The sequence below is a fragment of the Sceloporus undulatus genome, chromosome 6 (assembly GCF_019175285.1).
Source record: "Sceloporus undulatus isolate JIND9_A2432 ecotype Alabama chromosome 6, SceUnd_v1.1, whole genome shotgun sequence".
NCBI classification, from domain to species: Eukaryota; Metazoa; Chordata; class Lepidosauria; order Squamata; family Phrynosomatidae; genus Sceloporus; species Sceloporus undulatus.
In genome coordinates, this window is record NC_056527.1 from 130369592 (window position 1) to 130513770 (window position 144179).

Consider the following 144179-nt stretch of genomic DNA (forward strand, 5'->3'; position numbering starts at 1 on the left):
TTAAATGTACTGTATTCCTATCTGCTTTCAAGCTCAGTTCATGGTAAATACTTATTTATAAATAAAATAACCCCTTGCCATACAGGAATACACAACCAGAGCACCCCCAAGTGGTTTTGACTGTGTATTCCTACATAGCAGTGGGTTGGACTAGATGGCTTTTGTGGTCTCTTCCAGCTCTGTGATTCCCCGCCCCCTTTTTTTCAGGCCACATTTTCATTCCTCTTTTATATTCTTTTTCCTATGTATATTTGTATAGCTGTAGATATTTCAAGATCAGTAATGCCCTATCTAATTGTAACCCCTCAGATAAACAGATCCTCTTCTCTTTAGCTCTTCCTAAATATGTTGCCTTTGTGCATTTTTTAAAGGGAGAGGAAAATTTTTTTTTTTTTGCATCTCTTAAGTTTTACCCTCAACTTATCCATGGATTATAGCAAAATCCATAATTCTGGCCCCCAAACCTGAACTCAGTTTAAACACAAAGGCGGGTTACAAACCGCCATTGGGGACGTCCTGAGGATGTCCCAGTTTGAAAAAGGGGCGTCTCTTCTAGATGCCCCTTACCCTATCACGGACTCAGTCTGTACAAAATGGCAGCGCCCTGTTCATACGGGCACCGCCATTTTGACGTAGCGGATGCTCTGCGTCCGCACGTGGCGCACCGGAAGTGACGCCGCGAGTGCGCCCTTTGGCACTCGCGCCGCCTCTTCCGGGGCCTGAGAAGGAGTGCGATTTCCGTGCTCCTTCCCTGCAGCGTCCGGGAGCCGCGCCATATAAAGGCTGCAGTTCCCGAAAGCTGCAAGTGGAGGCAGAGCCAGACCGCTGCTTCTCAGTGGTCTGTAACGCGCCAAAGTTGACTTATACATGAGCTATACATAATTTATACATTATTGTTTTTAGGAGTGGCATCTAATTATTTATATGAATTATTTATATGAATGTAAATTATTCTTGATGTCCAAATAACCTTTATATCTGCAGGCAGTTTCACTGATTTTAGTTTTTGACAGGAATGTAATGTAAAGTTTTGAACTGGATTGTGTTAAGCTGGTAATTTAGAGCTAGTGGCCCACATGGGTCCCCAGGAAACATTGGCAGGCTGCACCTCTCCACTGTACCCCCCTCTGCAAAAACAATCCCAAAGCTGCCAAGACCTCTGGAAGCCTCAGTATCAGTATCTCAAGAGATATAATTGCTTCACATCTCTCTACAGGGACATAGCCAGACACTTCTGTGATTGACCTTTGCCAACTTCCAGGCATTAATAACTTGTGAGTGGAGGGAGACTTCAGTAGCTTTATGGTAGGTCCAGGCATGCTAAATGTCTCCCATGTAGTGTGGTTTTGCATGCAGAAGTACTCTGCTAATCTGAGCCATACAAGGTTGTAGCTAGTGTCTACTTTCAGTATGGAACCCTTGTACATGAAGAGGAGAAGATTCAGCTCAAACACGTAAACTAATTAGAAAACCTTGAACTCTGCATCTACTCTCAATACTGGGTTTACACACAAATGAACTACAAAGTAACTTCCTCTGTCTTTCTTTCTTTCTAGAGATTATTATAAAGCGCCTTGATTCTGAAGATATAGAAGCACTGGAAGAAATAGAAGACTGAATTTTTCCAATTCTGTATCTTGGTTAAAAGTATTTTCCAGATATGGATATTTTGTTTCATAAAGTTTTTATTTAGTTTCTGTGAGTCATTATGGTGTATCTAATGACATGATCATTGTTGCACTTTTGCAATGTTGGCAAAGCCTAATCAACATATGATCTACAACAATATAACACCACAGTGAATATGGCTGCTGTGCTGTGTGGTTTTTCTTTGGGAGCTGTGAATGGGTGAACAACTATTGACACACACCAATCCCTGCCTTCTTTGCCCAAATATTTTAGGCCCTCGTGTGATTGAACTCCATTGTATTTCAGAAATACTCCTCAAAATAGGTGTGATCTAATGAATGCCAAGGTCCAAAAGCATAATAAACAGGCACAAAATGCAAGTAATTAAGCTGCTTGCCTCTAGATGTCACTGGAAGCTTTCATTGAAAGCTGCTGCAAAGGCAAATCAATCTTGTCTTGAGAAAGCTATGCATTCTGTTTTCACTCCTAGGGTGTTTTAAAAGTAGTGGTTAAATAATTCTATTATTTTTCATTTCCTGGGGCATAGAAGGCCCTCTAAATCAGGGTTGTGGAAAGTGTGGCCCTCTGTATATTTTAGATTCCAGCTCAGAAGCACTAGGCAACATGGCCAGGAAGGAATAACAGGAGCAGAGGTCCTAAACATCTAGATGGCCAAAGATTCCACAGCCCAGCTCTAAACACTATATGCTCTACTCCATAATCTCATTTCCAAAACTGCAGCATCTGGCACTTTTGTTTTAACAGGTTGTTGCATGCCAGTGGCAGCTTCTACAATTTCTTGAAACAATGAGCTTTCAGCTTGTTCATTATCAGAATAGTTTCTGTTAACTGCTCACTGGGGTTCAGAACGGAGGCATTTACTTGTCTAGTTTTCCTTATAGTTGATGTTTTGTAACATCATCTTGTCCAGCCTTCCAGTAGCTACAACTCCCATTAGCCACTCACTAGACCAGTGGTCCCCAAACATTTTGGAGCTATTGCTCTCTTTCCTCTTGGGTGACAACCCTAGTATCCCACAGTTCTCTCTGGCTGACAATTCTAAATGCTCTTCTTTAAACTGCAGATCCCAGAATGCAATACGAGGTAGCCAGAGAAGTTAAAGTGGAATAGCAGTGTAGTGTGGTAATCTACAGTGGCGTAGATGTTTTAGCAGAGGGTAAAACTGTACCCGATTCAGGTGGGTTGCTTTGATTGGGAGGGGTGACATAGTGAAGTGATTCTGGCTCAGCAAGCTGCCTTAGAATCATGGGTGGCCTGCTTGTACCAAGGTGTAAAGGGAGATACAGACAGGTCAGATTCTGACCTGAACTGAGACCAAATTGGAACTGCCAAAGTGGGCACATATATAGGGCAAAACCTATCCTTGTCAAATTTGGGACTTGAATGGATTTTCCAGGTGGGAGAATGAGCAAGGACATTAAGAATCACCTGATCATTTATGTAGATGTCACTGAACAAAGGCATACATCTCCTGATGGGAGATACCCTTGAACTTTCAAACACAATTATTTCCATCAATGAGGGGCTTATGCAGATTTTGATTATTGGCAGATTGCTCTGGGCTTTGAGCTAAGTGCTCCCTTGCTGAGCCTACAGGCCTAGTTATCTGCTGGGGTTTGGTTCCAGGATCCTCCATGGATACCAAAATCTATGGATGCTCAACTCCCATTAAATACAGTGGCAGAGCAAAATGGTGTCCCTTATATAAAACGGAAAATTCAAGCCGTGGATGCTTGAATCCATGGATAAAAAATAGGTGTATAAGGAGGGTTGACTGTATAGTCAAAGTGGCTTCCACACTGGGGCACTCTCAGGTCTACAAGCCTTTTGCCAGTCCCTTTAATAGAAAGTTTATATCAAACAGAGGGGCCCAGCATGAAGGGGGTGATCTTTGGGTTAACAATGTGCTGTTGTATGTTGCTACTGGTTATTGAATTGCAAACAGTAGGAGGTGGTGGTTTCCATGTCAGGCTTTCAGTAAATTCACTTTGGGTTTTATTCCAAACTTTGTCGCCCAGAGTGCTGAAGCCACAGGATTTCCTTTAAAGTCTGGAATAAAACTCCGAGGGGATTCAGCACAATGCTGACATGGAAATTCTTGGTAGCCCTTGCCACCAGAGCCAATGGTGAAGACTGATGGAGTTTTCAGTTCAAGAACATGTGGAGGGCCACACGCACTTGTCTCCTGATTTGCATGAATAGATAGACGGTAAACCTCTCTACAGCAGAGTTAGGAATCATGCAGCCCTCTAGATGCTGAACTGCAATTCCCAGTAGCCCTATCCAGGAAAACCAATAGTGAGAGATTGTGGGAGTTGCAGTTATAAAACATCTGGAGTGCTGCACATTTTCCCATCCCTATTTTACAGTAAAGGCAAATGGGGAGAGTATGCTATTCGAAGAGGTCAGAATTTCAAATTTCTACTTGTTATTAAAAAGAAAGAGGAGCAAAAGAAGGAATTTTCATACTTATAAAACCACCTTGGCACTGCCTCTTTATGGCTTGCTTCCTATCTTGTACATGTTCTGAATGCAGACAAAATCAAGTTCATTCTCCAAAAACTGACAGATGTACCTTTAGGGGAAGAGACACACCTCAGCAGGGCAAGCAGATGGTTTGTCTTGACTTAATTAATTCCCTGGATATCGATCTGCCTGGATCTGATTTCAATTTTTGTAAGAGACACTGACTGTGCATGTTGAAAAATAAAATCAGTGTCATCTATGTCTGTTGACAGAAAGATGATCCGTTTTTTCCATTGCCTGTAAATCAGCTGTGTCTTGGCTCGGCATGGTTCCCCTCCACTTGAAATGAGTTTAGCTACAAAGACATAATAAATATTGATTTGGGGACAGGATTAATAATGCTTCTACTGTAACATGGACTCATTTTGTGTTAATGTTTGACTGAAAGGGATCGGGGAAGGTTGCAGATATTCAGGGGGCAAAATGAAGGCATTACCTCCACAATGCAAATCCTTCCTCTCATTGAAAATTTCCCACAGTCCCCAAATTTCCCACATTGCAGAAAACTAGACACTGAAAATAGTTCACAGTTAGAACTCTTCTATTTGCTGTGTTTGCATTCCCTTGGTACCTTTGCCCTTTTAATTTGGATTTCCCAGACTGGGATTGGGCTTCTGGATATGCAAAGAGGATTAGTGTCTGCTAATTGGTGATCATTGTCTGCTGGGAAAGCCCTTGACCCTGGGTAGTTTCTCATCTGCTTCTGATGGTGGTCTAGGTGCTTCAGAACAAAAAAGAAGCACAATAAAAACACTGGTAGACCAGGCAAAATGGATCTGTGAACCTCACTTCTTGGAAGATGAATCAAAGCATCTAGACCAGGCTCTAAAGCTAATGGTTATTCCAGCTCAGGCTTCAGAAGGGCTGCGAGACCCAGATAAACCCATAGTGAAGACAAGCAACCACCCAAAGGGAAGGTATTTTTAACCACACATCAAAGGAGTCACAGACAGAATAGGGAAACTGATGAGGAAACAACCTCCAAATGGTTTACAAACCAACCAAGAAAATCCAGCAAATGCTGCACTCAGCGAAGTACAAGAGCCGCAGGGGTTTACCGCATACCATGCAGCTGTGGACAAGTCAACATAGGGACCACCGCGCGCAGTGTACAAACACGAATCAAGGAACATAAGAGACACTGCAGACTGAGTCAGCCGGAAAAATCAGCAGTAGCAGAACATGTTATAAACCATCCTGGGCATAAAGTACTGTTTGATAACACTAAAATTCTGGACCATGCCAACAGCTATCAGGTCAGAATGCCCAGGGAAGCCATTGAAATCCATAAACATCTGGATAATTTCAATTGGAAAGAAGAAACCCTTAAAGTGAGCAAAGTTTGGCTACCAGTCCAATAAAATAGCAAAAGCAGGACTCAGCACATGCAAATGAGAAACCACCCAGGATCCGGGGCTTTCCCAGCAGACAATGATCACCAATTAAACAGACACTAATCCTCTTTTGCATATCTTCCCACCCTGAGGCTTTGCCATCAACAACAGAACAGTACACAGATTAATATGGAAATCACTCCTCCCTAACCAGGGTCACACAGTATATACCCAACTCTCTTCCATGACCGCATTCTCTGAAGATGCCAGCCACAGACGCTGGCAAAACATCAGGAATAAACTCTTCTAGAACATGGCCACATAGCCCCAAAATCTATGGATGCCGGCCATGAAAGCCTTTGACAAACTGACTTATTTGTTTGAATTTTGAACACAATTTGCAGCAATGAAAATAAGGTGAGGACAAAGAGGGCAAGCGAGAGGAGGGTCAGCTTTAGTTCCCTTGATTCAGGCCCATTTTCTTTCTCAAGAAAACTGACTACATATCGGAAGCAGAGTACAAACAGCCTATTTTGGACAGGTCCCTGGATCTCCCAGACAGTAGCCAATCTGAGTGGGGGGCTCTGGGAGTTGTAGTCCAAAAGGTAACTCCCAAGTTTTTGCAGTGATAATCTCTGGCTATGATGATGGGCAAGACCTCTCAGGTCACTTTTAAGACATCAAGAGTCTCCAGGCTGAATGTGAGGCCTCTTCTCTGGGATCAGTGTGGTGTAGCAGTTTGCAGGTTGGACTAAGAAAACCCATCCTCTAGTCCCTGTTCAATCATGAAGCCTACTAGATGTACCAAGGCTACATCTGTACAGCATCAATAACCCAGTTTGACACCACTTTAACTGCCCTGGCTCAATGCTATGGAATTCTGGAAACTAGTTTTGTGAGCTATTTAACCTTCTCTGTCAGAGAGCCCTGGTGCCACAACAAACTACAAATCCTGGGATTCTACAGCACTGAGCCATAGCAGTTGAAGCAGTGCCAAACTAGATTATATCTGCAATGAGGATGCCGTCTGTGTCTCAGGCCAACTGTCTTCACAAAGTAATTGTGAAAATAAAATAGAGAGGAGGAAAAGTGTCATGTAAAGCCACCTTTTGATTTCTTGGAGGAAAAAAGGAGAGAAGGATAAGGAGAAGTCATTTGAATATGATTGTGTTGGATTAGTACTATCATCCCTGCTTGGGGTTGTAGCCATGTTGCTCATACTGCCATGTCAAAATGGACACTACCATCGGTAGAGTTTATTTTTGTGATGTCTTCACATTTGCTTTATTGATTTCAAGTTAGTGGGATTCTGAAAGAGATTATTTGGGAACAACTCAGCAATGCCATTGTTGACGTCGTCCCCTATTGTATATGAATCTCTGGGCAATTGCCCACTGTGCCCCCACTAAAAAGACCGTGCAAGATCTTCTCAAATCAGTGATACTATTCTGGCCCACAAAGAAAGTCTCATGAGCCTAGCTGTGGAGCATGTCCCTGCAAGGGATCACTTGGATGTCTGTCTAAGCTGGAGGAGGGGAAGAAGTATTAGCTCAGCTGTCAGAATCTTCTGTAGACTTCAGCAAAACAGACAATAAAACAAGCTAAACTCAGCAGGAAATGTGACTCCCCATTATGCGCCACCTGTCCCACACGGCTGGCGCCTGTGGGAGAGACCAGGGCTGCTCCCGACACACCTCTCTGCCTGGGGTATGACAAGGTGAAAGGCAAATTGGACCGTGTCGTCATTGTAAGACCCAAGAGATGTTGTTTGCCTTGGCTCTTGCTTCATCTGGAAAGGATTCCTGACAGGTAGTCTCATGCTCAGTACTTCTCTTGTAATTTTTTCATAGAGGTGTACAGGGAGGGGAGGATAAGGTAATAAGCAATTAATTTTAATTAAATAATTGGCTTTTTTTGGAGGGGGGCCCTGATGTGTGAATGTTGCGAATGAGGAATTGCAGGTAATTTTGCGTTGTTTGCCTTGGCCTCTTTCCCTGTACTTTTTCAGCTAATTGCCATTATTTAGTCATTTGTTGCTACAGTGACTGCAGAGCATTTCAGGTTGCCAAGTCTCCTAGTACAGGCTCAAACAAGGTACCTAGAGCAGGATGGTGGGCGGCAGGTGAGGGGGAGTCTTGCTCTTCTCCCTCCGGTTTGCCAAAGTAACCTGAGGCGCACTGTATTGGGAAAGAGTCCAACATCTTGCGAACTAACTCTTTGCACTCTCTATCTCCCAGACAGAGAAAGGAGAAAGTTACACATTCCAGAAATGAGAGGAGGGGGGGAAGCACATTGAATAAACAAAAGGAGAGCAAAGCCATTTTAAAAAATGTACTAGAGGGGGTAGCCATTGAGGGATGTGTCTAAGGCAGTATTACGTCAACCAGCATTCTCCAGATGTTGATATACAACTCCCATCATCCCCATTACAGTGGCTGTAGTGGTTAAGGATAATGAGGTTTATTTTCCTCTGAGGCTGAGAAAATGTGACTTGCTCAAGGTCAGTGCAGATTCAAACTCTGGTCCCAGAATTATAGTTCAATGCTCCACTAACCATGCTATACCTACACATAAATTACTTTCTTTTATCCTTGCCTGTGAAATAATGAATTGCACCATGCCAGTATTTAGCTGTCTCCAGACCTGGAGCTTATGATCCAAGATGCCCCCCAATAAGCACCAGGCAAGCATAGAAAGTCACTGGGCAACTCACTTGAACTTGGCCAAGCCATACTGTCTCAAACTCAAAGGAAGGCAAAGACCCTCTCAGCAAATTTTGCCTAGAAAACCCTGGGACAGGTTTGCCTTAGAGATGTCATGAATCAGAAATGATTTGGAGGCACCCAACAATAACAACAAAGCTAGACCCATGCAAGACCAGATCCAATTGCATCTCCTCTGTTCAACAGTACTGATGCAATAAAAGCATAAATCCATCCAGAACATCTCAATTGGTGGCAATGTGGTGGGCTTTGCCTTGACTTTGGGTTAGAGGAGATGATGTGATGACATTTTCATTTCACAAAACTCATGGTGTCCCCATGCCTTCCTTTGCATCCTGACCTTTCTCTTCAGTCTATCAGGGCCTAGCAATAAATATTCCTGACTCACAAAACCCAACTTTCTTTCCCCAAGAACAGCACACCAAGCGCTGGCACGTCATTCCAAAGTGACTTCACGTCTTGTAAGCTCTGGTTCCATTGGACCTCTTCTGTATGTAGCAACAAGAACCACAACAAGAGAGAAAGCAAGATGGAGGAGGCCAACCAACACAGCTACTTCCCAGGTTTGGAAGAAGCCTATGTGTAACTGGCAAGCTACCTTGTGCATTTCTGAGACCTTTCCTGGCCCCAATTTTTGTAACTCAGGATTTTCTCTTGGCTGCCTTACAATAAAAACATTTAAAAAATCCATTACTTATAGTTACGTCTGTCTCTGCAGAATAATTAACACACTCATCATTCTCCAGCTCTTGGCAAAGGAAGACCAGGCTTCACATAAGGAAGGTCCAAGTATACGACTTTTTAAAAAGTTACAAATGTAAGGCTGGAAATTGGACAGGTGCCTGATAGAGGCCAGCCATGGTGAATAAGCCAGTTACTCTCACTGTGCTCATAAAATGGTGGCATTTATGAACTACAGATTCAAATGGATGACTTCACAACTATACTGTCCCACTTTCTTGATTTGATAGCGACAGTCCTAATTAATTTTCTGCCCTCTCATCTTTTCAACTGCTTTTAAAATGTCCCAGTTTCAATATCCTCCTCCTACTTTCCCCCTTTGCCCCCAGTTTACTTCAATTGCTGCAAAAGGAAGCAATTACTCCTTTACTCAGCAGAGGTAAAGGATAGGAAGGATGAATTCTTGCCATTCCCAGTAGACTCAGGCAAAAACAAACTTCTGCAGCCTCTCCTAGCTTTTGTGTTCTTCATTAATAACCGTTGTGGCTCTGGCCAATATGACTGACTGTTAATAGCATGATTTACATGCCAGTCCTAGCTTTGCAAGATTTGTTATTATCTTAAGTGTATAAAGATATGAAACAGTTCTACAAACTCAGTGTCCTGGATAACCCCCCAGCTCAGGAGTGGGCTGGAGAACTATCTGGTACAGATGCTGTTTAAGAGGAGAAAGCCATCTACCAGTGCAGTCTGGAGAGAAGTCTACCCAGATGCAGCCAAAACAATATCATATCAAAGGTCAAAACCAAAAATACCCAGTTATTGGTATTGGCAATGCACTAACCACTTTTCACACTCAAAATAAACACTCACAGATGTAGTTGATGCATCCAAAGTTCTGGAGGCTTTATCTTCAGTTGTAATGCGTACAATATAATACAATATATATATATATATATATATATATATATATATATATATATATATACATTCTTCTCTGTCACTTACAACCAACATCTGCTCCAATCAACTCTCCAAGCTAACCCAACTAACCCACAAGTACCCCAGTCTCTTGGTCCCCTTAGGTTTAGGGGATTTAAAGTTCTCCAAATAAAGATTTACAATATTATCGAAGGATCTTGGATGAGGCATGCTGAACAGGATTGAAGAGGTAAAAGGCTTGCTAGGAAGCATAGGTGCTGAACAGATGGGTGATGGTGAATGACGTTGAAAGGAAGTGATAGAAACCAAGTGAATTCTGGGCATCGTTGACAACAAGTATAGAATAGTGAGGATAGCTAAGAAAAGAAGTGATTAGAGGCAGAAAAAGGTAAAAGAAAAGAATCAAGGAAGAAGAAAGAAGAAGGAAGAGAAAAGAAAGAGAAAGAGAAAAGTAGAGCATTGAATGTTATAGACTATGTGGAAGAGGAGGGTAGGGGAAGAACAGACTCTTTTGGGAGGCTCTGTTGGCTGTTACATTTTGGGTGGATTTTTCTTTGAAAAGGGTAAGAAAAATTCAAGTTTAGAGAATAAAGAAAGTTCTTAAATTTTGCATCTTGACAAAAACAACATCAAAACTGGCCTTACTGCAAACCAGAGAATCTAACTACAGAATTAAAAAACTCTAAGCCATTGAGGCTGCAATCCTATTTACAACTATATGAAAGTAAATGCCAGTGAGCTCAAATCCCAGGGGGCTTGACCTCTGAGTGAACATGTAATAGGACTGGGCTGTTAGATTTTCTTGTAGAAAGTAAACCCCTGTAGCCAAAGTTATCTAGAAATTATAATGACTGAATGAGCACAGATCAGTTCTAAGTTTACAGCATCCCCATCCCACGGACAGTGACACAGCAGTTGCATTACAAATGCTCATCTATATTGAATGGCCCCAACTAAACAGAGCCTGGCGGATGAAATATCACACCCAGATGTATGCTAAAGGACTCTTCTTGGATGCAAAGGGAGAGGCGACGACAACGAAGGCTTAAGTAGCAGGAGCTAGTTGCAAATCTGAACCCAGTTTAAAGAAGAAAAGGAATTATTCTTACATGGATACATACGTGAGGCCCAATGCTGCAATAGAGTCATGGCTCACAGGACTGAAAGATCAGGACTTTTCAGAGCCTAGGAGCATTCATGAAGAAGACCCTCTCTCATTCCCTCCAGATGCACCTGTGGAAAGTGGCAGGACTGAGAAAAGGGCCTCTTCCAGGTATCTCAGAGCCTGGACAGTTTGTATGGAAGAGTACAGTCCTGCAACTATATCCTGTTGTTGAAAGACAACACTTAAAATATAACTGAATGTTTAATAACATTAAAAGCCATTTAAAAGCATATCCATAGCAAATGAAAAAAATATGAACAATACATCACATTATTAATACCTGCCTTTCTGGAGTAGTTCTGAAAGGCTTGTTACAAAAAATTATTTATCCGCTTTTACATACCATGGACTGTGTCAGTCTAATTTTTCTAGGAAGGGAGCTGCACAGCCTAGAGCTAGCACTGAGAAAGTCTTCTGCCATATATCCCACCATATGTACTTGAGAGGATGGTGGAGCCAAGAGAAGAGCTTCTTCTGTAGGTTCCCTATCACTAATGTCAAGAGCCACTCTGGTGTAGTGGTTTGAGTATTGGACTAAGAGAATGGGAGACTAAAGTTCAAATCCCCACTTGGCCATGGAAACTCACTGGGTGACCCTGGCCAAGTCACACTCTCCCAGCCTCAGAGGAAGGCAAGGGCAAATCCCCTCTGAAAAAATTATGTATATGAAGAAAACCCCAGGATAGGTTTGCCTAATGGTCTCCATAATTCAGAAATGACTTGTAGGAACACAACAACAGCATAACTAGCCTCAGTCAGTAGCCTCGCTGCAACACTTTGGACCAGGTGATGTTTCTGAACACTCTTCAAAGTCAATCTCATGTTGGGTACATTACTGTAGTCCAAATGGGATGTAACTAAAGTATGCACCACTGTGCCCACATAAGAATCTCAAGGAATGGGTGCAGCTTTCATGCAAATTTTAGCTGCCCTGAATCCCATTTTGGGAGAAAGATGGATATGAATCAAATCAATCAATCACATTTTATTATACAAATGCACTCCTGCAGAAACCCAAGTTTCCAGCCTCAGGCTTGAATCCAGGAATACATCTGAGCTGCAAACCTTTGTCTTTGGGTCAAAGAAGTAATCCTTGTCCCCCGATCTGCTTTTAGACTGACCAGAAGCACCTATATCTTGTCTGGATTAAGCTCCAGTTTGTTCTAAGGGGCTTTGTAGATCATAACTAGAATTGTGCACAAAAATGAGACTAGTAGCAGAAGAAGTGTTGGGCAAGAGAGCCATACACTCTCTATAACCAGCCCTTATTAGGTAGTACCACAGTAGGTTGGAATGCTGATCTGAATTTAACAGTGAGATTCCAGGGCTATAAAGGCGGGCGGCTGGATGCCACCCCTTTTTGTCCTTAATTTGTTCAACACTGTGGGAGCAAAAAGAAGCCCTGAAAAGGGGCATATTTTTCTATCCCTGGAAGGGGCGTCATAGCCACAACAGGGTGGCATGATGTGGCCACAGGAGTGGCCTTTTGGGCACTGCTGTAGAGTCGTGCCATGATGCCACGTGCCGTGTAAATGGGCACATGGTGTCATGGCACGATGGGAGCAAAGTCACGGCATTGAGTGTGTGGACGCTACGCCATGACTTTGCCCACAGGCTGGCACAAAGTGCCGGTCTGTATTCCCCCTCCCTTGTCTCACATCCCTAGTAACAGGAACTATTTGCCTGCAGCTTTCTGAGATGAGTTTTAGGGAAGACAACATACTATTTGCAGCTGAGACTGGCTATGTAAAGCTGACAATCAGGCAGTTTTTTCCTGGCTGCAGCAAACTCTTTCTGCAAAGCAAACCCAACTCTTTACCAGCTGCTTCTACAAAGGAAGCACATTCCTAGATGTTCCTGCAAAGCAAACCGATGTTCCTAACTGGAAACAAAGCAAACAATCATTCTGTGCTAGCACCAAGGAGGAAGGGTGAGAAAAAAGATAATTAATTCTTTGATTGATTAACGGAGGCAAGTTTCTTTTGCTTGGACAATGGAGAAGGGTCTGTCTGAAACCACATATGACCAGGTTTAAAATGTCTGCTGTTTGCCTCTGGGTCGAATTCTTATGCCAAACTATAGTAACAGCAGCAGCAGGGGAGAGGGGGAAACCTAATGAGATTCCCAGGTTTGGTCAGAGCAGTGGATTTAGGAGCCAGTCTTTCAGAGTGAGGGATTTTCATGGCCATAAAAAACCCAAACGCTTAACAACAAAAATCAATAGCAACAAACCCACCCCTTCGGCCTCCAACCTCCCCCATCCATTGCTCTAAAAAATTATTTTTTCTCATTCAGGAAATCTCAGTGCAAGGGACCACTTCAATGCAAGAATCAGCCCAGGCTTGGCTGTGTAACTGGAGGAAAGCTGATAATTCTGTGTTTTTCTGTGCTCGCTGTGTGTGGTCTGTACCATGCGTAGTCATAGTATCTGTCCCTTGGGGAGTGACGTGCCTCCTCCCTGGAAAGAGAGACATTGTGGAGTTGCTGGAATCTGTTTGCCACTCATGGTAAACATTAATTTGCGCATTGCTTGGAGAAGGCCCTTCTCTTAAATTTTCTTCTCTCTCTCTCTCTCTCTAGATTCTCCCTACTCTCTCTTCATCTAGACTCCTGGCTGCTTTCTTTCTTTTTGAAAAATTCTGTTTCAGTTCTGTCTATCTCACAAAAAACACACAGTGCAAACACAACTCTTTGCAAACGGCCCATTTTCTGCTGCTGCAGAAGTGGAAAAGCTTAAGTAGCTCAAGAGTTTACAGAGCAAGAAATCCTCTGAGAGAGCAGGGAGCGGTTTTGACAGTCCTCCTCTGGGAGCCTCGAACACCACAGCATGCCTCCCTCAGAAAACCCCTGGCAGTGCCAAATCCAGATGTTGTAATAGGAGGGTGCTTCCAGATGGTGAATTGTTTGGGTGTGAGAGAAGCTTATTTCAGCATCCTAGGCAACCCCACATGGTAGCAATGAATGATGCCTGGGTTGAAAGGAAGGATGTCTGTTTGATGAAGTCAAAGGCTTTCACAGCTGGCATCCATAGTTTTCTTGTGGTTTTTCGAGCTATGTGGCCATGTTTTGGAAGAATTTATTCCTGGTGTTTCACCTGCATCTGTGGCTGGCATCTTCAGAGATTGCTGGCATGGAAATGAGTGGAGTATATATACTGTGTGACTCTTGGTTGGGAGGAAGTGATTTACATGTTAATCTGTATGTTGGTCTGTTGTTAAATGGCAAGGCTTCAAGGTGGGAGCATATGCAGGAGGATATGAATATCTTTTTAACTAGCAATCCATTGTTTTTTGTAGGTTTTTTGGGCTATGTGGCCATTTTCTAGAACATGGCCACATAGCCCGAAAAACTCACAAAAAACTATGGATGCTGGCCATGAAAGCCTTCGACTTCACATAGCAATCCACTGTCTGCAGGGAAACCCCTTGACCCTGGGTGATGTTCATTTGCATGTGTTGAGTCTTGAGCCCACATAGGCCATTGAAATCCACAAACATCTGCAACAGGAAAGACGAAACCCTGAAAATATACAAAGTTTGGCTACCAGTCCTAAAAAACACCAAAATCAAAACTCAACACATGCAAATAGACATCACTCAGGGTCTAGGGGTTTCTACGCAGACAATGGATTGCTAATTAAATAGACACACAAATCCTTCTGCATATCCTCCCGCCTTGAGGCCTTGCCATTCAACAGACCAAGACACAGAGTAACATGTGAATCACGTCCTTCCACCCAAGATGTCTGCTTGGTTTGCTGAGAGAGTAGAATGATTCTGTCCCACTCTCCATCCAAACTCTGGAGTTAATGCCACACTTCATCCCAAACCAAGGACAGTCTTCCTGTGGCAGAGAGCTTCTGCCTGATGTATCACATATTCAAAGGGGGGGTAACACATGGAGATGCCAAAAGAAACATAGTATACTACACTGAGATCATGGTGCATTGGTTGTTCTTTAAAAGTGTGGGCATCCTGATGTTAGACGACACCTCCCAGAATCCCTTACCTATGACCTTGCTAACTAGGACCTTTGGTCCAACAACATTTCAGGATCCAAGATTTAGAACATTTTGATTCCATTCCAGTAATCCTTTCACCCCAACTGGGGAACTTACCTTAAGACCAGCTGGGGCACTAACCTCAGGACCATCTAGGATCATATTCAGTGGAAAGGCAAGATGAAATTGAGCAAGTTTAACATCACTGTAGAGCCAGTTTAAGACTTTTTGCTGCCTGAAGAAACAGAAAAGATGGGGTCTAGTCATTATTCTATGTAGAGAAGCTAGCTGGACTGGTAATTGAATCTTAAATTCTGGAGATGGGATGAAATCTGAGGCAGCAGACCCATATAGATATTTACAATAGAGGTTGTGTGGCATGCAGATCTTAGTCCTTCAGGGATGTGTCCTAGGCCCAGTGCTATTCAACATCTTTATCAATGGCTTGGATGAAGGAATAGGAGGCATGCTTATCAAATTTGCAGATGACACCAAATTAGGAGTAGCAGCTAATATCCCAGAGGAGAGGATCAAAATTCAAGATTAGTAGAATAGAAAGCTGAGCCAAAGCTAACAAAATGAATTTTAGCACAGAGAAATTTAAAAGTTTTTGTTGTTGTGTGCCTTCTAGTCATTTCTGTCAAACCTTTCACAGGGTTTTCTTGGCAAGATTTTTTCAGAGGGGGTTTGCCTTTGCTTCCCTCTGAGGCTGAGACTTGCCTAGTGTACTTCCATGCAGGGATTCAAGTCCTGGTCTCCAGTTGTAGTCCAATGCTCAAACCACATACTGCACTATGCTGATTAGCACTCAATAGATATAATAAAAGAACAGGAGAAGAATAGGAGACATATTGTTCCAATATGTCTCAGTATTAAAAGATTTCAAAAGAAACCCACGTGAGGGTACAGTTTGGGATAACAGAAAAATAATAACCCCAAGAACTATAGCAATGAACAACACAGCCCCCTGACAAATTTGCTCCATCTGCACATGCCTTGAAAGGGGCAGGAGGAGAGAATGATTGATTTTCAGTAGGATTGTGGTTCAGGGCAGGGAAGGTTTAACCCTAGAATGGGAAATGTTTGGCTCTTCAGAAAGCGTTGGACTAACTTGTGGTTGCTAACTGCCCCCCGAGTCAACTCCGATACATGGCAACCTGTTGATGAAACCTTTCCAAGAACCTCTGTCCTCCACTGCTCTGCTTAGGCCCTGCAAATTCAGATCTGTGATCTCCGTAATTGAGTCTATCCAGCTAGCGTGCGGTCTTCCTCTCTTTGTCCTGCCTTCTACCTTTCCCTGAATTTCCCCTAGCACACATCTTTTCTTAATGAGTCATGCCTTCTCATAGTGGGGCTGAAGTACAACAGCCTCCATTTGATCATCTTGGCTTCCTGGGATATTTCAGCCTTGATCTGTTCTGTTGTTTGTCTTTTTGGTTGTCCATGGTATCCTCAACACTCTTCCCCAGCATCATATCTCAGATGAATTGGTTTTCTTCTTATCCACTTTGTTCAGTGCCCAGCTCTCATATCCGTAGATGATGCTGGGGAATACAGTGGCTTGGACAATTCTAACGTCAGTGCTCAGTTGTCTATGTTTAATCTTTAGGGTCTTGCCTAGTTCTTTCATCGCTGCATCATTGTAGAGTATTAATTTTTTTTTAAAGAACCCAGGTATAGATGTAAACCTCACAACTAGAGAATGTCCATTTTGGCCCTGAGTGAGTTTCCTTCATACAGTCTCGAGGTCACTGGTGACTAGGTTTGCTAGACTCAAAACTGGAGAGGGCTCCTATAACTTTAATGGCTGTGTAGAAGAGGGAATTTTAGCTGCTGCTGCTTATTACCCAGTGAACAGACAAACAAAACCCACTGAAATTCCCTTCTCTATACAACCATTAGAAGTACAGGAACCCTCTTCCATTTTCACCTTGCCAAACCTGTATGCTGACTGGTACAGAAATATAAATGGGAACTGTTGTAAAGACCCTAACCATTCCAAAGTGTGGCAACAATGAAGACTTGTGAAGTGTGTGACATGGATTACATTCTGTCTGACATACTCCACTCTCCCTCATTGCTGCCAAATCTGTTGCTCAAGGTAACTGCCTCAGCTTGTCCCTTCTCATAACAGGAACTGATTTTGATGTGTTCAAGGAGTCTTTGAGCTGAAAAACACGGTGTGACCTGTGCTTAAATGAAACTGAAATGAAAACACGTGCCTTATGAGATAATCTTATGCCATGTGCTTGCCACTACATAGTCCCTTGTTTCATCATGAACCATGCTGGCATGGAGCTCAGGGTTGGGCGAAAAGAGGACCCAGCATGATTTCTCTTTTATTTGTCTTGCTCAGAGACAATATGTCTATTTTGATATGGCATTTAGAACCATGTTCTTGAGAAATAAGATACCTTTCATAGGGTGGCAGAGTCTTTTCTGTGTGATAAAGTATGTGTTATTATTGCTTTAGAGTATATCTACACTACACAACTATAGCAGTTTGATGTCACTTTAATTATTATGGCTTCATGCTATGGAATCTTGTGATGTGTAGGTTTGTGAGGGGCCCAGAGAGCTTTAATGCTGTTTAATGCACAAGAGAATTTTAAGTCCCTCCCCAAACTACACACTCCAGGATTCTTTAGGACTGCGCCTTTGCACCCATAGCTGCTGTGTATCACAAGTGAGTTTAGGGCATCCCTTTTCATTGAAAGGGGAAACCCATCAATAACCTCCAAATCATGCTAGTCCTCAGGTGCAAAATGTCACTGCTAGGACATTTGCAATATTGGCAGATATTGTCAACATGTCAGTGTCTTCTCCTCTCCGTCTATTCCCCCTCCTTCTTGCTATTCCTAAACAAGCTGATTCCATGCTTTCCCCCCCCCCTATTTCTTTTTTTAAATAAACTTCAGTTGTAGTAGCAGAGCTCTGGAATTGTGTGGAAAAGTTAAAATAAAAATAAAATAACTTAAAAGCTGCATAGGGCACAGGGCAGGGAGGTGGGTTTAAAGGGGAGGCTGGAAGATGGCATGATGGCAGCAAGAACCCCAGTTGCACAATTGTGAAGATATATGATATATACTGATGTGACTGCTTTGAGAGCGGCAACCATGTGGTAATGTGCTAACTGTCATGTCTGAATTTCCTGGAGGTAGGTAAGTAGATGGAAAGCCAGCGTGGTGTATTGGTTTGAGGGGTGGACTATGATTATCATCAGATGGGGGGGGGGTGGCAAGCTAGGAATGAAAGGCATATTCCTGGCAAAGTCATACAAGATTTTCAGACACATTGCGCTTATCCAGGACTTAACCCATGATGATCCAGGAATGCTCTAGCAACAAACCATTCATGAGGAAGTCCTAGGAATGGTTTGTTGTGGAGCATTCCTGGATCTTCATGGGTTGAATCCTGGATAAGTGCATGTATCTGAAGATCTTCAGCACAATTGCACCACTTTGCTGGGAGTATGCCCTTTTCTTCCCTGATTTTCCCCCATCCGATAATCTCATATGACTCTGGAGACTGAGGTTCGAATTTTGGCTCAGCCATAGAAACCCAGTGGGTGGCCTTGGGCTAGTTACACTCTCTCAGCCTCAGAGGATGGCAATGGCAAATCCTCTCTGAAGAAATTTGCCAAGAAAACCCCATGATAGCTTCAATTTAGAGTCACCGTAGGTCTGAAATGACTTGGAGGCACACAACAATAACAGACAGGTAAATAGATTTCTGAAATCCTGACAAGGCTTCCTACGTGATACTAAAAAACAGAAAGGAAAATGGAGTTGTGAAGCTGCTAGAATTCTCCTTTTGGTATGAAGAAAGAAGAAAGAGGTGAGTGAAACCTTGCACTTTGGAAGCAACATATGGAAAATTATACAGACACGAGGGTAAAAAGGACTGCTGGAGGCAGAAAGACGTGGGAGGACAGGCAAGCTAATGGAATATGAGGTCCATCCAAACAGGTTAAGTTACCCCAAACTCCAGCCAGACAAGTTTAAATTAGCTTGGAATGACTGCAACGTGGACTGTTCCTCCAATATAAACAGTCCTCACCCTCCTTCCTCAGAAAAGCAACTGCTGGAAGTTTCCATCCAAACACTCACGCCTCTGTGCAGCGTAGCCTACACTAATTAAACTCTCCAAACAGCCTGGGACTAAACATATGAGCCTTTACGTCACATGTTATCTCATGTAGTTTTGCCCATTTTCTTGGGCACTCAGAAGTTTTCTCAGCATTTCCATCTTATTAGTCCAGAGCAGCTGGGGGGCGGGGGGGGGGCGGGTTATGTACTCTGGTTTTAATGGTTTTAATAGAGCCTCCAGTGCTGTATTTACACACAAATAAGCTACAGTTTAGGGCAGGGAGAGACAAGGCACAACCCTCCAGATATCATTGGTTTGCAATGCTCATCAGTCCTGGCCCAGCATAGCCCAGGATGACGAATGCTGGGAGCTACATCTGGAGGGCCACTCCTTATCTGTCCCTGTTTTAGGGCCTTAGTGTTCTGTGGCACATCGAAGTGACACAGCGCCACATGGTTATTAGCCTAATACACTCCTTCAGTATAATCTTCTATAATGTTAAACAGTACATGAGAAAGTGATCTAGGAGTCTTAGTGGGCCACAGGCTGAACATGAATCAGCAATGTGAGATTTGGTAGCTAAGGAAGCCAGTGCAATTCTGGGTTGCATCAATAGGAGTACAGTGTCTAGATCAAGGGAAGTAATAGTACCACTCTATTCTGCTTTGGTCAGGCCCCACCTGGGATACCACATCTAGTTCTAGGCTCCACAACTCAAGAATGATAAGGGCATTGGTTCTCACCTGTGATGTGTCCAATTTCAGTACATATGGCACTGCCTATCCTGCCTGCCTATCTGGAGCAAATGGGGGAGCACAGCCCGAACTACAGGATGTGGGGCCCTTATCTACTGGGAAAACTGACAACCTGGAGTATGTCCACAGGAGAGGAATCAAAAGTCTGGAAACCATGTCCTGTGAGGAGTAACTTAGGGAGTTGGGTGTGTTTAGCTTGGGAAAAGAGGGTTAAGACGTGACATGATAGCCCTGTTTAAATATTTGAAGGGATGTCATATTGAGGATGAAGCAAGCTTGTTTTCTGCTGCTCCGGAAACTAGGACACAGAGCAATGGGGTCAAGCATCAGGAAAAGAGATTTCATCTCAGTGTTAGGAAGAACCTCCCGACAGTAAGAGCTGTTCTACAGTGGAACATACTGCCACAGAGTCTCCTTCTCTGGAGGTTTTTAAACAGAGTCTGTATGGCCATCTATCAGGAATGTTTGATTACATGTTCCAGCATCGCAGGGAATTGTGGTCTCTTCCAACTCTTTGATTCTATGCTTCTAAGTTTATTCAAATCCTGGAAAATGATGGTCTTTAAAAAAATGTACCAATTGATGGCAAACAACAGAGAAATTTGATAGCCAGATTCTTTGATAGCCAGTGGCAAATGCAAGCTCCTACCTTACATACATGGGGCAGAGGCTGAAAGATATAGCCTTTGTGGATCAAATATGTACATCAGAAATATAAACAAACTTCTGGAGTGAATTGGATCTTCAGGTGGGGTGATTCATGAACTGGACCCATCCTAGGTAATGTGCCTTCATTGTTACCCCAGATAAAAATGGAAGATTTTACTATCAGAAAACAATGTTCAAATATATTTGACTCCCTGATTTGAAACTCAAGACTTCAAGCTTTTCTTGTGGATTGATCCTTAGCTTCCACCAGAAAGACCACCAGCCCAAGATGCTAAAACCAAAGAAAGTGGACTCGTGTTTCTGCCCTTCCTTTAGAAGAAGCTCCTGCATAATAGATTGAGGAAATGAGGTTAAGAAATGAATAATTGAAGATTAATTGGAGGTGATTCAGAGTAACATGAAACTGATGAGGGCTGTGTTTTGATGGATGAGAGAGTGAAAGAAGAGATAAAGGGAGATCTGTCTTCCATTTCACAGACGTTAAGGAGGTCTGCAGAAGAAGCAGGAAGTGGAAAAATTGCACACAGGCATAAGCTCTTGTGTGGAGAGATGTGTCAGTCTGGAAGGGGCTAACAGCACAGCACCTGGATTCTGGTTTCTTTCTCATGCAGTGACATGGAGCAATGGATTATGGATTGGCAAGGAACATACACTTTAAGAGTCTGCTAAAAATCATCTACATCCTCCCTACGGTGGCTTATGGTGAGTAACATGCAAGCAGTCTCGCCAGACTAGATGTAAGACAAAAAGTGTGTGAGTGTTTTTGCATGAGAACATCAGGGATGAAAAAGATCTTTGTTAGATTTGATAGTCTCCATGAATTTAGCTTTTTCATACTTCCTAAAATGCATCGTGAGGAGAAGCATGCTTCTCCTTGAACATGCATGCCTCCATGAAGCTTACAGGGCATTTTGAAGAAATCAACTGTACACAAAACAGTATGCAGATTTTAAAATTAAATCAACTAAAAATCTGTCCCATTGAAACAAATACCACAAACATACTTAAATCAGTGGAGGGAAATTGGATAAAATGCATAAATAAATGAGTGAATTAAGATTTTAAATACAAGCACATTTCAATACAGAGGACCCCTCCTCAGTCTTGCAGTCCAATATAAATGCTGGTAGGATTTGGTGAAATTAAGCAGAATTTCACATTCCCATCTTTCATATCTCTGATGTCTATATCTAATATCTATAGATGTGTATATAACAACAACAACAATTATTTCTTATCCACCTTTCCCCTCGAATTGAGGCCGCGAACAACAGCAATTAACAGACAAGCATCAGTTAATAAGATATTAAAACAGACATCAATTAAAAGGACAAATAAGGTGTACACATATTAAAGCAATCTACATTTACAATTCATCATTTAAAACCACAATTTAAAAATCATCTGAATAAGAGACCACGAAGAAGAATGGTCTTTACTGCTTCTTTAAGTGTGAACAGTGTATTCAGCTGTCAAATCTCTTCCGGCAGATCATTCCAAAGTCTAGGGGCATCTGAAGAAAAAGTCCTCTGGCTGACAGTTGCCAATCTAGTCCTGGCTGACGGCAGTAAATATCTGCCAGAGGACCTGAGTGTTTTGGGTGGATTATAAACAGGCAATCCTGTAGGTAACCTGGACCCAAACCATATAATGAAAAGACATGGGCCCATTCATATTACATTGTTATAGCATCTGATTCCACTTTAACTGCCATAGCACATCCTGTTTGTAGTTTGGTACTATTGCTCACTGGCTGAGAATCCCAAATAACTCTCCCTAAGCTGCCATATTCCATAGGGCAGAATCATGATAGTAAAAGTGGAATCATAGCCCTATAGTAAAGTAAAAAGGCTCATGGCTGTTTGACAGTGGAACACTCTTCCTTGGAGTGTAGTGGAGTCTTGTTCTTTGGAGGTCTTTAAACAGAGGCTGGATGGTCATCTGTCAATGGGGATGCTTTGATTGTGATTTGCTGCATGGCAGAATGGGGTTGGACTGGATCAGGGCCCTTTTTGGGGTCTCTTCCAACTCTATGATTCTATGAACATTTTCTCCTTGCCAAATGAGCCATGGTAATTGAAGCAGTCTGCTTTTCTTCCAGGTCAGCTGCTCCCTTTGGAAGATGCAAAATACGATGAGCAAGTGGTCACAGGGGTACGCGACCACTCAGTCCTGCTGACCTGTGGGGATGTGGTCTCACCCATAATTGTCTTCTGGAGCTTCACCAGGCTGGGCTCATTCATTCCCAGGGCTGTTGCCATCAGCAATGGCATAGATTCCAAGGTGGAGAAGTCCTCTGCTGTTCTAGGGGATGTGACTTTGAGGAACAGCACACTGGAAATAGAGAACCTACAAAAGGCAGCAGAAGGGCAATTCATGTGCCAAGCAATGTATGAAGAAGAAGGGGAAATCAAGGTGGCTTATTTCTATATTGAGCTCATTGTTTTGGGTAAGTCAGATGGAGGGCCTGACACGTGAAGATCAGATTAAATGAAGCCACACTAAGGTCTTAAGCTGTATCAAGCTTCAGAGGCCTTTGTTACGAACATATTATTGTAATAATTATGTAAAACTTGACCCTTAGTTAAAGCAAAGTGTATTTTGGGGACCTCATATTCTGAAGCTCTAATCTGTATTTCACACACAAAATCTGGGATACATGTGGCCAAGCAACATTAAAGCGCTGCAGTCTGCCAAAATATTAGAGAGCAGAATCACATGGATCATTCTCTCCTCCATCCCCTTATAATACATAGACCAGAGATTTCGTCTGAGAGCCTTCTTGAATTTTCCATATGGGGCTTTTGTGGCGACTCCAAGAAGCACAGTGACTCTAAGAGGAAAAACGTTTGACCTGGAATGAAATAAAGGAAGAGTTTGCAAAGATGGAGTAAACTGAAGTTGTCACTGATGAGTAGAATCTCAGTAATAAAAATGAACATGTTGCCTAAAATGATCTTTTCTGATACTTACCAGTCATAATGAACAATATAACCTTTAACAAATGCAGATATACTTTGAGGTCCACTCTGACTGGTACGCAGCTTCATCTCGATCTGAACTGTATATATGAAATGTGTGCCCCTCCATGAGTATATACAGTATATGTAATACTTTCATATCAAACCTAAGTTGATTTAACTTTCTTCAGAGAGGGTTTCCCATTGCAATCTTCTGAGGATGAGAGAGTGTTATTTGCCCAATGTCACCCAGTGGGTTTCCATGGCCAGAATTTCGAACCCAGGTCAGCCAGTATCCTAGTTCAATGTGGGCAAAGCAATGCTCAGTCCTCACCCCACTCACAAGCCGGCGGTTTTCACCAGTCTGTAAAGGGCCAATGTGAGCCTAGTAAGTACCTTAAGTCTTAATTATTCCTCCATCATGCTGAGCTTCCATTTTGCACTGAGCTCCAACTGGGTGGATTTTGGTGTTCTAGCACAACTCACAAATTAGAAGTTTGCTCGTCTCTGGCTTAGATTCTGCAGATGCCTGGATAAGGCAACAGTATGACCTTAGATCTATGTTTGGTTTTTCTCAGTCCCTGTTTCAAAGCCCTTCCTACAGATGAATGATTCAGCTCCTGTGGAAGGCATGCCTGTAGTGATGACATGCAAAGTGAAAGAGGGCACACTTCCGGTTGAGTATTCCTGGCAGCACTACACTAATCGGGATGGCATGATAGCCATCATAGAAGCGGCAGGCGGTCTGTTGAACCTCACGTCTACTAACAGGACTCACATGGGATGGTACACCTGCACAGCCCACAATGAAGTTAATAGCCAAACTAGCGACCGGATGTACCTTGATGTGATCTGTAAGTAACAGGGTACCAGGACCAAATATTGTGTCTTTTCTGTTTTGGGGAAGCTTCCTGTGTGCCCTGCTGCCAGATGTTAATCTGGCAAAGTGCAAATAATTAAGACATTTTAATGCCTTATTGAATCGGACGGCTCAGACAGGAGACTGAGTGAAAGATTCTAGTATTTTTATGTTATCTTAAAACCAGTCCTGGACCTTCCTGAACTGGATCAGAGCAGCATTATTGGGAGATAAATCTTTAACTCAGATTGTGGAACCTTTTTGGAAAATGAAAGTAGCACGTTAGATATTAATTACTTTAAGTTAATGTGTTAATTGTTATTTTTACGACAAGCAAGCAGAAGGAAGGAAGGAAGGAAGGAAGGAAGGAAGGAAGGAAGGAAGGAAAAAGGCCCCAAATCCCCCACATGACCTTCCAAAGCCAATGTTTTAGAAGTAATGTCACAATATCACCAGTCAATCCTTTGAGAATATCATTGTCTGAAATTCAGGAGACATTGGGACACACACACACACACACACACACACACACACACACACACACAATATTTATTTGTATCCCACATCTTATGACTTATGATTGTGTATGTTGGTGAATTATGCCATTATAACTCACCAACAAGGTGCTAGCAAATATTTGCGATTTGCTCCTTCCAAGCTCTGATTAACCCTTTTCCTTCCACCTATTTTCCTGACCTAAGCTATGCTTCCAAAGTTGTTTTTTTGTTCTACAATGAAAAACATATGAGACACATAACAATTTTGATCAAGACTGGGGAAACCAGTAGAGGAAGGGATAAATCTAAATCTCATAATAGAAAGAAAACAAATGAGGAAAAAGAAGAAGGGGTGATAGAGAATTGCCATGAACAATATTTTCACAAGTGTGTGTGCGTGTGTGTGTGTAAAGAGGAGTAAGGAGGCAATGAATTTCAAAAACATGATACTACTAAAGTAAATGGATGGCAATGTGACCCATTTTGTCAATGCATAGGAATAGTGCCATGGAAACAATCAGCTTATATCTTCTCCACCAACTTAAAGTAATTTAATAGTGACTCTTCTCTGGGAGATACTGGGCTTGATAACTTAGTTTTCCCAACAAACTACAACTACTATAATTCTCTAAAAGATGCCATTAGTTTAAAACAGACATAAGCTAGTATTAGTGATGTGTTGTAGGCTGTTAAAAGCCTAGCCTTCTGGGGGGTTCATCCTTCCTGCATTGGTCACACTACTAAGCAATTCCTGATCTGTCTGGTAGATGGACCGGATGAACCAGTGATCACCGTGGAGCCATTTGCTGTAAACCAACATGGCTTCTTAGCCAATGAACAGGAAGAAGTGGTCATGACCTGCCTGGCTCCTTCTAATCCACCCAGTCATTACATTTGGTTCTACAACAGTTCGCAAGTCTACTCAGGCCAGAAGTACGTGATCGCCAGGATCTCACGAACCCAAACAGGCATCTACACTTGCTTGGCCCAGAACTTACATTTGAACACACGAACTCAGACTGCCATCATCCTGACCGTCTACTGTAAGTAGTTTCTTCTGCCTTTGTTTGGCCCTGAGGCTTCAGCATGTATTGCCATAACTTGCTTTCTTTCTGTCTTCTGTATTTCATCCTCAGCACTCTTCTCCAGCACCACATCTCAATTGAGTTTATTTTCTTCTTATCCACCTTCTTCACTGTCCACCTCTCACATCCATACATAGAGATGGAGGCTGAGTTTGACTTCCAGCAAATATTAGGATAGTTGAAGTCACCCATAACTACTATATCTCTCCTTTCTGAGTGTGTGGTCATCTGTTCTAGAAAGGCATCATCCAATTCCTCAGTCTGACTTGGGGTCTGTAGTAGACTCCCACAATAACATCCCTGTTGTTTTCCTCCCCTTTAAGTTTCATTCAGATGCTTTCCACCTGGCTTCCAGGATTTAAATCCTGGATCTCTTCACAGGTGTAACCATCCCTGACATATAATGCTATTCCTCCACCTTTCCTGCTTGGTGTATTTCTCTTAAAAAGGTTATACACCTCTATTACTACATTCCAGTCGGAGCAATGGATTCAAACTGCAGGAAAAGAGATTCCACCTCAACATTGGGAAGAACTTGCTGACAGAAAGAGATGTTTGACAGTGGAACACTCTCTCAGAGTGTGGTGGGGTCTCCTTCTTTTAATGTGTTTAAAAGAGGTTGGATGACCACTCTGTTAGGAGTGCTTTGATTGTGTATTCCTGTATGGCAGAGGGTTGGACTGGATGGCCCTTGTGGACTCTTCCAGCTCTATGATTCTATGGTCAAGTAAGCTGCAGATTGATCAGCAGTGAATTATACTGTTTTGGCTAAATGGGTTACTGTATTCTTGTCTTGCTGGCCAGAGTCTTCCTCCCTGCCATCCTGTGTTACAGTTATATCAGGCTCAGGTTTGTGCCAGTCCAAAAACAGGAACATATTATTCCTCCTTACTATCTCAAGATCAGTGAGAATTCCAGTTCATTTTTCATAAGAACATTTGACTTCAAGACACATACTTAATGGCAAGAATACATGACAGGGTCATCACCATTCTGAGAACAGGTATACCCACTGAATTTGCTAGAGAGGTTGGGGAGAATGTCATTTCAGTTTGCTTTGGAAGAATGTGCCAACATCCATATATTTTCCTTATATTCAGGATGGAAAATGGTTGAGATCAATGGAGGAGAATGTGGAGCAGGCAGTTTTCTCACCCCTCTTATTGTCTTACTAACAACACAGTGAGCATAGTGGCATCAGTCTAAATACACTAAAGGAATCATCTTGTATGATGTTTGACGCTAAGCAAGGTCAGCTCTTGATGGAAGACAGTCAACAAATGGCAGGTGCTGTAGGTTATATTTCAGAGTAAGGAACTGGCGAAGCCATTGCTGGGCATTCCTTCCCTAAAAAACCCTATGAAATTCATGGGTTGCCATAAGTTGATAGGCGACTTGAAGGCACACATATACACACCATGAATACATGCATGGTTTGAGTGGTATGTCAAATACAAAAATGTATTTAACAGAGCAGTCAAACCATGCACCTGGGGAATTAAACAAGGGCAGTAGATGGTTACTCCCTTCTTCCATCATTGTGCATTTTGTCCAGAGTCATGGTTTACCAGGCAGCCATCCACCACAATGTTTTGGGCGCCAGTAACTCCTCATCGCTGTTGATATGATGTTTGCCCCCCACCCCACAGATCTACCCAAGGGGAAACCCACCTGCATGCCGCTGCCAGCTGCTAATTTCCGAGACCTTGCTCTACATTGTTTGTGGCAGGGGGGATTCCCCCCAGTGCAGCTGTGGTGGATCGAATCCAGACAAGAAGGAAACTATACGGCAACCTACTCCAACGTGACCAAAATCCACCGAGGCATGGATATTCACAATGGGAGCTCATATACTTGCTTTGCTTCCCACCCAGCACTGAAAGAGGACACCATCTGCAGGACCACTGTGTGTGAGTACTAGGAATGAGGGGATTCTTTGCTTTGCTGGATTTCTTGTTGCTGCTTATTTCCTTAGTCCACACCACCTGCAAATGGGTGCAGCCTGGCTGTGTTCTGCAGCTGGCAACTTACATATTTCTTGGACTTTAAAAATTCCATCTGATGAAATGCACACATTTTAAAAGGGCACATAGAAACACACGTGCATATAATAATGCATAGAAATATGAATTAGTCATTGAGTGTATATGTGCAACAATAAAAAAAATGCACCCCCAAATGTGTGCATTTTTAAAAAAGTGTACAAAAATCACAGCTGGGTAATTTCCCTCCCCCCACCATCCAGATGGGAGGAACCTATACAACTGGCACAAACCTCTTCTTTATGCATTCCCAACTTTCCCCATGCTCATGAAGGTCATTGTGATGCTCACAGAAGACAACGGAAAATGGCCTTGGCAGTCATGGTTTGCCCCCCCCACTCCATCTCGCCAATGGATCCTTCATGCACCTTCTGCATTAACCAGATCTCCTCATGGTAGACCAGGGTAGGACGAGACATCTGGACCGTCCAATGCTCAACCTCATGGCTTGGAAGATCAACTTTTAACATCCCTTCTATCCCCGATTCATCTCTAATACCTGTCATTGTTGTTCATTGAATGGTCATTTGTGTCCTCACACAGTCCCACCTGTCCTCCCCTCTATGTCCTGCTGGTTTCCTTTCCCCTTCATTCTGCTGCTTTTTAGTGGACTAGGAACTGGAGCCAGAAAGGAAGGGCAGCTTTTACACAGGAGGGGGCAGGATTACTGCCAAAAACACCATTTGGAAAGCTCTGAAAAACTGCATTGCACTGACATAGAAATCCCATCATGTGTGAGGTCACAGATAACCACTCCAAGAACTACAGTTACAGGTAAGTCACCTATTGTTGCACTTCATCATCCATGTAAATCAGCATTATTGCCATTTTCTTTAGCTAAATTTCTACCCCCTTTTTGGGGGGGATGGACATAGGCTGGCATACTGTTAGTGAGTTATGATGTTTTAAGTCTTCCCTGTTTCATTGCAACTCACTTGTTTGATCATTGCAAAGGTAACACAATCCCGCCTGTAAAAATTCTCTCACCTGTTCTTGCAGAAAATCTTCTGCTCTTACTGTCAAATTCACAAGGTCACTGTTCATTTAAAAAGAAGTGGCAACCAGTGGTAAATGGGGGCTCCCATGTTAATAGGGCATTGCATCAATTTCTGGTTTTTGTTCAAACTTAGGAGCTATCAAAGTTGCTGAATCTATTTTGGGGAGAGTGATCAACTTGTTGGATAGCTTCTTTGAAGCCCAGAGTACATTCACCATCCCGCTGACATGGGAGCCTCCACTGGTAAGACTTGTAGTAGAGAAGAAAGGATGGGGTGCTTCAAATTCAATGATAGTATAGAAGGAGACCTAGCTGTGTTCTTAAGACAATCTGTCTGCCTCTAACATTCTGTTTGTGCCACAGGGGTTCCAGGTGGGAGCCCAATGTGCAGCGCAATGGCAACGAAGCAGAATGAATTCCTCATGCTGACGTGTGACTGGGCAGGAGGAGAACCCCAGGTGACCCTCTGGTGGAGAGATTGGAGGGACCACGTCTTGGGTGGGTTGAAACAATTCCACAACATCTTTGTGATGAAGTCTAACACCACTCTGGGGGGGCAAGGAATTCACCTGCATGGCTGCTCATCCTCTTCAGGCAAAAACTGCTGAATGTCACATCCGGTTGGGTAAGCAGATCAGCACATACGTGGAAGGGCTATGTGGCCAGACATAGTTTTTATATATAAGTTCAAAGAGACATAGGAAGCTGCTTTGGTCCCTCTAGCCCACTGTTGCAAACTCTGATGGCAGCAATGACTTCCCAGGGTTTCAGGCAGGAATCTTTCCTAGCCATACCTGGGAAATCCCAAACAAATCCTCTCAGGGTTTTTAGGAGGAATATTAAATAGTGCAGCTATTGTGAGCTATTTAAAACGTAAAATGTTTCTCCTGGAGCCTTCCAAGAGAGGCAGCTCACCCTTTCTTGTGGCCACAAAAGTGCAGCCAGGAGAGACTGTAGAGGTCATGGGCTGCAAAAACAGATTTAGTGAGACGCTAAAGGGGAAGAGAGAATGCAAAAAATCTTCCAACAGGGAGAAGCTTCATCCTGGCAAGGAAGGACTCTCAATCCTTGTTTGTTGGGCAACGAGGGGTGTAGCAGGTGTGTGGTTTACAGAGGCCACATGCCTGGAGATTGGAGACTGGCAAGGACAGGGAAAGGGAGAGATTTTAACTATTGGAGCTGCTCCAGAGCAAAGGACTCTTTCCAACAATTGACTCCAAATACTCCTCCCCCAGAGATGTGGTTTCCTCACACAGTTTTAATTGTAACCTATCATGGAAGCACTGATCTCCCCTCCATTCTTTCATCCATCCAGTCTTTCAAATGAACAGTTATACCTGCTAGAATTTTCTAAGTTCTTTGGCATTATTTTCCTTTCCTTCATCCTTTAGAATTAGATCCTTTGTTACATATTCTTAAATTTTACCCTCGACTTATCCATGAATGATATCAAAATCCATCGTCTTGGCCTCAAAACCTGCCTCAACTTATACATGAAGTTGACTTCTAGTTGAGTACATATGGTAGTCTACTTTCACAGGCTGAATTTTTTTGTCAGTACAAACCCTAAGTGCTTTTGTTTTTCTGTGCAGAACCTCCAAAGCTTGTGGTGGAGAAATCCAAGGTGTCTCTCTTTGAAGGTAATGAGGTCCAGTTGGCCTGTCACCTCCAAGGTGCTTACTTGGGCTCAGAAGTCTTCTGGTACAACAACAAGAACCAGGTCATTAGACCTGATGCTAAGAAATACAGACTGCAAAAGGAGAATGCCTGGTTCAACCTGACCCTGCAGGATACAGAGTGGATGAAGGATAGTGGCATTTATCGGTGTGCTGCCATGAATGCTGTGGGCAATGCCTCTGCCTTGGTCAGCCTACAGGTTAAGAGTAAGTAAAGACACATGCAAATAAACATAATCGATCCAAACTCTATTTCTGTGTTTTCAACAGAATCAATTCATGGTATGGAAATTGGGGTATTGGAGTTAGGCCTATAGTCCCATATAAATGTGTGTGTGTGTTGTGCCTTCAGGCTAACTGCTCTGTTTTAGCAAGAGCTTTCATGGGTATAAATGATTCCTCAGATGCCTTGATGAAATAATGGATCAATGCTATGGAATCCTGGGAATTGTAGTTTTGTGAGTTATGAGGAATTGTCCCTGCCAAATCATGACAGTTGGAGGGTATGAGTTGGACATTTTGTCAGGTACTCAACTCTAAACTCTAGTTGATTAAACTAGTTGTATTCAGGGGTAGCCAGGTTGGCCATGCAGCGAAACACAACATTCAAAATTCATATTACAGTGAAAACCTTCATGATACAACTGGAATTGCAAAATACATTGCATTAGCTTTTGCAGTCTGTATGATTTTTAGCATCCTTCCCTGATGAAGAAGCAAGTGAGCTTTAGAGGCTACCATAATGTATTTTGCACCTTTTGGTTGGCCTAATAAAGATATTGCTGAAATTGCATTTAGCCAGTCATGACAATTGGTAATGATGATAATTCGTTAATAATATACTGATAATGTTCATAATAGAAATAACATAGGAATTCTTTGCCTGCTTTGCAGAGTATCCCACTCCACCTAATGTGACCATTAGCAAGCTGATGTACACCCGTCACCGCACAGAGGTGGAATTGGAGTGGCAAACCCAAGGCTCAGGGAACCTGACTGGCTTTGTGGTTCAGAGGAGGGAGGCAAAAAAGGCCACCCAAAAGCACCTGACTAGCTTCTGGGAAACAGTAGCTAGTGATATTGATCCTGACATCCGTGACCAGAAGCTGGGAGGATTAGATCCTGCTGTGGTGTATGCCTTCCGTATCTTGGCTGTCAACCACCGTACCACTGGGCACCCCTCGGAAGTGAAGACACCAGGTGAAGTGGGTAGCTGGAAGCATTCTGCCACCGACTGACAGAAGCCATTTTGGTGGCTGCTGTGACCTTCCAATGCAGCTCTGGTGATTGGTAGAATCATAAAAGCATAGAGTTTGAAGAGACCTCAAGGGCTACCAAGTCCAGCCCCCTGCCATGCAGGAATACACAATCAAAGCACCCGACAGATGGTCATCCAGCCTCTGCTTCAAATCCTCCAAAGAAGTAGCTGGGCTACTAAGCGGTTTGGAGATTAAGAAGCTGAGGAATCAGCCAGTAGCTGGAAAACCAAGATAGGCAGTGGGATGTAAAGAAGAGTAGGTAGGTTTCATTTCCAAGAGTCCAGAAAACAGGCTAGACTGTCTGAACTGGCTTGGGTTTCTTTCCCACAGAATCGTCCAGATTAGCTAAAAACCCTTGGATTTGGCAGGAGATGTTAGTGTATGAATTGGTATTTAAAAAAAAAAAAATCCAGCAATTCTATTAAGGAGTAAATTCATGGGACCAGCCATGGCTTTCTAAACCAGGACAGGAAATACTGGGAGATACTGATTGAGATAAAAACAAAGTAAGAGGGAAAAATTTCATGTCTGACTCCATTGTTTCCCATCCCCCTGTATTTCTGTGTGGCTATTGCAATGATGTCTTGAATAAGGCATGCTCTTTGGTATGGCGGTTCTCCAATCTTCCTTCCATCAGTGCATGTCTAAGGAGAGACCCCACCTACACCACACATTGAGTGAAAACAAAAAGAGGACAAGGCCTGGATGCAGAGCTGCAACACCCATCCCAAGGCATGCTACCCAGCCATGGAATAGCCCACTGAATCCCAGGGCTATTGTCCAATTTAGATGGTCGGTGTAGACAGTATTGGGTGAGATGGGAAATAGTCTGCTCTCCTGCTCTTAGACAGTTTATTTTATTAAAGTCAGGTTGGATGAGAACAGAGCAAGAGGGACAAAGATCCTTGTGAGTCTGAAACATTATTGGAATGACAAGAAAGAACCTGTTTCTGCTATTGCTTCTTTCGCTATTGTCTCTGCTTTTGTTTTCTCCACATTCCATTGTGCCATTGATACTGTTCTAGCTCTGCATTTGAGTGTGGTTCAGCTTGTTGTCCTTTTCCCACATCTTACCATACTGTATGAGACTGCTGGGTTTAGTATTTTGAAACCAGGTGGCATAGGCAACTGCATGGCACTCTTGAAGTGGAGATCAAGTTGGCAAGGGCAAATTATATCTAACCGGTTGTCATTTCTGTGCACCATTTTATTGCTAATTGCATGGTTTGGTTAATCCTTCCTGCTGTGGATTACTATTTTCTCTCTCTCTTTTTATGGGACATGTACTCTACTCTTGTAAAATAGATGCCACTAGGCCCATTGCAAAAGCATTTACTTGCTTTAGACTTTGGCCTGCCTCTTCAGTGGCTTTGATGACTCAGAGGTTTTTCTTTAAGCCTTCCAAAACAAACAAACAAACAAACAAACAAACAAACAAACAGGATTTCTTGAGTGCTGATCTTGAGCAGGTGTAGGCAAATCTTTGTCCCTGCAGATATTTTAGACTACATCCACCATAATTCCTTGCTTTTGTGCCAGCTGGGTTAAACGTCTGGGAGTTGCACTTCAACACATCTGGAGAGAGAAAAATTTCCTACCCCAACTTACATGACTCTAGATATATTTATGAATTGTTATATTGTTACACAATATTTTTTTCCAGAGCACTGTTTTAAAAAGGATATCTATTTTGGTTTTGACCCAGGAAGACAGCTGCTTGTAGAGCCCCATAGTTTTGCCTTCTGAACAACCCTCTGCACAACATTGGCTTAACTCCGTCAGGAGAACTTGGCGAACATGGCTGCCTTTTTGTCTCCATAAGGACAACAGCTGTTGCAACAAGTTTGTGTGCAGGTCGGGGACAGCTTTGGGAAGGTGCAAAACCAAACCAAAACACTCAAGAAAAACAAGCAAATTATTTGCTTAGAAAAACTAAGGATATTGGAAACAGATGTGCCGTAGAATTGATGGGAACCCCAGGAGGAGTGAGACGAAAGAGTTTGTGTAAAGCCTTATTGAAAGTTTCCTTCCACAGAGAAAGTATCCCCCAAAGAGGCTGTCTTTTCAAGGGCCAACTGACATGTTTTCGAGAGAAAGCTGCGAAATTCCCCTTTTCAGTTTTCCTTTAAAAACACCTACAATAACCTTAGCCTGAGCTGGAGGGGGATAGAGAAGCAAAATGGTGCAGGGCAGAGGAATTGGGTGGGAGGTGAAGAGATTCACCTTTGACTTCTGTGCTACATATCTGCAAACATTTCACAGATGAAAGCTTGAGGCACATGTGGCCAAAATGGCAAAAGCTATTGATCGGGAAGAATAAACAAGCCAGGAGATGCTGCAGGAGATTGCTTTTGCTTGATCCTACTAGGAAAGGCAAGACTTTATCCCCTTCTCTCCAATCTTTCCTCCTGATTTAATTAAGTGAAAACTACTTTTGCACTTTGAACTCAGTTTGCAGCAATTGAAGTAAATCAAAGGCAAAGGAGAAAGTGAGAGAAGGAAAAAGAAACTGGGCTGTTTTAAAAACAGATGAAAAAGTGGGAGGACAGAAGATTCATCAAGACTGTCCCTACCAGATGGGAACAATTGGAAAGTTTGACATTATTGCCTTAATCAAAATTTCTTTCCCAAAACTGCAGTTAGCTCATCACAACAAGAAACCACACTGCATAGTACAGAACACTTCTTTACCTATAAACAAATTTATCCACCTACGCTAGTGAGACCAAACATCAAGTATGCTCAAAATGGTTGCTGGTATTCCAGCTACAGAAATGAGTGGGCTATCTTGTGTACTTCCTCTGCAGCAGAAAACAAGCTTGCTCCCTCCTCAATATGGCATCCCTTCAAGTATTTAAACAGGGCTATCATATCACCTCTTAACCGTCTCTTCTCCAAGCTAAACATCCCCAGCTCCCTAAGTCTTTCCTCATAGGGCATGGTTTCCAGACCCTTCACCATATTTATCGCCCTCCTTTGGACACATGGCTCCAGTTTCTCCACATCCTTTTTGAATTGTGGTGCCCAGAACTGGACACAATATTCCAGGTGGGGCCTGACCAAAGCAGACAGTGGCACTATTACTTCCTTTGATCTCTAGACACTATACTTCTATTGATGCAGCCTATAATCACATTGGCCTTTTTAGCTGCCGCATCGCACTGTTGACTCATGTTCAACTTGTGGTCTATTTGGACTCCTAGATCCCTTTCGCATGTAGTTTCATTCAACCAGGTGTCCCCCATCCTATATCTGTGTATTTCATTTTTCCGCCCTAAGTGCAGTACCTTACATTTCCCCGTGTTCAATTTCATTTTGTTTGCTTTGGCCCAGCTTTCTAGTGTATGCAAGTCATTTTGAATTTGCAAGCTACAGGAAAAGAGATTCCACCCAAATGCATCCCGGGTCGAAGCCTCACTCAGCCAGCCAATTTTTGAATTTGGAAGCTCCCCGACTTCGAAAAAGTGCTGACTGAGCGAGGCTTTGACACGGGATGCATCCAGGCGGCGGCATCCCAACTAGATCAGTGGCAATTTAGGTATAACATCTGGAGGTATCCTGGATCCTGAATTCAAGCTGGAAGACCTCTAACAGCATCTCCCGCCCTTCTTTCTCTCTCAGCTGACCCTCCTTTTAATGCTTACCCTGCCGTAATTGGTGCCGCTGCAGCAGGAATGATTGTTGCAACAGTCACATCCCTTCTGGTTTTCCAGTACATCATCCGGAACCGAGAGAACAATCCAAGTGAGTGGCTGGATCTTTGTTGGGTAATTTTCCCTTTCCCCTCCTACTAGTTTACAGGATCCCAAGAAATCCTTTCCAGGACTGCATGGATTATCCAGGAAGGGCAGATCAGCATGTCCAGGGAAAATTCCATGTTGCCTTGCTGAGATAACATGGTGGTATGGCTTGCTTGTGAAATGTATTGAAATTGGAATAGAATGGAGTTGGGCAGTGGGAGAGCATTCCCAGAGAAACAAAGAAACCTAATTTCCAAGACATTAGTTTTAATGTAACATAAAAATCAAAGGCATATTGTATGTCCAAACATATTGTATCTTCAAACATAGTATTATCTATACTATCCCTAGTTCATACCCATCTATGTTTGCTTTCCATTTTAACCATTTTCCAAAACTAATCCTACTAAGCAGTTATTTTCCATGCTGTATATGTCTATATATGTAAACATATTCATTCTAAATTGTTTGTAAATTTAAATCGATGCTTTATTATTCTACAGGGTTACACGACTTGCTCTTCAGAATGTAAGTAGAATCTAGAGCCTCTTTTCTTTGCCTCTTCGTATTTCTCCTTTGTTCTTGTTGATAATAAGCACCAGGGTGGACAACCTGTAGCCCAACTAATATTGTGAGACTGTGATTCCCATTGTGCATCCTCATTGGTAATGCTTAATAGGGCTAATGGGATTGCAGTCTAATGGCACTTGGAAGGCAACACACTAGTCAGTCAAATGGTTCCTGGAGAACAATGTGCATTGAAGCAAATATTCTGCTCCCTGTACTTTGCTGGCCTTGAAGAACTGGTATTTTGGGCTGCTGGTGAACAAGAGATGGGAGGCAGCAACTAGATGCAACAAAGTCGGTTGTTGCCTAGGCAAATTTCTGGGCTGAAGAAGAAGGCTCTTGATGGGTGGAGCCCAGCATCTCATTTTTAAATGGAGGGAGTTACTCTCACAGCCCTGGGAATTCTGGGAACTGCAGCCATGACAGCTCATTACCTGGGAAAAACAGCATGACATTCTGGTTCTACCTGGAGCAGATCCAGGTATATATTATATTTTTTCCCATCAGATATTAAAGGGAAGAGGAATAATTTTCCTGTTTATGTCCATATTCCATCAGTGGGCAGGGCTTAAGATAGTGAAGCACAATGGGAAAACATGAGTGCCACAATGGGTGAGATTCAGAGGTACACTCTCTTCTCAGTGCTTTCTAGCTGCTGGTAATTTACTGCTCCTGCCTGCATTATCAGTTGATGGCTCCCTCCCAGCCAGCCTTTGAAGGTTTGGTGAATCATGACAGTTTCTCATCCAAGTACAGTGCACCCATGTCATGCATGGGTGTGCTTTACGCAGCTTGCTGAAAGCCACGCGGGGAGAAGGGGTGGCGTGTCCCATAGGGAACAATGAGGTGCGCACCCATGGCGCACACGTGCTGCTGCATGCACGAACCCCATTAATTTAAATAGGGTTCAAGCATAGGCGGAATTTGCTTTATGTGGGGGAGTCCGGAATGGATCCCCCACGTAAAGTAAGGGCGCACTGTACTAACCAGGGCTGACTTTGTCCACGAAATCTCTCCTAGAGTCATCATAAGTTGAAGTTGAGTTGAAGGCATGTCCTTTAGAATCTATCAAAAAGGTGGGAATCATGCCTTCTTCTGATGAGAGAATGTGACATGTCCAAGGCCACCCAGTAGGTTTTCATGGCTAAACAGGGCTTCAAACCCTGGTCTCCAGAGGCTGCTGTAGTCCAGCACTCAAACCACTTCACCACCACCACTTCGCCAAATATATATATATTTATACATTTACACAGAAACCTTTCTAAAGAGTCACAGAATGGAATTACAACATTCAAATCCATATTTCACCTTAAGCTCATGTGCCTAGCATGAGTCAATTTGTCTTGTTAGGAGAGAAGACAGTCCTTATAAAAGCATTCAAGCCAAAACCAGAGTAGCAGAGCCATCCATCATCATCATCTGGCCACTGAATGTGGCAGTGCATGAGAGGTGGTAAATAGACTTGAATACAGAGGCAATATTTCTGACTGGGCATCCTTTGTTTGTCATCCTTCCCATGTATTCCTACCCCCTCCTCTCCATTTAGGGCTGGTGCAGAAGCTCGCGAACACATCAGCACTCCAGAAGATGCTGAGACAGCAATGGGGTTGGAAGGTGAAGCTGGTAGGCAGGTTGAAGAACCTTCCACTGCAGCAGCTGGAGAAACATCAGCAGGTATGCCTTTGGATTAATCACATCTTGCTAGGAAAGAAACAATAAGGGTGGCAATTGTCTACTCGCTGAATTGTCTTATTAGGAGCAGTATCACCAGAGAGTTTTATTCTTTTGTGTAACGTTCCCAGGTGAAATAAGGGACAGGGCTTCTATATCATAGGCCTGTTACAGACAGCCAAAATAAAGCTTCTTCGAGTCACAGTGGAGGTATGGTGTTTCAATGATGCATGCGTCCTAAGAGTCCAGAAGCCACACCAAAGCCACGCTCCAGGATCAAACATGGCTTTCCTAAGGCAAGCTTGCATTGCAAGTTAATTGTAGCATGAATTGTAGCAAACATGTGTGAACAGAGAAGCCATTGCAGACTACTGCGGAATAAGTTTAACCATTCCAGTCCTTTTTCAATCAGTGGATTTGGGATCACATTAAGAAATAGGTTTTCTCTAGAAAGGTACCTGAAGAATATTCATTAGCAAACTAACAAAAATGGCTGCTTGCAAAAGGGTTAGGCTAGTCCTCATAGTGTAACATATGACACAGGGCAAACATTATTATTGAGCTATCAAAGTAGGAATCTAGTACATGGCTTATGCTGGTATAACTCCTGGTTACTTTAGTGCTAGTGTTTTTAAAGCATTGCAGAAGTAGATATCCCATACCTCCTTATGCACCCCTTTTGCTGTTGAGTACAGAAAGATACATGGAGGCTACTGAACACAGTTCCTCCTTTTGGCTACTGATTCACTGCATCCAGCAAAGAAAAATCAAGAGCTTCCACCCTTGTCCAGTAGAATTGACAAACTGATGGCTCCGTCTTTCTTGGGAGCACAACGGCAGCCAGATTGCGCCTGGGCATGTGCTATTGCCCAGTGAGTGGCTGGAAGGGATGGAAGCTGTGTCCAGGAGCCTTTGGCTAGCGTTGGTCACTTGTGGAAAAAAGAATGAATTCCCCCCACCCATACTCCTTGCACCCCAAGGATGCTAGCGGAGATTTCTGGGCAGAAATGTTTTTTCTGGAGACTGTATTCTTGAGATCAGGTATTCATCAGGTAGTTAGAAATAATCGCCTGTCTGCTTAACAGAGAACAAGGCAAATAGTACAAAAACCCAACAAAGAATAATTACATTTCACCCTAAGGTAAGTATTTTCATATAGGCCACGCATAAGCATTAACAGCCTTTTATCAGTGGTGGTACTCTCAAATTTCTTCCATAATTTATCCCTAGAGATTAGATCCAACGCAGACTTAAAATCAATGAAAGCTGTATAAAGAGCACCCCCAGATGAGGCTACATATTTACCAACCAAATGCTGAAGAATGAGACCTAGATCAGTTGTTGAGTAACCACTTCTGAAACAGCAAAGGGGTGGTGTCAAGCTGCTCCTTTAAAGCTGTCTGTTTTGACCCCAACTTGCACATCTTCATAATTCTAATCCCACAGATATAACTCCATTACAAGCACACCATTCCCCAACAGGATTCTGGTCCTAGTCTTTAAGGTGCTGCAATACACTTTGCATATGTATCACAGTTGCTTGTGCAAGCATAGTTATACCTCCCACAAACACATTATTTGCTGCCATCGCCCTGCCAGCTCATATGGACCTTTTTACCCTTTGGATGTTCATTCCTGTCTTTCTGCAGAGGTTAGCCCAGAGGAAGCTACCAGCGGTCCAGAACATCCTGCAGCAGCCCAGGAAGATGCCTCAGCTCCAGGCCAAGCTCCAGAACCTACTGCAGATGATGCTCCAGTTAATGTTACAATCACAGTAACAGCAACACCATGAATGCTTGGAATCTGATTCCTTAGGAATCAGGTTCAGAAGAACTTGTGGAGAGTTTTTCTGGCGTTCCAAGGAAGGATAGTGATATGGCGATACAGTGCTCAGAAGGATGTACACTGAATCTTGAATTGGGCAAGAACTGTCAAATCACTGGCCCTGTTGTTTCTACCTCTTTGGGTGGAGGGCTATCTCAAAGCATATATCTCTGGTGTTACCCACCACACTTGGAACAATGAAGAAATAGCCTGTGAACAACCTACCATCTGCCTTCCTGTAGACAGAAAGTGGTTCCTTTCTTCCTTTTGGTAAAAAGCAACAGGACAGTTTTTGGACTATATCTGGAAGTCTTTGAGAAGACACTTTGATCTTCACAGGGCTTCAGAAAATAATAATAATAATAATTTGTTTTATTTATATACCGCTATTCCAAAGATCATAGCGGTGAACAGCAAGTAAGCTAATTAGCAAGTAAGCTAATTTGCCCCCAACAGTCTGGGTACTCATTTTAGCGACCTCGGAAGGATGCAAGCCTGAGTCGAGCTTGGGCCCTTTTGCTGGTCTTGAACTCGCAACCTTGTGGTTTCGAGTGAATGGCTGCAGTACAGGCATTTAACCACTGCGCCACCAGGGCAGTTGAGAAATTTCAGTTGGTACACACAGCCTTGATACCACACTAGAGCTGAGAATTTTGTCTATTAAGTGGATGTGCAGGAGGTCGTTTCTAATGGTTGGTGTCACTGATAATGCAGTTAAATAGCTTGATGCACTGAGGCCATAGAAATATATTTTTCTTAGGTGGTGTGAAATTAGTGGAAAGTAATTGGGATAATAAGTAACTGGATGGGTCTGAGTGCCTTAACAATACTATAGAGTCTTTATACTCTAGTATACAGTATAGTATTGTTAAGGCACTCAGGCCCATCCAGTTTCTTTGTAGCAGACACCGGAATTTGTATTTTATTAACAGACCATTTACCATTCTGGTACTACCTCTATTTTGAAGCCTATCTTTGAAGGAAGGACTCATCTTAAAGCAAATGCCCTGGCTTGCCCATAGAGAATCATTGGAGATTACTTGCCCATAGGAAATAATGGAGATTGCTTGCCCATAGAGAATCATTGGAGATTGCTTTCCCATAGGCAATAATGGAGATTGCTTGCCCATAGAGATTCATTGGAGATTGCTTGCCCATAGGAAATAATGGAGATTGTTGCCTGTAGAGATTCATTGGAGATTGCTTGCCCTTTGGGAAACATAGTATTTACCTGACCATAGGGAAACATAACAGATTACTTGCCCATAGGAAATAATGGAGATTGTAGCCCATAGAGAATCACTGGACAAGCTCCAGTACTTGCTACCAAATTGAAGATGTGGGGAAAACAACAACACCTTCACTCCTAATGAATATAGATGTGACATTAATATATTTATATTATTATTTTTTCCTCAAGTTCTGGGTGTAGAACCTGTAACTTCCATAAATTTGTATGGTATCATGGGGCAGGGAGGATCAGATCTTAGGAAATGTATGTTGCAACACAGTTTTGTCCTTTTACAGGCGCATTAATCTATAAAAACAATGTAAACTGCCTCAGTGGTTCTGCAGACACTCTGAATTTAAGCCATTCTTAAGGTGGTTTACAACTAATCAAAAATCCCGACCATACAATGATATATTGAGATAAGTTTAAAAGAGTAAAACCACAGCATGAACACAAATCAAGCAAAACAGATAAAAGGTTTAAAGACCTGGGAAAATAAAAAGGTATTTGATGGACCCTGGCAACATGTAAGAGTGAAAGAAGTGAAAGAAGTCCAGCAAACACTGCTTACACTCCAGGGTAACACTGCTATACCCACCAGTCATTCTATTTTATGACACACGTCTGTTATAATGAACAAGGAAATGTATATGTGTTCCCTTTCTCCCCTCATCTCTCTTAAAGGTGTGAGAAAAAATGTAACAAGCTAGGTATTGTTACCAGGATATATTAATACTGGACAACTCAGACTTAAGACTGCACCACTGGTAGTAATGATTACAACTGACATTAGACAAAAGCAGCACGTTTTCTTTAATATTAAAAACACAAGAAAAATCCTGCCCAAAACTACATCATTTAAACATATGTACAAATTTAAAACAGAATATAACAACTCTGAAAGGAAAATATAGCATATTTTTCTATATGATACAAAAGACATGCACCTTTAAATTATTTATTTGAAAACAAAGTACAAATATAAGAACACTTGTTGCTGAAACAGCAATACTTTATTTAGCCAAAGATACTTTTCAAAGACTGGAGGACAAGATCTTGAAACCTAAGACTCCAAAGCTGTCCAATTTAAAAAGTTGTTCAAGACAAAAAATCTGTTAGAATCTCAAGAAGATACAGGCATTGGCACCAAACCCCACACATATTTCAATAGGGCACACTTGTAAATTTAGATGTTTAGTGTAAGAATTAAGAGTAATTTTGTTGGCGACTCTTTAAACCAAACAGCAAGCTGCATCTATAACAAGGATCCAAAACACACTGCAGAAATAATCGAGCTTTTGGTTTTGTACAATAGCTAACCATATCCTTGGTCCAAAACACACTGCAAAAATAATCCAGTTTGAGACTGCATTAAAGGGCCTGGCTCGGTGCTAGGGAATCCCAGTTTCTTGTGGCACCCGAGCTATCTCTGTAACAGTAGGCTAAATGCCTCATGAAACTACAGTTCCCAGAATTCCATAGCATTGAGCCTGGTCAGTTAAAGCAGTCTCAAACTGGATTATTTTTGCAGTGTGGATTAAAAGTATGTCTGATGTCAAAAGCCAAGCTATGAACAAAAGGAGGATAGACTGATATTGGGCAAAAGTACTGAAATTAAAAGTGTTTCGCACCCTTAACTGTATGCTATTAACATCATTTGTGATTCCATTTTATGAAAACATAACACTGTGGTGTAGTAGTTTGAACACTGGACTCTAATCCCTGCTCAGTTATGGAGACCCAGTGGAGGATCCTTGGGCAGGTCACAGTCTCTCAGCCTCAGAAGAAGGCAGAGGTAACCCCCTCTCTGAACAAATTCTGCCAAGGAACCCCAAGGAATCGCCATAAGTTAGAAATGACGTCAAGCCAAACAACAATGCTAAATGTGAAATGTTGGCAGGTGTGAAACTGTTGACAAATATGCAGGGCTTACTTTGTTGTAATATTTTATTCTGACTGAACTTTGCACACGAGAAACATGAAAATTCAAGTGAAATTTAATCATGGTTAAGATTAAATGAGAGTGGAACAATTAACTTCTTGCTGACCTGTTTCCAAAGTGGCTGGTAAACATTAGGAAGATGAGATTCTAAGGACTTTAGGCACAAGATGCCTTAAATTTAATGAAAGTAACATGGCATCCTTTAAAAGGCCCACAACATTATTGTATTTAGTAAATTTTTGTAAAGGCAATAATGACAGAACTTGAAATAATATTGTACAATATTCAGGACCATTTTTCTATTTCCTAGAGGGTGGAAAGTGAATGAACGCCTGTATCAGACAAACAACATTATCTGTAGGCTTTCTAAGATTCATAGGCATCTATGACCGGAGGGAAAACACAGAATCTTCCTGTAACATGAAAGCAATATATAACTTTTATAAATAAAATACAATAAAAGAGAGAACACTTAAAACAGTGTCATACAATATAAATAAAGCAGCCCTTGATGAGATTCTACTAATATGTCAGACTGGACTCTTTCACAGCCTCCAAACAGGGACATCTCAGACAAAGTCTAAAAATCCTGGTTACTTTAGGCTCTCTTGAAACAAAGTCGTTCTTTGTGACTGATGTGTGATGCCAGAATTCCTTGAATTCCTACATCAAAAGTATCCTGATATTCTTGCTTTCAGGAAAGGTATCTATTTTATGTCCAAACCAGCTGGTCAAACTAATTTGCAGGAATATAAGCCCCTCTCCAGGATTACTGAAATATAACTTCTTTGAAGTCTAAAGTCGTAAGTCAAATTTTATACTAACTTGCTATCAGAAAAAGTGTCCTTGCATAGTAACACAGATCACAGCAAAGTCTCATTGGGAAGCCTTATTTATAAAACTATATAATATCCATCACATCATATATTATATAAAATAATCACACACTATATACATACACAGTATTTGACATTTGCTGCAACAGTTATAAAAATACAAAGCCCATTTCTCTCTCTCGCTCTCACAAGCACGCTCTCACACACACATTACTCAGACGCACTGCACCTGTGGGGCATCTCCTCCTCTCTTTTGGAATAAGCTTTCAATTTCTCTTTCGACATCTTTGCCCTTTTCTCTACTCTTCCACCCCTTCCCCAAATCGGGCGTTTCGGATTCCTGGCTCAAGCTAGCTAGGAAATTACATCCGTATTGCCGTGGGGCGACTGTAAATTTAAAATTATGTGCCTGTGATTCCTGGAAAATTTTTACAAGTTTTATTTATAATTGGGAGAGGAGGGAAATATGCAGCTAGCCTTGTGACACAGACATCACAACCTCAGCTATTTCTGAGGTCAACAGGCAGATTTCTTAAAGCTACAGATGCAGCTACTGCATAACTTAGTAGCACGTTTAACACCATACTTTAATAGCACATGATAGAGATGGGAAAAGCAATGAAGCAGGGTTGTTACCCCATTTGCAACATCTCTATCCCAGTACCCTTGCTTTTGTCCCTACTTTCCAAGTTCCATGATGTATTAAAATACAGTATAATCATGGTAAACTTGGGAAGGACCAAGAAAAAAGGATTCAGTTTTCAAAGTTGTACCTAACATAAAGAAATACTAATCTATTTCATCAGATGCCTGAACATCTAGAGTTGATTGTGTCATGCTCCAGTGTATTTACAAAACAGGCAGGGTACAACATCACTTCTCAACCAACCTCTGGTGAACAATATGCAAGGATTTTATACACAGGATGTGTCTGCATCCTTTGCTTTCTAAGAATGCATTCCTGGACGCAATTACCAACAGTTGGAACAATATGCGCATCATCTCCAAACTCAGCTCTGATTATTACTCCACTGAAAGCAACAAGATAAAAAGGATATTAAAATTCTTGTGATTACTCTCTGCACATATTCTGAATCGTTTCTATTTTGACCCCTTTTGTTCAACTCTAACCTTCCAAAAAAATTTACTGTACATGTTTATCTATTAAAAAGTTCTTAGTAAAAGACACTGAGAACTATAGAGAAGAAGTCCTTTCCAATCCAACACCATTTGGGCAGCTTTCTTATCTCACAGGCAAATTTTCCTTTACTTCCCTTCTGCTTTTTGCACAGCACCTTAAACAAATGGCAACAAGGGGCACTGGTACAGAACAGTCGTGGGCCTCCACTTTCCAAATGTAAGGGTTACCTATGGTTCTCCCAATGATCCTTGTTTCTCTTTGTACCTGGATCTAGAATGGCAAAGGTTTCACTCTCTAACTATTGAGAAGTACTCAATTACCATAATAAGCAAGATTGAGATACTTCCATTGCATGCTCAATGCCTTCATTTTAGATTGTTTAGAATTTAGATGCTAACGATTTCACAAATATTAATTAACAGTAATTATTGTTAATATTTGAACTGTTATTATTTAGAACCGTTTTGCTTCCGTTTGCTCTGCACCATCCTGTTTATATGTCCCCAAAATGTAAGCATAATAGCAATCTGGATATAAATTACTCAAATAAGTACATTTACTTAATTTTTCAATCATATGGCAGCAATGGAAATACTCTTATTAAATATCTTTCATGTAGTTACTATATAACTTCAGATAATCATAATGGTTTTACCCCGGGGGAAGTGAGTAGGAATTTCTCAAGGCATAAATACTATGAAAAGCATTAAGACTTTTAAAAATATACATTCATGGGACACTATTATAAAAAAATAAATAGCTATTCTTATAATTAACATCCTGTTGTCAGTCCCTTTCAGTGACTCTGCTGTGCAGTTACTGGCTTTTAAGTGGGCAACATCAGTCACATCCTCAGGTCTCTTGTATTTGGAGATGCTGAAGGCACCCTAAATTGTCCAGTGAAACACCGTTTGAAGTCCCTTCTGTCTTTTCATTGCAGTCTTTAGAAAGAGGCTGAAGAATAAGAGGCCTCCAGCTCAACATGTGAGCGGATGTTTCCAAATGTGCATTGTTATCTGAAAATCAAAACACAACTATTAGCATCCACTTATGTACTATTTTTTACAACTCCAACGATAATGTAAGATTCCGAAAGGCTTTATGCAAGCCCTGACTGGTTGAGAGGCAAGATTGACATTTACTGAATCAACATCTTTTCTCCTCTCCCTGCTCTTTCCTGGAGCTCTTTTGCCTAAGCACCAAGACTGACTAATCTTAGTTGTTGACATATAAGATCACAGCCAAAGGTGGTCCTGGCAGAGATTTAAATAAATTAACACAGTCAATAGAATAAATCAGTCATCATAACATAATCTTGAGGAGAGTGTTGGATGAAACCCACTTTAAAAAAGGAGTTCAAAATTTAGCAAAGCACCCAAAAGGCACAGGAGTATCAATTTCCATGGTGTATATAGAGGACCACAAGACACTGATGTATTTGATCCCAGTCTAATTTTGGTTTACATGGGGTCAAGTTAAGCTGTTGTGGTTGCAAGCAAACAGCAATCATGTGGAAGCCAACTATGTTTTTCCAGCTTCCCCAAACCCCAGCATACCTTCTCTACAGTCTGTATTAAGTGGATTCACATTTTCCTGGCAACAAGACTCCTGAGGTGATGGGGGCTCCACTTTCTCCTTGCCTTCTTCTTCTGTCTCAATATTGCACCCAGGGACTGTGGATGCTAAGCACATGGCAACCATAACATGATTCAACGGTTTCATTTCTAAATTGTCCTGCTGATAAGGTGCTATGATAGGCATCATAGGTACAGTGTTGTTACCAAAACCGCCACTGGTTTTACTGAAACACCTACATTTAAAAAAAATCAAACAAAAAACACAGAAAACCAAACGTCATACGCAACTGAAGTTTTGTTAACTAGCTGTGCATTATACTATTTTTTAAAATTATCACTTGTCAAGTGCTGCACATTGTATATTTTCCATGGGGATAATATAGTAAATGAGCCTCAGTGTAAGTTTGCTTTCTGAACTGAACTGAACCACCGTTAAAGGGTTGTCGATGGAGAGATTACACACAATACTGAAAACTAGAAAGTGAGAGCATAGTTTCTGACTCTTTGCAGAAAAAGAATCTTTAACAATTCACATTTTGGATTGTGAAAGGCTAGTGAAGCAGGGAAGGAAGTCAGTTCCATATAGCCAAAGTTACTTAGTGTTTAAAAAACAAAAAAGGCAGCTTACAGCTAAAATCCTTTGTAGACATGCCCAGCACTAATCCAACGTGTTGGGAAACTGCCAGTGCTCTAAATGTTTGCAGCTGGTGCATTAGCTTCCAAGGACACTGAGGCAATTATGAACATGTTTTTTTCAAAACATTCAAGCACTTACTATATTATTTATAATCAAACACAAATTTAGTGAAAAACCACATCATTTCACATCTATTTAGGCAAGGCATATGAACTAAAAGTCTGTGGCCAAAAGCACACAAATTATTAAGCATATGCCCTTTAAACTATGATAGAAAACTTAATGACAATAAATATATACATAAGATAAAATATTTGTCCATCAAGCAATGATAAAAAAATTAATACTAAAGTAGTAGAATTACTCCATCATTTTGATCCCTCAGTCCAGCCTCTACTTTAACATGTATATAACATGATAGGCAATTTATTGTCCACAGGGATGTGAAGGTGCCCGAAGCTTAGAGATAGATTACAGTAACAGCTTTAAACAGAGGATAACAAAGGCAAACCTCCCTCTGAACAAACCATGCCAAGAAAAGGTGGCTATAGGTTGGGATCACCATAAGTTGGAAATGATTTGAAGCCACAAAAAAACAAAAAACCCTTCCACCAAAAAGAGAAACTATTGGTGTGTACTTTGTCTTCATTCACTTTTCATGGGCTTCACAGATTGATTGCTCTCCATAATTACCATACACAAAGGATATAATTAACATACAACAATGTCTTAAATTTTCCCTTGGCAACCACACCAGTTATTGTTAATGGCTGTCAAAATATATCCTTAAGCTACACAAGATTCAGTCCTACAAAACTGCAGCTAGCTTGTTATGAAAAACTTTCTTTGGCCACAGAAGAAGAATTATAATTAGAAACAGTGGCGTCATTGGGGTGTGGGCTGTGTGGACGGCATCAGGTGATACTTTCGAAGAAGGGAGACACCCAGCTGGACCCTCCTCCCGCTGCAGGGTGTGTGTATCTGGCACTGCTGGCAGTGCCCACTCCCCTCTTCTCTGCTGGTGTGGTTCTCTCAGCTGAGGGAGCCAAGGCAACAGAGACGGAGGAGCAGTGCACACTCCTCCTAGCTTGTCTGCTGCGGGATTCAAGGCAGCAGAGAAGGAGAGGTGAGTGTGCACCCCTCCAAGGTCCGCCACTGCTCTGCTCTCTCCACTGAGGCAGCCAAGGCATCAGAGGAGCTGGGGCAAGCACGCACCCCTCCTGGCTTATTTGGTGCCCTGGCTCTCTCTGCTGAAGAAGCCAAGGCAGTGAAGGAAGGGTGACTGTGTGCTCTTCATGGCTTCATTGCTGACCTGGCTCTCTGAATTAAGGGAGACAAGGCAATGGAGAAGGAGGGGCAGCATGTGCCCCTTCCATCCCCTCCTGTTGCCTCCTGACAGCCCTTTCCAGTTCTGGGTGAGTGAGCAAATGAGCGAGTGAGGCATCAGGAGGGTAGGGGTGGGAGGGCAGGGTAGGGAGTCCTTTCTAAGTCTGGCTGGGCAGCCAGGGGGCAGGCAAATGAGGTAGAAAGGGGCATGGGTTGGCAGGCACATACTGGGCACTTTACATTGATGCTAATCCCATCTTTGCATAGTTTGACTTATGTCTTGAAAGCACAATGCAAGAAAAAGAAAATCCTGGACATTTATTATGCAGATACACTAGCCTTATCCATATTTAGAAGCAAAATGAGATGAGGTTTTTAATTTTTAAGACAGAACATCAGATGCTATTGTAGTTGGCTCTGGACTGAAAGTATTTAAAAACGTGAACAGGTTATAATAAAGCCGGCAGGATCTTATAGCATATGCATTTTTGGAAAAAGCATGCAGTATGTTTTATGAATAAATTTGGAATGGTATTATCATATAGAGCAAAAAGAACAAGCAAAGTCTTCCTAAAAGCCACTAAAAAAGGAAGATGCTCACTTCATTATCTTTTCTCTGATATTATTCCAATAGTTACCTGTTATTGTTCCGACAGTTCCGGCAGTTGGCACACTCCGAAGGGTCTGTCTGAGGCACTGCTGTGTATATTTCACCACCCTGTGTGAAGATTTTTTTTATTAAAATCAGCACACTTACATTAAGGATTCCTTATGAGACAAGAAGACAACAGACGTCATTCCATACTGTACCAAAGCGTTATTCATCTGAAAGTAGGGAATACGCTGCTTTCAGAAGTGTACCAAGTTTATAGTTTACAAAGGAAATATTTCAGTGATAGAGCAAAGGAAACAGCTGTAGCTTAGCTTTGCACACAGCAATTTATTTGGTCCTGTTTTTAGGTTGAAATGCCCAGATCTGATTTAAGAAAGATGAAAATGCTCTACACACACATGACTGACATGCAAGTAAGCTCCTCTTCATTGAGACTTATCCCTGTTTGTGGAGACAGGATGCTGTGTGTGTTACTGATGGGACAGAATAAACTTGTTCCTTTTCCCTACAATTACTCTGATTCGATCAGCCTGGCTCACTATGCTCAGTTTTGGACAGATGCAATAATTCATCAGCCAAGAATGATGGGGTCGGGGAGGGATTTTGAGCTGTTGGTCTTGGCCGAAGAATCCTTTGAAAATAAAACTACCCAGTTAACACATACCTCACTCACTGTTGAATGCTAGGTAGATGCAGATTTGAGGAACAGTTGAAAATGGGCAGTACAGATGGTTATAAAAGTCTATGCTTTAACTACTCAGACCAAGAGTATGAAAGACAAGTTTTATATCCAATGCTAAATTTGAAACTTAAGGCTGCTCTTATTAGTCTTTTTGGCTTTCCCACACCAATGAATTCTGGGAACTGTAGTTCTATGATGGAGCAAGAGAGTTCTAGGAGAAAATACTATGCATACACACAAAGATTTGATTTCACATTACTGCTTAGTCTTCATGTACTGCGATAAGGTAAAATAGACAAATGAGAAGCTTAAGGGAAGATTCTCACTTCATATTTTGCATTCTGGTGTGCTAGAAAGCCAAGCAAAACACATGGCTTTCATTACGTTTGAAGAATATGTGTCTCTCAAGTTCAGTACACTTCATTTAAAATGGCCAGGAAAACAGAAGCACTATGCTTTGGAGCAGTTTAAAGGGATGCATACTGAACTACATGTGAACTTCAGACTTAATTTAATAGATTCAAGTGTTTTTTTCCTCAAAGTTCAAAAATAAAAGTGAGAATAAAGCAGATATATATTATATCCTTGTGATATTCCCCTGCACACTTAATTATACATTTGTCCTTTTTTCACAGGGTGTGGAATCATCAATCGCCACATGCTTATGTTTCGATACATCTAGAGTCTGTATTTTGGTTGTCCTTTGAAGAGCATGAGTACTTCAGTATTTAAGACTGCCACAACAATAAAAAAGATTAACACAAGAAATGTAAAGTTCTTTGAAGTAGCAGTTCTTGCAAGAATGCCAATGTATTTCTACATGAAATAAGATCCTTATGTTCAATTACCAAAGCACACAATAGCCGTATTTCCCCCTCCCTCCGCAGAAGAATATTATAACTAGGTGGGATAGATGGACATAAATTTTAAACAAACAAGTAATTCCTCCTGGATAATGAAACCGAGTATTTCTTTATTAACTCATAGTCTTGATCACAGGCTCTCTTTCTGAAAGGCATGAAGCCAAGTCCAGAAAGCAGAATTTAAAGTGCGGCAGAGCAAGACCAGAGGGAAGGATAGATATGTTATTAACCCAAGTTTTTGGCACAATGCAATGCAATGAAGATCATTGCTTACAAATGAGTTCTGAAATAGGGTTGAGGAAACAGTCCAGCCATTAAGCTAAAGGTTCTGGTATAGTTAAATCTGCACAAGTGAAAGAATGTGAGTGTGCCTATAGGTCATGAATCCCCGAATCTCTCACACAAAATTTCAAAGTAATTTAAGCAAGTGGGAAGGGTAACTAAAGCTTACGTGACATTACTATCATCATAATGTTGGAAACCAAACTGGGCAGCCTGGGGGATAATTCTACCCAATTTCTTTTACCAGGATTACCAGACTGACTGCTCTGAAGATCACCAAAGCAAAATTAAAAAATGAACTAAATTATTTCTTCCACCCCAGCAAACATGGTTTAGTGCTTTGAGTATTGGACTATGATTCTGAAGACCAGGGTTCAAATCCCTACTCAACTATGGAGATCCATTTGGTATCATTAGAGAAAATCCTAGTCTCTCAGAAGAAGAAAAAGGGAAACCTTCTCTGAACAAATCATGTCAAGAAACCCCATGATAGGTTTGCCTTGGGGTTGCTGTAAGTTGGAAATGACCTGAAGGTACACTGCAACAACTATGCACCTCTTAGAAATATCTAGTTTGAAGTAGAGTGGGAAAACCAAGTTACCACACATAAACCAAGTCATGCATGATTTTTTCCTAGCAGTGTTTTCAGGCCCCAGTTTAAGAAGATCTCTAAATCAGAATTTACGTAAACAACATATTATCAATACCGACAACAATTAAAACCAGCTTAACTTTGCAAACAATAAATTAAACAGTCTAGATCAGAAGAGGCAAAGTTTCCAGAAGCAAAAACTTCATTAGAAAATATTCACCATGACCTCAAGGTCTTCAGCTAATTTATTTTGTTTCTACAAAACATAAGGGATAGATTTAAACATGAATCTTCACCCACCAGAGTGATAATTGTCTATAAATGGATAACTTACATATATCATATAAACAAACCAGAAACATAACACAAACACAGTACTTCCCAATGGAGATTTACTGTGAATTTATTAGCCCTGAAAACCTTGGAAAGGTCCTTAAAAACTGTGACAGCTGAAACAGAAAGTATGTGTCTGGATTTACTTTGGCTCTTTAGCCCACATTTTCAAGCCTCTTGAAAACCACAAGGATTACAAAGCACTTGCGCTGTGAGTTAAATAATAGTTTTTAAAATGTGAAAGTTGCAATCCCTAAAAATCTAGTAATAGCAAATCAGTATTATAAAGATTAAGGGAGGGGGGCACAGCTTACCAATTAATCCATATGTTATAAATCTAAAATACCAAATCAACTAATGTAATGTCTAAATTAAGATAAATTTTAAATTGTATTTTAAATTGTATGCCAAATGCTCTCATAAGGGCCCCAAATAATTAGTTAATATAAGTAAAGGACTTCAACAAGGTGATTCCCAAAAGCACAGTTTCAAGAAACTGCTAGAATACAAAGACATTTACAGCTTTTGTGAAGTGGAACACTTAACAAATTTTCCCTAACACTTCCACGAGTTCAGATGCTGAAAAATCAGATCTAAGAAGTGTAGAGTTCACTTACATTTCCTAAGTTGTGCGTGTGTTCGTATTCCATGTGTGTTCTGGACAAGGAGTTGGTGTGTCCAGGAAAAACACCATTTCCTCCATTCACGACACCATTCATGATTCCATTCATTCCATTAGGAATCTTGTGATGAAGGTGATGGCAACCATTACTGTGGTTTCCATTACTAATAAAGTCACCATGTATGCTACCATTTATACGACTTGTGCCTGGTAATGTAGTGTATTCAACCATTTGCCCGTTGATGTCAGCATTTTGATAGAGATAGCCAGGAGGGTCGTATTCTGCAAGAGCAAGAAGCAATCAGTGCAACTTTTTATATACACTACAAGATATGTTATAATGCAATATTGTTTAAAGGTGGGGGGGACACACACACTAAAACTACTGTTTTAGTAAGTAAAGTATTTCTGTAATTTGATGATTCTGATAAGCCCTGTGAAATTAAAAATACAACACACTTGTTTTACGTGGGGGATCCATTCCAGACTCCCCTGAGTAAAGCAAATTCCGCATATGCTCGAGCCCCATTTAAATGATTGTAGGCTGATTGTAGGAGCTTAGTGGAGGCTTGGTTGTATGTTCAATAGCAGTCTATGGTTCTATAGTGTGCAGCCCAAGGTCTAGTTCCTGAGCATATGATCTCAGGGAGGTGCGCTTCTGCTGAGAGGAAGTGACACAGAGAACTGGATGAAGAAGAAGCTAACAGCCACTAGCTCTCTATATAGCTGCAGCCCAACTCCCTGGAGTTTGGCGAACAGAGCTCGGCTAACAGGCAAAGCCAACAGGGGTGTTTTACAGAGGAGTTTTGCAGACAGTGTTGCCAATTTCTGGGGATATCCCCAGAATCCGGGGAATTTATTTAATTTCTTTCCAGGGATTTTGACTGAATATTCCGGTAAATATTGGGAAATTCCAGGGATTTTGGTAAAATATTCTGGGGAATATCTTTGTAGGCAACACTACAAGCCTCAAAGCAGAGAAGTCCTGTTTCAGTGCATACTTAAGGTTAGTGAACATGGACAGTTGCAATCACCTGCAATAGCTATCATACATGTGTGTTCTTGCAGAAAGTACAAGTCTATTCTTATTTATGAATCAATCATATATCAACAGTCTCTATTCTTTAGTGTGCCCCTCTCATTTCCCCCTCTATACAATCCCATTTATCTTAGGGGGGAAATTCTATCAGATCTTATACTATTTATATTATTTATTCCTAAATCAGGACAAACCACTCTTATAGCCTATTAACTAAACCCATCACATTATGACACCAATTTTTTAATATTTAATGTTATACCTCAACACCCCACATTTAAATCTATTCCATACATGTTTATCCCCTTTATAAATCATTCATTATTTTCAAAATATAATTACATAAAACTTTTTAAGTTGTAGAATTATAAATCTTTGAATTAGTTTTGGGTAGTCCCTATATCATCCTTATTCTTTGTGTCTTATATCCATGTATAAACTATTTATAATCTTACATAGAAGTTACACATGGAGCACCTTGCTGATGGAAAGAGTCCATGTCCACCAAGAGCCTTATTATATTTGCAATGATGTAAAACTCAGTTAAATTAAAATTGGTGCCATCCTGGTCTGGCAACTGCAGTAGAGTCAGTATGGCCTTGGCTCATTTTACAGTCCCCTTTGTCCAAATTAATCCAAGCTCTGTCCTGGGCCCAGTGCTAGTCAACATCTTCACTGATGATGGATGATGGAACGGGGGGGGGGGGGGGGAAGATCAAATCTGCAATGATACTAAGTTTGGAGGGGTAACCAATACTCCAGAAGAGAGGATCAGAATTCTAAATGACCTTCAAATATTAGAGAGCTGGGCCAGAATTAACAAAATGAATTTCAACAGAGAGAAAGGTACTACACTTAGGCAGAAAAAAAATCACAAATATATAATAGGCGACATCTGATTTGACAACAGTACATGTGAAAGGGGTCATATTGAGGATGGAGCAAGCTTGTTTTCTGGTGCTCCAGAGACTCAGACACAGGGCAATGTATTCAAGCTACAGGAAAAGAGATTCCACCTCAACATTAGGAAGAACTTCCTGACTTCTGTTGGGAGTGTTGCTTGTATATTCCTACATAGGAGGCGGTTGGACTGGATGGCCCTTATGTTCTCCACCTCTATGATTCTATGGTGCTGCCTCTAACCACTGTATTTCATATGAGCAGTAAAATACCTCCATAATTTTGTTTCCTATGTTGCACTGTACAGTCATATTTATTTACTGGTGATCTAACAATGACAGAAACATATAGAAGCTACTGAGGCTTAAGGTTGCTTGCAATAATAACAACATAAGAGTTAGGAGCAAAGAAATTAAGAATACTAAAGGTAACATACTCTGCATGACATTCTGTTGGCAGTTTTTCCATAAACATATGGCAATGAAGACTATTAGTATAAGAACCATCACTCCAAGGACACAGCCTACAATCAAGTACAACATATCGCTGCTCCGGACAGGGCCATTTGGTTGACCAGCATTGCTTCCAACGCCACGGTCAGGAGAATTAGGTGGTGTGCTGAGATCCTTCACTGGATATTCTGATGCACCAGGAGTACGCTTCACTAATGGGGGGAAACAAGCATTTGACAACCAAAATGACAACTGTTAATTTGACAAACAAAAATGACAACTGTTATTCTGGCCACGTGAAGATATCCACCAAGAACTATAAATGTGAACTTAAAATGTAAAGCTATGGAATGCCAGTGTGGGATAGGAGGGAGACACCTCCATTGGAGAATTTAACCCATACCACCTCTATATTGCATGCAACTTAGCTACACAGGTTTGATTCAAACCATTCCTAAACAGTAACATATGAGTCAATTTTCCTCATTTATATGCCCTTTCCACTCTTTTAGATGCTCATTTTTCCATATGTAAATGTGTGGAGAAAAGTGAATCATTTGTTTACCACAGTGACAAGCTATGTGGCTTGGGGTAAAATCTGGTTTGAAAGCATAATTTTGTGCACTGGATGAGAAGCATCTTTATGCACTCTGGTTTAGCCTTGATAAAATACCTCTACACAGGATAGCGCATGGAAAAATAGAATAGTTTGTCCACAAAAGCTGCTTAAGTCTGCAGAAACACAGATAGTTATTTTGAAAGTTTATTCTCTAAGAGGCATAGGGCTTATGGCCCTGTTAGATAGCAACTCTTATGATCCTTCAAAATCAGCGAGTAGCTACTATGTGACTAGTGATTTGCTATCAGAATAAAACTCCTCAAACCCCAACATTCCCTTCTCACCTTTGGTCTCACATATCATCACATTGCTATAATCACTTTCACCTCCTTCATTATAGCACTGCATTTTAATGTCATATGATGTTTCAGGTTGCAGATGGCTGATCAAGTGCCATTGCTTTGTGCCTGGAAAAAAGTATACACATGTATCCTCTTTATGAAATAATTTAAACCAAACAGAAAAATATATTAAAAGTATAGAACGTCTTTTCCCCTCACAACATATATATAAAAATGGAAAACACATTATTAATGTCAATTGCCAAATCCTGGTAGACTTTCCTTGGTTTGCCATCTCTGCCTCCAAAGCAGGACTAGGCATAGTTTAGCCTATGGACCAGATGCGCCACCAAGCTCTGCAGGACACCCCAAAGCAGTCATTATATATATTAAATATGTAGGCTATCAATTAATTACAAAAGCTCTTCTAACAAAGCTAACAGTTACAAAAGCTCTTCTGTGATCTGAATGTTTGTAACTGAAAAAAGATAAAAAGAATACAATGTAAAACCGTACATATGACACATTCTCTCTTAAGATTTTCCTTACATAGTTGCAATGAATGGCTATTAAATTTAAAAAGTAGTTGTGGTCATTTTGTGTAGTAAGGAAAAGCTTGATATACACACACATACAATTTTTCAGTTCACATTTTGGCACAGCACACCAGCTGCTAATCATTTCAGGCTTCTACTAAAATGTCAGCATGCATAAACCTGAAAATCAGGAACAAGCAAATTTCACAGAAGAGTGGAAGTCACTTAAACATTTATAAACACAGATTCTGTGTACCAGAAAGGCTACAAATGGAACAGCCAACTTCTTCAAAGCCCTGACTTCAGTTAATTTCACTAACCACATCACAAAGCATTTAGCAACTATGCACAAATGAATTCAAGAAAGGTAGACAGCTTATATCAGTAAAAGCCACCCTGTGCAATTCTGAGAGCAGATTTTAAAACACAATAATGTTCAAGTTGCAGCACTAGAACAAAAGGAGACAGCATGAAAACCGAGAACTGGTGAGTCAAACAATTGCTGGCTGCTGGGTTAAATTTTATACTTTGGTCAAAATCCCAAAACTGAATTAAATATCTATCTAATTTGAGCAGCTAATAATTTTCCAACTACATTTTATGGCTTTAAACAAATGAAGTGAATACAACACCAGAAGAATGGGAAAACCTTAATAGAACAACAAAAAGGTAGTTTGAGGAGAGAAATGAATACACTTCACAAATCAACCGGTGGAGTAAGGACAGACTTTGAGCGGTCATCTGTGAATTCATACATATGGGTTTTACTGCACCTGCACAGATCATATTTGGAACCTACTACAATATGTAGGCCTGAATTTTTGGTGGTAGCCCTCTCCATCCTATATATCTCCCCTATTCCCACCTTTTAGTCTCAGTACCAAAGGCCTCCACATAGCAGCATCCTGAGGACCAAAAGGCGTCATTAGGGAAGGATGGGTGGGTTTGTGTGAATGCAAAGATGACCACTAAAAGAAACACAGCTATAGGTAAGGAACCTGTCCTTCTTCGTGGTCTCTATGAATCACACATATGGGTGACTAGCAAGCTACTTATACCTGGAGGTGGGTGTATTACGCCACAACACAAGTAATGTATGCCAGTAATGCAGAACTTTATCCAACAGCCAACAAGAAAAGAGGGCAGAAAATTATTGCCAATAAAAAAAGGATTAGCAAAGTAATCGTCACTTCAGGGTGGATGAGAGGACTGCTCTCCCTAAGGATGCATCAGCCCTGGAGTGGATATCCAGTCTGTACTGGGAGCCAAATGTCAGAGGCTGGGACCACACAGCTGCAATGCAAATTTTGTCCAGTGGCACCCCAGCAAGGAAGGCTGAAGAGGCAGCTACCACCTTGGTAGGAATGGGCCCTTACAGATGAAAGAGGCTATTTCTTGACAAGTTCATTTGCCAAGCGGACCACCCATTTCAAAAGACGCTGAGAACAGACTGGTAGACCCAGTTTACTGGATTGGAGCTGGTAAGCCCCTTAAGAAATTTGAGTAGCAGATGAAAAGTACAGTCATTTTCTTTGAATCAGAAGTTCTGTCAGCGTAGTAGGTGAGGGCTCTATGGACACTGAGAATGGAGAGCTCTCTTGAAGTGAGTGGTAGGATTCTGGTGAAGGCAGGGAGCACAATGTCTTGGCTTAGATGAAAGGCAGAAATCAATTTTGGAAGGAAGGAACCAGTTGTAACACCACCTTGTCTTGATGGAACTGGAGGTAAGGTGGATTGATGTATAAAGCAGAGTTCTTCTGCCTGTCACACTGAGGTGATCACCACCATGAAGACCAATGGTTCCACTGTCATTGTGGTCGGGACCACGTAATCTCTAGACAAATTGTCTGTTGAAGAATGTCAATGGGAGCGTTTCACGTTCATTTTCTTCTCCTTGTATTGAGAGTATGAGTCCAACTAATGGTTTGATGTGAGCGCGACTTCCATCAGAAGCATGTGGAGGGGGAGTGAGGATCTTGGATACTGAGCAAGCCATCTTGGATGTTCGTGGTTACTGGTTTCCTATTCCGGTTGGTTTCAAGGGGAGACTTTGAGAATACCGAGGCCTTGTCCTTCTGAAGTCAATCACTCTGAGTCGGGACTGAGGCCTTCCATTTGGCACCCCTTGAGGGGTCCTCTGGTTTGAGACACTGTTTGCTTTGCTTGGGTATTCCTGCATAACAGGGGGTTGGACTTGAGGGTCCTTGGGGTCTCTTACAACTCTATGATATTTACACAGAGACGAGGGAGTGAAACTGTTACAATAGTTTACAAAACCATTCAGCACAACATCTTACCTTCCACAACATCCCGCTTGTAATCGCTATCATTGTCACTATCGGTTGGACGATAATAGATATAAAATCCTTGGATGGGTGTATTGTTGTTACTTGAGGTAATATACTAAAAAGGAAGAGTTAAACATTTCAGATTCCAGAAGTACAGTCAACAAAGGAGATGTGAGTGTAGTAGTGGCAGGGTGACAGGCTGATAGACAATGGAATGTGAAAAGGTTGCAACTTAACGTGAGCTTTGAAACTCTCAAAAACAAGGTAATATCTGGATAGAAGGGAAGGTCCAAAATTTTAAATAGTTTAATTTTATTCTGCTCCCATACAGGACTGCAAACTTTGAAACTTGAGGTTTTTCATGTCAGCGCCCAAAAGGCTCATCCAGCTTTTGTTGTCCACAAACAACAGTGAAATTTGAACTCTAATATGATCTGCAATTAAAGCCAGATGTTTCATACTGGACATGCCCTTCCTAGACTATAAGCATTCAGTCAAAAAATGAAAAGAAATTTATACTTACAGTCCACTTTAACATAATCTGAGTGTCACTGACTGCCTCAGTATAAGCAATATGAGGTCCGGTGATGGGACGGTTGGAAAATCGGTTGGTGAAGCCAGCTACTTGATAAGGCCGAGATGCAGAACTTCGTGGACTCTCTCCATAATTATTAATAGCAATCACACGAAACTTGTATAAGGATCCTTTTCATAAGGGGTGAGGAGGAAGAAAAGAGTGGAAAAAGGAAGTATCAATTGATCAAATAAAAGCAAATACTAGAAGCACACAGGAGAAGAATAGAAATCTAATTTATTCTGTGAACTACCTGATACATTTTGAGAAAAGATATGTCTCATACTTGTATACTCCATCCCTGCTGTCCTTTCAGCGGCAAATAAAGGCATTTTTGTGCCAGTAGGCTTTTGCAAACTAATAAGGGCTGGGAATGTTGTCCTAATGAAATTTTAAAGTTTGTATTTTTAACATATTCTATTTAAAATTATAAACTGTTTTAACTTTTGAAATGGTTTCTTTTTAAAATTTTATATTTATACATTTTAATGTATTATTTTAAAATTGTATTGGTTTAAATCTGCTGTTCGCCACCTTGAGTCCATATACTGGGAGAAAGGTGGGATATAAGGAAATAAAATAATAATAATAATAATAATAATAATAATAATAATAATAATTCTATACACTTCTGTCTAACGTCTCCTCTGTCTTTGAGTAAATAACATCTACCCTGGCAAAATACAAATCAGATATCATTTCCCACTAACAACCACCAAAAAAAAAAAAAGATTTGAAGGCATGATGTCAACCACAGAAGCGACAGACTCACAGTCTCCATTTAGAATTAGGACATTAATATATGGACAGGGATGTACCTTATGCTTAAATGAAAATGCTGATTCAATTGTTGCTGAAACAAAACATTGTGATACAAGGCACAGGTGGTAATTTCCCTCAATTTTATTCTGTTTTTTGTGCACAATGCTCATGGCTCAATTAGGTCAACTGGGCTATATTAAAACTATGCCAATGTAATATTAATACTGATTATGACCTCTGTTTGTTAGGATAATGAATGCATATTAATACCTGGATCCAAATTGCGAACCTCCACTGAAAGTTTAGAAGGGGGGATGTTATCAGCTGCAATTAACCATTCATTGTTTCTATTCATGCGTTTATATTCTACTTTAAAGGCAGTGATGGGTGATCCACCATTTGCACGTGGGATCCAAGTCACATAAACAGACGTCTCTGATGCTGTGGAGATAGTAGGTCGATCTGGTGCTTCGGGTACTATAAAAGAAAAAGAAAGTTAAGAAAGCTTCATACAAGAATTTGAATTGATTTCAGCACCTCCTTTTTGTTTAATAACTAAATAAATGAATTTAATAAGTGAATTACTGAATAAATAAATGGCTAATAAATGAAATGAATAAATGAATTACTGGTGGGTACATAAGTCAGGAAATTCTTCCTTGAACGCAAATACTGAAAATCATTTCTGTTGTAAAAGATAGTGAGAATTTAAGTTTCTTACCAAAAACAAAAATAACATCTACTTTGGCAGATTTGGCCTATTGACTATGCTATGTAGGAACCCTGAACTATGTCAGCATCAGTCTTCTAGTATTTGCACACATCAGAAACAGAGAATTACATAATTAAATTCATGACCACATAAACAGTCTGCTGGTTTGGTACTGAAATGAACTCAGTTTATTCCATAGAAACCAAACCATTTGCAGAACAGGACATCTAAAACTGAAAATTCCTGGATTTAAGAAAGCTTTATTTCTATAGTTACTAAGTATTAAAATGCTTTAAAGCCCTCGCTTAAAAATAAATTAGCTAACAATCAAAACCATGCAGATTACATTAATACTTACTGAACTCACTTGAAATTAGACAGCAGTGGGAACAGAAAGAATGGAGAGAGGTGGTATTAGTATGGTGGATTATAATCATTTTGACAGACATAACCCGTTTTTACCATATAGGCTCCCATACTTAAACTATGTAGAATGAATCACTCTCACAGAGAAAGAGAAAGAGAAAGAGAGAGAGAGAGAGAGAGAGAGGGAGGGAGAGAGAGAGAGGTGGAAAAGAAAGGTACAACATTTACTTTTAAAAAACGGCACGTTAGTTTTAAGACTAGTTTTTAATGTACGTTATCCACTCAGTCAGGCTGTCGGACAACGTTTTTGAATAGTTTACACAGGACATACTCAAGCGCTTAACATAGTCTGTTTCAAATTGATTTACTGTAGTAATTTAACTTATAGAGAACTAAGTATCTGTAAAATTTAGCCGGATAAGTGAAATGACAGATTTCTATATGAACACATTTCAATGTAAACGTAAGATTTTAGACAAAGAAAACATGCATCTGTCCTCACTATATAATAAATCACATAAAAATATAAGGGCCTTTTTGTTTAAGCAGGCTTCTTTTAATGGGTACGGAGAGGAGCTTCCGACTGGGGTGTATGTTTTCTTTGTTTTGTTTTTAAACTTATGCATGTTTTAAACTGATTTTAAACTATTTAATGTGTATGTTTTTAAATTGCTTTTAAAAAATATTGTTAAGGTTTTTAAACTGACTTTCTTTGGGAGCTGCCTTGAGCCCTGCTCTAAAAAAAGGCAGAATACAAATGAAATAAACACATATGGGTGTAACAGAGAAAGATTGCATCCTTGGTCATTACTAATTAGTAATCTATTGCCACAAAAATGACAATCCAACATAGCAGTAATATCCTACTGCAGGATAATGTAATATCCTATAGAATAATGTGTTCATTCAAAAGAGGAACATACGCTTTCATCCCAAAGATCATATGCTTGTATGGATCTATCTTGTAAGAGTCAGGCGCTACCTTCTGGAGCAGCAGAAAACAAGCTTGCTTCATTCTTTACCTGATAGCCCTTTAGGTATCATATTACTTCTCCATCTTCTCTTTGCCATGCTAAACATACCCAGCTTACTCAACCGTTACTCAATGAGCTTGCTTTTCTAGAGCTCTTACCATCTTGGCCACCCCACTCTGGACACATCCCAGCTTGTCAATGTCCTGCTTAAATTACAGTACTCCAAACCAGACACAACATTCCAAGTGAGGTGTAATCAAACAGAATAGAGTGATCTCGGCTCAACTTCTGTTGATGTACAATTACATTGGTTTTTTCTGCCATTGCATCACAATGAAATTCACACTTGTGAAATTCACTTTGTTAGTTCTGCCTCCATTCTCCAAGCTCTTAAATTCATTTTCAATTCTAATTCTATATGCTGAGGTTTTAGCCATTCCTTCCAGTTTGGTGTCAAATCTGATGACCATGTCATCAACAAAGTCATTTATAAAGAGGCTGAACAAAAGTGAGACCACAACAGAATCCTGCAGCATTTTACTTCTCACTTTTCTCTGGGACAATAAGGAATCAAGGATAAATCAGCTATAAATTCACCTAATACTAAGCTCTGTGTAGCCACATTTTGCCAGCTTGTCTGCAAAAATATCATAAGTGACATTGTCAAAAGCCTTTTTGATATCAAAGCATGCTACATCCTCAGCATTCCCTTATTCATCCAAGTTTGTAACTCTATTAAGCGATCTTCTGTCACTTGAACGAACTCAGATCACCACATATAAAGCACATGGAGCCTCCCATTGCTAAACAGTCCTTCCAGTCTACTGAGGAGTTTGATGTTTGACCAGAGGTTGCTGTATTTCTAAATCAATCAAAACAGTAATGAAAGAAACACTTATGCATAAGTGAGCTGAAAGCACAGAACAGTAGTAAGGTAAGCTTCAGAAAGAAGTCGGCTGTAATTTCAAAATCATCTTGCCTGATGTAGCAAATAACATATGGGGAACGGTGGCACCTACCTCCACTATGTCGAGACGAATCTGGAAGAATCACACCAAAGTTGTTGATGGCACCTTCTTGAATAACTGAATGCTTAGGAATGCTAACTGGCTGAACAGGAGCTTGTGTGTTTTTTGAGGATGATGATCTTTCTAATAAAAAGAAAATGTGCATCACAAATAGATTAAAGATACTCATCTGAAATCACAAATTCTACAGAAAATTTACTGTTTCAGAATGGCATTTTGCTTTTTTCAGGAAGAAAGCAATGGTATTAAACCCATGTAAATTTTTTACAAGAAACTTAAAGCATTATTTATTATTTAGTTATTGAAATATTTTTATTCCACACTCTTATCATGCAATCTCAAGGTAGCAAAATGGCTAAAACATGATAAACAATTCAAACAATTCCAAATTTAAAATAATATACAATTAAAACAAGATAAAACATATTGAACAGCGCAAGCAGGTAAAAACTGCTTTAAAAGGCTAAAATAGAGGCTGGGCAGACCGCCTGAAGGCGCGCTGGATTGGGGCTGCAGCAACTGCACGCCAATGGTCCCAATCCAGCCTTTCCAGGGTGCAAAAAATAAAATAAATGAAATAAAATTCCCACTATAAAATAAGCACTGAGAATGTTGCTAAATCTAACTTTATCTAACTCTAACTCCAAGTGTCACTTTATACATAGTGAGTTCTAATCGTAATTGCCTTGGAGAGAAATTTGGTGACTACAAGAGTGACATTCCGACATTTATCTTCCAGCAAGAATTTTAGATTAAAAAAGGTCTGTTCCATAGACTCTACTTCCAAGTTATTACATGGGCATCTACTTTTGGCACAAGGAACACCAGCAAATCTACCAGAAAGTAGTTTTATGAAATACATTGCACCTAGCCTTAGGGAAAAAATGGTGATACTTGCCTACAGACAGGCTCACTAAATAACTGGCTATATGGAAAGTGCTATCATACTGTACGCACATCATACTGGGGGACCAAGAGACATAAGAACGTGAGTGCATTTCACAGAAAGCTATTTCTGGAATATTGTCAGCTGCGATGGTCTGGAAAAATCTCTAAGGAAAAAAAAGTTGAGCAATAGCAAGTATGTTGATCAACTGCAAGCATGTGTACAGAAGGGCCTTTAATCTGTCTGAGACCTTAGCAATGGCAGGATAATTGTTTCTGTTAATTCCTCTTCATTCCTGCTCCCTGGTGTTCTGAAGGTCCCTCAACCTACCACAAATATTTTCATAGGGAGCTGCAGAATAAGGAGCTATCAGTGAACATCATTCCCTTTCCTGTCTATTAGATGACATGAATCTCCTTTTTGTGAATGGATTCAATCCAGATTCAACCACTATGTGCACAGTTGTAGCCCAGACCAAGTGTTGGATATAAAATTCAATAAAATTATAGCTACCATCTTTTTTGGAGGGAGTAATATAAATAAACAGAACACATTAACTGAAATATACTCTAAGAAAAGAGGTACAGCAAATCAAATACTTCCTTACCTTTGCTAGTGCGGAAAGTAAGCATGGAAGGCTGGCCTTCACCAGCTACATTTCTGGCTACCATCAAGACTTCATAGAGACTAGAAGGTTCCAGTTCTGAGAGACAAAGTTCATTTTCACTTCCAGGTACACGAATTGTATACCAATTGGTAATATTGAAATTATCGTCCAACTGCAAAAGGAGAATCATAAGAGGTTAAATGCAAACAAAAAAAACCCTCTTTATGTCTGCTGTCATTAAACAAGGAGAAGGGCAAAATATAATGTGGAATCATAGAATTGGAAGAGACCAGAAGGGCCATCCAGTCCAATACCTTGCCATGCAGGAACTGACAATCAAAGCATCCCAGAAAGATGGCCATCCATGTAAGATGCTAGGTTTTGTATTACATTATTATACTGCATGATTTAAATGCAATATAAGCTACTTCATGAAAATAGATTATCTTTTCTTAATGACTTTTAAAAAATGATTTAGGAGCCAACTTTGACAGCTGGAGGGAGAAAGATCTGAACCTATCAGTGTGAAGATTTAAAAACAAACACACTTGTTCCTGTTATCCTTCACAATCTTTCAGCTAAATTCAAATGGATGTCTGTGGGTAAGATATCTGCAAGAGACTGCTGGCTGCAATTATTACATGATGAGAAGGGGGCAGTCTGCATATGTTCATAGCTACTATTACAACTACCACACTCCACCAAGAGCTGAACTCTAGGACTGGAAGAAATTTTGAAGCAATACTCTGGAAGATCCCACTCAGCTCACGTCTTTTTTCTAGGGGAGGCTACTAGGAAAAGGAAAAATCAACATAGCAATTTTGCAAAACCAGCACCAACTACTATAGAAGTCACTTTTTATCACTAGTGACAAGCTAATTTTTCCCCTTCAAAAATGATTGCACCAAAATCAAATGCTTGCAATTTCTGTTAAAAACCTTTCCTTCTGACTGCATAATTTCAGTTTAAATTCCAATACTAAGGCCTCAGCAAATCTACTTGAACTATTACTTCCACAGAAGCTCTAACTACACTAGAGCTGTAGTCTACTTTTGCTCTGACCTAACATCAGGGTTAGAGTCAGAGTCAAATATCAGGGTTTCATTGCATTCCAAGAAACATTGTGAAAATCACAAACAAGCTTGTTACACACACACCCCACAAAAAATTGTCCATTCAGGGTTACCCCCTCCAAAAAAGCCAGAAGGAAATTTATTTTATAGAGGCAACTCAATGAAGAATTACCTTGCGATATTTCACAAAATAAAAATTAACTGGTTGGCCACCATCCCTTCCAGGTCGCCATACAAGGTTGTACTGGTCAGGTTTAAGTGTCTGTGGGGGACTGAGAATGATTGGAGCTTCTGGTGGGGAAATCCCATTGGATGCTTTTTCTGTAGCAACTTCATCTATAGGAATCTTGACTGGAGATGGGCTTTCAAGGTCCATTGCTGAATAGTGATTGCCGTCTCCTTCATCACTCTGGGCAACCTCCACAGGAGCAATAGCTTCTGTTTTTGTACTAGTTTCATAGGAAACTACAGAAGGAAACTGAAGGTTAGATATACGCATGTGCTGAATGGTATTTTCCCAGATGCACTTGGCAATTATGTACAGTGCCCCACAGAATTTTAGGTCCCATACACAGCATCCTACCCCTCCCTATACTTCACTTTAGTATCATCCTCCCAAAAGGACAAGATGTACAGGATAACATTACTTTAAAACATCATTTTGTTAATCTCTTTCAGCAGAAAAAGATATAAATTAACCCTGCGTTACGTTTAAGAATGAGAAATTTCTAGCATAAGCTTTTGCAGACTCTAGTCCACTTCATCAGTTGTGATGCTATGCTGGTGAAACTGAAATCTCAATGAATACGCATAATGGATAGTTGAAAAGGGCATGTGATACACAGCACTTCTACTGCACACACTTGCTCTTTGCTACATACGACAATTCTGATGCCACTTACCAACTGTAAGGGAAGTCTTTGAATGAGCAAATCCATATTCATTTGTTGCTTCACATGTATATTTCCCAGCATGCTCTGACGTAACTGGCTGGACATAGAGGGAACTTGATCCACCACTAGACACGATGAAGTAGGCTCTGTCTGAAATGGAGCTACCAGTTCTTGCTTGGAAGGTTAACCTCTGTGATTCTGAATGAAGAATCTGTGAAGGATGGCTGGTAATAAGCCCATGGCTATTATACCAATGGATTATGGGAACAGGCAGTCCAGTAGCATTGCATGACAACACGACTGTGTCACCATCTGTCACTCTGATGTTTGTTGACAGTGAGGTTATAACTGGCTTAGAACCTCTATCTATTTAAAAATAAAAATACAGAATACATTCATATTATAGTAAGTCAGTATACTTCCACATATAGAAACTTGTATCACTAGAAAGAGGACAAAAACCAACGGGTTGCATGCCAGCTGTAGTTCTTCAAGTGCTCAACTGTGCACTCACACAAATGGGTTGTGATGTGCATGTCCAGAGCACCATTCAGAAGCTTCTATAAGCCAGTAGAAGCATTTTGGAAGTAGCACTACCCATCTCCAGCAACCCTATGTAAGAGACTTTCCACCAAAACTGCCAGTTCCATGGAGGCTTACACAGCCATTCTTAGGGACCAACAGGACACAGCAAGGGGAGTTTGGGTGGCATTGTGTGAGTACACAATCGACCATTTAAAGAACTACAGCTACAGATATGCAACCTGTCCTTCTTTGTGGTCTCTGTGCCTCACACAAATAGCTTCACACAAGAAGGAGATAGAAATGTCACTGCATACAAGTCAAAACTTTGCTCAACATTAAGTGAAAACTTTGCTCAACATTTAGTCAAAAGCAGAACATCAAACATGAAAACTGAACATCAGCTTGTCACCCATACCAAGAAAATTGTATGGAAACAGTTTCAAGGAATAGAATTCAAGCATATAAGGACAGTAAAGAATTCAAAGGGGGGGGGGCACCATTCAAAGCAAACTAGAATGCAGTACATTCAAAGCAAACTGGAATGCAGTACAGCTGATGGAGCCTGATGGAACATGAGAATGCCTGAGGTTGTGGTTGAGCCACAGTCAAATTGAGCAATTTTGCATCTTCATAATCTGATCCACGAATTCAACATATTAATTTAACATTATTAAAAATAACAGCCAAATAAGATTTAATGCATAACAAACATAAAGGTGATCTGCTCCTAACGTGCTTCTCACTGAACATAATATATAATTAGTCAATGGCTATAAATTCTTTTGAAGAATGACATTAGATAAGAATGATATCTGTAAATATAACAGCAAGTCTGCTTCCTGTATAGATGTGCATCTGGGTTTTAATTTGCTTTTATTAGATCTTCGTAAGAGTGCTTTTATTGATAGTGTTTTTATAACTTTGAGATGTTTTGGTCAAAGACAATAAATAAATAAATTACAAATTAAATTACAACAGCAAGTCCTGAGTGGATAAAACTGAAAATTCAAGTTCAGGAGTGGTTAACATTGGCGGGTTACAGAACAGCCAAACCGTGCGGTTCCCGGACGCAGCGAAGAAGCGCCATTTTGCACCCCGAATGGGACGCCGCGAGGCGCTCCTCGTGCACTCGTGGCGTCACATCCGGGGCACAACATGCATACGCTATGCATCCGATACATCAAAATGGCGGCGCCCGTGTGTATAGGGCGCCACCATTATTACGCCCGTCACGTGCTAGAGGTGAGGCTGGTATGGATGCCAGGTCCTCAGCCAACCCCTAGCACATGACGGGGGCGCCGCAAAGGCCCGTTTGTAACGGGTCATTGTTATGCTCTTGCTTTATTCTTGATAGTAATGACACTTTATAAAAACCTGGGTGGGGAAGTGCCTCAAATGGCTGATCACTCTTCTATGCCTGGAGAGAGATGCCATTTCTCCACATTTTGATGTGTTTTTGGCTTCCTTCATGGTTTTTTCGGTCTCCAGAGGCCTTCCTTCCTACATGAGTCTCTTTTCAAACCAAAATGTGCTCCTGCTGCTTCCTGGCTGACCTTCTTATAGCTTCTATGTAAATGCCTCCAAGCCTCTAAGGTGAAGGGCAAGTGCTCACCAAACACCAATGAAAGAATTTTGTTTTGAGTTTACTGCATTTATTATTGCTGTCACCCAGTTTTGTGCCTCAACTAATGCATATAAGTTTTATTATTTAATCCATCAGAAACAGTGAACTATAATCTACAGTCATAAGGAAGCAGATGAGACAGGTCTATTAAGAACAATTTAGCAGAATCTTTTCTTTGCATTGTAGATTTTTTTTTAAAGTGGACTGATAGAGGTCAGAAAAGGCAATACTGCAGGGAAAAATAATCTGTGAAAAAACATATTTTTTTTTACCTTCTTGAGAATGCAGTCTTCTTGTGGAGTGTGCAAATCCAATGCCATTGTTCACTAAACATTGATACAACCCTGTATCTTCTCTGGTGACACCAACAATTCTTAGTTTGTTTCCTGAAAGTAAGTGTCTTGATGATAGATGGACAGGAACTGCATTATGGTACCAGGTGAGGTTAGGTACTGGGTTTCCATATATTTCACAGGAAAGATGCACATTTTTTCCCAGAGACACTAACTGATCCTGCAATCCTTTTGAAATTGAAGGAGATTCTAGAAACAAAAATGAAAGATTTCACATATGCTGTTCTAAATTAGGTTTCATTTTAATGTTTTCATATTAGCATGTTTCATTGGTTACAGGTAACTTAACCCATACTTTAAGCATTTTGTCATGATTATATCTTACCAAACACATTTACACTGTAGTTTATATGTTTTACAACTCCAGACTTGTTATCCACCACACAGGAGTAATTTCCAGCATCTGATGTATCAACTGAGTCAATTGTAAGATGAGTGTGAAATATTTTCCATCTGCTTCTACCAAGTGCATCTTTGCCATCTTTATACCAGTGGACATAAGGAGCAGATAACCCACTAACAACACACTCCAGCATCAGAGGATTATTCCGAAGTACTGTCAAAGCCTGAGAAGCGGAGGGGTGAATGATGTCAAAGTCTGCTAAGGATGAGCCTGGAAATTTAAAGAAAAGGAAACAACAGTCATTTTAAATCAGGTATCTAAAGCTCCCTGGCTTCTCACATTCTTTTGAAACATTCTGTTTCTTTGCTATTTTATGTTTTCACATAGCCATCCATGTTGGTTGGATGTCAAGCCAGGAATGATGTTACATTTAACTGTAGTTTATTCCCTTATACTTGCTAGGCTCTAAACAGAGAGCCCATCTACGACGTAATTACCAAGCTAAGCCCTGATATCCAGAATGTAGACTATTGGTAAAGACTGCTTACCCCCTTCACTTTATCCCCTAATGACTTACATTTTGCCTTAACCTAGTAAACTGCATTATAGTAAGTCAAACAATTATTCTACCTACTTCAGCTTTGTCTGGAATGATGGGCAGCAGTTTTTCAAGGTTTCATTACCTGACGATATCAGAGGCTGGACTTCTACATGAAAAGCATATGCTCTGAGCTATGGCCCTTCCCTACTGTTGGTTGGTGCAGATACTTGTAACAATAATTAATACTAAGAAGAGTTTACAAACCAATTCTAGATCCTGGCCTCACACCTCTAACCATAGTTGTAAGCATTCCGACACAAAGTTTAACAATGGTACAGGTAAATGTTGGTTATGTGTTATCTGTATAGAGTTTGAAGACAGTTCAGCAGGGATTGCCTCTGGCAAATCTCCTCTCAAACTGGGTGGATTGAGATGAAGGGAATCTACACAGCAATGAGAGCACCTGATAGTTTATAGCCTAATTTCACTGAACAGTTTTACTGATGTCATATTTAATACTCACTGCTGATTACAAGCTTATGTCCAGAAGGTTCGACTTTGAGGTCATCAATTATTGGGTTATATGCAGCACATTTATATAATCCTTTGTCGTCTAAAGATACTCTCAAAATTTGCAAATGTCCAGATGGGAGAATTATGTAATTTTCTAGCAAAAGGAAAGAACAAAAGAGAAGGGTAGTCTCCATTATCTTTAAATATGTTGCAAAGAAGCATACAGTTATTTTTACTGTGTAAATCTGCCTTCATTTAGATATGTGATATTTCAAAAGAAGCCAATGCAATGACCAAAGTTCAATGTAACTCTTATGAAATTTCCAGCAGTATGTTAGAAACACAAATATACTTTTGTAACACATAATCTCACCTGCTGATTGTTCTAGCCATTTCCCACGTACACGGAAACGAACCTGTGCCTCTGGGTTACTTTTTGGCACTTTGCAACTGATTAAAGCGGTATTTCCTTCTTCTACTGCAATTGTATTTCTCCATGAAGTCTCAAAATCATCAAGATCTAGAAGAAAATTTCAGTGATTCAGAAACAAAGCTTACTCTATATGGACTTTTTTAAAAGTAAAAAAATGGAGCACTCAAGACCTGTCACATGGCCTTTTCTGTCACTGGAGTAAAGCTCAGGTTCAAATGTGACTTCTCCTCAGTTAAGGGAAAGATCTCTGCATATAGTCCAAGCTCAACTCTTCTGTACATAGAAGTTGGAGAGACAACATGCCTGTACCTAAGTTTCATTCCTCCCCCCCCCCCCCCCAAACCTTATTACACCATAATGAAAAACAACAGCTGACCTGGCTCTATCTTCAATCACTTCAAAAATCACTTGAATGAACACTATTTCCATTTACCACAAAAAGTGAAAGGAAACTGTTCAATGCAAATTTTCCTAGCATCTTTGTAGAAGGTGAGAACAGGAGGAGGTAGCTAAGGCACAGTGGGATACTACTTGTCCATCTAGGTGAAATAAAATGTGCAAGTAATACAAAGAGAATATCTTTTCTTGTTCTGGAACTGGCAGGTAATCACAATAATAGAACACAATACAGTGGTACCTCGGGATACGAAATACCCAGGTTACGAAATTTTCGGGATACGAAAAAATCCCATAAGAAATAATTGTTCCGGGTTACGAATGTTTTTTCGGGTTACGAAAAAACTTTTGGTGCTTTTCGGCGCTATTTTACACGGAATCGCGGCTTTTCCCCATTAGCGCCTATGGCATTTCGGCTTACGAAGGCTTTTCGGGTTACGAAAGCGGCCGCGGAACGAATTACTTTCGTAACCCGAGGCACCACTGTAATGGAACATAACACTGGAAAACCTTTCAATTCTATGATTCTAAAAGTACAGAAATTTCTGGTTTACTTAGGTATCAGTTCAACCCAATGACAGTTCTAGCACAGCTATTTTATCTGGAGGTAGTACAGCCTAGAAGACACTTAAATACCTTCAGTTTTCTGCAGCCTGTACAGTATGTCAGTGTTGGCTGACCTTTTTACAAACTCTACAGAAGAATTTGTTATAAGCCAGTACACTTTAGAAACATGTACTCTCCTCAGTTATTTGAACTTCTTTCCTTTGGGTACTGTGAGCATGGTTTATTAGCAAAATATCTGTATAAAAGCAGATTCATCAAACCAATGCTAACAGAAGCAGAAATTAGTGATATCAAATGGCTAAATCATTCTCCATTCAGATACCTTCAGGACAAGATTTTCAAAAGAAAAAATATTAAGTGAAATAGCACTGTTAAACATTTAAGTCAATTTGGATATGCATATATAAAACTCCAATGGGCTAAGATCAGCCATGGAACTAACACAAAGCATGGTAACTATCATGCAATTAATAAACTGATAGATTCACCTTAGGGTTACCATAAATGACTTGGAGGCACACAACAACAAAATATCATTACTGTAAGCCAGTAGTGGGTTGAGCACTGGACTATGACTCGGACCAAGGTTCCAATCTCTGCTCATCCATGAAATCCACTGGGTGATCTTGAACAAGTCACACTCTCTCAGCCTCAGAGGAAGGCAAAGGCATAAGAACAACCCTGTGACAGGGTCACCTTAGGATCACCATAAGTTGTTTTGTTGTGAAGGCACACAACAAAAAGGAAATATTCAGATTACTTGTTGCTCCCCTTGATTAAATTGAAGAAATTTACTTGCTTCAAAACTGGGGAGAGGTTTAGATGAGACCTTACATTTCTTCTGGTATTCACTTCTTTCCAGATTACACATGTATTTTTCAAGAGAAGGCTAAGTTAGAACAAGAATTTTACTTTTCTGTAAACCAGGGGATTACTTAAAGAGGTTATCTGCTCTTTCCAGATATGGCCCCTTTAAAGACACAGAAGGTTAAGTGCATGCAGAGTATAAACACAAAAGAGGACAATGGAAGAAACAGAAATGTCATAAAAGGGTAACACGTTTGTCATCAATCAGAATAAAACTTACATGCTATTGACACTCTTGCAGGTCTGCTGATAATTGCACCAATGCTGTTATTTGCAATGCACTGATAGATACCAGAATTTGACTGACTAAGAGAGGAAACTGTCAGGAATCCTGGTTGTGTGTCTACTTGCTCCACATTCTTGTGCAATTTCTCTCCATTGAATAGCCAAGACACATGAGCTGTGGAGGGCTCAGCAGAACAGTGGAGTTTTACAGATGCACCAGGCTTCTGAACAGTAGAAAGGGGCTCAGAAACAAAGTACGGAATCAAGTCTAGGAAAAAAAATCAACACCACATGTTTGTAATATGATATTAATTTACAGATCATTTTCTATATTATGAAATATTGTGGTCATATTTATATGTTTATCTAATATAAATACAGAGTTCACTCTATTATAAAATTCATATTCAACCTATTTGAGTATTTTTCACCCAATGCGACTGATCCAGAAATCAAATCTGCAGGTAAAAGTCTGAACTCAAGATAATAATTTACACATTTTAATATCCATTTTTATTGTGCTAAATTGAAAGTGCAGCTATCACTTTGAATAAATTAAACCAGACTGTTTAATGCGAACAAATCTGTCACTATTATATGTGTTCTTCTTCAGCTTAACTCTAAAAGCTTACACTGTGCTTTTTAAAAAACAGTCAGCTTTAAATAAAGAATACAGAAAGTAGATGATTGACAAATGCTGACCATACCTTAAGATTATAATATTAGGACATTCAGTAAGATGAGCTTACCTGAACCTGTAGTTGAGAAGAAAACAGTAAGGAAAAGAAGTTCTTGTAAAGATCCAGGATCAGAATGCATAGTGCCAGGTTAGAAAGGCTGGGGCAAAAAACTTCAGACTAATATGAGTCACTGAGGAGCCTACAAAAGAAGAGATGTAGGCAACAAAATTGAGTTATCTTTCTCCATATCTTCACTGATGTACTATACTGATACGGAAATATAAGCACTAAGTACTTGTAGAAACAAAGAATAAAGGGTTGTACACACAGCCCCTAGGGTATGGTGTGATGATGCCCCTTTCCTAGCTGGATTGGGGCTTCGGCAACTGCATGCTGTGGCCCCAATCCAGCCTTTCCAGGGCTCATAAAGGAGCTGCAAAAACCGGCTTCCTTTTGCACCCTGGAAAGGGTGCGATAGCTGCAGCATCGAGTTATATGGCGCTGCGTCATGTGGTGGGCAGATTTGGGGTGTGCATCATGTTGACACAACGCCCCGACTCCGCTCCCAGGCTGATCTCAAGTGCCACTTCTTTTCTGCCATGATGCACCCTTTGCAATATACTTTTATGACAGAATGTGAGGCTGCACTGTGTAAGTCTAGAAATTTTAGTCAAAATATTGACTCAAAAAACTTGGCTCCATAATAAGCATGTAAGTACATGTATTCAGGGGATGTGGTGGCTCAAGAGGTCAAGATGCTGACTCTGTTGATTGCAAGATTAGCAGGTTGGCAAGTCAAGGCCCAAGTGCTGCATAATGGGGGTAAGCTCCCATCACGAGTCCCAGATTCTGCCAACTTAGCAAATGCAAGCAGATGGCTAGGTACCACTTGGGTGGGAAGGCAAACAGTGTCCTGAGGAGCCATGCTGGCCACATGACCATAGATTCGCCTTTGAAAACACTGGCTCTTTGGCTTAATATCAGAGATGAGCACCACCTCCTCCAGTCGGACATGACTTGACAACCTTGTCAAAGGGGAATACCTTTACCTTTTTAAAGTACATGTATGTAAGTATTGTACTTTAACTCATATTTTAAAAAATGAATGATCCTCCTCTCTGGGTAGAGTGGCAAAAAGGTGAGAGCTTAGTCTGTTCCTGGGAGAACCTAAAAGAAGCACCAACCCTCTGTACTCTCTCATCCATCCAACCTTTAGGGAAAGCACAAACAGATATGCCTGCCAGTAAGTTCTTTGCCATCATTTCCCTTCCTGTCATTCTTTATATGCTTTGTTACATGCTCCTAAGTTTTACCCTCGACTTATCCACGGGTTATATCAAAACCTATAATTTTGTCCTGCAAACTTGCCCTCTACTTATACATGAAGGCAACTTATAGTCGAGTATACACAGTATGTGTAAAATGTAGTTTGATCCCAAATCTTTCAAGACAGATGAGAAAGAAACCCACACACAAAAGAAAAAGTTCATATATTAAAAAATATCAAACTCCATTATATCAAGAACAACTGTATCTGAGGAAGCAGACCTAGTCTATGAAATGCTACAACATCTTTTGCACAGTCTCAAAGATGCTACAAGATCACTTTGCATACCGATATTCCAGACTGATATGCTTACACCTCTGAATAACTGCACCAGTGTGTGAAGGCAACTGAAGCCAGCTATCATAAACCAGGCTTTTAAAGAAAAAACAGAATAAAAACACTATTCCCTTGCCATCCGTAGAATAAAAACCATCTTTTGTGAGAGAGACCATTTTTTCTGATCCTATTTGACATTTACCACACAGATACCCTGAAAAATAAAGTATACTACTTTATGATCCATGTTGTGCATGAATCACAACAACTAAAAAAAATGAATACCCCTGAGAGACATGGGATAAAACAGATGAGTATCTAGAAGTGCCCTCTGGCTGCTCCAGCTGCAATCAACTCAAAGTGGCCTGCTGTTGTTGTAGTCCCAAATGGGCTGTTGCCAGGAGCTTTTTTTGCTGCTCCTTTTTCTGACAGCTTCAAGCTGCCTTTGGCAGCCTCAGAGCAACTTCAGGGGCATGTGTCATCTGCACACTACGCTCCTGCAGTGGCTGGAAGCTGGTCCTTTTGGACTGTCAGTTTCAGTATTTAAAATCTAAAATACAATGTTAGAAACAAAAACAGCCAATAGTTCATGCAGTGGCATTGGTCCATTGATCATCACTTTGAGTAGCACTGGCCTACGGTATTTTAGCAGAGGGTTGTTAATTTGCTTTAGCCATTGACTACTTCATGGTCACCAGTCTTTGATCACAGTGTTCCTGTTGTACTCCTGGGACTTCACAAAATGAGTATAACAGTTTGTCTATGCAATTATTAATGTTGTTTGCTTGTAAACTCAAGTTAGATACAGACTAATAACACATTCCCATCAATTTTAACTGCTAGTCCAGAGTTGATTTCTTCAATTCAGGAACCATTAAGCCCCTTGAATCAATTGTATACAGTCAGCATGGACACACTCCCCCACAGGCTTCTTTTCCCTTAAACAATGCTGCCAAGAATTAATGAATGTAACTGAAAGGGAAACTGAAAAATAAGGCAAATATGAATTTGGGGAGGTTTAGATGTTCAATAATCATTATGTGCAAACAATACAAAGGAACTACAGCACCTTTGGGGTTTGTTATCCTGCACCCCCACCTTTTCAGAGGCTCAATCAAGTCAGCCGAGGATGCAAACTGATCCTGTTGCCAGCAATAACATTTCCTTTCATTATGGTCAGCCAAAAAGAGAGCAAAAAAATTGAATTTACTTGAAGTTATGGCACCAAAAAGACCAGACAGGCAAGGAAATAATCAACTCCACATGAACCACTTCTAGGCCATCACAATGAAAAGTGCCCAAGACTAACCCCAGGAAAGGTCACTGAGATTGTGGGGTCACATGCAGAAAAAGGCAAAAGCAAGAGGCTGCCAGTTGCAATAAGCATCAGTGTGTTCCTAATTACATTCAAAGAAGAGTTGAGCTCAAAGAAAGATCTGGTTTAGCAACAACCTAATAAAAAAGTTTTAAAAAACCATTCAAGAGTACCACAAGCTGTATTTTTGTATGTTACTGGAATACAAGTACAGTGGTACCCCGGGATACGAAATCACCGCATTACGAAATTTCTGGGATACGAAAAAATCCCATAGGAAAAAACTGTTTCGAGTTACGTTTTTTTTTCGGCTTACGAAAAATTTTTTGGTGCTTTTCGGCGCTTTTTCACACGAAATCGCGGCTTTTAGCGCTAGCGCCTATGGCTTTTTCGGCTAGCGAAAGATTTCGGGTTACGAATGGCGCCGCGGAACGGATTACATTCGTAACCCGGGGTACCACTGTAGTCAGGCATCCAACATGAATGTGGGTGAGTAACTTAGAAAGTGACTTGATAAGGCAGATGCAGAGGTATTTGGGGGGGGGGTTGAAGGGAGACTGCTAGTTTCAAAGGTGTACTCCCTCAAAAAATATGTATTGTACTAGGCTTTCAATGCATTTGTGTGACAGAACAGAAAAATGTAATTCGACGTTTTCAAAAAAATAAAATAAAGCCCCTTTTCCAGCCAAACCTAAAATGATATAATGGCCTGTTACAAACGGGCACAAAGTACATCCCCAGGACGTATTAGGGTTAGGAAGGGGCGTCACTTCCTGATGCCCCTAACCCTAATACGGACTGGGTCCGTACAAAATGGTGGTGCCTGTTCCACACGGGGGCCGCCATCTTTACATAGCGGACGTGCTGCGTCCGCATGTTGCGCATCGCATATGACACCGCGAGTGCACCATTGGCGCCTCGCAGCGTCACAGCCACGATGCATAGAGAAGCGACATTTTGGCACTTCTTTTTAGCTGCGCCGGGAAGCCTCGCGGTTTGGCCGCTGGGGCTTCTTGGTGCAGCTAATGACGGCGCAGGCAGAGTGCTGCTTTTCGGTGCTCTGTAAAGCGCCAATGTGTCCCATATATTCAGGTCTTCTGAGAGACATTTAATTCCACCAGCCAGGACTAGATGAACAATTGTCACCCAGAGGACTTTTTCACTGGCTGTCCCGAGACTGGAATGACCTCCCAGGAGAGATTTCACAGTTAAAGATGATGCTGTTTGAATTTTTAAAAGTATTAAAGACCTATCTCTCTCAACAGGCCTACCCAACCAATTTTAATCTTTGCTGGATTATTTTAATGTGCCCTAGGTTTATGTGTTTTAACAGCATTTTAACAACATTTAAATGATCTCATGTGTTTTTAAACCATGCTGTACCCCGCTTCAAGCCTTGGGTAGAGTTAAGAAATAAAATTTATTATCATAGAATCATTATCATCATTATCATCTGAACTTTGTAAAGTTCTCCTGCTTTTTTGAAAATAAAGGGAGAATACAGCAAACTGTAAGAGCCAGCATCTGACTATAACTCTGGAGATTGGGGTTCAGCTCCGCTTGGCCACAAAAGCCCACTAAGAAAGTCACTTGGGGAAGTAACACTCTCTCAGCCACAGAGGAAGGCAAAAGCAAAGCCCCTTTGAACAAATCTTTCCAAGAGCCCCCTGTGGTAGATTCACCTTAGGGTTGACATACATAGGAAATGAGTTGAAGGCACACAAGAACAACAGCAAATTAATTTTAATTCTACTTAAAAGCCGTTGTATTATTTCAAATATTTTGGATGCTGTAATATGCAGGTTAAGAACTTTCTAAGTATTTTTAAGTTATTTATTTTGTATCACTAACTTTAGCGTAACGCTATAAACAGAAAGGCACTTAATTTTTTACTTTTCTAAAACAACTAGATGAAATGTAAGCAAAAAGACAGTCCACTTGCTCATCTGTTTTTCCAAACTGCCAAATGTAGCAGCTTCAACTAAGGCTACACTTGGCATTTGCATGTTGGTGTGAATTAAGAATAAAGTTTTAGGTAGTTATTTCTACATCATCATGCTAAAGTGACTAAGTATACTAAATTTAAATTTGTGAACATACTGATTCTGCAGAAGTGAACAACTAAACATTTTCATCTGATTGCTAAGTTAGAGGTTACAGTGCATTATCTAGTTCATGAGGACGCAAAGAGCTCTTCATCTGATCTTCAAGGTTGTTTTTGCAGTTCTTAACCCCTCAAGACATCCTGGACTTTCTTTTTCTTAGCCTCTCAAAAACAAGTACTGCACTTATTAGAAGCCTTCAAGAATAGCAAACTTCCATTTAAACTTTAAGTTGCCTACACTATTTAACATTTTATAATGAGGCTCGAATATTTGCGAATTTCCTTAAGGCTTCTATATTTTTATGCTTCAACTAGAATCATGGTTCAATGAAATTACACATCTGCAAGCTATACAGGAATGAATTTTCTGTGCAGGGAAGAATTTTCAATGTTTTAATTACAAAGCATACAAAAAGCAGTTTGGCATTAGAACTTGGCATACATGTGGCCTCAACTACACACATATTCCTTATTGTGATGATTCGAAATATGAGAAGGGGTGTGTTAGCCCCACTCTGCTCTATTGTAGTCTTCCTTGTGAGGAAAGCAACAAGTCTGAAGAGAAAAAGCTCCTGTACCTGTGGAGAAGGTCCACGTATTATACAGGTGCCTCTCACATTCAAACCCACCACTTTCTGTGTGACATGAGGTGACAGAGAAGGTGGATCTGGTGCATTCTCCTGCTTCCAGGTTGCATCAGCATGTTAAGTATTTATGTATTACATGCTAAACCATGTCTAACTGATTTGGTTCTTCGACATGGCTGTTCACAGTGCAATGGAAAGTTTGATGCAACTCTTGCAACCCCATTACACATGTATTTTATGTTTACTCTTGCTGAACAGCTCTTCATATCCCATTAGAAAATATACATGCTTGCATCATTGACCCAACACAGTGCACAAATAATCTATTCTGCTTGGGTCAGGTGTCACCTGGAATATTGTGTCCAGTTCTGGGCACCACAATTCAAAAAGGATGTTGAGAAGCTGGAGCATGTCTAGAGGAGGGCAATCAAAACGGTGAAAGATTTGGAAAACATGCCCTATGAGGAGAGACTGAGGGAACTGAGTATGTTTACACTGGACAAGAGAAGATGAAGAGGCGATATGATAGCTCTGTTTAAATATTTGAAGGGATGTCATATTGAGACTGGAGCAAGCTTGTTTTCTGCACAGAGCAAGACACAGAGCAATGGATTCAAACTAGAGGAAAAGAGATTCCACTTCAACACTAGGAAGAACATTTCTTGACTTTAAGAGCTGTTTGTCAGTGAAACACACTCCCTCTGAGAGTGGTGGAGTCTCCTTCTTTGGAGGTGTTTCAACTGAGGCTGGATGGCTATTTGTCAGTGGTGCTTTGATTGTGCATTCCTGCATGGCAGGAGTTTGGACTGGATGTCCCTTGAGGTCTCTTCCAACTGTATGATTCTATGATCTGTAGAGCTGTTCACTTGGAGCAGCTGTTCACTTGTAGCTTCCTCTTCCTAGCCATGCCCTTTAGCAGGAAAGAACAATGAAATAACACTATGCCCTGAGAACCTCAGGGCCTCATAAGTCCTTTGGAATACACTGAAGGCTATACTTTGCAGTATTATTGGTCCCAACATGGCTCAAAAGGCAGGGGTAATGGTAAGTGGACTTAATCAATCTTTTCAAATATCTGTTATATTATGGATCTTTGCCTCTGGGAGACACAGCATACCTCTAAATACATTTTATCACACCCACACACCACTGATTTTCTTCCTCTCAAAAGAGAATCACATACCACCAACATAAACTTCTTTGTGTTCTGGCAACTTGAGATGATCCCTACCCTCCAAGGGTCACCTCCTTGACTTCTGAGGAAGGGGGGTTTTGCACCTGTTCCTGTGCCCCATAATCAAGCATTAAGGGGAATACTTGGAATCTACAATGTAGCTCCCAAGTCCCAATATGTTTACAGTTCTGCTAACATGACACATGTATCAGTCCCTTGTATTTGCATCAGCCACTTGAGATATTTCTTGTGCTTCAACCTCCCTGATAAGCTGAACTGCAGCTATATAGGCCTCAGGCTGATATATGTTCTCTTCCAAAAGAGCTTCAGTTCCAGTTTGCATTTGCTGCAGCTATAGCCCTGCAGATTTTTGGCAAGAAAGATCCGGCCCCCACAAACACCCCCCAAAAATGCCTGCTTTGCTCTTTCTGGTATATAGGGCATAATATGAAGGGATGGCTACTAGAACCAACAGGACACATATCTGCGAACACCAAAGATGTATTAGAGGACAATCTAAAGTCTCTATGATTAAACACTTCTAAGACCTCATACGTGAGAAGAGTTTGGGATATTTAGAAAAGGAATTAGCTCAAAGCAGGGAATATTATGATATTCTTTGGTGGGGGAGATATGAGATAAAACAGTAAGTGATGATACTGACTAAATGGTAGTAATATAATTAGCATTTGCTCCAAGAAACACATACCATGATACATACTGTTATGCCAGTTGTCTTGATAAACCAAAGACAGTGTCCCAGTGTTCAGTGAGTAGAAACAGATGGTATCACAATACTCTGCTCCTACCTAACTAGGTTAACATTTTCCAGTTGGCTAACTGGCATCCACAAAGCAGCAAGGCATGTAATGTTTACAATAAAAACCATGATCAGATACAAATATGTTCCCTGAGGCAACCTCAAGTTCAGCCATAAGGAGAGAAAACACAGAAGCCTCAAAGCCCATTTGACAGTGCACACTATTAAAACCATAAGTGATCATTCAAGCATGATTTGGAAAAAAAACTAGAGAACAAATTAGCGAACCAGGTTGCCCAGTTGCAATGATTCTGCTCCAATGTGTCAGTGATGTCCACTTAGCCACTCAATACACTAAATGGCAGAGGGAGAGACAACCAACCATCTCATGATACGTGGTTTTCTATTATTTGAAGCTAGAGTAGTCATTAAAGAGGACCAGCATGATGTATTTGGGTTGAGTGTTGGACTCTGGAAGACCAGGGTTTGAATCCCGGCTGGGCCATTGAAACCCACTGGGTTACCTTGGGCAAGTCACACTCTCTCAGGCTCAGGAAAAGGCAACAGCACACCTCCTCTGAATAAATACTGCCAAGAAAATCACACAATAGGTTCACCTTAGGGTCACTCTAAGTCAGAAATGACTTGAAGGCACACAACAACAAAGTAGTTATTAAGCATTTGTGCAGCTGCATCTTACACTTAACAGAACAAGTAACTTAATTTGCATCCATACTCACATTGTCAAACAAAACATGGCAGCTCTATAAAATACAGTTTGAAAGCAATCTGAGCAAACCTATTAGCCGCTTTTGTTGTAACTTGTAGAAATCTATGCTATTTGTGATCCCTAAAGGAACATATATCTATTAATCCCTCACCTGCAGCCATAACAACTTATAGCCACCCAGCAATCTACTACTGTATTATATCATCGATAATTGGGCATTAGTGAAGTTGTGGCCACAAGAAAAATGTAATTCCGTGAATGAGAACATAATGTGCGCTCCAGTGATGTGACAGAGGTAAATCAAATATGACTGAATGTGGTGTAAGAAAGCAACATTTAGTTTTAAATTCTCATTTGATTTATTCTATATTTCACTGACATTCTCACCAAACTGTTTCCTTTTCATCGTTTTTGTGGATTTTTCAGGCTATGAGGCTGTGTTCTAGAAGAGTTTATCCCTGACGTTTTGCCAGCAGCTGTGGCTGGCATCTTCAGAGAAGGCTGGCATGGAAGAGAGTGGGTATATATACTGTCGGTTGATAGAAGGTGATTTTAAATTGAGTCTGCAAAGGGCACCCCTGGGACAGCAAAGAGCAAACCAAGACTGGTTTTTTGGCTCTCAACCTATTCATATCCCCCAGATCAGTGGGGGGTTTTTGGCTAAGAAATTCTGGTTAGCTGCCTCTACTAGAAGCCTTTAGGAACAGCAATTCATCTTTTAAATGTTTTGCAGGACCTGCTGCCTCAAAACAAAATAACCATTTTCAAATGCAAAAGTGGACTTTTAGTCACTTATTTTTTTGTGTGTTTAGACAAATCCCAGAGCTAGGAAACTGATCAAGAGGCCTGAAACAGTTTTATAGAGGATTTTCAGACCGGGAGATGTATCTTACTCACAAGGTTCTGAGAAGCAAAGCTTTTATTGTTTTTGAAGAGAGGGCATACTGTTGAACAGAAAAATCAGTTTCGGTATACTGCCGTTTGTTTTCTTGTATTGTTATAGAACTGGTTCCTCTCCAAGCTCTGTGGCTCTACAAATGTTTTCAATTGGAGATGAGCCTTACAATAAAAGTTGAAGGATTGAAACGGTTATTACTAATAAAATGCATGTGCCCTAGTCCACAATTCTTTATTTGCTGTCTTATCTAATTAATGAAAGGGCAAGATGGAGGGCACAAGCTAATACTGCAGTAAGAGTGCTGCTCTGTTTAATGCCAGTCTTTAAATTTGACCAAGCCTAATATAGTAACAGTGCAGTTTAGTGATTTACATAATCCAAAACTTGAATCCTTCCTATACCATACATAAAAGGCACTTTCTTGTTCAACCTCAGCTCTTTTATTCATTCTGCATCATAAGAAAACAACATAAGATACAAGGTTTTTGAGCCAGTCTGATGTGGTTGTGGTTAAAGCATTAGGCTACGATTGGGAAGCCCAGGGTTCAAATCCCACCTCAGCCTTGGAAACCACTTGGGCAATTCACATTCTGTCAGCCTCAGAAGGAGAAGGCAAACCTCCTCTGAACAAGTCTTGCCAAGAAAACCCTATGTAATTCATGGAGTAGCCGTAAGTCGACAGGTGACTTGAAGACACACGTGTGCATGCACACACACAGACACACATAACAGTAACACTATAATGTCTCAACTTTTGAAGATAAACATCGGTACTATACAACGTACCAACTTAGGATAGCACTCAGTTCTAAATTTAAAAACAGGCATGCCTTTTTAATACTGTGCTGCATTTTAAAAGGTCAGCAGTATGTTTCTGGGTACTTGAAAAAAACATTAAGAGAAAAGGTGTAGTAACTTGAGATCAGCACACAAACCAGTTGCTAGTACGTGCCATGTGCTTTGCACCTTCATACATGTGCTATTCTTCTGGTAACTATTTAGTGTAATTACGATGAAGAAAAATGCTATCAAGAAGTGGGCATCAGTTTAAGGAGCCAGAACAGGTAACACAAACAGTTTGCCTTAAGCGCTGACCAGCAGAGGGAGCGCATAGCTGCCAATGGTCTAGAAATGAAAGAGCGTGTAAACACTAAAGTGATCAGAATTGAAATGAAATTCATAATTATTTGTGCACTTCTATGCTAGTGAAACACAGAGGATTTTTAAACACTATGCCAAATAGAAGGAGAGCAGGTAATTCTGACGGATGCTTACTATACCAGGTATCTCTCTTATAGCTGGAACTACTGTAGAGATTCAGCTGCAACCCTAAATGATAAATTAGTCCTAGTGATGTTTAATACAATCCCAGTTAAACATTCTCCATCACTTTTACTCTGTGGCACCTCTGCAGTTTTACAGCATTATTTGGCTCTACGCCATGCCTGACTGGATTTATTCTGGATAATATTCAAAAGTGCACTTTATAGTACAGGGACCAATTAAAATCATATTCATTTTTCCTGCCTGTATATATGTCTGATTTCAACATAATATTTCCAAAAGTATGAGGTTTAAAAACTACTGGAAATGGCTGTGGGTACAAAACAGATTCAAAGTACTTCAGACTCAGGATTTAACAAAACTAACTTTATCCAGTACTACTCTAGCAAATGAAACAATATACATACGTAAAAGAGAATTCTCTGAATTATCAACAGAATAGTGAAAATCCACTAGAGGAACAGATTTCTAAAGAATGACTACTTGTCTGTCTATTGCAGATTATCTCCTTTAACATCAGCATCCAAGCCAAACTTTGAAAGGCAACACAATGCCTTACAAGAAGACTATTACAGGAAAGAAAACTTCCATAAATCTATTCAAAAGCAGTATCAAAACTTTGGGTAAAGTTGTGGACATGAATTTGTGCATGTGCATATATGAGAGAGAGAAGGAGAGAGGGAGAATGTGAGTATATATAGGACAGGGATTGTTATCTTAACAGCAAGCCATAAAATGTTAGACTACAAGACCAATTGTTTGTGAAATCTTTCATGATTATGGCTAAGTAAAGTGTAGAGTTCAGCCACTCGCTTTTACATTAATGACTAAGCATGTACCTTATTAAAAATGAGGCACAAATGGATCACATATTTAGACACCCCAAGTACTGTTAAGCAGACATAACCATCTAGTACAGAAACATATTAGCAGCTTTTCAACAAGTTTAATGAAATTAATATACTCTTGAATTCTAAAAAATGATTAACCTATAAGTGCTGCTACAATTCCCCCCCCCCCTAAAACTCTGAATTGCTATAGATGAAAGGTGATTTAGGCTGCAGTCCTATATCTATTTAACTGGGAGTAAGCACACTGAATTCAAGGTGACTTTGAGTGTAAGTTTACAGAATTGCCATAAAGTTTTCCACTCAATCCCTAGCTTGGTTGATTTCTCAAAGAGGAAAAGCCCTGGAGAAAAATCCTTAAAGGATCACACAAATTTGATTTGTGTATATTGCCTGTATTTTGCTTTAAAGTAGATAGGTATACAAACAGAAAATTAACAAGAATGCAGCCTTCTTTTATCAGGATGAGTGCAATGAAGATAGCACTCCACAAGCTTTCCTCAGCCCCAAATGAATGACTAGCTGGCATGAGGTTTTAAAGACATTTCTGCTGATCATTAAACATCATTGATACTCATAGGCAAATAAAAATCAACACTGCCTATACAGTATTTTAAAAAACACCCAACTCACCCACTGCACAAGAGCAAATGCTTGTATTAATAATGACAGCCAGTTTTTGCCTCTTCAGACTGAGAAACAAAGAACTGGATGGTTGCAATAGTTAAGGGTGGATGAGCTTATTGTAGTGCCCCAAGTACAGCACAGCTCTCCATTAAACATCAGTGTCTGTTTGTATTCTTTGGGGCCGGGCTTTTCTCCTACCAGATAAGCTGTTAAGTCATGCCTTGATTTTAAACCTGCCAACATATGGGTTCTTCTAATGCGGCCTCCCCCACTTATCATCAAGAGTGATGTGCTTCTTGCCCTGTTCCCCCAACTCCCCCCTCGCTCCCAAAAAAGGCACTGCAGGGCAGACATTCCTCAGGTGCTTGCTAATGGAATTCCCAGGGTCTATGCGCCGCTTCGGGGATCAAGAGATCTCACAGCCCCCGCTGAGGTAAGAAGCAACGAGTCTGTTCCATTTAATCAAATACAGAATGAATTTTCAGCTCTATTCACTCGGCTGTCTCCAGGGCTCCAAAAAAGCACCAGGGAGCTAGAATCACACTAATGTGGCTCTTTCAAGCAAATATAATTGGTTTGATTTTAAAAGACCCACATTAATGTCACCTCAGAACTATAGGACCAGGTTGCGGATGACAGGGACACTGCATAGTTCATGCTGAACTAAGGAAATTTAAACAGGAATCATCTATAAGGTATATTTCTTAGTATACTGTACTGAATGGTTTCTTTTTAAAGGAACGCAGTTAGTCAGTATAAGCCAGCAGTGATGTATTTTTTCTTCAGTTTCCCCAGTATGTTAGCTACCTTTTTCTAAATGATATTAATTGATGTAATTAGTAATCAAACTCCATATATTGATTCTAGAGAACTGTACATTCTCTACATGTATAGAAATGCAAATGCCCTGAATGATAACTGTTCAGATCGCAAGGCAAGGGATAAAAGTATGAAGCTTTGATTGTTCCAGACCTTATATAAAATACAGACAAACTGAACTACTGTATACTATTTTGGCGCTATTGTGGGGTTTTTTGGTCAAGTGTGAAGTCATGTTCTCTGATCTCATATAATAAATTCCATCCAATCCCTAATATATGCAAAGCAAACTAAAGGAAGCAATCCTTCATCTTTTAATGTATGTAAGAGTAATTCTGCATGCACTTTCCTCACGGTGCAAAATATGTTAAGACTACAAGCTTCCCAAAAAGTCTTCAATACAACGTTCTCCCACATTGCAGTAAAAGCAATAAACCCTTTTTATTTTGATGTATACAAAACTCTGCCTTACTGTTGGAAAGGTTGTCTAAAAAACCTCAAAGCCATTCACCAGAAAGTCAAACCACCTGCAAGAACAGGCAACAAGAACCCTCTCTCTATTGCGCACCTTTGGGGTACAACTGTATTATCATCTCATTGGTCCTATACATCTCTTACCTAAGTAAAAACGTAACTGAACACTAGTTCCAAGTGTCAGTCCAATTTTTTGACAGCAATTTTAAACTCACAAGTCTTGTGCCACAAGCATTTCTAACACATGGAGCATAAGGAGGCAAAGAAATGGCCCCATACAGACAGGCCAAAAATCAAGCTGCTTCAGGTCACTTTGGAGGCATGCTGTTTAAATAATGCATGCGTCCTAAGAGTCCAGAAGCCGCACCAAAGCCACGATCCAGTCCTAAGGGCTGGTGCACAGCTTTGGCGCAGCTTCCGGACTCTTAGGACACATGCAGCATGTAAACAGCATACCTCCAAAGTGACCTGAAGCAGCTTTATTTTGGCCTGTCTGTATGGGGCCGAACATTTTGCTTTGAACTTTATAAAAATAGGAACAACAAACGACAGTGAAACATCAGTTTTCTACATTTTGGGGCGAATTAAGCTCATGGAAAGACCTGATGCTAAACAATGTTCTTACGCAAAACCATGAATGTCAAAGCAAACCGTGTTGCTATTTAATTAAGCAAACTATCCAATCTGAAACAGCACAGCATTTGTTTTTATCCACACTGCAGTTTTAACATGTGGGTGGCAGAGAGCGGTGATACAGGCTGTCCCTGGTAAGGATCCTTTTGAGGGACTGTTAATTGAAAGTTTCAAGGCAGAAATGCGATGTTTCATCTTAGCCCAAATGGGAAGAACCTCCCAAAGAAGAGGCAGCTTGCCATTTGATGTTCAAAAGGAGCTGTGCCAGAAGTTAAAAGTCTGAAGCTGGCAAGAGGGCCTCTCCAAGGCATCTCCTTCACAAAGACAAGGGCTGATTTTGGTCCTACAAAAAGCAGGTCTCTGATCAAGCCAACATTAGGGAAGGCTGCAGCCACAGCCTTGGATCCAATGGTCTAGTTTCTCTGGGATCCTGTTATGGAAATGCAGTATCAACACCTTCAGCAACAAAGGCAAGCACTTTCCCTGATGGTCACACATCCTCTGGGGACTTCTCCTTCTCCTGTCTTTCTCCCTAGATACTGCACAAAGCTCCATACAGTGACATGTACAAGCAAAGCAAAGGAAGCACATTTTGACTGAATTAAAGGCAATCCAGAACACTCTTCGGGTGCAAAGCATGGCAAGGCCAAGGGAGAGAGAAATGCCACATCTGTCAACACATTTCATCCTGAGCCAGAGATAGGAAGGCCAGAAAGAGGTTAGGAATTGGCAAAACAGCCCCTATGCCCCAGAGGTATTGTATGTACATCATTTATGCACCACTTTGCAACTACTTCGTAATTACTCCGGACCATTACCCTCATTCTGAAACCACAATATATACATATATATATATATATATATATATATATATATAATGTTGTGTGTGTGTGTGTGTATATATATATACTGTATATATCTTTGTGTACATGTATATATGTATATATATATATATATATAAAGACTAGACTATGAAGCAAACTAAGGAGCTGAATGGCCTGCTCCTCCTTTCTCACACTCAGAGTTACTACATGCCACAACTACCCAGAGTAACTATTAAGTAGTTCCATTGACTATCCTGGGACTAGAAACCCAAGCAAGCAAAGGCACTGCGCCTGGATCCCCTGCTTGCAGCCACACTGCGCCCAAATGAACTCCAACTCCCAGAATTCCATAGCAGCCTTGAGCCAGTGCTCTCTCTGGGGCTCTGGGAGAAACGGCCTTCCCGAGTCCTGACCCTCCCTCCTTACCGCTCAACAGCAGCAGCAGAGGCGCCGCTTCCTGCGCCCATAGAGCCCTGGGTGCCACTCGGCGGCAGCCTCCGCTCCCCGACGCATTCCCGAGAGAACCGGCGAGGCGGACGGGACCCTCCATCCAACAGACGCCGCGGCCCCCGTCGCCAGCAGCGCTCCTGCCGCCCTGCTCCCTCGCGAGCGACTGCCAGAATGAGACTGAGACGGACCTCCGCGGCGGCAGGAGGGGATAAGCCACGCCCACTGCTCTCTGTCTCTCTTTTGCGCACGCGCAGCGTCCGGATCCCGCCCTCTTCCCTCTTCTTTCTCCCCTCCAAACTGAGCTGGCCACGCCCCCTTCTGGCCAAACGGTTATTTCCCTCCCCGCCCCAATTTACGAATGGAATGTACCAACTTCCCAAAGCCGGGGGGGGAGGCGGGGGAGAGTTTGGTTTAATCCATTCGTTTTCAATCCTGTGGTGCTCCTCATCATGTGGCCCCTCTCCACTTAGTACACAAATAAAAACATTTTGAGGCTGTTGTTGTTTTGTTTTTATTATTGTGTGGTGTATATTCGAATTTTAACAGTTTTATCAGGAAACCACATTGAAGATTATTTTTAATGTATATTATATTAAAAAACACATATAGAAAACATACATACAAATAGACATGCATATAGAAAACATACCTATATTCACATATCTTAGACTAACATAAATCTTCCAGAGCTCTGATATTTCCTTTGTTTTATAATCTTATAATTCATCTCATATATATATATATGTATGTATGTATGTATGTATAACCTACTTACATCTTAAACCTATAATTGTATAATTTCACAACATCTTATGGACAAAACTTGTGGATTTATATGCGAAATAAAAAATACTTCACTAAAAAAAACCTCAAACCTTGCGCATAAGTCACACTCTCTCAGCCTCAGAGGAAGGCAATGGCCATCCTCTGAAGAAATTTGTCCATGAAACACACTGGGAGACCATGCACATAAGTCACACTCTCTCAGCCTCAGAGGAAGGCAATGGCAATCCTCCTCTAAACTGATCTTGCCAAGAAAACCCCCATAATAGGTTCGCCGTAGAGTCGCCATGTTGGAAATGTGACTTGAAGGCGCGCAACAACCACTGAACACTGTGTAACTGTCACTGGCATCCATTCATAGATGCCAGCCACAGATGCTGGCGAAACGTCAGGAACAAACTCTTCTAGAACGTGCCCACATTGCTTGGAAAACCCACAAAAAACTGGATGCTGGCCATGATGAAAGCCTTCAACTCCACTTTCCTACATCCTGACTCTTGCACAGCCACAGCCACACACATCCACTCACACAGACATGTACACAGTCATGTTCTTTCTAGTACACACACACACACACACACACCGTCCACAGAAACGTGTGTCCTTTTGTGTATACAGTATAGAGCATTCACTGCTGCAGCCCCTAAATTATGGAATAGTCTGCCGGAGGAGATCCGTCTTATCACTACCTTAGATGCCTTTAAGAAGGCACTAAAGACGGATCTCTTCTGGTGGGCCTTTCCATCAGATTTGGTATAGAGATGATGATTAAGACCTCCCTCTCTAAGTATGATGGTATATGAATTGATGTTTGGAGATTTTAAGGAACTGATAGGGATGTATAATTCAGTATATATTTATCTGGGCCTGGGCCCAACTAAAGGTTGTTGAAATGAAAATCCTCACTAGCACAATTACGTTGCACTGTACTATTACAGAGCAGCATGGAGTACTGGTTTGAATGTCAGAGTAGGGCTCTGGGAGACCAGCATTCAAATTCTCACTCTGCTTTGAAAACCCTTTGAGTGATTGACTGAAGCACTAACAAGTAAATATAGGCCTGTTACAGACTGCTAAAATAAAGCTGCTTCGGGTCTCTTTGGAGGTATGCTGTTTAAATGATGCATGCATCCTAAGAGTCCAGAAGCTGCACCAAAGCTGCACTTCGGTGCTTAGGAATAGAGTGTGGCTTTGGCGCGACCTCCAGACTCTTAGGACCCATGCATCATTTAAATACATACCTCCAAAGAGACCCGAAGCAGCTTTATTTTTGGCATCTGTAACAGGCATAGTTTTTTGTGGGTTTTTCTGTGGCCATGTTCTAGAAAAGTTTTTCTGACGTTTCGCCGCTGTGGCTGGCATCTCCAGAGATGCTGACCCACTTCTTCCATGCCAGCATTCTCTGAAGATGCCAGCCACAGATGCTGGCGAAATGTCAGGAAGAAACTCTTCTCAAACATGGCCACATAGCCTGAAAAACCCACAAAAAACTATGGATGCCAACCAGGAAAACCTTTGACTTCGCAAGTAAATATAGGTTTGCTAACCTATACTCCATTCTGCTTAATGACCAAGAATAGGTACTTGTTACTTGCTAGAGCAGTAACAAGTAAGCATTGGTTTGATAACTTATACTCCATTTTGATTAATGACCGAGAATAAGAATAAAAATAAGAATAAAAATAGTTAAGGACAAGTCACTGCTGTCTCTGCTGGATAGCCTATAGGTACGTAAATTAAAGGTTAGCCTATAGCTAGTAAATAAATGGTAAATCCTGTGAAATGAGTGCATTAGTCATGTGAAATGAGAGCAGTATGGTATGCTGTACCAGTGGTTCAGTTTTCTGCCTGATGTCCCCTAGAGACCACAGTGATGATATGCATGGCAACTTCTGAAATTAAAAATGGCCCTGTGTCATAAATAAAGAAAACTGTTCGTTTGCCAGACAGTATTTTAATCCTTGGGGGATCTAGAAGGCTTTAAAGAAATGCCACAAGGTTGGTTTCTATTAATTTGAAAGCCAGACTGGTCTCAGTAAAGGGGCATAAGAGGCATAGTAAAGTGGACTGACTGAGGTAGAATCAGTCTAGTATCCAACAAACAGGTGGTCCTTCTACTGAATTAGGTACCCTTAAATCACTGCTCTTACCTTTTATGACAGCATTAGCTGCCAAATTTAGAAAAGAATGGTGCAGTATGCATTGGATAAAAATGTCAGCTGCATGTGTAAATTACATTAAAGCTTCTCTTCTCCCCAATATGAATACTGAACAAGGCCCTTTTAAATCAGTGGCCAATGGCTTTCTTCTGCCTAGCAATAGGATATAGTCATTACTTGAGAACTGGACATGCAACAGAACTGGGGATTCTGGAAATTGTATTCCAAGAACTTAATTTTTTTCAAACTCTGGCTATTATTTCCAGTACTATTTCCAGAAGCCTCCAGCGGCAATAGCCACTATGCTGTCTTGGGGCTTCCACAAGATGTATTATTATTATTATTATTATTATTATTATGCTTTATTTATATAGCACTGTAGATTTGCACAGCGCTGTACATACAAACAATAAAATGGATACTAGAAAACATGCCCATGGCGTACAATCTAAGAAATAGTAGCATAATACATATAAATATGTATTTTGTAGTCCAAAGAGTAACTTTTGCAAGCTCTGGCATTCACTAAACTTACAGATAAATATAGGGGTTAGTAGTGCCTCCCGTTTAGGAGAAATAAACAGTGTTTCCAATAAGCCTCGAAGATATATCCCTGGAATGTTTTACCAAAATTCCCAGAATTCACCAATATTTACCGGAATATTCAGTCAAAATCCTTGGAAAGGAATTGATTAGATTCCTCGGATTCTGGAGAATTCCCCAGAAATTGGCAATGCTGGAAATAAAGAAACAGATGGCGTACCAATAGAGCAACTTTAAGCTACAGCAGTGGTCTCCAAACGGCCCCCTTTCCTCTTGGGCAATAATCCTAGCACATACACCTATTTCTTGATATTACCAGAAACAGTGCACCTGGCCAATGGCATCTGTCTCAATCATGCTGAGCTTGGCACTGCCTCCTGTGTGGATACAGTGGCAGGAACGGCTCAGACCTGATCCTCCATCTTGCCTGCACCAGGCTTACAGCAAAAAGAAGGCAGCTGGCCAGCTGCTTGGTTGCTGCTCCCAAGGTGACTGGATGCAAAAGGAGCAGTGATTGAACAGCTGGCCTTCCTTTTGCTGTACGCCTGGTGCAGAAAATGTTACTTTCTGCTGGAAAATAACAAACATGTACAAATTTTGCATAGAATTAGTTCCAAACTATGAAGCATCTTGTCAGTACAGGATTGTTCTCATCAAAAACATGGTTTTTGGCCATTTTCTGAATATTTTTAAAAAAATTGCCATCCCTATTTTAACATTTGAATAGTTCTTGATAAACTTTCTAATCACGTTTGTTCTTGTTCATAGAATCATGGAGCCCTGAATTTTCCTCACACTTCTCATTTTTGTGTATGTGCAATGGTCTCGCTTGCATGTTTACTTGAAAATTACCCTACTGTATCCAGTTGGGCTAACTTTTTAGTAATTTGTTTAGCATCACAGCCTTTACTAGTCTCTATCCCGTCTCCCTCTAGAACAGTTCAATGAAATGCTACTAAACCTCTGAACACAACACACTATGGACAATTCAGAATCAAAGTGCTATGTTGTCAGTCAGTGCTGGTATGATTCATATGTCTGTGTTTAGAATCCACTTGAATGTGATGGGCTTTTAGACTAACAACATAACATGAAATGAGGAAAGTTTATGTTTTATCCATCTAAAAGAAGACAGATTGTGGGCCATTGAATGTTTGGCAGACTCTCTGACATTTTAAAAATAAGCATTTTGCAAAGATTAGCATCACTAGACAAAACAAGATTCTTCACTACAGGCCTTAGATGTGGACATTAATTGCAAATTGAAAACAAAAGTTTTAAATTAAGCAAAACATTTTCTAACCCCCACCTAAATCTCACCCAAGTTTTAAAATAAATACGATAGTGGTTAGGGAAGAAGGAACCTCAAGAAATGTCTGGCATTCATCCAGGTAAGTACTTGTAAAGCCTAACATCATTAGTGAAACCATTACTTTCATGAATTCAAAGCATGAAACTATGTCACCTTCACAAGAATTAATTATAAAATGTTCAGCTAAAGTCTTGCTAAAGGGCACATTAAACCCATAACAATTGCATTTAGAGTTGTGACTTTTCACAGTTTCAGCAAGTCAACTAATAAACATGGAGCCCCATGTGTTCTTAATTACTTTGCAAGTGTCCAGCTTCAGATAGCTTTTCCTTCCATCTTCAGATGCATGAGTACCAGGGGCTCATTCACACTATCCAATTATATTGCTTTAATTGCTATAGTTCCACTATATGGAATCCTAGTGCTGAAGGTGTATTGAGGGTTGTGGCCACATTAGTCTGCTGGAGCAAAAGCAGCTGAGTTGCAAGAGCTGGACAATTAAGAAAGAAGATAGGAAGAACATCAATTCATTTGAGATGTGGTGCTGGAGAGAAGTGCTGAGGATTTCATGGACAGCCCAAAAGACAAATGAATGGGGCCTAGAGCAGATCAAGCCAGTAATCTCCCTGGAAGCCAAGATGACAAAACTTAGGCTGTTGTATTTTGGACACATCATGAGAAGAGAGGACTCATTAGAAAAAAACAATACTGGGAGAGGTGAATGGAAGTAGAAAGAGAGGAAGACCACATGCTAGATGGATGGACTCTATTAAGGAGGTAATGGGTATGAATGTACAGGAATTAAGCAGAGCAGTGGAGGACAAGGAGTCTTGGAGATGTCTTATCCCTAGGTTCGCCATCAGTCGAGACTGACTCAAAGACAGTTAACAACAACAAACCAATACATACGACTCTATCAAGACCGCAAGCCTTTCAGGATCTGGCTCCACATATGTGGAACAGCCTTCCTTTGCACCTCTGGCAGGAGGAGGATTTTACCCACTTTTTAAAGGGTTGAAATGTTGTGTTTTATACCTTTCATTTTTGATTATACATGTCTGATGTTCTACCCTTTGGCGAAAAGAGTGTTATAAATTAACGTTGTTGATGATGTTAGCTCTCTAGCAGAGAATTATAAGTACTTCCCCAAACTACAAATCCCTGGATTTCATAGTAAGAAGCCACTTTCAATTAAAATGGTATCAAACTGTTGCAATTTTTCAATTTGGACGCACCCTATGAAAACTACAGTGAAACAATGAAAAGGTCTTGTGCATAGCCAGTGGTTTAAATACGTTCTCTTCTTTAAGGAGGAGGTTGACCCTCTGGTGCTGTTGGATCAGGGACAATGGAAACCTGTAGAAGGCACCAGATACCGTATACCTGCCTTCCTGTAAAACAAATTCAAAATAAAGTCTCCCAATGTAGTTTCTGCTACATGTTTATCAATTCCAAGTAGTTCAGGGTAGCATCTCCTCACCTGCCACATACATTTTGTATGCACAAGGACCCTGTGAAGTAGATTAAATGAGAGCAGAAGGCCAAAGATCATTGAGCTGCACAGCTCAGTGCAAAATGCCGCATATTCTATCCAATTCGCCATACTTAAATAACTGGGCTGTTTTTGAGACTATGTTTCTAAACATCTCAGTGCTCCCTTACCACTGATTCCCCCCTCCTGCCGCCAGCTTATGTGTTCATTGCAGCATTACATCAGCTTTCAAATGAACCTGTGGCATGACTAAGAAAGAGGGAACCATTTTTAAAAAGTAATAAACTGGGTGGAAACTCCCCTTGAGAGTGGTGAAATGTTTCTTTGCTCATCAGGCAGCAAAACGTTCCATGAGTTAATGTTTTATTGAGATGGTTGCAACAGAGCTGAAAATCAAATATTCCACTGCAATGGGAGGCAAAATGGCACAAAATTGCAAAGCAGTTGATTTGAAAGAAATGAGACAAAGCTAACAATTTTCTCCTGTATGTAGTCTATTAAATGTGTCTTTTCACCTTCTTTGCTCAGATATTTTCCCCCTCATTTTATTTGCCCTGTAAAGAGAAAGTGTGTAGTGATGCTTAGGAACCAATTCTAATCCAGTCTCCTGCCAGGATGGACTCTATACCCCAGCATGGTGCGCACTCTCCCTCTCACACACACTCTCCTCCTGTTCCTTAAGGAAAGGGTGGTCCTGCTGACAGCAGCAACAGCAGGCGGAGATCCTAAAGGCAGGCCACAATGCAATTTTCTATGGTCACAGATTAAACATTCTTTCTCCCACTACCTGTCTGCTGGAGAGAGGATGTATAATCAACAGACAGCCATTCATCCACTTTCATTCACATTCTTCTACCTGCATTCTGGGATGTGTATTTCCCATCCCACATTTATTTCAACAGGATTTGTCAGGAACTTAACTCCACAGCTAATTAGCACCCTGGCATGGCTGCCTTTTCTCCTAGGTACCTTCACAAAAGGTTTACCCAATGATTAAAGTTAGGTGCCTTGGGAGAGTACCCTTCAATGCGTCCTTCTGCATTCTTGAAGAATTATCAGGAAGGGTGGAAACACCCACATTTTCTGTAATCATAAGAAACAAACACAAAACTAAACACACACCCATACACACAACCCTAAAGAAGCCTCAGCTCTTGTTCAAGAAGTTAAATCTCTTAATTCTGCCTGACCAGTCACTAGAAAACAAGATGTGAAGCAATCTATGATCATATTTGGACAAAAAGACATAGCTCTTTGTGGTGGGTGAGTTATTTAGGTGGCAATGAGTTGCCTTTGAGACCCCAGGTACTCTTTCAGTAAATCGGAAAGGCTCAAGGTAATAAGGCCTCAATGTAAAAACCACTAGTAAACCTAGATGTCACTTACAATTAATGGGATTTACAAGTTTGTTGGTGGATTTCAAAATTGCTGCTAAAAGAATTAGGCTGAGCTTTATCTTTTTTAAAATAAAAAGATACTACGTTATAGATCCTACCGACTAACTATCTCTAGGTTTTTATCTCACAGAGACTATATGAACAGTATACATACACATATTGTGTTGTATATTGATTGCATGAAGTAGACAGCACTGTTGCAGATCTGTTCATCTTATGATTTCTTATGTGCAGAATAGATGGATGAGTTAGAACAGCCAAAATTAGCCTATAAAATTTGTGCTTGGGACACAATATGGTCCCAGTCATTCTAACAAGGCCCCGCTGTACATCATCTACCAAGACCTCTGGAGGATGCTGGTGGATCTCAATGAATGATATCATTGGTCTGTTTCTGGCTATGCAGTGCTAGACAGATGCTTCTCTGATCCTCTCCTCCCACCATCAGTTACTAAATGGCCATGGAGTGGGGGCTATGATAGCAAAATGGTGAGTACTAGGGTGATTAGGGGGAAGCCATAGTGTAGTTTCACCTGCAGAACTTTTACACCGTACTCAGTGATGTAGGATCTCAGCCTATGTGGGTTCATCTAGAAACAAAGCAGTGGCACTGCTGACTATTCTGAGGATAAAGGTATTTGCAAAGGAGTAAATTTTGATGTGAAGTCGAAGGCTTTCATGGTCGGCATCCATAGTTTTTAGTGAGTTTTTTGGGGGGCTACATGGCCATGTTCTAGAAATGGCCACATAGCCTGAAAAAACCCACAAAAAACTATGAGTACATTTTGCTTTTTTCTGTCATCAGTGTGGCAGTTAAAGTGCATGGTGTTCCAATGGTGCATATATAGAGAACATATGTGTGAAATATCTTTGTACAGATAGATGCCATATGTGTTATTTTGGCTCCCCTGAATAAAACAACACAGCTGCAGTATAACTATGTATGTCCACAAAAATATGGAAGCCACATGCTTTTTGCCAGTAACAAATCCTGAACTTTTAAAGGTGAGATCTGCAGCTAACCAAATCAGCTCAAAATTTGTAGAGTCCTCTACTTTTGGAGGAATTATTTTTCTACTCAGCATAATGCAAAAATGTTGATTCACAGGACAATGAGCAGGCATTCTCTTTGCAATTGCACCTAGTTTGTGAGTCAAGAGCATTCAGTTTGGTTAGTATTCTCTTATTGGGGGAAACCCACATGAGAATACATAGACATCTCCCGAAATAATGCCTTTGGGCTCAGTCGATTTCATGGGGTAGATGAATTCTGGCACCTCAAAAGCAGACATCTGTGATCCTCCAGATGTTTTGGTGCTGCTAAAAAGGTGGCATTGGTGTGTTGGGAGTCTCCACTAGCAATGCCAGCGTTACTTTTAAAATGTGGGGAAATTATAGCTCAAAGACAGGTTGCAAGAAGAGGGTAACTTCAGGGCCCTTTGCGCCTGTGTATACCTGTACTAACTGCAAAGAAAGTTAGTAAATACGGTGGGTTTTTTATTATTTACAAATATGTTAGAGAGCACTCAGACATATAAGATCTCATTTGGCCTTAAGAATCATACTCATTCTCTCTTTTTAAAAAAAGAGAAAATAAACTTGTTGATTGTGTACATATTCACAGATTGCTATTTTTTCCACCACAAGTAATAATAACTTTGCTGGAGTTATATAGCAGTTGAAACACTAATATAGTCTTCCCTAATCTGATGCCCTCCAAGCTGTTTTAGACTTCAATTTTCATTAACATCAGAATTATGAGTGGTCAGGAATTCTGGGACATTCTGGGACACATGGAAAACATCTGGAAAGAACCATTTGAGAGAAAGATGAGATTAGTAGAATGTCACTGCTGTGGACATAGAGAGCCCTTTCACATTACACAATGTATTAGCATGTTGACAGCTCTGAATATATTCCATGCACTTTTAATGTCTGTTTGCATTAGGTATCTCTCTAATACTCCTCCCCATGCCTCCATACAAGCCAGTCTCATTTTTAAAAGTGTCAGATTGGAAGGATTGCTATATTCAAGATCTCTCACATGCTACTCAGTTATGACACTATGATGCCACTTGAGATGCCCTGGCAACGTATTTAAGGAGAGTATTTAGAGAGAATTGATGCCTCACCAAATTACAAATCTCTGTCTTTCATAGGATGTCCTCATGGCAGTAAAAGTGATAGCACTATAACTGTATAGTGTGAAATGACCCTGAGAAACAATTTGTATTGTTTAGCATTACCAAAGAAATATATATTTAGAACTTTCCAATACAAATGACTTGGAAAAAAATGATGTGGGAAGGAGGAAATAGGCAAAATTAATACCAGAATGTAGACCAAAAATGATCACTCTGTAGGACTAGTATGTGGACATTAGAAACCCTTTGTTGACAAACTGGACCCAGTTCAGAGCAGCTACAGCATCTTATATGATTAACCCCCCAAAATTTAATGGTGTTAGACCTGAGTCTGTTGGCCCAGTCTTCAGAGGAAAAGTTAAATACTGTACACTCTGCAAAAAGACTATCCTTTCATCCTGAACAAGTCCATCTTAATTTGTATTGTTAGCAGGCTGATTTCCAAAACAAAGGATGATCTTTAACTTCGAGTCTAAAATCTTACAGTATAAGGCCTGGAACAGAACTTGCCCAAATTAGCCCTGAACACTACTGGGCTCATTTGTTTGCCCAAAGACAAACTGCAAAACACTACATAATGCAAAACAAAAGGCATCTGAAGAAACCAGGCAATTGCAAGGTGGATTAGGAGAGTGATAATGGTGCTAAAAGATTATATTACTGGCCCAAGTGATATCCTTGTTGCCCAACAACAAAAAAGGATGGGGATGGAGTGTGGGGAATATCAATGGAGATGTTGATGTGTCCGGTCTCTTCAAAATGGTAGCTGCTGAGCTGACAGCAAAATTAAAAGGAGATTGAAGACAGATGGATGGTGCCTGGAGGTTTGTTTCAAGGGTGCTTCTACTTAAAATCCTGTTTGAACAGTGTACATGTCAGACAGGAAAGCCTGCATAATATTATATGCACCACCATGTTCGGCGTTAGCCATAAGTATTTCAGCAGCCATTGAATTTCTGGTTCCAAAGCAAACGAATAAAAAAATATCCATCCATCTCTTGTCAAGGAAAGGTTTCTGGGAGCTTGTTTTTTGAGATATGCTGTTTTTTAGGTAGGAAGGATATGTGACCAGATATCGCTACCTGAAGGTCTTGTATTAGTTAGGGACATTCAGTAGGTTAGAATTCTTTATGGTCTAGACATTAAGGAAGTGATCAGACAAAATAGGGAAAGCTATGTTTCCATGGAAATAGGAAGTGGTCCAAATCCCAACAAAATGGCTGCCGCGTTGTGAATGGAGACGACTCCATCAGAGAGTGTTTACTCTAGGCTTGGATATATAAATAGCTACTGCTGTTTTAACTTTTGGGGTTTTTTTCCCTGTGAAAGGATTTCACAGGCCAAGAATAAAATAAACAAAGCCATGGTCTTCAAGCCTCTGTTTTTGTTTTCATGTTCAGATAGCACATTGATTCTCTCACTATTTGGGATTACTCCAGATTTCCACTGTCCATCACACTCTTCTTTGCTTATGCAGTTAAGAATCATTTTTAAAGCCCCATAAAAACAGACACATTTCATCACTGTCATATGCTTAAGGGTTTTTTTTTTTTTAAAAAAATGTTCTCTAATAAATGCTAAATACTCTATCGTGGTAATTATTCTTTGTGGATTAAAAGTTAAAGAAATGGGATTAAGAACCCGTTTAGAGAAAATCTCGCTTCGGAAGGAGACAAGCTTTCATAAATACAGTGGCGGCTATACTGTGTGATTCTACATCTTTTCATCTCTTACAGATGATCGTCCATTCAGTAGCTCTTTAAAGGTTGTGTGCTTGTCCGCAATAAGTGTGGCCCAGCATTGCCTGTGAGTCCTTATAGCAGCATGAGATAGAAAAGTCATTTTAGGTGATATATGTTCTATGTGGTTCTCAGTGTTTGGTAGTGCAGCACCTGGTGATCTCTTATCTTAGATCTAACTGACCCTCCCAAGATCAGATAGGATTTAGTGCCTTGAGGGTTCTTAGTCCACAAGGAGGGCCTATATTTATTTTAGTAATGAGTCTATCTCTTGGCTGCAGGTTTCTGGCTTTAATCTGCAACACATACAGCCATTCTAACTTTAATTAACCAAAAGCAAGATTTTCCTGAGCCTATATAGTACGTTATTGTTTCCTAGTAAGCCCAGGCCTGGCATACATAACTTTAGTTTCCTAAGTGTTCGTTTCAGCTCACTCACTGATGATGCTTAAACATTCCCAGAGCTTTAATGTGCTTGTTGGCATCTAGCTTCTCCATATGCTTTCTTTTTCTTTTTTTAATGTCATGCTACAGGCAGCACTGAGATCAAAAGACCTTTTTTTAAAGTCTGCACAAATAATACAAGCGCCTTGTTCCAGAATCTAGCAGGGAACCAAAAAATTTAATTCTGCTGTAGCATCCTCTCCACATTCTGTTGCCTGGAATGAAGCACAGATTATCAGTGGCTGAACTCTGCTGCCTTGGCAAGTCATTTATTTGCTGGCCTGCATAATAGGGGAGAAAAAAAGAGACCAGCTTGGATCTATCTTTCCTCTGGAGAGGAGATACTTTTATCACTTGCCCATCATCACAAGCCCTTGTCAGGCCCCATGTCGACAATCTGATCAAAGCTGCCAGAGACAAAAATCAATGAATTTCAAAGGCTGCCACTCAGACATGCAGGAGTCTCACCAGGCCTGGCATGATGTATTGAGGCTTCCATTCTCTCTCTCTCTCTAGTCTCCAGGCGTACCAAAATCCATCAGCATTCTAAGAGCCTGTTTTAATATGTACAAATCACAAGATCTGCAAAGATTTGCTTGCTCCTGAACAACCTTTGAATACTGTGCTTCTAAACACATCACTTCTGCATACCACTGCAGTGTGCTGAGCTCTATGGTGAGGCTCCATGACAAGCTTTCTGATAGTGTATTACTGATCTGTTGGCAACTCAGATGTGACATTTATTTTCAGGACTAAGTTTCTCGATGGACCATCTAGCATTTTAAAGCTTGTTTCCACTGGGCATTCTGCTCTTGTAATCAGAACAACATTGTTGAACCACTTAAGACATGTCTCTGTCTTGGGTATATAAAAGACAGTTGATTCATGCACTTAGTTTGGATGTATTTTTCCTTCTCTCTTCAAATCTGCACAGAACATGACATTAGCCAACATTAGGGAACAACTCCAATAGAAGCACAGGATGTTTGCAAAGAGTAATGCAGACACACTCTTAAATGTCCTTCTAAATTTATGGCCTCTCCTTCATGGGAGTGAGGATAGATTAGCAGTAAATGAACTCTTCCCATTTGGCAGACCATTGCTTTGCAGGCCTACATCATTTATATCTTTTTTATACATAAAAAGAAGCAACTGGATCATTGATTCCTCTATCATTTGACCATTTTCTTAACACAACGGGGAAGAATGTGACCTATGTGTCTGCTGTTCAGCCGGCTGCCTTGCCCACTGATGAGTAGCTTCCAAGCCTCTCTTGTTCTGCCTTCTTATGTCTTTATTTTTATCCTGTTCTTGGTCTGATCATCACTTCAAACAAACAATATATTCAAAGAGAGGGCTAATTTCTCTCAGAAAGAAGACCGTTCTCTCTGAAGTAGGATATGTGGTGTTAACCTAAACCTAGCCCAGGAAACAGTTGCATGCATTGCTCCTAAATATATGGCCTTTGCTATTCAGGAACAACGTTACCACCAGCAGTTAGTCCCCAGTAGGCTGATATCAGTGTACTACTTACACTGGGCATAATCAGTTGAGAAAGCCTTTTGTATGGCAAGCTGCAATGAAAGGAACAAGGAGCTGGGCAAAACGGCACTGCAAGTCCCATTCATTTCAAGAAAACTTGCACAGAAGAGATCCCCAATGGACTGAACCCTTTGTCTCCATCAGACTTCCAGGATCAACATGTCAACATGATCCATCTAACACCATAGGCACATATTGCCCTCCTGCTCTTGAAAATCCTACGCAGATATATTCTCTCTCACATGCTCAGCACACACACAGAGATATACACACACTTGTAAGATGTTGCTGGCAGACCTTAACTATACATCTGCACTCTTGAATGCCCTTGAACTTGGAGCACTTTCTGAATAGGCTTTTCGTATGGAAGTAGGATTATTCATAAATATATTATTGTAAGCAAAGCCCTATTGCCTGGCTGTATTGTTCAGTGACAAAGCCGTGAGAACCCAATTGCTCAATAAATGAATAACTTTTATCTGCTTGGTTAATACCAGTACATGCATACTGGATTAATGTCCTCCTACTTTTCAGTAAAGAAAGAGGCTCAGATATTGCCTAAAGCATTTACATCACTTAAGTGGGTCTAATTTGCATGATAATAACCTCTTTGCAGGGGAATTACTGCTTAATTGAAGAACAGCAGTCACTTTAATTAGCATGTCTCCATGCTCCCTGGTACTTTGCATGGATTCAAATGAGCTGCTCATTAAGCCTTGGCATTGATACAAGCTACGCCCTTTGGCCGGGATCTAACTAAATTAACATCAGGGACAAGCCACTTTATGGTCCAGAAGGGTTGAAGGACAGCTTGTTTTCCATGTCTATCAAGCATGGTCTGCACTGGAGATGGTTTATTCCCAGAGAAGCAAAATGCAAGATTTCAATTAAAAAAGCTGTTGTTATCATTCAAAATCCACAAAACTGTGATATCTTTATTGGTCAACCAAAATGCACATTATCCTTGTTGCAAGATTTCAAAGCTCCACAGGCTGCTTCATCAGGGAAAGGTGTTCAAAATGGTACAGGAATGTGTGTGTTGACAATGTTAGTCATAGCCCTGCATTTGGTCAAAATGATACGGTACTTTGCTATATGGCCAACACGGCTACCCCTGGATATGTTTTCTAGATGTGAAGATGTTGCATTTTAGCCACCACAGGGGAATCTTAAAGAGAGAGCCAATGGACTGGGCCTTTACTGTTTAAGGTTTCTACCTTGAACAAAAGTAAAGCTTTTTTTCTTTTAAATTGGGACTGCATTGGGCATGTTTTACCTTAACAACTTCTAAAAGTTTTCCTGATGCAAACATGGAGGCTTTCTGAGAAATCCAGTGTTCTCTTCCTAACAATTGCTCTTTGAATAAATCAAACTTAAACTCTGCCTAAAAGACAAGATGATGAAATTGAGGCTGTCGTACTTTGGCCACATCATGAAAAGGCATGATTCATTAGAAAATACAATAATGCTAGAGAAGGTAGAAGGCTAGATTCAACCAGGGAGTATGAAACAGCCCTTGTTTTAGGCTTACGAATCCTGGTTTGCAAAAGAAAACAACAAGATCCTGGGCTTAGATGACTCTTTAGATAAGTGTTTCCCAAATGGGGATCCCAGATATCTTATGATCCCCAACTTTTAAACATGCAATTTATATCTACTTCTCTCCTACCAAGGGACCCAATGCGGCTTACAAAATGTAAAATAACATTTTAGCTAATAAAGAATCTACTAAAATTGGAAATGGCCCATTCATCCAATTGCATTAGTTGTAAGAGAGAAACAACCAGCAATAGAGAACGGAGAATGTGAATGCAATGTGACAAACCTTTGGTTATTGCTGCTGTGTCTCAGAGCTAGACAAATAAGGCAATAAAATACATCTTGAGGCTTCAACAAATTTTGGCCAACAGCCTCTGGTAATTCTTTCTTCCTTTCACATTTGCCCCCTCCTGAATGCCCAGTTCACCTATTATTACACACTTCAGAAGGTGGAGATTCCCACCTGGGGGGAAGTTAATAGGAGGGAGAGACTAAGCTTTGAGAGGCTTATAAAGGGAATTAAGAATGAACAGAGGCTGCTTGCCAAAATTTGAAAGCCTCTTTAAAAGGAACCCCTTTTCTTTGCTGCTCTTTGTTTGAGTCACTCCTTTGCTAATATGAATGGGGATGAGGCCATGTTTTATCAGCTAGGTGACATCAGGCACAATGCTGATAGCAGAAGCCAGACAACATGCAAATGAAAAACATGCTCAGCTGTTCTATGAGCGAAACAGCAACTCTGGGTCTGTAGGAAACTGGCATGGCACCATGGGCTCTTTACACAACTGCTTTGCTTGCTTTCTTCTCCAGCTGTATTTTCAGCACACAATAAATGCCTTAAAAAAGGGAAGCCTTGGTGCCTTTTCATACTGATGTTTATCAACAGTGCTTTGAATTCCATGGTGAAATTGACTGTGGAATTCCATCCCTCTGGAACCAAGAGGAAATCAGTTTCTTCCAGAATGTATATGTCCAACCCACCAGAATTGAACATATGGAAACCATTCAGGTATTATTTCCCATCATACAGCTGAATTGTCACTGCAAGTGTGAAGTAGACAGAGCTTGCGCTGCATCATGGGAAATGCCGCTGTGATGAAAATAATACAAATGGAAACCCTCACTCTTAGTTTATAAATTCGCTATTCCTGAGCTGGACTCATGAGCCCTGAAACTGTTATTATTTGGAAGTGGGTGAATCATGTAGGAAATTGATGATCCTTTGTCCCTCACACCTTTGTCTTTTTCTTTGGGTTTAACATATAAATATCAAGAGTATTTACCTCTTTGATTTACAAGTGTTAATCCATGTTAAATAGCATGTGTTTTGATCCAAGATTAATGTTTGCAAATTTTTAAATGATATTAAAGCTGAATTCTGAGAACCATTCCATTGTCTCATTTTGGACTTTTCCAGGTAGACCTATTTCTGCTGCAGAAATGCACCTTTTCCTCTACACTTTGCTCATGTTACTTCTACTGAAGGGTGCTTGCTGATGGAGAGAGATGGCCAATGGGGGTGCCACAAGATTCTGCCCTGGGCCCAGTGCTATTCAACATTTTTTTTATCAATGACCTAGCTAAAGGAATTTGCAGGTGATACCAAATTAGGAGTACAGTGTGCCCACGTTATACGCAGCTTTGAGCTTATGCGCTCAAGCTGCGCAAGAGCACATGGGGCACAAGGGGCAACACATCCCATTCAGATTAATGGGGTGTGCACCTGTGGCGTCGCTGCACCCATGAGCCCCATTCAAGTGAATGGGGCTCAAGCATAGGCGGAATTTGCAGGGGGGGGGGGTCCGGAATGGATCCCCCACGTAAGGCGAGGGTCCACTGTAGTAGTAAATTTTATTCATGTTTACCACAAGGAATGGTCCTCAGCACCTTTCCAGTTTTTCAATATCAAGGTGATATCAAAAGAGATGTGATATCAAGAAGGCACCCCCAATGCAGGAAACAAGGCATGCATAGAAGGGCATCCGTGGCCATATAAGCAGATCCAACTGGCTCAGCATGAGGGAAGCTCAAGAGCACATGGCCAGGATAGATTAGGTTTGGAATCTGCATAATCCTTTCATTGACAGAAGTGATGGTGGGTGATAGGCCTGGTGTTTGCTTTTTAAATATATCCCAGAGGCCTAAGCAGGATTCAGCAAGGAAGAAGCACTAGGGACCACACTGCAAACATATGAGAGTTAATGGAGCATACCAGGGAATTCCAAAAGAAAATCAGCACCAAAATGTTGTAATATAATATATCCCACTCTAATACTCAAGCTTTTGACCTGGGTGCCTCCTCTAATTCCAAGCTCCCTCCCTTCTCCCTAAACATGGTTCTTTCTATTTAAACTTCTGTTTAAAGGACTGGTCAATCATTTAAACAGAGGGCTAGACTCTATAAAGTAAGCCACATTTCTACCCTGTATCTTGATCAGTGTTGGATTACATACATGGTTAATCAACTGTGCTGGTTAGCGATGGGCATTGTAGTTTAGTACATCTGGAGGATGCCAACTAAATCAGGCAAAACTCAAGGGGCCAAAAAAAAAAATGTGCCAGAGGATATGACTTTTTCTTTTTACTCGGGTTGAATATACACTGTAGAAATAATGCAGTTTGACACTACTTTAACCGTTGTAGCTCCATCCTATGGAATCCCGGGATCTGTAGTTTGTAAAAGATGATATTTATCCTTCTCTGCCAATGAGTGCTGATGCTGCACAAAACTTCAGATCCTAGGATTCTGTAGGATGGAGCCATGGCAGTTACAGATCCTGGGATCTGTAGTTTGTAAAAGAAGGTGTTTAGCCTTCACTGACAAAAAATGCTGATGTTTCACAAAACTTCAAATCCCAGGATTCTGTAGGATGAAGCCATGATAGTTAAAGTGGTATTGTTTCTACAGTGCAGATGCACCTATAGACTTATATCCCTGCTGAAATTCATACAATAGATATTGACGGCAAACCATCTAAGAAAAAAGGTTTGTATGGCAGAATGTCACATAGTGAGCAGAACACTGTTTTTCAGTGCTGAACTGATGTTGTGATCCTTGTTTTGCACCCGTGATGTACACACCAAAACAGAACATACTGAAGAGGAACAGATTTGGGCCTTTCTGTGAGTTTTGTCCTTCAGAGGAGGAACATGCCCCTCCAATCAGCGAGAGGATAGTTTTTCTCCAGATGACCCTCCATTTTGGTAATATGATCATCCTGTCATGGTTCCAAGCACTGATTTTGGCAGAACAAAGACACAGTGCATCTTTCCCTCCTCCAGTCAGGGAATGCAGCTGTGGGTCAGAGCGTGACCAATCGGGAATGAACATTTGGAGCGAGTCTAATGCAGTTTGTACAGGGAGCCTTTCATGCATTCATGGGAGTGAATCTCACAAAGCAGAGCTGACATTGCCTTGCTCTTCCAACTTTGATATCTCACACCCTGCTCAGGGATAATCTAACCCAACCGGACTCAGCCTGGGTCTGAATAACAACAGTGTCTGCCTGGTTCAAGTGGTTTCCATGTTATAATATAAGCAATCTTGCTGGGGAGAACTAACTTGACTCTTCATTACACTTGGCTGCAAGTGGGGCCAAGTTAACATCTCTCCCCCTCCTTTCCTCCCTCACTCCCCTCATCCCCCCTCACCCCAGAGAAATGAAGAGCCTGAGAAACAGCTTCCACCCCAGCTCAGCCAAAAACATGAAGGCAGTCGAAGACTGAAGCTGGGCTGCTTTGACTACCTTCCCCATGGAGAGCTAGATTGATGAGAACAGGCGTCCATAACCAACCTGATCCAACCCTTGTCCTGTACCATGAGAGCTCCTTAAAGAGACACTCACTTTTGAATTAATTGGGAGGGGGTTGTGTGTGTGGTGGTGATGGATTTCACTAGTTCTTGCTGGTCCTTTGCAGTTTGAAAGGCAAGACACATAGACAAGGCTACCTCTTTATCAGCCTCCAGAAGGGCTGGGGCTCTGCACTACATATGCCTACCCCAATAATCACTTTCAAATTGCCCAAGAGGCAGCAAGGAGGGGAAAGGAGGCAGGCAGTGGGGGGAAACACAACAATGCAAGAAGGTCCTCACTCCCAAATCACCCCATCTTCCTCATTCAGCCACCCACCATCCTTATCAGTGCTAGATTTACATGCTCGCTAATTAAGGCCTCAGGTTATGAAAAGCCTCTAAATACAAGAAAGAAAGAAAGAAAGAAAGTAGAAAGAAAGAGAAAGCAGAATTTTTTGTTACAATAAATGCACTTAAAACTGGACATAGTTTGGGAGCCTCACATACCCTCCAACTGTCGTGATTTGACAGGGACTGTCCCGAGAAATCCTCTATTGTCCCATTTTCCAGCTGCTTTTAAAATGTCCCAGCTTCTCTCTCTCCTCCTCCCACCTCCCCCTTTGTTCAGCTTACCTCCCTGCTGCAAACTGAATTCAAAGTGCAGAAATACTTTGTCCCAGGTTTTTAGCGCTGCAGCTCAGCATTCAGAGATATTGTTAAGCCATCCAAAGAAAAGGAGATGTTATTGAGAGTTACTGCATGGCAGGGGGTTGGACTGGATGGCCCTTGTGGTCTTTTCCAACTCCACAATTCTATGATTCTATGACTCTATTTCCCAACACTAATCCTTCACAAATTTACAAAAACATTGTACATATGTAAGGAAACATTTACACACATGTACACTTTCTGTGCTGCAGGACTCACTTTTGATGCATCTACAGCTGTGCGTAAAAATTTGTTTTCACCTTGAAGACATTCAGAGAAAAGCAAATTTGGCAATCTTTGCTTTTGAAAGTAACTTATTTGAAGGAATTTCGAGTGGGCGCTTTCTCCGAATGTTTGCAGATAAATCTGTTAACCTACGGAATAGCTCTCTTTCACCCTTGGTCAACCTTTGATATCAACTTGAAATTAAAAGGGATGTTTGGTCACATAGCTACAGAAGGTGTCCCAATGTGAGGACAATAGCTGGCCCAAATAAAGAGATCTGGCAGACTTGGCTTGGAAGTGCTAGTGCATGCAGATGGGATGGGTCCTTTGGGCTGGAGTCTGCACAAATCCTTCACACAGGAGTTTGATGGTGGGCAGTGCATCGGGTGTTTGCCAAAAGGTAGGGAATCAAAGGGCATTTCCCTCTGGAGATGAAACCTTTTTGTGTGCCACATCTGAATTGATTACCCTGCTGTTTCCACACACCTCTAGCCATTCTTCCTCCTGTAATAATCCACTCAAACTGCTGAGAAACTGCCTCAGGACACATTTCCTCCTATAAATATCCCTGTTTGGGGCAATCCCAGTTTAGTTTTAGTTGAGTAAAGACAGCCACCCTGTGCTTTTCCCCCTTGACTCCTCAGCACACACAGATCCACTCAGGACCCAGCTGTGTGTTGCGCCAGACTCATCCACTCAACCACTGATCAGACCTCCGTGCCTGGATTTGTTAAAGTATAGCTTTGGATTGGATGGCCCTTGTGGTCTCTTCCAACTTTACAATTCTATGATTCTATGATTGGAGTCATCTCTGGACAAAGCTGGCTCTTTGGCTTAATAACAGAGATGAGCACTGCCCCCTACAGTCAGTTATGACTAAAGGTATTACCTTTACCTTTTATACTTTGATTAGTCTGCAAAGAACAGCTAAAAAGTCAGAACCAAGCTGGTCCCCCTAATAATGTCTTTTTTTTTTGAAAACCTGCAAGAAACAAAGGTAGATATATGGTGAAAACAAAACCCACAGTTGGCCATTTGAGTTGGTTCTTAAAAAGCAGACATGCTGTAAGCTGGTGTCCTCTTTTGAGAAAGAAGAGGGTAGCTTACCCAGCTGTAGTTGGTTGGCGACGTTCATTTGTGTTTTCATGTAGGAACTTTCCAGGCCAGGGATAATATAACTTTCATTATTTTCCCATCACAGTAACTAGCAATAGGATTTCTTATTTTAATTACTGAAGTGAGATCTCTTCTGGCCATTGACACCAGGCCTGAGAAGAAGGGAGGAGTAGCAGGGATAGGGACATGGACACAAATAGGGAAATGGAGAGGGGGAATGTTTCTCAAATGATTAACCAAGCATGGTGAATCCAGCTGGACTTTATCCATCAATGTCCGCCTTTTGCTTTGCATGGCTGATCAGTTGACTATGAGGGCAAGGGGCAATTTGAGGGAATATGATTGTTTCAGGGAGGGTTTTACCAGTTCAATCATAGAACTGTAGAGTTGGAAGAGGGCCATCCATCCAGTTCATCTGGAATCATTAGATAGTGCCTGTTGGTCAGATATCACCCATGCCTTTTTTTTTTCAGTGATGAGAGGAAGGAAACTAGCCATAGTGAGTTTTAGGGCTGAGTCTTTAACAATAGTGATGGATAAGCCAGGAATCAAGAGTGAAGACATGAGCTAGGAACAGTTAAGTTTGACAGAGGTTGTTATCACATGACGGAAATTGGAAGTATATTCCAGTGTCATCCTGAACGCAATCATGGGTATTCACATTATTGCACTAAAGGTTATCACACGCATTTGCTGGCATTCCGAACGCACTCCGAACGCAATTCCACAGCAATCCAAAATTACGTAAATTTGGTGAACTAGCGAATTCACAAATCCCATTCCCAGGCGAACACCCTGCGATAGAAGGTTGTCCCTTGTGAAACAGGACACAAGACCATCCCATCTAAAGTGAGAAAAAACCTTCTGAACGTTCCTTCATCAAAATGAAACCTCTGAAATACTCCTGTATGCACATTTGCCTTTAGCCTTGTGCTTTCTCCCCATCAAATGGAGCTGTCCCTCTGGTTTTTAACCTAATATATTGACAGGGCAACACCCCCTTGTCGGTAATTTAGCTCATTTGAAAAGCAGCCATCATGTTCAAGTTGCAGCTGTCACTTTCCCTAGGAGTTCAGCTTCCTGAGCCCTCGCAACTGAGCAGTCTCGCATAACTCCCTAAGGCATCCCCCCACTTTGAAGCATGGAAAGCAGGAAATTAAGAACTGTCTTCAAACAAAATCTCTTCGAGTCCTCCAGGAATAGAAAAAGAGACAATTTCCTTACCGTCTACTCACCCAATACACAGAGCTGGATTAAGATAATCTGGGGCTTTAGGCCCTGCAAAATAAGACAACCCTTGCCTCCCCAGTACTCCAACATCTGTCTCTCTCTAGAGTGTTTGGAGCATTTTTGAGAACCGGAGAAGTGAAAGAGGCAGACAAGAGAAGTTTGGGTATAATCACTGATAACAGCTAACCATATATATGATAAAGAACAGAGTCAAGTTTTTATTTTCTTTCTTCTTTTCTTAAACAATTGCACTTTAACACATCAGTCTCCTGCTGCAATGCACTTCCATGCAGACCTGGGGAGCACCTTCTAAAAGACTCCTCCCCTGCTTTCTTGGTTCATGGAGAGAACAGGTCCAGGCATCCTGGTCTGGGGAAAACAAGCTTTGTGCTGAGATTCCCACTTAAGAGTGAAACTTTTCCCATAGCATCCTAAAGGCTGGAAGTGAGACAGTGAACAGATACTTGCCACAAGGCAAAGGGGCCTAATTCTCAGGTGCAATACTTGTTTTCCCACTACAAAAGACTGTTTCTATATCTGTTTATCTAGAAGAATTTATCTGGGGCTGTTGGTATGATGCAGGAGATAAGTTAGTTGCATTTCTGAAAGCCTTTTAAACAATTTTGTTATAGTTAAGTTGCTTAAATTGGCATTATATTTGTCAGAGCCAAGAGGGTCTCTCCACTTGCACACTTCCTATTGGCTAACATGAGCCATCTCCCCTGAGTTAATCCTAGACCTGGCCTATGATTATTGCAGTTCTATTAAGTAAAATTTCAGTACAGATCTCCCAAAAGTGAAGAAAATGCGGACTAGATGATCTTGTATCTGCTAAGATTGTGCTCTAAGTGCTGCTAATTGCAGATGGCTCCACTTCAGAATCCCTGCAGTTCTTGCTTCTTAACTATCTTTAAAATCATTCTGGATTGCACAGTCTTTTAAACAGTCCTCTGTCAAGTAGGACACACAGCCACCCAAATGAGTAGATGCATCTTATTGGTAATAGACATGCATGCACATAAACACACTTCTATATCCAGATGTTGCTTTCTCAAGAGTAAACTCCTTCATACAGCTGTTTCATTCATACAAGTAAAAAAAAGTCATTGTTTAGAAAGGCCAAGAAATGAGATCCTCTGCTTTCCATTTATTTTTCCACTGTGAGGTTTGATGGCAGCTCTTCTTCTATCTGGACCCATATTTCCCACATTTCCCACAACACACCCTCAGTTGCCATTTGAAAGTTGGGGGGAACCCAAATAGCAAGCAAGAACTCTGAGCTTACGCAAACAGTTTGGCTTTGCAACTCAGCACACCTCCCTAGTTATTGTCTAACCACCCACCAGACCACAAATAGCCCAAGAGAGAGTCAGATTGGAAGGATAACTTAGAAGCAATGAGCACAGGTGGCCTTCTCCTTTCAGCACCAGCTCCCAAGACTCGGCCTTGAGCCCCCAGCCCCCTCCTCCTCACACCCCAAGGGGTTTTCCATCCATCAAACTTCTTAAACAAGCCAGGCCTTTACTTTAATTCCAGCTGTGGATCCTGTTACACTCTTAGGCTGTTCCATTAGCTGCCAAAACAGAAACTGTCCCCTTGATAAGTGGGGAGGGGGGGATCCAAACCCAACAGGTTGCTGTAGAAACACATTCCAGCCCAGAGGGCTGCAGACTTTGGAGGTCAGGGTCCTGACCTTGTAGGCAGCCTCAGGGCTGCACATTGTGCTCTCTGCTCATGAATAAAGGCAGATGGTACTCCAGGCGATGCTGGTGTCAATCCTGAGAAATCATACTTCAGGCATTCTGCCTTGACACCTGTGCAATGAAATGGTGATGTTGGAGAGCAAGATGCCCTCCTCCTCCCTTGCTGAGATGAACTCCTTTGGCATTTGTTTGGCCAAGGGATAGCCTCAGGTGTCCAGGTGATTTGGTGGAGAATCAGAGCTTGGAAACATTACTTTTTTGAACTGCAGCTAGCAGTATCTGGCATTGTATTGCATTGGTTTATGTGTATATCATCTTTTCTCCAAAGATGGGACTCAAGAGAGAGATAGAGAGAAAAAAGAAGAAGAAGAAGAAGAAGAAGAAGAAGAAGAAGAAGAAGAAGAAGAAGGTAAAAACAGAAGTCTATCAAAACATTAAAATATTTTAAAATTCATTCAAATAATTTATAGAGGTAAAAATAATTTGAAATATATCCATTGAAAAGCAAAAATAATACAATACACTGAGAAAGCAATTTCTTGTTTTTAAAAAAAGCCTCTTGGCATAAACAGGTTTTCACCTGCAGATGGAAAGACAGCCTTGAGGGAGCCCATCTCACATCACTAGAGAAGCCTGGAGGCACCAAATCCCAAAGACCATCTGAAATCATCCTGCACCCCTGTGTAAGTTCAGCGTCCCAGAGTGTTTTAACCTGACAAGACAACGATTTCTCCATGACAGTGGAACTGTAGAAAGCTCCTCCACACCAAGATCAACACCATCACAGAAAGCTAGGTTAATACGTACCCAGCAATATATATGGGACCGGGTACCATTTGATCACTTGGCTGGTAGCTTCCATGTAGATCTGCTCCAAGTTGAAGGCTGAACTTTAAAGGAGGTATCCAAGGTCCTGATCCATATCCCCCAAACAGGTTTAAGCAGCATGGATAGCTCCTTTAAAGTTCAGATTAAAACCTGGAGTAGATTTACTGTCCCACTGATATGAAAGCCACTGGGTGTCAATGAGTACAGTGCATGGTGGCTGGGGGACTCTGGGAGTTGTAGTCCTGATAATTTAACTTCTTTAAGCTCTGCAATTAGACAGATATGGACATGGCATGTATATGTGTTTCTAAGAATTGTATGACATGGTTGCAAACCATTCTGGGGGTCCTATTTGGGTAAGAAAATAAGTATTTACATGTTAAAACATGGTAGAAATGCCAATAAAAATAATGCTCATTGCCTTGGCACTGAAATAAATGAAACTGCATTTTTAAAGCAAATTCTGCAGTAAATTTGAAGGAAACATTACGCATGGCACTTCTATAAATGTTCAGAACAATGTTATAAACTGAAAGAAGTAAAGTCTGTTACCTGGGTCCCAATACTGTTAAATTTCAAATGTATGTTTGGAAGGCACAGATCTCTTTAGACTGCCTCTATACTGAGCTTCACCTAGCCTTAATCCCACCTCTTTCTCACAAGCCAATTTCTTCACAGCTTGGCATGCACACTTCAGACCCTGAACTGCATGTTTACATTTCTCCTCCACAGCCATCAGTGCGCATTGCCTTTTATAGACTGCTCTTACTACACATATCAGAGTGTTATTATAAACAAGGGCCTGGTCGTCAGGGCATACCAGCCATTGGCACATGCCATACCTGCTCTTAAACAAACTGCAGCATTTTCTTTACACAAAGTGTCTTGCAAGAGGCATTTGAGATGGGCATTTCCACACATTTGAATTGACAGACTCTTTTCAGTTTTGTGGATTTAAGGGGGGAAAGGAGAACTTATGTTTGAGGGCACGTGAAGTAAAAGTACATCCAAGTTATTTGCATACTTCCTGTGGGAAGATGGAGAGTCAAATTACCCACAATAGTGGAAGATCTACCCAAATTATGTACAATAAGGAGGATGGGACTCAGTTTTCACAGCCTGAACATTTTAGTTTTTGGACTGTAGTTCCCCAATGCCCCCAGCTAGTCTAGAACCTAATGATGACTTACTATGACCTCCTGAGTGACATAGCTGTGGTTTACACACAATTGCAACTTTAATTCCAGTTGTTTCTGATAGAACGGCAGCATTTCAAGGTTTCTAGGCAAATCTCTGGAATGTCAAAGCTGGAGGCAGATGTACCTCCCTGTAAAAAATAAGGTAGCCACTTTCATCTTTCTTCTTGGCAGGGCTGTTGTGATTTTAACCTTGGCATCAGAGGTGGGAAACATGAGGCCCACCATATGTTACTGAACTGCACCTTCCATCATTCATCACTATTGGCCATGCTATCTTGGGCTGACGGGAGCTATAGTTCAACGGAAGAGCAACACTTTTCTCATCTCTATTGTACATGAAAGGGAGAAACTCAGCAGGTAGGATCTTTGCCAGAATACAGGCATAGTGACAGAGGAATCTCATCTGATAGATTTCAGTCTGCCTCACGTAGCTTTTAAAGGCATGAAATGTCAGACAGGGCAGTGGTGAGGTAGCAACATTGTCCTCTGGATCTAGTGAAATCTCCCAGTTTTGAATGCAATGTCAACTTGACCATTTAAAGGGCAAAACAGACGGCCCAAAAGGGTTGCCATGGGGCCCATTTGCATTTGAGGCCATGGCAGCTGCATGCATCCAGTCCTAATCCAGGCTGCTGCCGCAGCCCCGACTGGTTAACCAAAAAGGAGCGCATTTTCAGCTCCTTTCCGGGCCAGTTTTGGGCTGGCTCTTTGGAAAAGAGCTGTGCCTGGGATGGCTTTTGGCCCCATTCGCAGCCTGATGGTGGCCCTTTTGGCCCGTCTGTTTGAGGCCCTAGTAAGGACAGGGAAATCCACTTGTGTGGATTGGAAGGCTGAAAACCACAATATATGAACATAACCTCTTGATGAACTGAGAAATCCCTAGGAGATGTGTAAGTCTCTCTCACAAGAATCACAAGCAACATTAGACTGGTGGCAATTAAAATTGTGTTCCAGATCTCTCTGAGAAGATCCCACCACACTCCCAGAAATTTATTCCCATATCCTTCAGTTGCTTTCAGAAAGAGTCCCTACAATAAGATGTAGTTACTCTGCTTGTTAACGTTTTCCCCTTTGATCTTCCGAACTAAAACATAAGAGCCGACTCAGTTCAGCTCTCTTATTGCCCATTAAGAGAGCTATTTTTCCCCTAGAGATTTGCTTGCTGCGGAGAGGCCAAAAAGTATTAAAAAATCATCAGTGGGAAAAAATGAAGCTTTAGCTCAGGTTGACCGATCTGTGTGTGTGTGTAGTTGGGGAATCCAGAGCAGGTTTACTTCTTATCTATTTTATTGTTTGTATGTACAGTGCTGTGCAAATCTACAGCGCTATATAAATAAAGCATAATAACAATAATAATGAATAATAAAAAAGGTGAACTAAAGAAAGGGAGGTGGGTTATCTCAGTTGATTCAGTGCCTCCAAAAAGCTGAAGCGCTTACTTACCTCCAGCTCCATCCGTAAACCCCTGTCCACTCTTGGAGCCTCCCTTACTCAAACCATGCCTCTAAGGCACCAGACACTTTCCTTAGCGTTTCCATCAAATGAAAACCCACCCCCATCCCACCATGGCTCATTGCCCAGTCACTTTCCATGAGGAGCCAAGAAAACCTCACTCCAGGAGAAAACAAAATTACTTTGGAACGACGTGAGCATGAGGGATGGTTCTCGTCTTGGGGGTTTAGGCTGCGCACCATTTGGGAATGCAGCAGGGGAACTCTATGGAGTGTGTATGAGAGAGGAGAGATGGTGCGGCTGGAGGGAGAGCGAGTTCTCAAATTGACAACACATGGCTGTTTCTTATCCTAGGGCCCAGTAAATAGGTCTTTCATGCTGGGTCAGTTGCCATGACTACAAACATGCGGGAAATATTCAAGATAACTAGAATAGTGGCAAAAACATATGTTTTGGATAAAACACCCCCCCCTCCCATTCCTTGTTCCATAGCTTTATTCATTTGGCTGCTCAACACAATCTTGTCTTTCAGGGCAGACACCTTTCTTGTGTCTGGCAGAGGTCAGAGATCGCCTCTTGCTGCAACTAAGAAGAGGAGACCCATGTGCCCCTCCATTTTTCCAGGGAAAGAAAAAAGAAGGCATTTCTTCCTGCAGCCTTTAGAAGAAACTGAGCAAAGATGTTGAGAAGTTTCACAAACTATTGATCTGACTTCTAGGATGGAAAAGTGGTACTTTTGACTTCAGATCTTTCTGGGCAATCTGAAGCTCTATTTAAGAGTCCGACTGCCAAAATAAAGCTGCTTCGGGTCTCTTTGGAGGTATGCTGTTTAAATGATGCATGGGTCCTAAGAATCCGGAAGCTGCACCAAAGCTGCACTCCAGTGCTTAGGAATGAAGTGTGGCTTTGGCACAACCTCCGGACTCTTAGGACCCATGCATCATTTAAATAGCATACCTCCAAAGAGACCCAAAGCAGCTTTATTTTGGCAGTCTGTAACAGGTCCAGCGTAACCTTAGTTGAGTTGTAGACATCTCAATCTTTGCCCTTGAAGAAGAGATAGAAAATAACAGTAGTGACACAACAGAAAACCAACTTCTTTGTGTTTACTAAATTAAAGCCGCAACAATCTATCCCCATCACTGATAATCATTGTCTATAACAGCTGTGGGCATCGCCTAGCTGTAAGGGTCTTGCAAGAATATAACAGGTAGACTGAACTGGCAAATGGCCATTGATGAAAGAATGTGCTTCCTGAAAAAATATCTCAGAAGGCATATTTTCACTGGAATGTTAATTCTCAGGATGGGCATCTAAATAGATTAGAAAGCTGGGTCAATCTAACAAAATGAATTCCAACAGAGAGAAATGTAAGGTACTACACTTAGGTAGAAAAAAAAATGAAATACACAGGTATAGGATTGAGGACACCTGACTTGAAAAGAGTACATATGAAAGAGATCTAGGAGTCCTAGGAGGCCACAAGTTGAACTTGAGCCAACCATATGATGCTGCAGGTAAAAAAAGCCAATGTGATTCTAGGCTGCATCAATAGAAATATAGTGTCTAGATTGATGGAGGATATAGTACAGTGCTCCCATACGGACAACTGAGCACCAAAGTTAGAATTGTCCAAGCTATTGTATTCCTCATTGCCATGTATGGATGTGAGATCTGGACAGAGAAGAAAGTGGATAAGAAGAAAATAAATTCATTTCAGATGTGGTTCTGGAGAAGAGTGCTGAGGATATTGTGGATTGCCAAAATGACAAACAAACGGGTCCATGAGCAGATGAAGCTTTAACTCTCCCTGGAAGCCAAGACAATCATATTGAAGTTGTCGTACCTCTTGAGAAGGCATGACTCATTACAAAAGACAATAATACTGAGAAACGTAGAGGGAAGGAGAAAGACAGGAAGACCAGGTGCTAGATGGGGAGACTCAATTAGGGAGGTCACAGGTCTGAATTTGCAGGACCTAAGGACAGCAGTGGAGGGCCGCTGGTCTTGGAGATGTTCCATCCACAGAGTCACCATGAGTCATTGCCAGCTCCAGGGTAGTTAACCACAAATAAATCTTTTGTCTAACTTTACCAGCAACCTCTACAACTAAATCACAGGATCTTTTCTAACTGTTAGGTAATATGTTCGACATTTCAGGATTAGTTGATTTCATAAATTAAAGTATTTCTCAATCACTGTGATCCTTGTGTTTGGTGACCAGAAACAGACTTTTTTTATATCCGGTTCTACTGCTGTGAGGGATAACCGAAGACCACCTCTGTCCATTATGTTAAGGCAATTCCGTGTTAGGCCAAGTAAACAGTTCACACAAGTGAAACCCAATTATACTGAATAGGAAGTAGGAAAACAATTTTGCTTATGGTTCTTTTGTGAGAAATAATCTTATTCTAATTCTACTGTATTAAAAATACACTTTGCTGGCAATGACTCAGCCCAGCTGACTATAAACAGAAGTACTACCGTAATTATTACAAAATGTTTGGTGAGAGTGAAGGTACTTTCCATCTCTTTTCATCCTGTTCTGTCCACTGCAAATGTGAAAGGGTTTCTGCCAATGCTCTCCAGATTGTGATTAATTCAAAAGAGATACCATGTCCAATTGAACTTCATCCTTTCCTATTCTGGTTTATGATCTTCACATGTATTTTAAAATCTGAAAAGTACAGGGGTTGCCCATCATACATATCCAGGTGGCTTTAATGTATCCTCATGAACCAGAAGATAAAATCCAAGCCAACATGCAGCTGAGGGTGCTCATATGGTGCTCCTATGTGGAAGAAGATAGAAAAAGGGATGTCAAGGCAATCTATCAGGGTAGCCCAGCATTTTCTGGTCATAAATGAATGGCAGCCTGGAATCATTAGCAGCATCTTGGCTGGGTTTGCTGATGCCAGCTTAATCACTGGCTAAAGCAACAGGTGCGAAGGAGAAGCCTCCACCTGCAACTAATGACCGTCTGATAGTAATAAAGCAACCGTATTGATTGATCTTGTGCCCAGTCCTGAAGTCTTTGATCACTGGCACTAACCAGCCCAGCTCTCTGGCAGGAGTCATTGCCATTTCTCTCCATTAAAATATGATTTTTAGATTTGAAAGCAAAGACGAGCTTTTAAAAGCACACCTGCAATGGGAATGTTGCAGGCAAAGTCTGCAAAAAGAATCCTAATCACATCCAGACAACAGACACATTCTAGCCAGCTTTACTTCAGGGTGGATGTTGACTGGTTCTATTCCATTTCCACTTAGAATGGAGGTTTTAATCTCAACACTGTACTTATCAGTCAGAGTGACTGACAGTCAGTGGCCCATGCTTGTCTTCATTCCCATCAGTTACGAACCATCATCTCCTCTGGGCCTGGGAAATCTAAATTGCTATCTTTATGTCTTTGTGTGTGGCTGGGAGATGGTGGTGTGTCTGTGGATGGTTCCTCAAAGCTAGTGTAACATTCCATTTTCTACCCTATTCTTTAATAGTATAATATAGGCATATCACCTACATATGATTATTAAATTATATCTGGAAGGAGGCTCTTGTAACTTTAATCTTTAACAGATCTTAGAACAGGATAAAATTCATAAAGCTCTACAGATCAGGATAGAGATTTCTATCCTTCTTCATTGCTGTTCTTGGTACCTGTCTTTTCAGCTCTTTTCTTGTAATCCATCTTGTTGCTGGGCACTCCTTTGTGCTCCCTTCCACCGGTCAGATAATATTCATGTTGGGAGGGGTAGTCCATCTGAAAGGTGGGGTTTAGTAAGTGAGGGAGGACAAGGACATTTGCCATGCTTGATGGAGCTTTGCAGTACCCCATCCCACTCCACAATCTGTTCAGGATTAAAGTTACAGATCAAATCAGGCAACCATACCTACCATCTCTGAAGCGGAAGACAACCAACTAACCCAATTATCCATAATCTTCAACATTTCATGGATGAAAACAAGATGTTTGTCACACTCCCATTCCAATATCTGCTGAAGCAGAGTTTGCAAAATGACTTTTAAGATGAATGAATATCATGACATGCAGAAACCATCAATACATGATCAATGGCAGGGTGATGCTCAGGAACTCTGAGCATCTTTCCTACCGTTGCTCAATTACAGTTGGCTTCAGCATGTCACTGTGCACTTTCTTCTTAGAAGAAGCTTTCCGAGTTTCATAGACTCATAGCACATTCACGGACCCTGTGATAACTTGTCCTCCACTGATTTCAGAGCCAAGAACATGCTGTTGCTGTGTGCTTTCAAGTAATTTCTGACTTAAGGGAACCTTAAGGCAAATCTGTCATGGGATTTTCTTGGCAAGATTTGTTCAGTTGGATTTGCCAATTGCCTTCCTCCAAGTCTGAGAATGTGTGTCTTGCTGTAGGTCACCCAGTGGGTTTGCATGGCTGAGCAGGGATTCAAACCCTGCTATCACAGAGTCTCAGTCCAGCACTCAAACTACTACACCATACTAGCACACTCAAGAACCTGACAGCTTGTTTAAATATAGTAGAATAATGGAAGCGCTTGAATGTAGATGGAGCTTCAAAACATTATCTCAGGACCTTGCAATGCTGGTGAAACAGCACTTTGTCTACATTTCATGTTACCATTTGGCTGGATGTGATCTTAAGCATGTAACATCCAGAACTTGAGAAAAGTTACTTTTTAGGGACATGTTGGCTGGGGGATCTTGAGTGCTTGTCAGGCGACCAGAGAAACGAGTCATTTCTGACTTAATACCTGCTAAAATCCCCTCTTCTGAACAACCATAAAAGGTACAGGAGACTTATCTGCTTTTCAGTTTGGCAATCCTACTGGGAACTGTAGTCCCAAAAGGAATATTTCCAAGCTCTGAGGAAACCAGACTGGGAGCAGATCTATTATCTTCTGGAACTCATTTCCAGTAGTCAATCCTGGTAGGTAGGCAAGATTAGGGTTTTTTCTCCCAGTCTTCTACCATTGATTGCCACTTTGCTTTTCCATTGGGAGACCAGTCTGGTGTTGTTGAACTCTTAAGCATCTGCCTTGCTATGTTGATTTAACACACACACTCCTGTAGATGTAACTTTCCATGATGTTTATATGAAAACATTTTTTCCAAGTGTCTTAAACTGACACATTTTCTCTTTCTTTATTTATGGTGCCAATTAAAAGTCCTGCCTGTAATTTTACCTCTGGAAAAGCCTCATTGGCTCTAGACAGCTCTGTAGAAAGTTACTCATGGCTTTTAATATATATATATATATATATATATATATATATATATATTCAAATTAGTTAAATTCTCCTCCCCTTAAACAATGTCGCTTGGGTCATTTGAGCTTTCAGAGCTCGCTGTACTCAAATATCTAGCCACACTTTTAACTAAGTACTTTATTTATTTAATTATTAGAATTATATCCCACCTTTCTCCCAAAATGGGATTCATTATCTCACAAGGCTTCTACTGTGGGACTAAAGCAAGATAGTAATTTATTGGCCGGTACTTACCACATGATGTCCTAATACTGGTGTGTGCTTCAGTTGTTTCTGAAGCACGCCTTGTCATTGTCAGGGAAAACCTATGAATGACTCCCAATAGCACTGCTATTCAGGTAATCCCCCTGATGTGATCATCTCTTCCATTTCTCTTGTCTTCACTCTTTTTGAAATGTGGTGCCCAGAACTGCACACAGTATTCTAGGTGAGGCCTGAGCAAAGCAGAACAGAGTGGTACTACAGTGCACCCTTTTTGTACGTGGGGAATTGTTCCAGACCCCCTGCATTAAAAAATGCATATGCTCGAGCCCCATTGAAAATATGCATGGTGTGGTGGTGTGGCGGGGCATGCACCCCATTATTCTTAATGGGACGCACTGCCCCTTGTACCCCACAGGCTCCCACAGGCTTCCTAGCTGCTTTCAGTGTATGCTGAAAGCCACACATGGTGCGCTTGCGTATGACATGGGTGCACTGTATTACTTCCATCATCAAACCTTTATTACAGTCAACAGACCTCCAATTACTTCCCTCGATCTAGACACTATACTTCTGTTGATTTTTTCAGAGGTTTGTTTGCCATTGCCTTCCTCTAAGGCCGAGAGAATGTGACTTGCCCAAGATCACACTGTGGGTTTTCATGGCTGAGCAGGGATTCAAGCATTGATCTCCCTGAGATCAACATGAAAACCACTACACCATGTTGGCTCCCTTGTTGTCATCCTCCCCACTTATCTTTCGAAATGATTAACTGACCCATTCAACTCGTGTCACCCCATCAAATTTTGGAATATGTGAGTGGTGAAAGTTATCTCACACTACTTCTTGATCTTTTCTAATACTTTCCAGATGTTGCCATCTTTCTGGGTAGATGGGATGGGTGTGTTTGAGAACACAGAGCCTTTTCCGGCAGTGGGGGATGTTAAGTGCCAAGCTGCAGCTGTTTTTCGGCTCAGGTATTAATAAAGGAAAGAGAAACCAGAGGGGAATACCCCCTTAAGTTAAGATACAGAAAGAAGCACGACTTTGCAGATTGTGCCTTTTGTCTTTTATTGCACACGAAATGGTAATGGAAATTCAAACTGAATAAATGAAAATAAATATGTGAATCAGATTATATATAACAATATATCTGCTCTGTTGAGCAGAGCTATGTGGTCAGGACTAGTAGCCGCTAGTTCCTTAAGATGATTGCTTTCCCCATCTTATTGTTTTAAGATAGAGCAGTACTGTAACTCACTCAGATATCTTGTACATATACACTCTTACATGCAGCTGTTAAATAAACTACGGTGAGAATTTTTAGTGCCTCTTGTGAGAACTTGCTAAACTTGGAAATAACTTGTTACACATAATGACTTGCTTGTATTTAATTCCTTTCACCACTAAGTAAGACATCATCACTTCTCGGCCTTTTGGCTGGGAAAACATTCTCTAAAAGTATAATCTGTTATTATCAGTTTAATATCTGATAACTAAATTATATTACTGCTATTACCTAATGAGGGTTAGCTTCACTCCTGTTGTGTTGGTATTTGTGACTGTGAGGTGATTTAAGTTTCCCGAGTATCAAAATATGAAATATGAAAGCCAAGCCTATTAGAATCTGGCTCTGAATTAGCAGAATTGCAGAAAGGTGACTTTGCCTAATTATGCTTCCCTAAAGAAGTAAGACTGACTCAAAAACAACAAATACATAGCTTGTAGTTTAAAAAACAATGGCTTTAATTTATAGTTACATTAAAAAAGCAAACCTAAATCCTAATATGTGATGGTTTAGGTAAAGAGAGAAAATCTCACCATCTTTAAGAGAGTAGGAAGATGGGAACAGTTCAGTTGAGAATCTTGAGAGAAGACTGTTAGGAGATTACCGCACTAGGGTAAAAGCGTTCCCCAATGCGTTCCAAGGAGGCCATTTCACCGTTCCCAGAAATGGCCTCCCTGGAACACATTGGGAACACATTTGGAACGCCCGGTGGCGACGGCGGCGTTCCGCTGTGCGGTAAACTAGCGTTCTGGCCCTCATCACGTTCCAGGCTCGCGCCCGTGAGAACGCATTGGGGAACGCTTTTACCCTAGTGCGGTAATCTCCGTGGTCTCAAAAAGGGAGTGACCTAAGTCACAAGGTTAGTTTGCTCCTTTTAGCACTGGCAATAAGGTGACTTTGCCGCTACTGTGGCAGCTTTTCAGTGCTCCTTTGGTGCAGCATGTCTAAACCAAAGGGGCGCAGTGATGCCCCCACTGTACAGTCAGCCATGTGGCGTGATGCCAGTGTCGTGGTGACATCGAAGCATGCAGTGTATGGACACCATGCCCCCACTCTGCCCCAAGGCTGGCATTAAACACCAGTCTGTTTAGCCCCTTAGAGGAGCTATGCAAGATGGCGAACCATATCTCCAAAATAGATTCAGCACCTTGGATAATTCTTTTATAGTTTAAGCTAAAAACTGGAGCAGATCTGCTGCTTTTCTGACATGGAAGCCAGCACTGAAGTTTAGAGGAGACTCTCCTCCTACATCATCATCTACTTGTCATCTCCTTTCCCTGTTACCTTTCTGCACTGAAGTATACTCTTTAGGCCCTTTGGAACACGGACTTTCCATTTGTACAGTACCATGCACATTGTCATCCAAGTATTACTAAATAATAACAGTTGAAAGTAGAAAAAAGTGAAAGTGACAGATCTTTCTGTCCCTAGACATGACACTTTCCATTGCCAAGTCCATGTTAGGGAAACTGGTTCTCCTTGGGCTGCTTTAGAAATCTCGTTTCATTCATTCCTACCCGCTTCAGCAAAGTGACTGTGCGGAGAGAAGAAACCACATATTTGCATTCCTTCCTACTGTTCATTTTCCAGCATGCTGACACACATCGCAGGGGGTAAAGTGTTTCTGCTTCCAGGTTTGTTCAGTCATGCCTGTGCTTTGGCAGCAGTGTGGTCAGGAAACAGCTCGGACTCTGGGATTCTGCATCACTGGGATGAAAATCGTCTTCCATAAACACGGTTTTCTACATGCAGGTGCAAATGAAACAGCTGTTCTTCACACACACACAATGATGCAGTGAAAAGGTGCTGGACTATGCAGATTACAGATTACCCCTGCTCTACTCTACCCTATCTTTTTTTTATTTTATATTGAAATGGATAATCTTAAAATAAATAAAAGAAATACAAATTGAAAAGGAAGACTAAAAATGTCAATGTGCTCATAACTAAAAGAACGCAAGTCATTATTTAGGCTAAATCTTCACAGAATTATCAAAACGGACAGAGTAATCATAGCAGTGTTACAAAGGGAAGATGAAATTACAGAATTCCCCAGCGGTCCCACCAGCTGATAGATTCTGAGAGTGGAGTCCGCAAAAAGCAAAATAATAAAGGAACTGTTCCAAAAACGGATTGCACAGTCAAAGCCTTGTCTGGGATCGCCCTAAGGGTTACATGCAGGAATGTCCCTCCTCTGTAATTTCATCCACGAAACATGGAGAAGGCTCTGCCAGAAGAATGCCCAGTGTGAGACGCACTTGGCACAACTCCTTATCTGCTGGTTGAAGACGCTTCACATTCAGAAGCAATTATTTCCCTTTGCTGCTGCCGTTTATTTTAGTTCTGATTGAGAGAGAGACTGAGAGAGAGAGAGAGAGAGAGAGAGAGAGAGAGAGAGAGGGAGGACTTGTCAAGCCTGCACTTGTCTCTCTCCATCTCTGCTGCCCCCCTCCACTCAGCTAAGTCAACAAACACAGCACTTGGCCTGTTCACAAGCTGCTCTGTTGGCAGTCTCCACCGTCCAGCTCCCAGTCCAGCAACACTTCTAAAACAAACACGCACACTCACTGCTGCTGTGTGCACACACTAGAGAGTCCCTCCTCCCTTGTGCCAGTGGTGTGTGCATTTGTGCGCATGCCCGCGCGCCCACAGATTAGTCTTCAATGTAGACACTAGCTGTTCTCTGAAAATAAACACAGGCTGAAAGTATTAGTGTTAAAATAATAGGGGCAAGGCAGCCCCAAGTGCCATTTTCTCTGTGTGTGTTGCAAGGAAAGGATTCTGAAGGTCCTTTCGAGCAGAAAGCTAGCTCCCTTATTGAACGGCCAGAGGTTTCTCCAGAGAAATAAAGAAATAACTATCCAGAGCAAAGCTCCGTTTAGCTTGGCAGCTGGGCCAAGACACACCTAATCGCAAAGTGTGTTTTCTCTTTCTAGGAAGAACATTAACTCTCAAAGACAGAATGATGGAATAACTTTGAATTCTGTCTCTTGATGCTTTGCAATGTGACTTTTAAAAAAGACCACCGCTCCAAGCCCCAACCCTCTGAAAAGTGGCAGGAGTGGTTTGCATGGACTCACTGATACAAGGCAAAACAGAAGATGAAAAAAGTTACTTTTTGGGATGATAATTCACAGAATCTCCCAACTAGCATAACTGGTGGCTGTACTGGCTCAGAGACTATGGGCGTTGTAGACCCCAATGCTACTTTTCCAAGCTTTGTGTAAAACTTGTTACCTTCTTGGGGCTACACCGCTATCCAGACACCAGACATAATCCTTGGATTGTAAAATCCTAAAATGCTGTGAGATTATTTGGTTCATAGAGGCTCCCAGAAATGTAGTTGGGAGGGGGGCAACATGAAAACAAGCCTTAATGCAGTGGTTCCCAACCTTCCTAATGCAGCAACCCCTTAATACAGTTCCTCATGTTGTGGTGACCCAAACCCATGAAATTATTTTCATTGCTACTTCATAACTGTAATTAAATAGGTGTTTTCCAATGGTCATAGGCGACCCCCATGAAAGGGTCATTCGACCCCCAAAGGAGTACCGACCCACAGTTTGGGAACCACTGCCTTAGTGGGTCATATACAATACCTCTATATTACTAAAATGCAGTTGTTTTTCCTATTTTACTCGAATCTATTTTAATTAATGGAAACGAATTATCTTCATTTCCTAGTTGGTAGATTTTTTTATCCTTCTGTTATTTAAACCAAAACGGTTGTGTGTATTGTTCTATTTCCCCCTATGTACTGTTTTTTTGCTGATGCTGGTCTTTGACCGTAATAAAGTAATTCAGTCATTCATATTATAACACCATTAATTTTTAAAAATATAAAATCACCTAAAAACGTAACAACAAAGATAAAAAATACAGTACAGTTACCACATAAAAAGGACCCTTCTGTTTAAATATATTACAATTGTCTTTAATTTTAAGTATATTATTAATTTTTGATTATAAGGTTGAAAACATATAGGACATGAAATACTGTCTTTCAAGAGTTCAAGACAAAGTTGGCTTTGGAAGAGAGGAAGTGTGTTTCCTTAAGGGATTAATGTCAAATGAATGGGAAAGCTGATCCAAAGCACTCCTCCATTCATTATTCTCTCCTGTCCTGCGCTCTCTTGTCCCCCGAAGGCATGTTAATATGGCTAAAGATAGGTGAGAGAGACACTTCTGAAATGACAGTCACTTCCTCCCTTTGCTTGACTTTGTTCGTAGAGAAGATTGCATTTGGTTTCATTTGTGGTTTTAAAGTAAAATCTGTAGCTCTCTCAATAAGATTAGTGGCCAAAATCCTGCCTCAGGGGCTATGCTGCATAACTTTATGATGATGGGGCTACACAGCTGACATGATGTGCAACCATGCTAGTGAATGGCAGTGATGCACAGCAGGTCACCGTGCAAAATGTCCTGTGTGCAACAGGGGCACATATGTTCCTTGCTTCTGTCCCTAGTTCATATGGTTCCCTGTCGATTATGCTTAGTAGTACAAATCTATTTTTCACATTATCTTCGAACTCTGCCAAGATGTTCTTCAGGTCATATTTTGGCATTCTGACTAGACTGCTGTTCTTCTTTAACTTTATTCATCACTGCCCACTGAAGGGGACCAGAGAGGCCAGAGAGAGCATGCCCTACTTGGAGGGAGGCTTTCCCAAGAAAAGGGTTCTACCTCTTCACTAAAAAGAGTAGCTACTGGTGTCATGCCAGTTCTTTCAAACTCCAGCCACTAAGGCTACAACATCATCAACACCTTCATTAAACAGTGACATTAATTTTAACAGTTGTAGCCCAGATGTAGAGTCGAAAACACAATTTCAAAATCCCTCCCTATATCTTAGTATCTCCCCCCAGTCCCTGGCTACAAGTATTAAATGCAAGACATTCACCTCCTCCCCTTCCTCCCATGCCTACAGCTATAATATTGTTTTTGTGAGGATCAGAAAAATAAACAGAGCATAACCAGGACTGTCCTAATGTGCTAAATTACCAAAAAAGATGTGACAGATTAGCCACATGGCTCAGGCTGGGTGGAATGTGGCCAAAGCTCCCTGCTCTGGGAGTTATTTAGTTAAGGGCCATTGATGCCACAGGGACACTGTTATGGGACAAGGGGCACTATTATGCAATCGATCTGGTCTTTCTTTGAAGGGCAAACTCAGAAGATGGTATTGGGGTACTCTTGATCAACTCCCAGGCTGTTGGCCACAGAGTTCTGTTTTGTCCCCCATATTATTTAACACAGAAAAGAAACCACTGGGAGATAGCATCTGGAGTTTTGGGGTGCAGTGTCACTAGCATGTGTATGGCACCCAACTCTATCTCTCCTTTCCATCTGATTCCAAGAAAGCTTGGAATGAATCCTGTTTGCTGTCAGTAATGGATTGAATGAGGATATAATCAGGTATAATCTTGAGCTAAGTGTTGAGGATCTGCGGCAACAAACAAGGTTCCTGTTGAAGAAATGGTTAAGGACCACTGGACTAGATTGAATGGTCAACAACTTCTAGTTGATTTCACTTCTAAGTGGAAAGAAAATTTTCTTGCGCACGCTCAATATTTATAACAGTTCTAGAGATTCTTAACAGGAAGATAAGAAGAGTATTAAAGAAGTGGACAGAATGACCAGAATTATAGCCTTCACTGACGTCTTGCTCATTTTCCTAGAGGATCCTAAATCAAGTATAAAAAGGCTGGGGAAAATATTGGATGAATTTGGAAGCTTAGCAGCTCTCAAAGCAAATAAAGGAAAAAACAGGGAGAACTTATCAGGGAAGGAAGATTTGGAATTGGCAGAACTCTCAAACTTCAAAGTGCAAAAGAAAGAAATACTCTGTTTGGGAAGATGTCCAAATAGAGTATTTCACTATAACTGAAACAGAGCTTCAAAATATAGGGAGTGTGCTTGTGGTGACCATAATGCCACAGTTATTGCTTAATAGGTGCTTGTGACAGTTATGCACCCCTTGATCGCCGAAACACTGCTGGTTATGTTGGAAACTAGTTGTGGTTATTCTCAGATGCTGGCCAAGATGAAGTGGTATACTCTGGTATATTAGCAAAATTGGGATCTCTCTCTCCTGCTGCTGACCTCTATGATGCCATAAAGGATTTCTGTGGTTTTTCCAGCTTTCCAGAGCAAGGTACACAGGGTGCTACAGAAGGATCAGGGGAAATGCCAGTTTGTGTGGAAGCAGAGAGATCCAGAGTAAGTACAACATTGGATTCTGGCCAGTCTTTGAAGTGGAATAAAATAAAATGAAATAATAAAATAAAACATGAGAAACCTTTATTGACCAATAAAGACAGTGGAAATGTGGAGAGAACACACAGATATAAGCCACAACAGCTTCACTATGCTTCCTCCAGATCTCAGATAACATTTCTCATCTGTGCATAGATGTGCAAAAGTGGCAGTTTAGCCCAAAGTTGATATTAATAGCTATGCTCAGGTGATTGCTGCTTAAATGAGCGACTCAGATGGTCTTTGTTAAATGAATATTCCAAGAATGCTGAATTCTTTCCTAATTGAAACTTACCCTCCTTTGGGACTGTCAGTTCATAAATGACTAAGGTACCTCCTGGTACATGAGCTTAAAATGCATCTGTTTGCCTGATAACCATCCCAGACTCTGAGGAAGTCTGCCTGCAGCCCTACATTTACAGTAGTCAGAACTAGACATGTGGGAATTAGTCATCTCCAGCAACTTGAAATGTCAGATAGGTTAAAAGCACAGAGAAGGAAAGAATGAACTGCAAAGCAAGCAGGTTTTTCCCTCCAGGGTACAGTTGGTTGCAGAACGTGTACTGAATTTCCAAAAGGTTCACTGAGAAAAGAAAGGTATGATCTGAGAATATAAAGTATAGAGATATATACATTTACATTCTGAGCTGAACAGAAGGATGAACTTGGGGCCCATTCATACTACAACATTATAATGACATTACTCCATTTGTCCTGACATGGTTCCATCTGATGGAATCTTAACAGTTTAAGAAGGGCCGTTTAGAATTGTCAGCTAGAGCTCTCCAATGGCTCACCAAACTACAAATCTCAGGATTCCATGCACTGGCACAACTAGGGTTGGTGTCATGGTGTCAATCGCCCCTTGAAATAACATAACACACCATACAGATTCCTAGCACAGTCAGCCCTCCATATCCAGGGATTTTTTATTCACGGATTCAACAATCCACAGCTTGAAAATATTTTTTAAAATATATAAGTTCAAAAAAAAACATCCTTGATCTTGCAACTTTTAGCATCTTTTTGGTGGTAGCTCCGCCCACCCTATCTAAATCCCCTAGCGTCCCCGCTCTTTCTCGGTTCCTTTTTTCCCGCCACATTAGCCAATCGAGCAACACGTAGATGGCAAGGTACCGAACCTGACCTCCATCCCGTTTCTACCTTCCTTGGAACAGATTGCAAAATGCTCTTGGGATATCCTGGCTTCAGTGGCATCGACTTCCAAAAAGGTGGAGAACCTTTACAGGTTCTCTCCCTCTGAGTCAGCTTGGCTTTTCCACCACCCCAAACCTAACTTGGCCAGCGTGGAAGGATCTCAATCCACCTTCACAATTAAAACATTCATGTCCTCAATGGATCGTGAGACTAAGAAGATAGATGGCCTAGCCAAGAAGGTGTACACCTCCAATTTTGGACCTGAAGGTAGCCAATTACATGGACTGTATGGGGGCATACCAACAACACCTGATGGAACATTTTCTACCCTCATTGATGATCTCCCTGAGGAGAGACGTCCCTTGGCTAATATGTTGCGTGACGAGGCAGGTTTACTACCTAAACAAGCGAGGGATCTTCAACGTTGCTCGACCTCATCCTTTGCATTTGGTATTGGTGCATCCCAAGGCAGATCCTCCTTCAGACAGTTCACCTTCAGGGGGAGCTCAGCAGATCCTTGAATTCATACCATGAGTGGACTCTCCATCCGGACATGGTGACCGACCTCTTCCATCTCTGGGGGACACTTGGATCGACCTGTTTGCCTCTCTCTATATGCGGTTCTGTTCATAGACTCGATCTCCGCTCTCCCCAAGAGATGCATATTTTATTACATCCTATATCCTTTCCAAACAATTTGTGATTCCCCCCCCCCAAAAATATGAAAATTTGCATATATTTTCATCAGGCGTTTTCCTAATAACAGCATTACTAATATACATATATCTGTGTGGAACTTTTAAACGAAGAACTGTGGCCTAACACTGGGAGAAATGAGGGGTACAAAGAGTAAGCATGTTGCAATCTACATATTTGTCTGAAAAATGTGAATTAGATTAGATTGTTCTTAACCTTGCAGATCAAATGAAAATCTGCCCTGAAAAGGCACACAGACATGTATAGATCACTGATAAGAGAAGACATAACAGGGAGGAGACTATTTTAATTACTCAATAAAAATTATGTTGAAAGTTGTTGATACACCCAATTGACGTCAATAGTGGTTCTTTCCAAGGAATGAACAGAGATTGGGGAGGAGGAAGAAATAGCAGCAGTCTTAAAATGTGTGAGGCCCAATGCAAAGGAGCAGCTAAACTTAACACAAACAGAGATGGATAAAGCTTAGTGTTTGTGCTTAGGTTTCTGAGAAGTCAGAAAGCTAAAAATGAAAGGAATCTGCCTTCAAATCTTCTTAAAATTCTTCTCTGTTAATTTTGTAGTTGAATATCCTCCAGTTGTATGTATTTATTGCAGTTATGTTGGGTGATTTTAATGTACGTTATCTTTATGTGTATTTTATTTATGTGTTTTGACTTAATGTGTTTAAATTGTTTTATGCGTTTTAATCTATGTTGTACCCTGCCTCAAGCCATGGGGAGTGGTGTGTGATGATGATGCTCAGGAAATGAGGTTTCACTGGGTGAGAAATGCAAATATTATGAATGAGTTCATATGAATCCTCATTATCCTTTTACAGTCTGTATTCTTGAACTGGGTGTGTGTGCTCTATTATGCCACTAAAAAAGCTGAATAACACAACACAAATAAATGTGTACTAAGATATTACAACCAGATGTCTCAAAGAATGTCTTTGTGTCTCAGACAGAAAAATAAAACTGTTAAAATATAGAAGCCCCAAACTGTTGGACTGCAAGCATTGTGTCACTCTTCTCAAGTATAAGTTCCTCAAGGGATAGAGAGTCCTAATTAGAAACGCCATGCTGAAGAGACTAGTAGTTCTACATTGGTTTTACATAGGTAAGGCATCACATATTTGCTGGAAGACTTTTCAGTCGAGAGCCATATTATGTAGGATGAGGTGCACTGAACATCGTCTAGTCTTTACTCATAGGTGGAAAGTAGAAAATTCAGTAGTATAGAGCAAGCATATATTTTTAAAAGAATTGTACTTCAAGGAGTACAATTCTGCTTTAAAGACAAGGTGCATGCTATCTGCACACCTTGCTTTATAAACAAATGCAACTTCTTTGGCTGTCATTGCCACCTAAATGTTCTGAATGCACCAGATTCTGCCTGAATTTGGAAACTAAAGAGGGTCAGGCCCACTTAGATTAAAGGAATGTGAGGTGCTTCCAGCGGGAGTCAATAGCAAACCATCTGTGAATATTCCTTGTCCAAGCAAACCTTGTGCAATTCATGGGGTCACCATAAGTTGACAGGTGACTTGAATGCACATACATGCACTGTGGTAGTGAAAGTAATCTAAGCAGAGGCAAATATGGTGCTAGTGAGGGTGAGAATGGCTGGATGCAAAAGTGGATGAATGGAGGTGCATGTTTCTGCAGACTACGTTTTGTTCATTTCTGCCCTATTTGGAGGGCTGTCCAGCCAAAATATAGTTTTGATACATTAAAGTATAAGATGTATTGGAGTTGCCCATCATCTATTCAGATATGAATAACATGCTGGGATAGATCACTTGATGGCATCTTCTCCACTATGACAAGACATTCTGTAGTTCAATTTAAAGTACGTTAAACATGTCCAAAATTTGAAAATACACATATATATTGAGTTCTCCACCCCCCAAAAAAACACACCAGTCTTTTCACTTTTTATCTTTCTTGTGCTGAAGCATTCCTTTTTTGGGGGGGGGGGGGACATACAAGTGGCCTCTGTAAGTCCCAAGGCTAGAATATAAGAAAATTGTCTGCTGGTATTCAAAAGAAGCAGACATCTCTCCCCACACCTTTTGCTTGCCACTGGCAAGACTGCTTTGCTCAGCAGGGCTGAACATGAAATGCATTTATTTGCTGAACCACAGAAGATGGAATAAATCACAGGGAGGAGGGATGTAACAGCTTAGATAAAATACTGAGAAGCTTAAATCAGCAGGGAACAGAAAAGAGATAAAACCTCTGAAACAGATGTTAAAAATGTGAAGCTCTTGCCAAATTCCAGCGAAGGATCTACCTCTGTGTAAGGAGTTTGGAAAGCTTAACTTGTTTTTGAAGTAATGCAGAGCCCTCCCTGAAATGTATCATCCTAAACTTAAAACTTTAGACTTTTAAGGAGATTTTCAGCCATCCCCATTACAGAGAACTTGGTTGAAAGCTTGCAGAACGCTCTTGCTGACTTAGAGATCTTATGGGTTGTTTGCATGGGCCAAAAAGAGAGGGAAAAAAGGGAGGGAAGCTGTTTCACCCCATTTCGAGCCTCAGCTGTTTATGAGGCATAATGTCATTTTGCTCTGCTCTGCCACAAAAAGTGTGCATTATTACAACAGCATATAAAGAGCATGATGTGAGTGTGGGAATGCAGGAAAGACCAGGTGGTGTATGGAGGTGGTCTGAAGCATCTGCCTTGGGTCTGGTAGGATGCAGACATTTTTCCTGCTGGATATTCCTACACTGGGACTTTTATTCACAACTTTCACCTTCCTCACACTCACATGCAACCACTGCTGCTATTGTCCACCATAGAACAAGTGCACAAGTGAATTGAATTTCCCTTTGAGTTCTTGGATATTGTGGAAGAGGTCTCTTGTTTTTCTTTTTTGTTGTTGTCGTCTTCTATTTCTGTACATTGCTCATTATAATAGTTCTCTTTATCCTTGCATACTAATTGTTGCAAACAAGCTTGGAAAATGTGGGCTAGACAAGGCAACTGTTACATGGATTTGTCATTGGTTGACCAGCCGAACCCAAAGGGTGCTCAGCAATGGCTCCTTTTCATCCTGGAGAGAAGTGACCAGTGGGGTCCAACAGGGTTCAGTCCTGGGCCCAGTGCTATTCAACATCTTTATCAATGACTTGAATGACAGAATTGGGGGAATAGTCATCAAATTTGCAGATGACACCAAATTAGGAGGAGCAGCTAATAGCCCAGAAGATCAAAATTCAAAATGACCTGAATAGACTAGAAAGCTGGGCCAAAGTTAACAAAATGAAATTCAATATGGTTTTATTTATGACTCTCATTTTATTCCTATCTCCCTTAAACTTTTTGTCTCTCTTCTTTCCTTTATTGCAGAGAGTGTTTCATCTGTCATTCGTTGTTTCTTCTCTTTCTTTTTGTTCGCTGTTAGTGTCTTTCTGCATTCTTACATTATTATGCCCTTGGATTTTCCCCATAATTCTTCCACTTCTCTGTTGAAGCAAATATGTTTCTTACATTGTCAATAAATTCTACTGGGATATTGTTCAAATGATATTTTGGTATAATTTGATGTAAATTTACAGCGCTTTATAAATGAAATGTAATAATAATAATAATAATAATAATAATAATAATAATAATAATAATACAAGGTATCTTATTCGGTATACCATGCATCTTATACAATATAACATTAACAGCAAAAGCATACCCTCTATACTTTTAGCAATTAAGCTCATTCATCACAGGCTTGTAATGTTGTTGCCAGTTAGCATGAATAACCACAGACATATATAACCAAACAACACAACATTAATGCTAGTAGTCATTCTATTCATCTAAACAAAACAACACATGACACCCATTAAAAACATGACAGGGTTGACCAACTCTGACATTGTGTGAATGGAAGAAGAGCATGGCTTGTTGGTGTCTGAGTGTGACCTTCATCTGCAGCACATCCAGAAACTAAACAAGAAGAGAGGGGGAAATAGCTCTAATACCCTTCTATGAAAGTTTGCTTTCACTGCGCTTTGAATTCTGGGCAAAGGATACTTGGTCCAGTCCACTGTATCCAATATTCCCAGACAAACACATCCATTGTTAAATTGGACCTCTGCCTGGCAACTTGTTGATGACAGTATTTTCATCGGTGCTGTGTTCCCAGTATTATTCAGACTGCCTAGAGATGAAGCCAAAGGATACAGTTACAATGGAATTCTAGCCAGGTTCAAGAAGCCTAAAGACTTTAGCAGGAGGGCTGAAATATGAGGCTAGCTTAGGGTTTGTGTTTCACAAAAGAAGGATCAAGCAAAAATCCAGTGGAGGCTAAACTGTAAGGACTCCACCGGCCTCTCTGCATTAAAAACACAGGCATGAAGAGGGGAGGAAAAAACCTATCCAGGCAACAGCTGTGCCCAGCTGGGGAAAGGCAAATGAAAGAATCTCCTCAAGTGTCGGATAAAAAGAAAGTGGGATTTCAGGAAATCCACATGCTCAGATCTCAGCCCAGCTGTATTGTTGTTGTTGGTTTTATTTTAAGTTACACTTCAGTGTTCAGAACCAACATGATCAAAAAGAAAGAATTAAGAGAGGCGAAGAAAGGTGACCAACGTTAATCTACCACACAAAACAGAAGTCCGTCTGGTTAGTCTGTTGCCTTGGGCTGACCAATTTGTGGCCCCTTCTGATGAGTTAACTTGCTTCTATTTTGGTGCCATATTGACATGAGAAACCAAGTGTAAGCGATCATCTGTTCCTTCCATTCTTTTCATACTCAAAGCACATGGGCCCCAGGCACATGGTTTAATGCAAGTTTTATTTGTATGGTACATCAGTGACTTAGGAGCCACAACCAAGAGTACTGGCCACAGATTGCTGTTATTATTTGTCCACATGAATAAAATGATTTAATACAATGGAGATTATGACACACAGATGTGATAAGGATGGGATTGCTCCCCTGTCCTTATCCCATCTTTGACTGTGATCTCATGAAAGGCTTTCAGGTCGCATCAGTTTTGAAGCTGCATTGCGTTAACGCAAAATCCCATCAACGCAAAATGCCAGTCAATGCCTCTTCAATGACAGGACAATGATGGGATCTGCATGACATCGTTTGAAAGTCTTTCACACGATCTCGGTCAATCATGCTTTCTGGATGGGATAATGACGGGTTAAGTGTAACGTATGAAAATTTTCTCGCGATTGCTCTATAAAAATGAGAAAAGGATGGAACAAGGATGTTTTGTCCTTCATCTGATTATCTCTGTGCTCAAGTTATTGTTAACGTGTTCATGGATCTAGATGCCAGATGAATAAGAGAATCCAATGCAGGATTCATATTGTGTTGCTGGATTATATGTTTATGTTCATGGATATTGGCATATGTATATTATATTTGGTTTACTGGTAATTTCCAGTTACATTCATGTTCACAGGTAATAGCATCGCAAGGCCTGCGATGAGCAAGCATAAGTATACAACTTGCAGAGGCTGTGTTTGGCTGCCAATATCATATGGGATACGAGGTCTGGTTATACGTGAAACCAAGTTATGTGTATGTATACATGAGTTTGGTGCAGGCAGATGGCAAGCATATGAAAGACAGGTCTCTTTTAATAAACTGTGAAGAATATTTGTGAGGTTACATGCTTTTTGCATTTGACTTTACTTCAAACCACTTATGATCCTGCTGGCTGGTTTCAAAACATCCACAACATCTGTGGCATTTAGAGGTACCTCTGGAGTGCTGGAAACTTCCATTTTCTCTATCTTTTGAAGAACTGCTTCCCCCCCTTAAAATATTTATTACATCCACACTTATTAACACATAATACCAAGAAATACATATTAAACCATGTCAGTGCAAACCGCATGGTCATTCCTACATATCTACAATACTCTTTACATTAAAACTTATAATATGGTATAAAATAACTTCCTAATCTCTGCTTGTTGGATACACTTCCTAAACACTGTTTTTTTATATTCTTCACTTTTATTTATACAATGAAACTAATGAAACAACAACGTCTTCTTCTTCCTATTACATCCTACTATACAGTAATTCATTTCTGAGCCTTAACCATTTCCTCTTAATCCTCTATTCCGAGTGTTGCTATATATTCCCAGTTATATTTTAACTATTCAGTCAGACTAGACCATTCTTTCTTAAATCTATCTGTTCATCCATTTCTGTTTGCATGAAGGAGTCAGAATTCATATCTTGGGGCAATGAACTTATTTTGCCTCTTGTAGCTACATTTCCTTTGTGGGAACAATATTTTTGGACAGAAACATGTATTTTACACAAATATGGAGTCTCCAAATATGTTTTCTATGTAGGGAAACTACATGTATTTTCATGCATACAAATGTTCCCCAACAATGTTCTAAAGGATGAAGCATCTTGCAGTATTAGGTCTCCTTTTCCTGAGCACAATGTCTTGGGTGCTGCCACTATTTTTTAAATTGAGAATAGAAATCTTAACAAGTATTGTCCACATCCACATTTTTGTATGCGCTTTCCTAACATGGCATAGGTGTTTGAGTGTTGGAATCTGACTCTGGAAACCAGGGTTCGATTCCCAGCTAGGCCATGAAACCCACTAGATGGTTTGAGCAAATCACAAAGTGTAAAGGGAAGGCAATGGCAAAACTACCTGCCAAGGAAACCCCATGATAGGTTCGCCTTACAGTCACCATAAGTTGTAAACAACTTGAAGGCACACAACAAACAACAAAAGTCTGTTTTTGTGTATTTTTCAGACATATATTTTGAGTTGTGTTTATATCTGTGCAATGGTGAGAAGATAAAAGATAGGGCCTGTACACTTTGGAGGTATGCTATTTAAATGAAGCACATGTCCTATGAGTCCAGAAGCCACACCAAAGCCATGCTCCAGTCCTTAGGACTGGAGTGTGGCTTTAGAGCAGCTTCCAGACTCTTAAGACGCGTGCATCATTTAAATAGCATACCTCCAAAGTGACCCAAAGCAGCTTTATTTTGGCCTGTCTGTACAGGGCCATAAGCACAAAACTTTAGGTAATACTCTCAGAGATCAGAAATTGAATCAATCTGTAAAATAAATGGACCAATGACAACTCTTTTCTATCTATAGCCCAACCATGAAGGGCATAGCTGACAGGCCTGTAGCTGATTCAGTGCATTGAGGCCCAATGTTTCAAGAGAGATGTTGGTGCCATGAGCCTGTTTCAGGTCAAGTGGCTGCTGTTGTTTTTTTAAACCAAGATTCCCTTGATTCCTCTTTATATACCCATTTTCTCAATAGCAAATAAATGTCTCCCTTTCACACTCTAAATCAAAAATTCTTTGAGATGAAAGAAAAAGCCTCACCCCCTTAAAATTAGAAAATAAATCTTGCCTACAAGTTTTGTTGGAGTGGGTTTTTACAAGTGCCTGAGCTTTTCTGAACTGCTTTCTCTTCATATACTCCTTCACATTTTTCTCTTTATGAATGTGGCATCTTTCCCAGGGTATTTTATGATGTCGGGTATGTTTTCACTTATTGCATTGATTTGGGTTTGATAGTTTCTGTCTCCACCCACCCCCCCCCCCCCATCCAAATCCTGGCAACATTATTAAAGGTCTGGGTTTTTAAAATGTTATTCACCAAAGGAAAAGCATATTTGCTATTTTTGCCCTAATTTCCAGTAACCCGGCATTCAGAAACGCTACACGAAATGCCACATTCTTGTACTTCAGTTAAGCATTGATCCCTGTGGCAAAAAATGTGGTGAGAGAAAGAGAGATTAGAGATGGCTCTATAATAATATTGTGCCAAAGCAATATTATACATGATTATTTGTGAAATTCAATTTTGTTCCGGCATTCTTCCATTGAGATCATGGTGACACATTTGATTCTCCCCCGTAAATTACAATCTCTTACAACCCTGTCAGATAAATAGATTCAGTGCATGGAAAATACTTTTTGGACTACAACTTCCAGCAGCCTTCAGCCAGCATGGTGGGCATCCAAAAAAAGTAACTTTTCCAAGCTCTGGTGAGAGCTGTTCGACAGTGGAACACACTCCCTCGGAGTGTGTTAGAGTTTCCTTCATTGGAGGTCTTTAAACAAAGGCTGAATGGCTATCTCTTGGGGGTGCTTTGATTGTGAGTTCCTGCATGGCAAAATGGGGTTGGACTGGATGGCCCTTGGGGTCTCTTCCAACAGTTTGATTCTATGATTCTATGGTTGGGCTGAAGTAGTGAGTGGACTAACTAATAATTATAATATCTGAGTAGAGGTTTAAAATGAGGTCCCATTTGTCTTGATCCATTCCTTTAGGTACCACCTTGAGTTTCCAAATAGGCATATTGGGGTGTAAATATCTATGTAAAAACATATAATGGCCAACATTTTACATGTATCTGGTGCTGCATAATAGTCCTTTGGTGCAGCTCTGCTGGACTCCTTTCTGACCCTGCATAAGAATTGTGTGTGTAGGAGTGCTCACAACAGCATGTTGTGGTTGGGGAAAACGGTGTATATGTGCTGAAGCAGTGGCACATTATTTGAGATGGAAATAACATTTTAAAATATTTTTAAAGTAAAAGAAATATTTTTCAAGTGCTAGGAAATATGGAGAATCTTGTGCAGATGAGAATCTCTGCTGTTCAGGACTGCACAAAATTTATATATGCACACACACACACATGTACATGCAAAGAAAACAGCGTTTTCTGCATAGGAAATATTTGTCTAGATACGCTGCTTTTTGCACAAAAATACCTCATGTAATAATAATAATAATAATAATAATAATAATAATTTGTTTTATTTATATACCGCTATTCCAAAGATCATAGCGGTGAACAGCAAGTAAGATAATTAGCAAGTAAGCTAATTTGCCCCCAACAGTCTGGGTACTCATTTTAGCTCCCTCCTCAGAAGGATGCAAGCCTGAGTCGAGCTTGGGCCCTTTTGCTGGTCTTGAACTCGCAACCTTGCGGTTTTGAGTGATGTAAATTTAGTGTAGAATTTTCTGAGCTGCAAATAGTCTTCAAAAACTGCAGTTTTCCAAGATTTTCTCTCACGGGGGTAAAAATTGCTAAAATTACTCATTTCTTCTTTCAGCAATGAATTTGTTGGAGAATCACATCCCTACACATCACATATTGAGTGTTACACTGAGTACAATGCTGAATTCACTGTGTGTGATTTCCACCCACTCCCATCCTTGGAGATACTATTAGTTGGGTTTGAATATTAGAATATTAAAATATTATTGTATTCTAATAACATTTGGAAAGTTGCATGTTCCTTCCCCTCTGCTGTAGGCCAAAGTGTACAAGCCCTAATTTGAAACTGGGTTATTGGGGTAGGGGCTCTTATTAAATACTGTAGGTATGGAGGGAGATGATTCGGACTGGGATCACGGAGCATAAGAAGGAGAGTAGAACACTTTTATCTTCCAACAATAACTGTTTTTTCCGAACCTCATATTAGACTCCTATTCAAATCTCCTACTGTGGCCAATGGGAGTTTCCCTGCAAAGTGGATGGAATCATCTGAACCTAATGCCCCATGTCCTCCCTACTTTCAAAGCTGTGTCCAGCTATGAAGCTCACTGGATGTCCTTCAGCATTTTGTTTGGACCTACTTCATAGTTATGCAGACAAAACGAGGCGACCCCATGTTTACAACTCATTTGAACTGCTTAGAGGAAAGACAGCATGGCAAATAAACATGTCCCATCGTATTAAACTCAGATATTACAAAAGAAATATGGCAAGCATTAGCAGAGTTGGCTTCTCCATGCTGTAGTGCAAAATTATGCTCAAACTCAACCATGTCCAGCATCTGTATTATTCTCTGATTTTCTCCCTGGGTCCCTGGCAAGCAAGCTTTCTGGCATGCTGGAACCACTTCCATCTTTATTCCAGGAAACCTTTCCCAAATAGGTGTTCAAGGAGCAAGACAAACTCTCAGGACAGCCAACAGTCTCATAATGACACCCCCTCTTCCTTCTTGCCTCATTTCCAAAGCAAGGACAATGCACTAGAAATGATAGTGATGGATTCTTCCTGTACTTCAGGTGTGTGAAAATGTAAGATTCTTTGAAATGTCCATGTGTTAAGAGGTCAAGGAACAGTTCCGAAGGCAGCTGAGCTCTTATAACTCTTGCAAGGTCCTTCACATCTGGCCTCCACATGAGCCTCCTTGTTGCAGAGCCAGCTCCTGCATTCCAGATGGGAGAAAGAATGAGAAGTGCTGGGGTTTTGTTTTAGAAATTTCCTTAAAGGTCAGAGTTGCATGACTCATGATCACAGGAAAAGGGGAATGAGGGACTAACACATTTTTCCATGGCACCAATCTACTTTTGGAGACTTTCCTTGCATTCTTGCATTTAGTTTGTGACAATCACAAAAAGAAAGTACTTCCTTTCTGGGGAGCAAGCTAAGAGAAACGCCATCTCAGCTTGCAGGGCCAGGCCTGGGACAAGAGTTCACGGAGTGAAGAAAGCAAAGAAATGTTAAGGAATAGAGACAAGGCTTTGAATAAGCTCTAGGTAGAGTTTGGAAAGGTTACTTTGTGGAACTACAAATTCCAGAAGCCATCAGTTAGCTTGACCAGTGGCTAGTCTGGCTGAGGGATTCTGGAAGTGATCATCTCAAAAACACCTTCTCTGAACTCTAGATGTAGGAACTTCTGCATGTAGGGCTCTCAGAAGACATACTGATAAAACATGGGATGAATATTAGTGGAGGATTATTCATTATTTATAAACTAGAGAATTATAATGCTTTTACTTGTAATGACTCTATCCAATAGAATCCTGACATTTGTAGTTTGATGGGGCACTAGTGCTCTGACTGAGGATCTTAAACACCCCTCTCTAACCGTAAATCCAAGTATTCCACAAGGTGGAACCATAGCAGTTAAAGTGGAATACAGTGAGGCCTCATTATCTGTGGGCTTGCAATCCATGGATTTCCATATCTGTGGATGGCAAGCCCCCGTTATCACCAAAGCTGTGCATGCATGGGGCTGCACTACCGTTAACTATTAATCATGCCCGCAGGGGTCCCAGCTCCATCGCCACCCCCTTGGGAGGCTGAGGGGGCTTCTGCCAGGGTGGGGTGCAGGCAGCTGACTGAGAGGGGGGAGTCCTCCTCCTAGAAAGCCAAGTCTTACCTGTTACTGTTGCAGCAGCTCCTGCTGCCACTGCCTTCCTCCTCCTCCTCCCCCCTCCTAGCAGTCCTCCTCATCCTCCTTGCAATCTCTCTCACTGCTCAAGAAGACCAGCTTTTGCTGGAGGCAGTACTGCCCATCACAGCCCCATGGACAGCTGCCTGATCAGGCAGAAGCTGCTTTCTTGGGTTGTAGGAGCTATTGCAAGGAGGAGGAGGAGGAGGAGGGGTGGCAATGGAGCTGGGACCCCTGCAGCTGCTACTGCCTGAGCTCCCTAGGCAACAAGAAGGTGACTCCTGGAAGGAGGAGGGTTTTGGCTCTTCGCCACTGGTCAAGTCCCCTGGTGCCTACTTCATGAAGTGGTTTAATCGTCATTAAAGCATCCCCTCCTCTCCCATCATCAATGCGTTCATGGAGTAGCCATTTTTCAACAACGGGAACTTCCGTTATTGGAGAACTGGCTGCTTTGTGAACGCTTTGATGACGGGAAAGGAGCAGGATGCTTTAGTGACGATTAAATCACGGGAGGCAAATACTATCACACCCGTGCACTTTGGGAATGATTTAGCCTCCATGTGATAATTGCCATAGTTGCAGGCTTCTGGAAGGTATTGGCATTTATAATCTCTATCAAGCTCTTTCCCATAGTTCTGTACAAAACACAACCAATCACACCTTCCATTGCCTTTTCTTTTCTGAACAAAGAAAGTATTTGGAAAGTCTGGCAAAAATTCCTGAAATCTATTTTAAAGCTGTGTACATTAGACCATAGACGGTCTCTCTCCTTTTTTTATTCCTGGTTGAATACTATATATATATATATATATATATATATATATATATATAGTCTGATGCCTTATAAAGTTAAAATGAATGATTTTTTCCACTTTAAAATGGTTATATGTGTATTTTAAAGTGATGGCAAAGGCAGGCGAGGTGCCTTTTATAGCACAGTGCTGTGGAAAATATATTCCTAAGCAAGTAATCTTAATATTTGAATGCAGACATTTCAAATATACTTCCCCTGAATGAGCAGGCAATGCAGATGAACGTTATGTTTCTGCAAATCTAATGCAGTGCAGATTAAATAAGAATAATATTTTTTGATTTTTTGTTTCAAATCCATCTGTCAGGGATGCTTTGATTGTATGGCAGGAGTTTGGACTGGATGGCCCTTGTGGCTTCTTCAAAGTCTATGGTTCTATGATTCCATGATTCTATGATTCTAAGTCTACTTCATTGATTCTTAATGGCCTAAATCCAGTTCCTAGCCCAAATCAGTAGAAGCCTATTGAATCAACGACTGAATTGTGTCACCATTTATATACATTCCATTGCTTCAGAGGATCTAGTATAGTTGGGACTAGCAACAGGTTTTTGCCCCGAGAATGTAATGGGTTATATTATTGATAACTTTTAAAATAATTTTGTTTCTGACATTCAGTTATGAGATATTGTTCTGAGTTTTAAAAACTGAGACTTATTCTCATCTCTCTCTCTCTTTTTAAAGTAATTGTTTCCTTCCCTCTTCCACTTCTGTTAGCTTCTTTGGATTTTCCTTGGAAAAGAAATAGCAAACGACACAAAAAAACAGATGCTAGTCTAGGTGTGGGTAGAGTTTGGGAGCAATCTTGTATTTCTCTGAATCAGACATATTGCCTTCTGGATTCTGTACACTGTTTGCCAAATGATAATTCATTTTGCAGTTTGCGTGGATTCTGCTCTCTCTTTCTCTTTGTGGAGCTCTGTTTTGTGCTTTTCCTCCCCTGAAAGGAAGTGACTCACTCTTCTCAGCTGGGAGCCGTAGAAATTATACACTTCCCTTCCAAAAGGCCTCCACCTTATTTGCTTCAGGAGACTATATAGCAGCTGCACCCCTAAATAAGACCCTAGAGGGAAAATGGGAAGAATGTGCATTTTAAAAGGAAATATCTTTGTCCCATTAAATCTATGCACTTGGAGTGATGTCCTCTTCCTCCTCATCTTCCTCGTCTTCCTGATCTTCCTCCGCTTCCTCCTCCTCCAAAAAGGAATACAATAATGCAATGAAAACACCACAAAGGCAGAGAGCCGAAGCTTTAAAAAGTTATTTTTGCATTAATGCTGTCCAACTGCCTCTTTGCACATTCATGGAAGCTTATTACGACACATTTGGAGCATCGTTCCGAGACCTGAGCATTCTGTAATTAGACAGAAGCCTAACAGGCTGAACCCATTTAGACCAAGAATGACAGAGAGTTTGTGC

At 40.9% G+C, this 144179-nt stretch overlaps 3 protein-coding genes across 4 annotated transcripts in view; 2 read left to right on the forward strand and 1 right to left on the reverse strand.

The window, feature by feature from the left end:
• The window catches only part of DDX25 (DEAD-box helicase 25), a 21766-nt gene extending 19959 nt beyond the window's left edge, over positions 1 to 1807 (forward strand). For both annotated transcript variants that reach the window (XM_042471154.1, XM_042471155.1), the window contains exon 12: positions 1557 to 1807. In XM_042471154.1, the coding sequence (XP_042327088.1) occupies positions 1557 to 1618 (62 nt within the window). In that variant the 3' untranslated portion in view covers positions 1619 to 1807. The remainder of the gene's footprint in view (positions 1 to 1556) is intronic.
• A 19304-nt stretch (positions 1808 to 21111) lies between these two features.
• On the forward strand, positions 21112 to 37613 carry VSIG10L2 (V-set and immunoglobulin domain containing 10 like 2). The gene is made up of 10 exons (XM_042473961.1): positions 21112 to 21236; positions 22636 to 22983; positions 24073 to 24348; positions 25618 to 25893; positions 27585 to 27653; positions 29338 to 29472; positions 30567 to 30857; positions 31545 to 31850; positions 35531 to 35653; positions 37567 to 37613. The coding sequence occupies exons 1-10, from the start codon at positions 21158 to 21160 to the stop codon at positions 37611 to 37613; spliced, it is 1950 nt and encodes a 649-aa protein (XP_042329895.1). The 5' UTR covers positions 21112 to 21157.
• A 4125-nt stretch (positions 37614 to 41738) lies between these two features.
• Positions 41739 to 88761, reverse strand: CDON (cell adhesion associated, oncogene regulated). Its single transcript, XM_042472387.1, has 20 exons — positions 88552 to 88761; positions 73515 to 73644; positions 72761 to 73033; positions 70651 to 70797; positions 70288 to 70431; positions 69206 to 69493; positions 68800 to 69069; positions 66388 to 66744; positions 65658 to 65950; positions 64413 to 64584; positions 62911 to 63042; positions 60110 to 60316; positions 59027 to 59208; positions 58513 to 58618; positions 55683 to 55805; positions 54764 to 54991; positions 52384 to 52670; positions 49040 to 49119; positions 46418 to 46671; positions 41739 to 45877 (listed from the first exon to the last, which is right to left on the reverse strand). The coding sequence occupies exons 2-20, from the start codon at positions 73582 to 73584 to the stop codon at positions 45714 to 45716; spliced, it is 3777 nt and encodes a 1258-aa protein (XP_042328321.1). The 5' UTR covers positions 73585 to 73644; positions 88552 to 88761; the 3' UTR covers positions 41739 to 45713.
• Positions 88762 to 144179: the final 55418 nt, after the last annotated feature.

What these genes read in the sequence shown, in the direction of transcription:
- VSIG10L2 (XM_042473961.1), top strand. Translation starts at nt 21,158, where the DNA reads ATGGATTATGGATTGGCAAGGAACATACACTTTAAGAGTCTGCTAAAA. An exon ending in GATGTACCTTGATGTGATCT is followed by an intron (nt 24,349 to 25,617) that starts GTAAGTAACAGG and finishes TCTGTCTGGTAG; the next exon opens with ATGGACCGGATGAACCAGTG. An exon ending in CCGAGACCTTGCTCTACATT is followed by an intron (nt 27,654 to 29,337) that starts GTTTGTGGCAGG and finishes TTTGTGCCACAG; the next exon opens with GGGTTCCAGGTGGGAGCCCA.
- CDON (XM_042472387.1), bottom strand. Translation starts at nt 73,584, where the DNA reads ATGCATTCTGATCCTGGATCTTTACAAGAACTTCTTTTCCTTACTGTT. An exon ending in CTACAGTGTAAATGTGTTTG is followed by an intron (nt 69,070 to 69,205) that starts GTAAGATATAAT and finishes TTTTGTTTCTAG; the next exon opens with AATCTCCTTCAATTTCAAAA. An exon ending in CCAACAGAATGTCATGCAGA is followed by an intron (nt 52,671 to 54,763) that starts GTATGTTACCTT and finishes TTGCTCTTGCAG; the next exon opens with AATACGACCCTCCTGGCTAT.